The sequence below is a fragment of the Musa acuminata genome, chromosome BXJ3-4 (genome assembly GCF_036884655.1).
Source record: "Musa acuminata AAA Group cultivar baxijiao chromosome BXJ3-4, Cavendish_Baxijiao_AAA, whole genome shotgun sequence".
NCBI classification, from domain to species: Eukaryota; Viridiplantae; Streptophyta; class Magnoliopsida; order Zingiberales; family Musaceae; genus Musa; species Musa acuminata.
In genome coordinates this window covers 8273577-8413905 of record NC_088352.1, presented here as the reverse complement: position 1 = coordinate 8413905, position 140329 = coordinate 8273577, and the positions used below count along the sequence as shown (strand labels likewise).

Sequence of the window (140329 nt, the reverse complement as noted above, 5' to 3'; positions counted from 1 at the left end):
AAAGGTACTTGGGTAAACGAGCTATCGAGTATCTTATGGGCTTCCCAAATAACACCTAAGATCGATTTGGGCGAGTCGCCATTCAGCTTAGTTGTCATTTAGCTACCCTTTAATATTGATAGTCTTTCCAACATCTCGGGCTAAGAATTTTAACGAGAAAATCTCCAAAGGACTTTGGGTCTTACTCAACTTAATCAATAATGTCAAAGTAGAAGCACACCTAGAGGTGTTGAGATACAAGAAAGTGGTAGCCAAGTTTTTACAACTGAGGTATTCGACCTCGGAGAGTTAGATTGAGCGACTTGGAACTTTGAAAAGTTAAAGTTAATGGCCCAATTGAATCCCAGGATAAGCTAGTGCCAAAATGGAAAGAATCTTATCGAGTTACCGAGGTCATCTGAGATGGAATATATTGATGAGGGTAATAATAATGATGGGACGCAAACTGACGTCGCCTGCTCCCAGGTGACGTCTCCTAGGTCATGCGGATCGAGGAGACACATGGGTCATCTACCTCGGTCTGACCTGACAGCGTCGGGCCGAGACAGACCAAAACGCCGACCGAGGCACGTCGCCATCCTACAGGAGCTCGGTCCTCCACGCAACCCCAACGCCGGAGTCAGACGCCTTCCCAGGTACGGTCCTGCTCCCTGCGAGCGGGCACATCAACAACGGTGACCTTCCCTATAAAAACTCTCGCGTTTGGAACGAGGAGGGGAGGAGAGAACCTCCTAAGATTATCGACTAACTCCCTGCATCGGAGGGGTTGGGTCTAGCTCTCCCGACTCGACCCGTATGCAGGGACGAAGATGGAGCGTCTCCCACCACGTGCCCAGGCGAGGAGTTCCCTCCCGGAAGAAACGACGCTCTGTCGAGACTAGACTAACATAGTCGGCTGCCTCAGCACTCTCAAGGGTAATCCAGGAAGATCCTCGCTCATTCAGACCTGAACCCAACCATGTTGGCCCTGAGGCCACGGCTTAAAGTTGTTGACACGAACACATATCACCTTAAAATAACAAAGAGAGTGGTGATGTTGAGGACTTGACATATTGCAAGCTTAAAGAATTATACCCCTAAGGCATCCCTCGGAGTCGAGTCGAGATGACTATCTAACAAGCATCAAGCCTTGATCTTCCATGTCATTGGGGTCAGCTATAAAAAAAAATATTTAAGGAGTAGATGTTAAAGACGAGAAAAAAAAATTATTATTTTAAAAAGACTATTAACTCGATCAGACTTATACATCCAAGATGAGACCTTGACCTACCGAAGAAAATAACCGATCAGAAAACAAGTCCAATGATGCAATAACGTAAAGATAAAAAGATTAAGTCAGGTAGACAAACTCGATGACTCAATGAAGGCTAACATAATATATTAAGCATCTGGCAAGGTGACAAGTTGGGGTCGTCGTTAAAGGGGACCTGAGTAGCTATCAGAACATTTTAGTTTTTAGGATACTTAGTGCACGGATCTTCCTTAATCTCTATCTTAAGGTATCTCATCTTGAAACAAGCTAAGACAACATAATATCTTGACTAATACAAGGTGACCCAATACCTCTCTAAACCCTTCTGGATGTGATCGAATCAACACAAGAGACTAAGATCCAATTAACAACTAAATTGTGTTAGCATTCATCAAATATAAAATATCTAAAAAATATTTATCCATTCCATAAAATATTTTCTTTAGTTGAACCGATTATATAAAAAATCAATAATACCACAATAATCAAGGTCAAATATTGTTCAGCATTACTTCTTTCAGCTTCATCCAAGGTACTAACTTGAAAGAACCATGTCAGAAACCTAATCCATCTGAATAATCTTAAACTTTCAAATAGTTTCTACTCTTGAAAATATTTGAATTGTTTTCATTAAATTTGTGAGTACTTCGGTTGACACGCATGTTGTTCTTGAACATTTTCTCTGACGTTACTTCGATTAAGTCATCTTCTGTAATGTCTGTGTTAATCGAATTTGTTTCCATCAAGTTTGCCAATAAATTTATGTTATCATCCTCTCTAGATAAACATGTTCCAAATGTAGCTTTGTGACGTTGTTTGTGGTAGATTCCTGTTCTTGCCCTCTCTGTCGTGTCGAGCTCAAATCCCTTATGCATAGTTTTGGTGTTCTAATAAATAAAACTCAGGTGCATATCTTTTCTTTTTATTTTTTTTCTTGCAAGAATAATATAATGGGATATGGTTAGATTAATATGCTAATTTGCATAAGGAAGCTATCGTATAACTCTTGGGGCTATAATTACTCACCTATTATGACATCCATCGTATTCAAATTGAATGTTACTCCGAAAGTTTCATTTGCATGCTTAAGATGGGACGCACCTTAAAAAGCTCGAATCATTATTTCAAACATTAAATATTTACTGAATTGTTTTGATTTGTATGAAATTTACATAGGGAAAACAATATGATTAATCGGATGGTCGATTTAACGTCTGCACTCCTTCTTCTTAATCTATAATATTGTTATTTTATGGTAAAATTCTTTTAGTTCTTTATAATATCTTTAGAAAAAATCCCTTATTATTTGATTTGATCTAATAAAATATAGAAATATAATATATTTTGGACAAATTAAAAAAAGGAATGCTCATTCTGATTCGACTGATTCATTCCGATTTAATCTGGTTTTAGTTATTATAATGTAAAATAAAAATTAATTATCTGTTCTCAACAAAAAAAATGTCATAATTTTCGGAAATACAAAATGGATAATTAAAAAAAACGAAAATGGCCAAATTAATTTTAACGAAACCGCTCGGCTTCCGTTTTGATACCAAGAAAATCCTGGACCCTTGAAGTCTCATCCAACGGTTCTCGTGGGTTCAATTCAAATGACAACCATCTCCGTTCTGGCGCCCTTAACTTCCCTTTCGCGGCCCTCACCTCACCCCAACCCCATTCCCGTCTCCAGCTCCGATCGCTCGCTTCCACCGCTGCTGCTTCTTCCTCCTCTGCTTCCATCATGACTCGCTGGATGAGGCCCGAGCTTTGGAGTTCTTCCGTGCTCGGTCTTTGTGGTTTCCTCGGTCTTGTGATCGTTCCTTGTGCTTCTTCCTCCTCACGCTCTATTGTTATGATCAGGCGTACCCGTTGTTTGCGGCGGTCGGATTTGCCGTGTGGATGTGCGGCTTCCAGCTGGTCCGCAACGTGTACACCAACCCCGGTGTCAGGTCGGATTGCTTCTTCTTCCTGCTTCTCTTTTCGATCGAATGCCGCATATATATTCTGACAAATGTTTTTGGTATCGTATATATCATTTTAGATATTTGAATCCTTTTGTTATGTCACTTTAGAAGCAAGGTTTTATTGTCATGTGATAATATGCAAATTATATGATATTATAGGTTTTCTTAATTTTAAACTCATGAGATTTTAAATTTGAGTTTAAAGAAAATATATGGATGGATCGTATCATTAGTGTTTTTTTAATTTATATAGAGATAAATGAAAAAAAAAGACTGAAAGAATATAATTCATAAACTCTTTTGAAATATATATAGAAATCAAAATGGGAGATTGGAAATCGAAACTATGTAGGAGTAACTATTTTCAAATAGCATAACATTCGAAGTCGTTTTCGATCATGATTTTCTCAGTCGAAAGATCATAGCTTAGCTCCTGTTTCACGCTTCATAATATCTTTGATTATTTCTTTTCATTTGAGTTAGAATTATGTAGTTTTATTTCAATTCTCATGTTCTAATTTCCTCTGGTTTGCAGAGGCAATGCGCTTGTTTGCTGACTAATTGTCTCTGCAGTAATCCAGATGGGCACTTGTTCATGTTGTAGTCCGGATTTTGAGCAGTAATTTATTGATTGATATTTTACCACATGTATGACTAACACAATGGTTTCATCTTCCCCAGTATGCTTTCCTTGGCATATCTTCCATGTTAATGTGCGCAGCGACGATCTCATTCTGATACTGCTACAAAACTCTCAATCTCCTCTGCATTTACAACAAACCCAATGGATTCATCCCTCACATTTCTATATTTTTCCATGTTAATGTGCATCAATTGGATCACAGGGTTAACAAGGCAGGCAGGACTTCAGGGGTGATCAACAACCATGAAGAAGGACACAGATATGCAGAGCATGGCCTCCGGAAGTTCTTGCGGTACAGAAACCTGCAATCATCCCAACAATGAACTATTTCTTCACCAGTCCTCATCCAAAGTGAAGGATTCCAACCCAGAGCAGCTCAAAATGGTTTTATTTGTTTATACTGAACCGATGCTTGTGTTAACCGTAGATATTTATCTGATGGTGAAGTTTCTGTAAGATGTATCATGACTGTTGCCTTGTTTGCAAAACAAGAACAAAACCAACCCCGGTTTGCAACCTTGCATCACATTCTAACACATTTATCCTTGGCAGCAATTCTGCTACCATTTTACGTCTGTTTCTTGTTGTGGTAAATATTATTTGATTAACATGTGAAATTTCAGGGTAGTATCATATTACTTATATTTTCGACTCATGAATGATCCCAATAAATAAAGGTATTGGGTTAATGCAATTTGGATCCGCGTCCGTATCCTGCAATACTCCAAAGAAGGCAGTTATGGCCCAATAACGGTCATAAATTATAGGTCGGGGGATCCGAACCCTGGAATTGAGTCCAAAATCCGAACCCACGTCGATTGGCTCCGCTTACCCAAGGCGAGAGCGATCTTTTCCTGCACGGGATAATTGCAGGAAACATGGGAACTCATACGATTGTTGTGGAGCTGGAGCCCATGTAATGCGTGAACCATGGTAAAACCACGTGGGACCTGAGGTGTTGCCTGCCTTGAGTGAGACAGGTAATCTGCGTCCATCACGTGATGATCCCAAACTCGCGCTCCGCCCATATGTGTAGAGCCCTGATGGTCAACGAAAGTTGTTATGCCGAATTTTCTAAAATTACTTGTCGCAATACCCGTAGCGTCTACGCCGAGATATCGTAGAACAATCAAGTGGGCTCCACCTGTATCTCTATTTACGCACAGTGTGTTTAATGCGGGTAGAAAAAATTGTTCTAGCTAGACATGCAAAACGTCATGCTGAGCTCAGATGTCCTTTCTCTTCCCACATACTCCACTCCCCATCAAATCATATCGGCTTCGCGTAATCATCATCACCATCATCATCGCTTCCTCCTCTTTCTAATCCTTCCTTTTCATGATCATTTTTAGTTCAAATTCTCCCTCACATCACATGCCTTCTATAATCGCCTTTCTCGATCCTAAGCGGCATGGGAGGAGCTCCGCAGTAAGTGATTCTCATCTCCAATCTCAGATCTCCTGTTGCTTCTTCTTCTCGCGAATCGAGTGATCTCTGGGCGCAGCGGTTTATCGATCTCTTCCTGGCCTTGTTGGTCTGTTTCGTGGTGGTGGGTTTGATCAGTTTCTTTCTTGCTTTTTGAGGGTACAAAGCTGGAATCGGTCGATAAACCTCTGCATCCAGACTTCCGCATCCATCCATCTCCAGATCCATCTTTCCTCCTCCTCTCTGTTTATCTCTCTTCTTGTGAACATAAATTATCGCGTACTGAGAAAAGGTACAAGTCTGTTGCTAGGGTTGATTGATATGACCCAGTTGAATCAAATCTCGATTGATTGTCGCAGATTTGATGTTCGTCATATCGCAGCAGAGGTAACTGTTTGCTCAATATTACTGTCGTTAGCATTAAATTTCGTACGGACTGATGAAAGGCTTGAGTGTGATGATGGATTTGGTCCATCTCAGTTCTTTCTTATGCCTTTTGTTTTCGCATCTGATTTATCTCTGCTTATTTTATTGTTATTCTGTCAGTCTACGTTCTTTGTCTGTTGCCATGCGTGAACTGTGCCCATTCTGTATGCATGCTTTTAATTTGTTGAACAGAGAGTTTAAATCTGATCAGAATCTTCTTTTTTTTTAAGTTCAATTTTAGTTCTCGGTCTTGCTAAAATGGGATATTGTCGCTAATGTTCTACGCAAACGAAGGATAAAATATTCATTTTTAGGAATCTGGTCCATTAGTTTGTCAAGAATAATTCCACAAAAAAGATCTCTTGTTGATCTTTGTGAATTTGTGAGATTTTATACTACATTGTTAGAAGTTGTGGTGACAAGAGATTCCCATAATCAGACAATTGTGGCTGAAGGAATGGATAAATTGACAGCCTATGCTGGAAACTTTTGTATGCATTTTGTTTTTAGTTTCGTGAAGTGTGTACCTGTGTAGATCAGCAATTTGCATAAAAAAGATATAATACATACATATTTAATGAATGCATGAGCATAATATATTAGTTATATATGTATATTTCTTTGTATGTATTAGACCTGCTATAATACATACATATTTAATGAATGCATGAGCATAATATATTAGTGATATATGTATATTTCTTTGTATGTATTAGACCTGCTATAATACATGCATATTTAATGAATGCATGAGCATAATATATTAGTGATATATGTATATTTCTTTGTATGTATTAGACTTGCTGGAATATCAAGGTGCTCATGATTATATGAACAAGCCCGGCCATGCATATAATTTTTACAACTCAATCAAACGTGTCTAACATAGATACTGCATACAATGCATACTGTTGCATAAAGTTTCATTTGGCAGTCAATAGTTTCTATTTCTTGTCTGCAAAGGTGAGAATTGCTTACTTCGTGAAATGGGATTCCATGCAACTGGAACAGTAGGCAATTGTGTCAGTGTGCCGACTCTGTTCCAGTCTCTTGATTGTTTGGGCAAAACAGGCAATATCCTTGATACACCTAAGTCTAAGTTTCCATGAAGTGCAACTTACCATAGTCATCATGGACTATTCAGCTATTTTATCTTAGATTCAGGTTTATCCCATACATGTATTAGGTTAAGTTAGACAGCCAGGAGGAAAACCTGGTCGGTGGAGTTCAAACATGGTGATACTCAATTTTGTATTTCATTTTCTTCTTTATATTCTTCCCTAAGTGGCTATCTTTCTAATGTTGTGATAAATACTAGTATATGTTTAGATGTCAGACAAAGCTAACTATATTCTTAATGCTACTGATGCACCTTCACTAATTGCCATTCTTGTCTTGAGAAAATTGTAGAGGAAGTTCATCCAACAAATTCCATTCTTATCTAGAAATTCAAATGCCATCCATCCAACAACAAAAGAGCTCAAAGAAGGATATCCACAAGGGGAATAAGTTGATTATTGTCCAAAGATATTTTTTACTTTTCTCATCAAAGTAGATGTTTATCAGCAATGTGTTTCTGAGCTTTGAACAAATTTAACTGTCTTGAGCTCAGAGCTTTTGATCTAACCTATTCCTTCTCCATCAATAAACTCAACTATTTTTAAAGCCTCATGCACCTCTTCTAAGAAGCATGTGGAATCAGGCCATCGGAAGTAGTTGTTTCTAGTGTAGACAGGCAACTTGAGGGTAAGGATTTACATCAAAAGAATGGATGGTAGAAAAGCAGGGACATTAAACTAACCCAAATCCTATAAGGTCAATAGTCCAACAACTATGTAATATTGATGTTGCATTCTAGATCAAAGGCAATATGTAGTTTTTTCAGGAAATCAGATCGGTGATGCAGATCTAGGCCAAATCTCTGTAGATAAAACTTAGATTCATGTAGATCTAAGTTAAATCATTGCTGAGCTAGGTTGCATCAGCACTGATCCAGGCTAGATCCGCATATCCACGTGGATCTTGAGTGGATCTACACCTAGATCTAGAGCATGTTTGGAATGAATGATCAATCTATACCATGTTTAACATGCTTCAAAATAATAATAATAATAATAATAGTGATATGGAGTAGCATATAATCTAAGCAATAAACAAGTCTTCAGCAAAAAAAGGAAAAAGTATAAAACAAGATGATAAGATTTATATTTCCTTACTTTGAAGGAAAAATGTGCTATTTATGTTTTTTTTCTGCATCCAATCAAGCAAAAAATGGATAGGTATTATGCTTTTCTGTTGTCCTTTAAAATCAAGTAGAAGGAAGCTATGCTACATGTATGTTAATCTCTACCTACTGTTGTAATATTTCTCATTTGTTTTTTCATTGCACGGGTCTTCTGCCTTTACTTTTTAGATAAGGTCGAGTTAAATTATTATCTTTAACCAAGTGATTTTACATCATGTTTTTCCTTAATTTACTCTATCCATTCAAATATCACATAACATGTATATGAAATGCTTAGAACAGGATTTGCAATCACGACATCAAGATTGCATGCATTGCATCTCAATCACTAGACTATCCCCTTGAAGACGATTTCAGATCATGATAATCATTTGAGTTTGTGCGGCAACTTCCAAAAGAATCTGCATCCAAATTATTTTAAAATGACGTAATGTACTCCACAATAGTGATGTTTAGATTCTCTGACCTGATAGATTGTCTTTCAGCATAACTTTCGGCCGCTAATGTGCAGAAAGAAACAAGCTTCTTGTCTTTTTCTGATTCTGTGAGATGTCCTTTTTTGCAATAAATTCTAAGTTTCAGCCCATAGAAGACAAAAATGTGCACAGACTTGATGGGTTATCTTACGATGTGTGTAATTTTTAGCTGTTAATGAGCAAACAAAAACTAGCATCCTTTTTTATTGTAACTGTGATGTCCTTTCTTGCAATAATATAGTTTTTGGACTATAGAAAACAAAAAATGTGCACAGGGATGATTGTGATGCATGTCTTTGGCTATTTTGTGCAATCCAAGTTAATTTCATGGATAATTATTGTTGAAATGTTTGCTTTGCATAAAACTATTGACAATAAGTTATTTTTAATTGGAAAATTATTGCTCCCTATATCTCTGAGATATTATCCATTTTATAATATGAACAGCATGATTTTGTTCTTTGTGATCCATCCAAAAGGGCCATAAGAAGAGTAGTAACTTGGTAGCTCTTATATGGTCCTAACTGTTTAACTCCTAACCAATGTGGAACTAATTAGAAGGCATTCTTGGTTTCTGGTATCTCATTGGTTTTCTTTACTAAAGGTTGACATGTAAGAAAAGGCCTTTGAAATCTTAAGATGTTAAGCAAATTTTGTTTGTTATTTTATCATTACCTTGAACAAAAATAGCCAAAATGCTCTTCCTTTGGTTGCTTATTCAATGGTAATGTTAGTGTATCTCAATTTATACTTTGTTCTTGTCATTCACTTTGGATAAGATCATCTTAATTCTGTGTCATGGACTTGGTGTTGTTTGGCTGATCCATACTTGGACAGCCCAAAAAATTCTTAACAATTACATTCCCAAAAATAATCAGAAGAAGTAGATGAAGAGTGATAAAAAGAAACTTTGAAGAAAATGAAAAAAATGCTCATTTCATTACATGAGTTTTATATTTCTCCTCATATGCTCATTTGCTTGTTTTGATATGGATGAAAACAAACAATTTATTTTCTGAAAAGGACACTTTTAGTGGCATCTTCAAGTAGTCTTTGTCAGAAAAGTGAATTTTACGAAACATGAATTTTCAAGAAGTGCTCTCCTCTTCAGGGACCCGCAAATTAGATCAGAGCAGAGTCTGAAGCAATTGTATCATCTTCTCATTTAATGTGTTTTGTACCATGGAATTAATTCCTTGTTACATCAGCTAGCCTCCAAGTTGCCAATTGAATACAGTGGACCAGACTTGATCTATACTTTTTACTCATCAATGGACACACCACTAAACAAATTACCTCTTTTCTTTACTGACTTCCATGCAGTGTGGTTTATTCAGTGAGTCGAGCCGTTCAAATTCTTTTATTTTCTTTTTTGAAAGGTATATATTACTTCAACAATTTTAGTCATTGCAGCCATTCACCTCCAAAAATTAGATGACCTAGTTGTCAGCCTCCTTATAAATATGAGAGAACCTTTGGTTTGATCTTATCCAGTCCTTCCTGTTTGGCAAGATGGAGACTTTCTTTCATCACAATCATTTCATTGTAGCATCTTTCTTGCCCTTGATAAATTTGTATCTTGCAAGAATATAGCTGCCAAGAAAACTTGTCCTCACCTCCTGTATTCTTATTGTTTCATGACCCTACCTTTTTTCCTCACATCCCTAACTTAGAGGGCCTTTGCACCTCTCGGCGTTCCCTCTTCTGAAATAACTTCACATTTATGTCTGCCCATGTCATGTGCATGTTACTTCCAGCTGAATCCATCACTTGCTAATCTGAAATCTCTCTCTCCACTCTGATGTCTTTCATTTATGTGTTGATAAACCCCATGCTCAACAAATTGGTAAGAGGCCTCTCACTTACCATTAATTTCCAGCAAAAGCCTACTTCCATGTGATCTGCAAGAGAAAGTGACTAATCTAAGCTTTTATTGCTTGACATTTCAGTCACCTAGTTTCTGGTGCCTGTCCTTTATCTCTCTGCATAGTAGCCCTAGCCCCACACCATTCTTTGAACTTGGCCATTTTCTGCTTCTTGATACAATTAAACTGTGTACAAAGTAGCTCGATGATGCATGAGTCAATTGTGTACGACTCAAGTGGTCTGTTGAGAGGATTAATTGTTAATGCCATAAAAGACTCTCCCCGTCAAGTTCAAATATGAAAGTTACATGCAATTCTTCTGATCAACATGGTAATATAGGTGCAATCTGGTCCTGAACTTATTAATTTTATTGAGTCTGAATCATTGATCCAAAATTTAAATCCAAGTTAGCGATAGTATTTCTTCTTTCCATGGTAACCCGAGTAGTATACTAGTTGCTTAGTAACTACTACATGTTGGAAAATAAAATAACAGTAAATCCAATTTGCTATCATATTTGTGGAATTGCTATGGACCATTGACAGAAGGCTTTTGTTTTCCTTTCTATGCATGATATGCTGTTGAAATATTACTACCTCTCCAATGCATTTAGCTCACAGATTCTGACTTAGTTTATTGAAATCATGTGTTCATACAATGTATATCTGTCACCAGACAAAACTTGGAATTCCAGAAGATTTGGCTCACAGACCATCAAGTAAGACTTTTGACTCAAATTGTTTAAGACTGCACATATTTATCACTACATATGACAAGTAGGTAAGGTGTCAGGTTTGAATGTTTGGAGCTACCTGCATTAGCAATACATGTCAAACGACATGTAAGGACATGAAATAATACCAAAATTAAATGAAAACAGATCAAAGAGAGGTTTAGTTCATGACTTGATCCACAGCCTTCTCTTTTGCCTGGAGAAAGTGAATAGGAAGTGGAGAGTAGATGTGAAGAAAAATATTTAATGCATTTAATGTGAAGAAAAATATTTAGTTTTCTCTAACACAGTCTTTATCTCATTGTTTTCTCGTTGATACTGACATGTAATAAATTCCTTCTCCTTGTCCAACTCATTCCGATTCATTTGCACTTCAACTAGTGTCATGTATCCCTATTTTGAATGCGACACATGACGATTACCTTAGACAATGACATGTATATAGTAGAAACTCAATGCTTCTCTCTCTCTCTTTTGTACGAAGGTATCAAAAATATTATAATCTTATTTTAAAACGTATAATTGATAAAATAATTAACCCATTTATCTTTGGATCAATCTTGATAGGGCATATTTTGGTATTGCCCATGTGGATCCAGGTAAGCAGACACGATAATGCAAACGTGAAACCTCAACTACGATGTGGCGTGCAACACATATGTGACGGGCAGTCGCTTACCGCTGCCTCTGTACGAACGACATCATCACGGTACAACCGTCCCAGAAAGCTCGTGGCGGCGTCGCGCAACGCCGATCTATGTAGGTTGGTCACGCTCGTACAGAAGCTAAAGTCGATCGCCTGAGAAGCCGACCGTAGTTAATTGACCTCGTACGACCAACTCATCCTCGCAAGTATAAAAGCTAACCCCCATTAATCAAGGAGGGGACATCGAACACTCAACTCTATCTCGTTTCACCAAAAGTTAACATAAGCTTTGGAGGGGTCGAGTCAGGAAATCCCCCTCCCGACCTCGACCTGTGTGTAGGAGTCCAGCGGTGGAGAAGCAGGCCACTCGCCAAGAGAGAAGACCGTGCTCGGGGGACGAAGCTCGAACTCAACCCGACCCGACGCTCGCCCTCACCACCCGAGAAGTAGGACACTCGCCAAGAGAGAAGACCGCGCTCGGGGGACGAAGCTCGAACATGACTCGACCCGACGCTTGGCCTCACCACCCGAGCATCCACATGGGCAACCTTGTACATCTGGGACTAGACCAAGCCGTGCTGATACCTCGGCCACAGTGTAAAGGTTCACCAACATTTTGGCGCTAGAAGGAGGGCCCGATGTCATAAGGACGCCCCCAATCGAGCAACCCGAGAGAGCATCCCAGAGAAGAGCCACCCTCGACTCACCCGACCTTCGGGTTTGGAGGGCAACTCTCACTTCCTCCAAGCATAGAAGAGAATATCTCGACCGCGACCCCGAGCCGCTATTGGCGGCTATTCATTGATCTCGGGTTGTCACCTCCCGAGAACATCACGGGGCAACTTGCTGTCTCAACCGTGGCGTTCCTCAGCCTCACCCGCCAAGTGCAAGCATTAGTTGGGATGATGCGAACCATCGCACCTCTCATACCCCAACTAGCTTAGCAGACAATTTGCCCCCCACGGCTATCGCCCGTGATCCAACCTACGCTCATCCCTACACCTCATAATGCCACCCCGGTCAACCAGCCGCCTCTGGCTCCAAATGCTCACTCCCCAATCGGGGAGCAATCGAGACACCCGAGGCTAGCGACAGAGCACAATGTCCCTATGCCCATATGTGGTGCCTTGACCTTCCCCGAAGCCAACAGCCTATCGCTCGACTAGGCGGACGACTCGCTCTGGGGCCAATTACAGTTGGCAAATCGGCGCATGGATGAGGTTCAAAGGGAACTCCATAAATCCAAGGAGGAGCTCAGGGAAAATACCTTGATCGGGTCTCCCTTTGCCCAAGAAATTTAGGACAGGCCTATCCCCCTCAACTTTCGCCTCCCGACGGTGGAGGCCTATGATGCTGGCTCCGATCTAGCAGAGCATGTCGTCACCTTCCAGGCCTAGATGACCCTATATGGCACTTCTGACGCCCTGATGTGTTGGGAATTTCCTACCACCCTTCGAGGCCCGTCTTGGATGTGGTAAAACCGATTGAGGCCGTCATCGGTCTCGTCTTTTGATCAGCTTACAAGGGAACTCAAGCTTCACTTCTTAGCCTGTGCATGACCTAAACCATCTGCAACCATGCTCCTCGGGCTAAGGCAAAAGGAGGATGAATCTCTCTCCCTCTTCGTTGCCCGCTTTGCCACTGAGATCCGAGGGGTTCCAGATGCCCACCCCTCTTTGGTTATGCAGGCGTTCTTGACGAGTCTAAGACCTTCAAGGTTCTTATGGTCGCTGGTCGAGAGATCACCAGCGACCGTTCCCAAGATGATCCAACGGGCCAACCAGTATGTTGCTACAAAGGCACTAGTGGAAAGAAAGCACAATGAGTCACACAAGAGACCCCACCAAGAGCTACCCATATGAGCAGATCGGGGAAAGAAGAAGACCCGCCACGACAAGACCAGAAGAAGAGCCCAAGATGTGCAGATAAAAAAAGAAGAAGAGAGGAGGTGCTTCCCAAGATGTTTAGCCAATGCCCAAGCTACGTTGCTCAGCTAATCCAGTCCCCAATGTCCGAGCAGTGTTGCTCGGCCAGTCATGTGCAATCAGTCACTGCTCAGTTCGTTCAATGCTCGAGCTACGCTACTCGGCCAGTCCAGTCTCCAGTGCCCGAGGAGTGTTGCTCGGCCAAGCCAATGCTCGAGATACGTTGCTCGGCTAGTCCAGTCCCCAGTGCCCGAGTAATGTTGCTCGGCCAGTCATGTGCAATAAGTCTTTGCTCAGTTTATTCAATGTCCGAGCAGTTGCTCGGCGAAACATGGGCTCGAGTAGTGTTGCTCAGCCAAGCCAATGCTCGAGCTACGTTGCTCGGCCAGTCTAGTCCCTAGTGCCCGAGTAATGTTGCTCGGCCAGTCATGTTCAATCAGTCTATGCTCGGTTCAGTCGAGGTCCGAGTCGTTGCTCGACCAAACATGGACCCGAGTAATGTTGCTCGGCCAAGCCAATGCTCGAGAGAGAGAGAGAGAGAGAGAGAGAGAGAGAGAGAGAATGATATAGCATATTTTGGCATTGCCCACGTGGACCCAGGTAAGCAGACACGACGATGCAAACGTGGAACCTCAAGTACGATGTGGCACGCAACACACACGTGGCGCGCAGCCGCTTGTCGCCCCCTCTGTACGAACGACATCATCACGGTACAACCGTCCCGGAAAGCTCGGGGCAGCGTCGCGCGGCGCCGATCTGTGCAGGTCGGTAGGCAGTCATATAGAAGCTAAAGTCGATCGCCCGAGGAGTCGACTGTAGTTAATTGACCCCATACGACCGACTCATCCTCGTAGGTATAAAAGCTAACCCTTCTTAATAAGGAAGGAGGGGACTTCGAACACTCAACTCTATCTCATTTCACCAAAAGTTAACTTAAGCTTCGGATGAGTCGAGTCGGGAAATCCCCCTCTCGACCTTGACTTATGTGCAGGAGTCCAGCGGTGGAGAAGCAGGCCACTCGCCAAGAGAGAAGACCGCGCTCGGGGGACGAAGCTCGAACCCGATGCTCGGCCTCACCACCCGAGTATCCACGTGGGCAACATTATATATTCGGGACTGGACCAAGCCATACTGATACCTCGGTCACGACGTAAAGATTCACTAAGATACAAAGGGTGAAATTTTTTTTTATTTATCTTTTTAGAATTCTTTGAGGATATAAAAAAGATGTAACACTATACAAAAACCCAAAATGAGATTAGTGCTTTACAGGTTGAAGCAGAAGTAAAAAAGCTGCGATGATGAACAGTGAAAGTTGCAGAAGGGTGAAGGCAGATGGAGAGCAGGCCCTGCACATTGTTTACTTTCTGCGAGACGTATCTCCACAGGAATGGCTGTCGACATCGTATTGGTGCCCACGGCATCAGGTGTCCAACCATGGCGACTGTAGCTTGCTGCAGTGGGGTTCTCAATGCACGGAACTAAAGAGAGACTGCTTCCCACCGCACTGCGTCCATGGCGAAGCTTTCCGTGCATGCAGTGTGCATGAGGGAATGACGAGGAGAGATGATACAGTTGATTGGATTCTTTGTCCTGCAAAGGGATCTGATCTGACGGCGTCTTCTGTGAGAACAGCTCTGCACTCGAAGAGAGAAAGTAGGATGAATGTGGAAGATCAAAATTGTGCTTCATCATCAAATCCAGGCATGGCTATTGGTGTTTGATCTCTTTTAGTGGCCACATTAATGCAATGATGAACTCCTAGATGATTAATTTTGTCCAATAATCACTGTAGAATAGAAGATTTGTCATCATTTATGTGCTTGTAATCTTGATTATAAAAATTCCATTAAGGATTCCAGAACGAGTCATTAATCCCCATGATTTGGAAAAAACAAGAACAGTAGACCTTGAGCAATGGAAGCTTAAGATCACAATACTTAGATTTCAAATATTGTTTTTAATTATTATGGCTTAAAATTAGTCAAATGTCATGCTTTATATATCCTTGGATTTCAAATAATGCAACTACCCATTCACTATCATGACATTAAATAGTTTGCATCTATTCCAAGTCTCAATGACTTTATGATAATTACTTTTCAATAAGAATATCCTTTGGGCCCCATTTGATTCCATGATCAATTAAGCCTAATATAAGAAAAGTTTAATTTAACTCAACCACTCACCTATTTTGATGGATTGCTAATCTACCGAATCACTCAAGTAATCTAAATCAACAAGAAAAACAGGTTGAAATTGTTCTTCACCTACCCAATGCACATTGGGCTCATGGGATTTGCCTTTCTATTATTTAGTATTGCACATACATATCCTTTGAAATGTTTAAATCCTTCACTCTCATTAACATCTGTCCAATAAACTTAGTCAACCATCTTTAGTCAAAATACCTATTATTTTGTGTAATAATTTTAAGCCATATATATATATATATATATATATATATATATGTGTATAGTATTTATCCTTTTAAATTTAAGTCTGGAATGAAATTTTATATATATATATATATATATATATATATATATATATATATATATATATATATATATTGTTAGTGAACAAAAGTACTATGGCTGATGAGTCAGCACGATTAGGTCTGCGGGTCAATGTCGGGAGTTTCTTGCGGAGTGAGTAGGATGATGAGGTGGTCGCGCCCTGGGGAAGGAATGTTGGTCGGGATCCGAGCCGGCTCACTGCTCTCCCTTGTGCGATGGAAGGTATCTCTTAGGTCGAGGCGCTTGCCGCTCGGGGTAATCGTTTTAGAGCAACTTGGGTAAGAGTCGGGCTAGCAGAGTCAACTGAGTCCTCGTGAATGACAACATTTCTCGGTTTGCCGACCCGAGCGTCGTTTGTGATGGGACACGTCTCTCCGACTCCGGGATGAATGACAACGCGTCCTCATGTATTGGATGACAATTCCCGGGTTGAAGCGCTCATCGTTCGGGGGTGCCCGCCTTCTTGCAAAATGGCATTCGTCGGGTGCTTCCCGACTTTGGCCCCTCCGACGAGCAAGTCAATTGAGTATTTTTATATCGAGTTTTTTCCTCCCCCTGGCCGGGCATTGGCCAGGGGTTTATATACTATTGTGTGAGGATTGGTTATGCCTCGGTTTGATGTGGCCGCTAACCCTTGTGGGATGGGATGACTTTTCTAATGAGCTGGTGTTTTGGGGGATGCATGAGTGGCATCAGACGGCACCGCCCCGAACCCTCGGGATAGTCGTGTCGTATAGTGTCTCAGTACGAAACTTGACTTTGACTTGGCGTGCGATTGGTTGGGACATGACATGTGACGTCAGTGGTGACTCATTTGAGACCAAAATATGTCTTATCTCATATATATATATATATATATATATATATATATATATATATATATATATATATATATATATATATATATATATATATATATATATATGTGAAGCTCAACCGAAATTGACCAAATCAAATCGGGTATGTCGTTCTTTAGCCACATATAATTTAATTCATTTGAGTCTCAAAAAAGAACTTTGACATCGATGGAATACTTTTTTAATTCAAATTTCTAACTCGAGTTCATGTCAGTGGGTAGTTGATAAATAAAATATATATTTCGGGCCATATTAAATGCATTGCGACTAATGTTATATTAATAGAGATTATATCTGATTAATAAATACAATATAATTTCTAGCTTAGATATAAATTAACTTCGCATGTTTCTTTTTTTTTTTTCATTGGTGAAGATGAAATTTAGCTTAAAATTATAATTCCTGTCAATTTTCATCCTTTAATTTGGTATAAGGAGTTCGCTATCCTCATTAAAATCCCTTCAACTCTTTTCATGTTTTTTTTTTTGGGTTCGGACAATCCATTTTCTTGATAATGATAACAATAATAATAATAATAATAATAATAATTAATTAATTAATTAAAAAGATAATTTAATCCCTACCGATCATTGAAGAGCGGCTTCAGTTTCCGAGCTACAAAACGGTAAGAGAGGAACCGAGAACGCTCTTTCAGTCTTCTGGATCGAGGAGGAGATGGAGATCGCGAGGAGAAACACAGCGCCGCTTCTCCTTGCTTTCTTCCTCTTCCCTCTCCTGCTTCCAAGATCCGTTTTTGCTGCTAAGCAGGCATTGCCTTCAATCTGTTCCTCCTCTGTTTCCTCCAAAGATCAGAATTTTCTGACACGCCACAATCTGATTTCCTGTTTATGGACGAATCCTTGTTGCAGGCCTATGTAGTGTACCTCGGGGAGCACTCGCACAGCTCCGAATTGTCCCCTCTGGAGGCTTCCAAGAGAGCCACGGAGTCTCACTACGAGCTGTTAGGATCGGTGCTGGAGGAGTAAGAAAGAAATCGTACAAGTAATTTTGGGTTTTGATCGATCTATCTTGTCAGAGTCTGATGTTGTTGATCAAAAACAGCAAGGAGAAGGTCCAAGATGCAATCTTCTACTCGTACACCCACCACATCAATGGCTTTGCGGCCTACCTCGAGGTGGAAGAGGCCATGAAGGTATCAGGTAGGGCTTGTCTTCGGTTCTTGTTCAGATGTTGTGCTCTTCGAGAGAAGGTCCTGTTCAATCATTGCTTTCTGTTCTTGTGGTTAGAGTACCCTGGAGTTCTTTCGGTGATTCCTAACAGAGGCTACACACTTCATACTACTCATTCCTGGGAATTCCTCGGCCTCGAGAGGGATGGCAGGGTTCCAAAGCAATCACTGTGGAGAAAGGCTCGATTCGGAGAAGACACCATCATTGCAAATCTTGATACTGGTATCACAGTTCGATTCTGGTTTTTACTTTTTACTACAATTTTTTTTCCTCAGGAGAAAATTTGGTTCACTATCATCCTTTCACATCGACAGTTCAGTATCCGTAACATTTTCATGAAACAACAAATTGTCTTTATCTTATTGATAGTTATTACTTCCATCAGTTTAGAAATGCATCTTGACCTTTTCCTCCATTGCATTGGTAGGAGAAGAAAAGTTCTAAAAAGATCAGAAGTCTGCACTTGTTAAAATAGATGACTTGGCTCTGTGCCCTCTGTCGACAGGCACCTTCTTGCCATCTGCATGTAGTTCTTCACCTCCATTATTCTAATTCAGAATTTGAATCTAGACATGTTGGCAATACCAATCTAAAACATGAAGCTCACTTGCTTCAATTAGTCAATTGGGGACACAAGTGGTGTTCTTTGTCAAAGAAGTATGTCTGGGACCATTGACTAATCAACCAATCCAAGCTATAATTGACCATTCTCCAACAGTCTATATTGATGGCAAGCTGATTCTTCTAGGCTTGTTTTCTTATGGTTGTGGATGTTTAGGGGTGTGGCCAGAGGCACAAAGCTTTAAAGATGATGACTTGGGACCAATTCCATCAAAGTGGAAAGGAATCTGTCAGAATGACTTTGATGAAAGTTTTTCATGCAACAGGTCTATTTCTGCAGTCTTTACTTCCTTGTCTTTAGAACTTATTCTGGACCAATAATTGGAAAGGGCACTGCCCTTTCTGATAGATGCATGCCACTTGGACCTAAATTTTCTTGTCTAAAAAACATGTACATATGGTGAGAGAGATATAAAGTAGAATCATCTGTCTACTGTATGCTGTAGTCCTTATCATCATGTGATTTTAAGCAATGAGATTCATGAAGTTACCTCCATGTTTATATGTTGCATGATATTGCATTTTTAATTTTCATTTAGCAAAGTCATGGATGTTTCACTTGCTACTACTCTTTTTCAACATTCCATAGATCTTATTAATTTATTTTTTGACTAAGCAGAGGTGTAGGAGCCACCAATTACCTTATATGTGACTTGAACAAAGTAGTTTTCATTGAGCTTGACATTTTAAATATGAATAGTTTCACTTGGAGATAATTGAGATAGAACAGAAGCTTCTGCAAAAGAATTGTTCTTCTGAACAAGGTGGAGCAACAAAGCTCCTGTATGTGTTTTCAGTACTATAAATATCCACAGTTATTATTATTTGGATTGTCATACTTTTTTAATATTAGTGAAAGTGAGTGATGTCGATGTCATCTAAATTAGCTGTATCAGCCTACAATGTTCATCACTATTATCATAAGGGAAAATATTATTCTATAGTAAGAAGAAAGAAAGTTTTGAGCCATCAAAGTGAGTTCAAATCTTTGTCAGCTATAGCATGGAAGAAACCCTTACACAATCTACTTGTTGGTTTTTACACCATAAAAAAATCTCAAACTCATCAATCATGAACACGATAGCACCCATTCCTTCCATTTAAAAGTCTATAACTTTCAGCAGGTACATGCTTTATCCTAATTGATTCAAAGTCCTTATCTCTGACACTTTTCCATTAATTATCTGGCATAACAAGATCTAACTCAACAAAAAAGTATGATGGTTTTGGAAAATATGCAAGTTGATCATACTTTTTCTTTCAAAAATTTGTCTGCTTCTTCAAAGTAAGCACATACTGGATAAAGGTGAACATGACTCCAGATCTTACATTTCTCGTATAATATATATCATGTAGCATTGCCTGAGTGAGTATGTGGGAAGAAAAACACAATTCATCTTCCAGTTTCTTTTATCTGCAGAAGCCAGCTTGATGTCCTAGATAATATAACCTTTCAAAGACTGTACAATCCACCACTATAATGTTTTCTTCCTGGAAAGCTAGAAGACCCTGTTCCAGATCCAACTGATCAAATAGGACACCATGGTCTCCTAAGCCATCATTAAACATTCTTTTACCCTGGCTTGAGATCACCAATCCTATGCATCCAATCACACACTAACTCTAGTTTTCTGCTTGCTTGCCCATGGATTTTAGTTACAGAGAATACAATGAATTAAACGATACTAGTTTGGAGGTATCTGGTGAGGGATCTCCTGGAGGAGGCATATCTGAAGAACAAATTCATGTTGGCACCCTGCACAAGGCTCCATTTTTATTGATCAAACAACCACTCTGGTCCTGACTTTTTACGGAGATGAAGAGCAGACTTGCTGTTAAATATCGTGTGCAGGGTTCAAATAAATAAAGCTTATCAATTTGTATCAAAAACAAGTCTCATAACTTGTATTTCTTTTGTTATTTCAATATTAATGGGATTTAGAACTCGCTAATATGAAGTTTGAGGAGGATCAATATATGCAATCTTTTTTTGGTATATTGAGAAGTTTTTCTATAGGAATTTGGAAGCAGTCCTATTGTAATACCAAGTTTTACTAACAATTATGGTTGATGTATGCAAGAAAGAATGTGCATGCATGCTTGCTTGCAGTAGATTCTACTGTAGTAGCGAGACAGATTCTGTTGTGTGTTGCAGTCTCAAGAACAATTCTTGGATGCAGGAAGCTGATCGGCGCGAGGTACTTCAACAAGGCTTACGAAGTCATGGTTGGCCCGCTCAACGCCACCTTCCGCTCCCCGCGCGACTACGATGGGCACGGCACACACACCCTCTCCACCGCCGCCGGCGGGGCCGTGCCCGGCGCCAACATCTTCGGCTACGGCAACGGCACGGCCAAGGGCGGCTCCCCCCGCGCCCGCGTCGCAGCTTACAAGGTCTGCTGGCCGCCCGTCAACGGCAACGAGTGCTTCGACGCCGACATCGTCGCCGCCTTCGACGCAGCCATCGAGGACGGCGTCGACGTCATCTCTGTCTCGCTTGGTGGAGACCCGGTTGACTACTTCCGTGATGGGTTGGCCATCGGGTCCTTCCATGCCGTCAGGAAGGGGATCACGGTGGCCTGCTCCGCTGGCAACTCCGGCCCGCAGCTTGCTACCGTCTCCAACTTGTCACCTTGGATGCTTACTGTGGGAGCAAGCACCATGAACAGGCAATTCCCCTCTTCTCTCATCCTCGACAACAACAAGAGAATTCAGGTTGCTTTCCATCACCCACGTTTACTACCTCTGTTCTCAGTTAATCTTTACCTGATACATATCTGTTTCATTCTTATCAGTCTTTCCTTTTCGATCTTCTTCTAGATGACTTTTGGTGCATTTGTTGTTTCTCATCATATCTCTTCCAACCATCTCACACAGGGGGAGAGTCTTTCTCCAAAAGGATTGCCAGGCAACAATGCCTACCCAGTGATCAGCTCCAGAGAAGCCAAATATGCCAATGCATCGGAGGACAAGGCGTGAGTGAATGTTCTTCTTATATGTCATCCATGGATGCACTTCTGACTTCAACCAACAAGATTAAATGATGACTTGAGTAAAGATTCTTACACCAGTCTTTTGATTCTGCAGTAGGTTGTGCTACTTGGGATCGCTAGACCCGGTGAAGGCGACAGGGAAGATCGTTGTGTGCCTCCGCGGCATCACTGCAAGAGTGGAGAAGGGGGAAGCAGTTCTGCAGGCTGGTGGCGTCGGTATGGTTCTCGCAAATGATGCCAACAATGGAAATGAAATCTTAGCGGACGCGCATGTCCTCCCTGCAACCCATATCACCTACTCCGATGGCCTCACCCTCTTCTCCTACCTCGAATCCAACGAGTAAGGTTTCACCGTCGTTCATGTTAAGGCGTATTATAGCAAGCAATAACATGCACTGCAATCTTTTCTAGGTCGCCACTGGGGTACATTACCAGCCCGAAGACAGAGCTTGGGACGAAGCCAGCGCCGTTCATGGCAGCCTTCTCCTCTCTGGGGCCTAATACTATCACCCCGGAGATCCTCAAGGTTCGCCAGAGACGCCACATTACTCCTCCCCATGACCGATGCGGCTTGCTTCCATTGTTTAGCTGAAAGCTCTCCACACTGCTTGCAGCCTGACATCACTGCACCAGGGGTGAGTGTTATTGCCGCCTTCTCCGGCGCCGTTGGGCCTACAAATCTAGACTTCGACACCCGCCGCGTCGCCTTCAACTCGATCTCCGGCACCTCCATGTCATGCCCTCACGTCTCCGGCGTTGCGGGCCTTCTCAAAACTCTCCACCCTGACTGGAGTCCTGCTGCAATCAAATCAGCGATCATGACGACCGGTAACAATCTTGCATGCTCGGACGAAGACATATTGCAATCATGCTTGATGTCACTTCTCTCGTTGCAGCGAGGACGCGGGACAACATGGAGGAGCCGGTGCTGAACTCGTCCTTCGTCAAGGCCACGTCCTTCGCCTACGGCTCCGGCCATGTCCGGCCGAACCGCGCCATGGATCCCGGCCTCGTCTACGACCTGACGACCAACGACTACCTCGACTTCCTGTGCGCGCTGGGCTACAACTCCACCCAGCTCGCCATGTTCAGCAAAGAAGAAGCCTACTCCTGCCCACCGACACCACTCCGCATCGAAGACCTGAACTATCCATCGATCACAGTCCCAGAGCTGTCGGTCTCCGCCACGGTGACGCGCGTGGTGAAGAACGTCGGGTCGCCGGGCACGTACGTGGCTCGGGTGATAGAGCCGAGTGGCGTTGCCGTCGCTGTGAACCCCGCGAGGCTGGCGTTTGAGAAGGTAGGCGAGGAAAAGAAGTTTGAGGTGACAATGAAGGCGAAGGACCGCATATCATGGAACAGTGACTACGTGTTTGGGGCACTGATATGGTCCGATGGCAAACACCATGTTAGAACTCCTCTGGTGGTGAAATTTAGCTCATGGAAGCCATGAATTGGGAGATTGTGAGCTTCTAATATCTTTTCCTTTTTGTTTCTTTTCTGATTGGTGGGCACGATTGATTGAAAGATTAATTAGTTTGTGTGAAAGATTACTGTCGTGTTCAATTATGGCTAACAATAAAGGCAAAGTTCCTTTTTCTTTTTTTTGTTCTCGTTGATAATTTGAGGACTTGCATATGATATAAGATTACAAAATATGATAGACTAAGAAGGCCACTATTTTCTTGCCAGTAAAACTTTTCTTTTTGTATTAGTCCTTACTGGATTGTTTGAGATTATGAGAATTTTTTTTCTTTGGTAAATATTCATAAAATTGATAGGTTTTATTAGTCTTGATGAAAGAAATAAGGTAAGATGCTAGATATGTTTTTTTTCAAAAATCTATCATAAACCATTCATTTATCAATCCTAGCCATCCAAATCGGATCGAAAATTGATCCTTATAATTTATATTTTTTTAAAGAAGAATATATAATTACATATTATGTTTTGAGTACAAAATATAATTGAGTCTTATTCACTTTCATCCTTATAATAAAAGAAATACTTCAATACCATTAATTTTTTTTATAATAAATAAATAAATAAAGGTGAGAAACTTGCATATATGGCCTTTTAGTTAATCTAAGTTAGTTGATTAGTATCCCCTTGAAATATATTGAAAAACAAACATGGAATCAACTATTTTTATATTCATTGTTTAAATTTTTTTAAATTTAATGATAATTATGACTAGTAGTATTGAATCTAAATTTAATGGATTGATATCAATAGGAGTGACATTTGTATGCATGTAGGTGAGGGGTAAATATGATATTTCCAAACTTGAAAGAGGATAGATATGTAAGAACAGCTAAAAGATAATTAATTCCTCTCTAATCCACATTATTAAAGCCGTCATTAGCCGACGAAATCTCGATTACTCCACCCCATTCGCTGTCCGCGAACGGGAAAGTTCATTCGTCCTTACAAAGCAGTATATACGACTCAGGGTGCGACCGAATCACATACCGTCCATGACATTTCCGACGGCTGCAACGGCACGTGTATTCGTGCACTACTCGATCCAGTCAAAGCCAGGAGCACGGACAACGTCCCACGTACCCTATTCGACGCTTGTTGGTACAAGAGCCATTAGACCATCGCTCTTCCAAGAATCATCCTCTTGCTACCGCTCCATTACAGAGGCGGGGAGAGAGAGAGAGAGCTTTCGGGCCCTACGATTGGTTGCGTGCCCGACCAAGCTACAAATCGGTGAAGGACAGAGGAGGCAAAGAAGAAATCTTGCGAGAATTTGTCGAGAACTTGTCGATTTCACGCGTAAAGATTCGCTTTTTGGAGGTGTTGAGATGCGCAGACTTCTTCTCGTTTGACTATCTCTGCTCCTCTTCTCTCTTAATGCAGATTCCCGAAGTAGCCGAGAGCGTTGAGTTTCGTGCCTTTTTCACACGAGCAGGACTCGGGATTCCGATGATTTCCGCGGCTGGAGGAGCTGGTGATTCTTCTTTTTCCTCCGTCTTTTCGTGCTCTCGTTCGAATCGTGGTCTAAGCTCGGTGATTTGGGTGGTATTGTCAGTGCTTTGTTTCTCCGATTTGATGTTTCTGGGTCGAATTAGTCGAGGAGGCTGAGATTTGTGCTCAATTTCTAGGGTTTCTACTCTTGGTTGGCTAGGGTCGATTTATTTTCCTCCATTTTGAGGTTTCTTTGTGGCAGCAGAGCTGTGATGTATCTGGATCTGGATGTTTTTGTTCCGTTGGTAGTAGTAATTTTTTGTAAGATTTGGTGCTAATAAGAGCTCCAAAGACCTATTTTTGGTTCTTGAATCATCAAGGAAATAGGGCTTCGGCCGTGCATCGTTTTCCTGTCACTTTAGGGGCCCAGTAAAAGTCATTTTAAGGCTGCTTTTTTGGTGGGTTCTACTAGATCCTTAGTTTCATTCTCAAAATCTGTTTGTCCGACCACCTTAGTTTTCATTTCACGAGTGAAATAATGGAAATGCTTCCGGTTAATGTCGATTCTTGTTCTCTATTCTGGTTGGTGTGTTTGTCAGTAGTTCTCTGCTAATGAAGAGTAATTGATGTGGAAACTGGTGGCCACTGATTTTTTAGCTGTTCTTTTGAGAGAGGCTCTTTGCTATATAGAAGTTACCTCTCTGATAACACACCAACCCTTGGGTTTTCGGGTTTGACTCTCTTGAGCTTGTTAGTCGATGTATGATGGGATGCTGTTCCCAGACCTTTATACAATGTATTATGACATTGTCTTAATTTAGAAATTACAACTTCGGGCTGAACCACATGGAATTGTTGAAAGCTTGACACTATTAGAAGGCAGAACTGCTTGGAGATGTTGGCTGATGATTTGTCATGGTTTGATGCCACTAAATTATGAAGTCATTGGAATATTTAGCTGGTACATTGATGTATTGGCCTTTGGTTGACCATGCTTCAGCTTGTAATACAACAATTATGATGAGCTGATTGCCTCTGAAGATTGTGAAAATTTTAGATGTCATTTCAGTAGGGTAATGGTTATTCCTATTCTTGTTCCATACTATTTTCCCTTTCCAATGTGGAGTTTCCTTACAGAGGAATCTTGATTTGTACCCTAAAACCATCACAAAACATATACCGTAGTGTCACGAACGATCATCGCGCACTCATAACATCTTCGCTCAACGAATCGTTTGTCGCTTTTGCATGCTTGTACATATGTTTGGCAATATGTTTTGCCTGGTTTTGTATGTTTTTGCTTGAAAAATGTAAGGAAGAACAGTTCGCAACGCTGTAACGTGATTGCCCACAACGTCGCGCAAAATTACCCAAAAATGGCTCTGTTTTTGCGTGCCACAGCCTGTTTTCTATAGACCACAGTCGCACGCAAAACATCAGCCATCTTAGACCCCTGGAACCCCCCGAGTGGCACAGGGGTGGATGGGGTTTCGAGGTAGTGTTGGGCGTTAATCGGTATACACAAGTTCGCACGTTAACTTGACGAGAACTTGCCATCGCGTCCGACACTCAGTGAGCAATCATTTGTGGACTTGCTATTGTTCGTTTAGTCTTTCTAAAGTCCTTGTTTTCTCCTTCCTCTCTTTTCTCTTTTACACTCAAAGTCTTTGTCGAATTGCTTGTAAAACTTTCCTCTTCGCGAGACGTCGGGACTTGTCTGTCGCTCGCTTTCAAACTAATTAACTTCATCTTTTTACTAAGCGAGGCTGCAAATTGATTGACCCTTTGCGGACACATATCGCAAGGATGTTGCATGACTTAGGTAATCTCAACTAAGTATGAGAAGTTGGCGCAAGGGTGCTTCACTACTTAGGCAACTCCAGCTAAGTTCGTGACTTTGCTGCAAGGGTGCCTCACGACTTAGGTAATTCCAGCTAAATCTGTGACATTGTGGTATTAGAGCGGGCAAGCAATTCGAGCAAATAACGAAGAAACTTCGTAATCTCGCAATGGTAAAGCATCGTGGCGAATTGAGCAAGATGGGGGCAAGTCGGACCATTGCCCTAAGTAGCCGCAGGTGGGCTGCAAGTGCAAACTCGATTGCATGATGTTGGAGCCGCTTAGGAGGAGCACGATAGCGAACATGACGAGCTAGAAGTTGGCTATTCTCTGCGACTGGAGGAGACGCAATCTGGAGCGCCAACCGAGAAAAAGAGCCACAAGGAGAGACACAGCGGCGGAAACCCGCCTTGATGTTCTTGAAGCGAGTTTGGAGGAACTCTACCAAGGCTAATAAAGGTTTCTTAGGGTAGAGAGCTCGCAAGAAGAAACTGAATCTCGGATCGGCAAGGTTGAGTCCCTAGTCGATCGATTGATGGAAGACACCAAAGACTCCGTGCAAAATCTGCATGAAGTCATGGCGGAACTCACTTCCAGAATGACATTGCTCACAAGGGCGCTAAACGCGGGAGTGAGCAACACCCGTGTTGCGCCGTCAAAAAACTCGAGGGCACCCGAGCCGCATTGCTACGGGGGTGCCAAGGATGCAAAGGAGCTCGAGAATTTCTTATTCGACATGGAACAATACTTTCGAGCTACAAGGCCCGATTCTGAAGATGCTAAAGTTTTGATAGTAATTATGTATCTGAATGGGGATGCAAAACTTTAGTGGCGAACCTGTGGGGAAAAGATCCAACATGGTTGGTGTCGAATGGACACATGGGAGGATTTGAAACGGGAGTTGAGAACTTAGATCCTACCCAAGAACACAGAGTTCGTTGCAAGGAGGAAGCTAAGACAACTCCACCAAAGTACTTCCATTCGGGACTACGTGAAATAATTCTCCGCATTGATGCTAGACATACAAGACATATTCGAAAAGGATAAGCTATTTAGCTTCCTCGATGGCTTGAAACCATGGGCATAATAGGAACTACATTGAAGGAATGTCACCGATGTCATCGAGGCAATTGCTGCTGCGAAAAGGCTCATTGACTTTGTTTCCTTGGAGGACTCGGGGAAAAAGAAACAATCTTCAGGAAATCGCCCTTTAAAATATTCTCGAGGGAAGGAGCTCGGGGGCGAAAGAAGGAAGAAGAGTTCCCACAAAAGGCTAAGCTCAAAAGGCAAGGCTCCAAAACCTAGCGAATGCTTCTTGTGCGGAGGACCGCACATGGTGAGGGAGTGCCCACAGAAACAAGCACTCAATGCCTTAATAGCTTCAATCCACCCCCCTAAATCAGACAAGCACAAGGCCATCGCCCTTAGTTCGAGTAGTTCGGAATCTAGCAGCGACGATGAGGAGTCGCAAGGACCCCGGATGGGAGCAATGTATTTGTTGAATGCGTTACGTGGTCAAGTGGGGGAAAGTTTGAAGACGAAGCCATAGAAAGCAGGGAGCAGCGAGCTAATGTACGTAGACATCAAGCTCAATGGTCGAACAACCTGTGCGATGGTGGACACAGGCGCCACCCACAATTTCATTACCAATAAAGAAGCAAGGCGACTTGGGCTAAACTTGGAGAATAACCCAAGTCGGATGAAGGCAGTGAACTCGGAGGCTAAGCGGATTTCCGGATTAGCAAAGGCAGTACCCATCAAGATCGAAACATGGAGCAGAAGCACAAACATGATGGCAGTGCCACTGGATGACTTTTAAGTAATTCTCGGAATGGAGTTCATACATGCAGCAAAGTTGGTGTCAATGCCATTCTTAAACTCCCTATGTCTAATGGGAGGCGACAAACCTTGCGTGGTTCTTGTTTCTCGAGGAGGAATCAAGGACCCACAACAAATATCAGCATTACAACTAAAGAAGGAGGTGCGAAAAGGATATTTAACTTTCGTGGCCGCTGTAAAATTGGAGCCACTTGACGGGGAGGTCATTCATGAACCTGCTGTAGTGGCAAACATTTTGAAGGAGTTCACAGACGTTATACCGCTCGAGTTGTCGAAAACTCTGTCACCACACAAAGGCATGGATCATCGTATCGAGTTGGAGCTAGGAGTGAAGCCTCCAGCGAGACCACCATACCACATGGCCCCTCCAGAGTTGGCAAAGCTCAGGAAGCAGTTAGACGAACTACTAAACGGTGGTTTCATCCGCAATTCAAAAGCATCATTCAGAGCTTTAGTCCTCGTCCAAAATAAATAAGATGAAAGCCTTTGATTATGCGTCGACTATCAAACCCTAAACAAGGTGACGGTGAAAGAACAAGTATCATATACCGCTCATCGCAGACTTGTTCGACCAATTGGGCAAAGCAAAGTATTTCTCAAAACTTAACCTTCGTTCGAGGTACTGGCAAGTGCATATTGGTGAAGGCGACGAAGTGAAGACTACCTGTGTAACCATGTATGGAGCGTTCAAGTTCTTGGTGATGTCTTTCGGCTTAACCAATGCTCCAGTCACATTCTGTACTCTCATGAACCAACTATTCAAGGAGTATTTGGACAAGTTTGTAGTGATATACTTGGACGACATTATCGTTTACAACCAAACGCTCGATGAACATATCGAGCACCTTCGAGCAATTTTCAAGGTTCTCAGGGAGAACACTTTGTTCGTGAAAAGGGATAAGTGCTACTTTGCTCAGACGGAGATTTTGTTCCTAGGGCATCGAATCGGTGACGGTTCCAGATAGATAAATTAAAGGTGCAAGCTGTGGCGGAATGACGAACACCAAATAAGGTGCTAGAGCTGAGATCCTTCCTTGGTTTCGTCAACTACTACTAGCACTTCATAGTTGGGTATTCGAAGCGCGCAGCTCCACTGACGAAGTTGCTGAAGGAGCAGCCTTGGCGATGGTCTGATAAATGTAAAGCAACATTCCAAGATCTAAAGACTATTGTGTTGGAAGAACCATTACTCAAATTGCCGAACTATGATAGCCTTTCGAAGTCCATACAGATGCTTTAGACTACTATTGGGGGAGTACTCATGCAGGAGGGTCATTTGGTGTCCTATGAGAGTCGCAAGCTCAATAAGACCGAGCGGCGACATCTAGTGCACGAGAAGGAGATGACAACAGTAGTCCACTGTTTATGAGTTTTGCAGCACTACCTTCTCGGATTGCTATTTGTGTTGAGGATGAACAACACCGTTTTGAGTTATTTCTAAACTCAAAAGAAATTCTTCCCAAAACAAGCATTATGACAAGACTTGCTGGCCGAGTTTGACATGGCAATGGAGTACAAGCTCGGAAGAACAAACGTCGTGGCCAATGCATTTTGTCGGAAAGTGGAGCTGGTGAAGGCCATGTAGTTGGATGGCGGAGGCCAAGCAAGTCAATTGTGCTCCAACTTTCTTTCTAGAATCAGGGATGGACTGCACAGTGATCCCCAGGCAGTAACCTTGATGCAACTAATTAAAGAAGGCAAGACACAATGATTTTGGGTCCAGGAGGGACTTGTCTACACAAAAGGGAATAAGATTTATGTTCCTCGAGCGGATAATTTGAGGCGTGAACTCTTGAGAGAGTGGTACGATTCCCTTTGGGCTGGACATCCGAGCATTCACCGAACATTGGCTCTCGTGGAGAGGGTCTTGTATTGGCCAAAGATGGGGACTAATGTGGAGGAATACATTCGAACATACCTTACTTGCCAACAAGATAAGGTAGAGCAACGGAAGCCGGTAGGACTTCTGGAGACGTTGGTTGTACCAGAAAAGGTCGTGGGAGAGCATTTCCTTGGACTTCATATTAAGCTTGCTGGTAGTAGGGGAACTTGGATCGATACTCGTGTTGGTCGATCGATTTTCGAAATATGCAACATTCATTACTGCACCCCTACACTGTTCAGCAGAGGAGGCGACCAAGTTGATGATGAAGAATGTGATGAAGTATTAGGGTTCCGCACAATATCATCAATGATCGAGATGTTCGGTTCTTGACGATTCTGGATCAAGTCATTCAAATTGCTAGGGTCCAAGTTATACTTTTCCACAAGCCTCCACCCCAAACAGATGGCTAAACTGAAAGAATAAATTCACTCCTTGAGCAATATCTTCGACACTACGTGAGTGCCAACCAACAGGATTGGGTGAAGCTGTTGGACATTGCCCAATTCTCTTACAACTTGCAATGGAGCTTTATGTCCAACAAGAGCCCATTTCGAGATCATTACGGGACAGTAGTCGTCGACTCCTCACACTTTGGCAATTGGTTATACCGAGAGTCGTCCGTCAGCATATCACTTTGCGAAGGAATGACACCGAAATTCAGATATTGTGCGGGATTAGTTGGAGAAGACAGTTAAAAAGATGAAGAAGTTGGTAGACTTGGGAAGGTGACCATAAGAGTTTAAAGTTGACGACTTGGTGTTGGTGAAGCCCCAACCAGCATTACTCCAGTTCTTTAGGCAAAAAGTGCACAAGGGATTGGTACGTAAGTACAAAGGACCCTTCCCAATTATCAGTAGGGTAGGTAATGTCTCATACAAGTTGCAATTGTCGGCGTGAGCCAGAGCCTCCTACCAGAAACGAGTTGAAACCATTTTAGCAGATCACAAGACAAAGCTACCTAACGGAGCGGGGCAAACCGAATACCTGTTGAAGTGGCGAAAACTTTCCCGAACAGAAGCCAATTGGGAGCCTGAAGATGCCCTACGACACGAAGAAGCAATCATTAAAGCCTACCAACAAGCGTTGACGAGGGCGTCGATAGTTTAAGTGGGGGAGAATGTCACGAACGGTCGTTGCGCACCCGCCACGTCTTCGCTCAACGAACCGTTCGTCGCTTTGACATGTTTGTACAGATGCTTGACAACATGTTTTGCCTTGGTTTTATGTGTTTTTACTTGAAAAATGTAAGCAAGAACAGTTCGTAGCACTACAGTGCGACTGCTCACCACACCGGGCAAAACTGTAGCAAAATGGCTCAGTTTTCGTGTGTCACGGCTTGTTTTTCGTAGACCGCAGCCGCGCACAAAACTTCAGCCATCTCAGACCCCTGGAACCCCCCGGGTGGCACAGGAGTGGATGGGGCTTCGGGGTAGTGTTGAGTGTTGATCGGTATACACAAGTTTGCATGCTAACTTGATGGGAACTTGCCATCGCGCCCAACACTCGGTGAGCAGTCGTTTATGGACTTACGACTGTTCGTTTGACCTTCTAAAGTTCTTATTTACTCCTTCCTTTCTTTTCTCTGTTGCGTTCAGTTTGTTGAATTGCTTATAAAGCTTCCCTCCTCGCGAGATGTCGGGATTTGTCCACCGCTCACTTTCGAACTAATCAACTTGCTCTTTGTACAGGTCCTGATGCGAGGTTGCAAATTAACTGACCCTTTGCGGATGCATATCATAAGGGCGCGTCATGACTTAGGTAATCCTAGCTAAGTCCGAGAAGTTGGCACAAGGGTGCTTCAGGACTTAGGCTACTCCAGCTAAGTCTGTGACTTTGCCGCAAAGGTGCCTCACGACTTAGGCAATTCCAGCTAAGTTCGTGACAATAGGCACCCACCTTGATTTTTTTTAATATAACCATGTACTAAATGTTATCCATGTAAAGTTCATTAAATCACAATGATTAGCTCAATAACATGCAAAGAACTCTATTCTGTATTGTCATATTAATAGCAGTATAAATGTTGTGAAATGACATAAATGCTGTGTGACAATCTAGAACGTTGAGCTCTTTGGAAAATTCTAAATAGCTACTTATTGGAAATTTTTAAATAATCCTAACAATTACTTATTTAGCTGTCTGAACAAGGTATCATACTATATGGGCTGGTATGATTCATATTTTCTTAATAGTTTTTTTGGGTGATATTTGGCAGATGGGATGGTATTCCATCCGGTATACCGACACCACACCAATATGGTAGACTACTGAAATCGGTATTAGACCAGGAATTAAATGTTAGAAAAAACACTTGAAAAGGTTAGTATTGCTGAGATGAATATGTGGATTGGGAATAGGATGAATATGAAATGCACCTTTGTGGACAGATTTGATGTAGCTCTAGAATAAGATTAACAAGGAAAAACCTTTTAAATTTGTCTAGACTTGCCTACAGAAGTCCTATAAATATTCTGATTAGATGCGGTGGATTGGTGGTGTGAAAAGAGGTAGAGTCATATTAGATAATTTTATTTGAAACAATAATAGACATCTAATTGTGCTTAATTTGACTAGTGATATTGTCCTAAATAGAGCTTAGCGGTAGAAAAGACCCATATAGCTGTCCCCAAATAGTTGGAATGTTATGGTTTGTTTTTGTTATTGTGAAGTTGCTATGGCCTTGGATAAAAATTGTAATGCAAACTATGTCTTGCCCTGATATCTATCCTTAAATTTTTCAAAATGTGCTGTATGAGTATTATTTTCCCTTTCTTATTGATGAGACATTCAATGACAATTGCGTCATTCAAAACCAATCTGAAGTATTCGCTTGGCTACAGCAATTCAGTTGTTCAAAGCCAGCAATTAGAATTAAGCCGCAAAAGTATGGGCCCTATCAATGGAGTGAACAATTCCAGCAACCCCAGTTTAGCCTCAAGACAGCGTTTGAGGTGGACAAATGAACTTCATGAACGTTTTGAAGATGCTGTCACACAGCTTGGTGGACCAGATAGTAAGTGCTAATTGCTTTTACAACAATTCAATATTTCGTTGTGGTGAAGCTGAATTTAGAAATTTGAAGTTTGACCAAAAACTTCCTATGCATATACTAATGTAAATTCGAAGATGCAATGATCTCAACATCCAGTGCTTTCTGGAAAAAGATTATGCAAGTTTATGTGGTGTACACAATGTAGAACGTCACATGAGACCAGTGGAACTACTACAAGCAAACCATACAAAAAGTAATCTTCTGATATTAGTATATCAACTTGAGAAAAAAGCTTTAATTACTTCAATATTTAGTAGTAATCTTTTAGTAAGGACAAGTGTAATTGGATGATGTAGGGTACAATGATGTCATCAAAGTCTCAAGTGTTCTCTATGATTGGCCTAACTCATTATGTTTCTTCTTTAGAATGTAAAAAATCATGTTAAACAAATAAACTTTAATTGGTAGGGACATTCTTATGCAACCTTTTTATTTTATCTGGGTGGTATAATACATGAGGTTCTTGTCAATGTGGGATCTAAGGGGAGTTAATGCACACAATACTATTAATTTTATTACTGAGGGAGGCCTAATTAGTTATCATTTGTGAGCCATAGCAGAAATTCAGTACCATGTTCTCATTTTGTTTAAAAATCTTCTTACTAACTTGGAGCTATCTGTCCTTTGAAAAAACAAAAACAGGTTTCTTTTCTTCCTGACTTGCATTAATCTGATAAAAAGTTTTGTTTAAAGCCTAAGTGGCCTTCTACAAGTCTCTATCAGATTAGCTGTACTAGTCATATTGTAGGATATCAGTTTCTAAATTTTTGTAGTTGGTCACCTTCTTAGGATTCATACATACATTAAAATTCATTAATATTTTAGTCGAATAATAAGCTCAATAGTTTGTAGTAGATGCCCAACCAAATATGGTAAATTGCTTTTCTATAAAATTAGTTTCTAGTTGGCAACCTTTTCAGATATGTTATTTGTGTCCACTAAATGGATGATTCATGACAGGAGCAACTCCTAAGGGTGTTCTTAGAATCATGGGTGTACCAGGGCTAACAATATACCATGTGAAGAGTCATTTACAGGTTTCAACTATGAGATGTCATTTCTTAGAATTTTTCTTTTTATGCTGTGCTTTTCTTATTTTGGTTTCTTTTGATCCACTCAGAAATATCGGCTTGCAAAGTATGTACCAGAGTCTTCAGCTGATGGTAGGTATAAACATGTTTAGCTAGATTTGGCTGAGCTTTTTGGTATTTCGTAATGGAATCACGTTCTTTATATGCAAAGATTTTAAGCACCATGAGATAAAATTTTCATCGTCTGGATTTGATTTTACTAGGTCTTCATGTTGCAGGTACTAGGTCTGAAAAGAAAGATGATGACAACCAGATTTCAGGGCCTGAAAGCTCTTCGTAAGTATAAGATCAAATCTCCTTTGTACAAATATGCATGGATATTTCATTCCTAAATTGTTTCCAGATTTGTTTTCATGTAAATAATGTATGCTCTAGATAGTCATTGTTTGATGCGATCCATCTTGTACCATGATCGTTTTTAGATACCTGAGACTATTGCTCATACATGTAGCTAAGTCAAATAATGGAATGTTTTCAGCTAGTTACATGCTTCCTACACTTTGCTGCTTGGATCCACATTGTAAGGAAGAGTCTGCTTTTTAGATTTCTCATGTTCTTTTCTATGTTAATCATGTTACCTGAATTTCTTGGTTGGCATGGCTGTCAGAATTGCTTTCCTTTTTAAGCAGTGAAAATCCCGCATTCATGGAAAAGCAAGTACCAAAGGATAATCATCAATGATAACTCGCCAAGAAGGTTCTTTGCTGCTCCTTTTTTGACACTTGAAATTTTGACAGGAAGAATGTAACAACATTGGTGTTGCTACCAGTTTCACAAAAAATACACTCAACTCAAGCATAAAACCTTCATTACGAAAATACTATCTTAACATTTACCCTGAATTTTTTTACTTTTACTATTTTTCTTTATTTTGCTCTCTCATGTATTGCTTTTCAACTTTACAAATCAGTATCTCTTTATACAACTTCTGATTCATTGGAGACTTAGACACTTCCAAACCATTTGAAAACTTACTTTTGCAAGCTTGGGTGGGTCGCGGCAGCAGTTGAAGGTCCAAGACTAGGGAAGATGTTTCCATAGCACTTGCAGCAAAGATTGGGGAGCTTTTATCACTTTTCTTAGTGGAAATTTTGGCTGCTAATCTTGTAAAATTCTGCATCGATCTATTTCTGCTATTCAAGTTGTATTCTAGAGGAAGCACCAGCTTGACTTCTCCTTTTATAGATGGTATTTAAATAAATATAAATATGTATCAGTCAAGGATATTTTATGAAGTTATGGCAAGCTTGTACCTTTCTCCTTTTTCTCTTTTCCGGAAACGTAACTATATGCCTATCTTTGCTATTTTGCTTTCATTTGCCAGATACACATGGTTCTGCTGTGAATTAATCAGTTAATGGTTCTTTATAGTTATTTTCTTTTTCCTCGCATCCATAAGCTCCTGCTTTGGAGCATTTATAATTTATTAGTGTGATATGCAGTCAAGCTAAAAGACTAATTTCTTTCCTCAGTGGAACACAAATAACTGAAGCACTCAAGTTGCAGATGGAAGTCCAAAAGAGGCTTCAAGAACAACTCGAGGCAAGTTAAACACATATGACAGTAAGGATGATTCAGCTTCAGCATTCTATCTTCATTTGGGTTACTACTGAATTACATGATTATCTGGCTTTACAATAAATTGTGGGTTTGCACTTGAGTTTGGTAGAGAAGCTGATCTTCTGCTCAGAGGATTACTCTAATGATAGCATTTTATTCTGATTTCTCAGTACTGATTCTAAGAAATATGTATGGGAAAAGCTCTGAACCGTGTAAAGAATGTACCAGTGAGATCTTCATGAATTATAAGCACATCCATTAATGAAAGCATGCATGCATTTTTTATCTCATGCACTATTTTTTTTTTTTTTTGCAAAATCATGAATGCTAGAAGCAATTTGCTTCCTTTAATTGATCATACAACATAAATTATACCCGATTGCTAAGAGGCGAAGAGCATATTGTTTGCAAAATTCTTGTTGTTTATAGAATTCACTGAACCCCTGCCTTTCTCTCTATTCCATTGAGGGATTGTTGGAAATCTAATCTCATGTTGCTTATTTGTACTTTGCTGATATAATCGTTATAATTCATTAGTCATTTCACTCTTAAACATGTTACAGAAGAAGTAAATAGAATCACTTCTCATAAATTTCAGTATCAACTCAACCAAATTTATTTATGCATGATAAAACTGATGCATATGTTAGATTGTCAATGCTATATATAGTAAAATCACCTTGACAATATACAGCATATGGTTCAGCAACCTGTTTTCTGTTTTTTATATAAACTTGCAGAAATGTGCAGATATTACATGAGTGTCAGAGGGACCTCATAGATATGATTTATCCTCTGTCCTTGATATCTTTTCATGCTAATGGACATAATTTAGAACATATTTTTCTGGCTACTTTCATAATAATAGATCGACATTAATAAGGCAACAACTAAACTGGATCAAGCACATATCTGGTAATTGGATTAAGAGATCTGTTGACTCTGGGGACTTTTCATTGATTGAGAGCATCCTTCCAATATCTGATTATATAGAAAATTTTTCTTTGTTTCTTCGAAGGGAAAAAAAAAATTAAATACTACAAGTAGCACCTCCAATCTCAAGACTTTCTGAAAATAATCTCATATCTGTTAATTTACCTTCATTTGTAACCATATAATGAATTAGTGGATTACTTACCAAAAGATGTCTATGGCCTTAGATGGGAAAATTTTTAAATATTATCTGGCTTCCATCTCATTGACAGTCCATTGCAGTTTCTGTCTTTAGAAACCTTATCTCTGCTTTTAACTTGTTTATTTGTAACTAGACATGTAACGATGCATGTGCAAAAGGAAAATGCAATCTGAATTCTCTAGTTTGTGGTGATATGGGCCTAAAAGTTGAGTTATTCAATAAGCAAAGAATGTTGTTGCCCCAAAATGTGGAGCTTATATTTATGGACTAAGAGATGATTGTTGATTGCAATATACTCAATTATAGATCCCATCTTCTCTAGTAATTGTTGATTATGGGCCTCAGAGAAGGTTTCTACATCAGTTTATATGTTAACATCTTCTACATTTAATTTGTTTCCATTTACAAATTAGGCTGGCTGTGCTGCTATCGCTTAGTTCTTATTTGTTTTGCCTATTACGTACAAACATTATACATTTCCCTTTGCAAAATATTGCATGTAAACAGCTTATGAGATCATTTAGAAGAACTTTGATTTAATGTGCCACCTGCTGGTACTACTGCCTTTTCTGAAGTTAAAGTGATATGTGAACTAAGCTTCTGAAATTATTGGCAGGTACAAAGGCAGCTGCAGCTAAGGATAGAAGCTCAAGGCAAGTATCTAAAGAAGATCATCGATGAGCAGCAGCGACTTAGCGGTGTGCTAGCTGAATTACCTGGAGCAGGCACTACTGCACCCACCCCAGTTGGTCACTGCTTAGACTCTGAGAAGACGGACCCATCAACTCCAGCTCCAGCTTCAGAATCCCCCATCCAAGATAAAGCCATTGGTAGGGACAATGGAGATACTGATGCCATCTTCAAGAGCATTTCATGTGATGATTCATTATCCTCCCACCGGGAGCCACTGACCCCTGACTCCAGCTGCCATGTTCGCTCCTCTTCATCAAGCCCAAGGCATGAGAGCTCTACCAAGAGGCTGCAGGTTGGTGCCATCCCTGGGCATGGGAAGACAGAGTTGGTGCTTGCTCATATACTAGAGTCAAGCTCGGGCTCAGACTTCCAACACTGATGCCTACTGCTCGTACATGGAGAAGATGCACTTCGATTCGTCCTGAACTTCAGTCTGCAATGATCAGCTTGGAAGGTGATGCTGGAAGTTTTACATGATTGAATCATGTAATGCAGTTTCTTGTAGTATGTCATTATTAATCGTATCTAGTGATATCATGTTCGGATAATGTGATAGCTGTTTCACTGAGTGTATGACATATTAAATTTATGTGGATATATGTTGTTAGGAATAGGAGATGGTTATGCTTATTATACGACATTAACGCTTGTATCGTTTATAACATCCTCGTTTCAGTTGGTTTTATGTTATGGTATGCAATCAAATAGAGCAGCTCCAGAGCATTATGACCGCAAAACCTAATCAAGCAGAAGAGACTGGTTGTGATCACAGTCCAAAGGTATCAAGTTTCTTGTAGGAAAACTTTGTTTTCATGTATCTACATGTAGTTTGTTGCTCCATCAGAACAAGTTGGAGAAACATGATATTGGTGGTCTGCTGGTGTCATCAAACGAGACTTGAATATAATGTTTCTGTCTTGCCAATCGTGTGGGTATAATGTACTTTTGCCTTAAACATGAAAAATAAGATAAATTCATTTGGGACCACAATAACATGCCAATTTGACTTCATGTTTGAGGTGAATGATTTCATTGTTAAAGTATTTAATTTTCTCTAGTTATACTTTAATTTCAAACTCTTTAGACTAACATTATATGCTCCAACTCTTTACGAAAGTATTTTGGATCGAGTAGAAGTTTATTTAATATTTATTTATTATTAAGAGTGATATAATCGTTTCTTTTCGATTGATAAAAAAATATTATTATTTTTTGACAAATCCTAGGAGGTTGATTCTCGGTGTTCTCGTTGCAGTAATCATAAAAAAAAAAAAAGAAGAAGAAGAAGAAGAAGAAGAAGAAGAAGAAGAAGGAAAAATATGTAGCCATATCCTTCTCAAGCGAGAAGGAAGCCCGACCAGCAAAACAGATTGCCACCGCCGCTATTACTCCTAGCCTCGGCGACCTCCACTTCCTCTCCTCCACCGGCATCGACAACAGAGCATCCTCTACTACCGTAGCCGTCGGACCCTTCGTTGCCTCTCGACCTTTGTCAACGTCGTCGCAGCCACCGTAGCCACCCAGCCTTCAACTCGCACGCAGCATCCCAACCCTCAACCAGCAACCTCCTCAACAGCTTGCACCCCTGCTTCAGCCCGCACCCTTGCTTCCCTTCTCCACCACCGTCGCCACCGCTGCTCCCCAACCACGGCGGTGCTTCTGGCGACTCACCTCCCCACCGCCGCCCCTGCTCCTCGACAGCTCACACCCTGCTTTAGCCCGCACCCCTGCTTCCCTTCTCCACCATCGCTGTTGCAAGGCAACTCGTTCTCCACCGTCGCCATTGCTCCCCGGCCAGCGACCAACCCCCCTCGTTCTGCCACAGCCGCCCTCTAGCACCACACGCAGCAAGTTCTTGCGTGGCCCTGCCTCAACCCTGGCAACGCATGCACCGACTCCTATTCTCAACCCCAGCCGCTTCAACGCCGCCTCTCCTTTGCTCTACCGCAATCGTCGGTTGCCATCCCCGACTACTCGATGATCGCTCCCTTGGGTCACAACAGTTGCAGCCACATGAACGATCCCCTCGAAATGATCAAGGAAACCGATCCCCTCAAAATGATTATTCTCTTTTCTCCCTTTCTTTCATGATAAAACCTTAAAATCTTACTAGTATGTTATGAAATGAACTTTTTTTTACGTTATGAAACAATTGCACATGCATATATTTACAGGAACAAATAAGCGTAGGATTTTGCCTATTCTTTTTAAGCTTCTGTCCGACTGATCATCAAGAAACTCCAAAAATTCTAGATTTTTAGATCTATAGACTTCAACCAAAGCCAAAACCAGTATTGAGATCCTTGATATAATGTACAAAATTTAAGAAAGATCATGATGAAAAGAAGAAACAGTGTGTCAAAATGAATCCAATAGCTTCCACAAAATGAGAATCAAATATTTTGTACTTCATAGTGTTCAAAGGAGTTCTCCCAAAGCCACCCCATAAATAAATTTCTTAAAAATCTAATCCCACTACTTGTTGCAAATAGAGAGACTCCACGGTCTAACAAGAGAAAAATAGGACAACCAACTAGTCTTTATCTAGCATCAGCAAAACAATTATTGTAAAAGAATATGACACGGTCATCTTACCATAGAAACTAGATAAAATAACAAGGATTTATATGAACATCTTTGCTCCACAGACACTGCAAAAAGGATATACCAGGGAATGTCTCTTATTGTGACCGAAGTCAGAACACCCACCAAGTTTATGTGCAATTTACCAAAATCTATGGATATACAAAGTTCCATTCTCCCAGTAAGCGGAACAAAACTACATAACAACTAAGTGCTATGTTGATAATGAAACAAAGCAAGTCACTGCCACACACCCGACAACAATGGATGTTTCAGTTTTCCAGAGATCTAACAGCATCAGATTCATGTTTGATAACTAAAAACCGTGCAATTATTCATCTAGCCAACCACCAGATGTTCCCGGATGAGGGTACGAGGGATGTGGTCCAGGTGCAAAGCCGATCGAGTTGGGAGGCCTATCCCTCCTCATTCCATGAATGTCGTAGTCAAAAATACTGCCTGTTCCGGGAAGAGGCCCAACTGGGCCCTGATTTCTCGGCCTTGCATAGTTTGCCTCATCGAGACGTGGAGCATACCGGTCCATTGCTGATGTTGCCATGCTAGCTGTGGATGGCCCATAGGAAGGAGGAGGAAATAAGCGAGGCTGTCCAAGCACTGAATCTGAACTACCTAACAACATTCCATTCCTTTGTGACCACTCATCTTGACCTTGTGTTCCATACAACCTTATTTGTGCCCGCAGATCTGTCTCTGATATCCTCCTGTACCCATCAATGTCATTGGAATATGTGTTCCTGCTAAGAGAGTCTATGTTGCTTCTCGGGTAATCAGAGAACCGTGAATCTGAGCTTGGGACACCATAATCATGAGTTCCAATTCCACCAGTTGGCCAACCATGTGAATTGCGGTTGAACATGCCTTCTCCAGCTGCAGGAGCAGTGTACCTCCTAGCAATTTCGTCGATGTCATCATTGACAATGTCTTTGAAGATGTCATTACCACCAGTCGTCACACCAAATTCCATTTCAGAACTGAAATACACATCTTGATTATTTGCCCTTTCTGATGGAGTTTCAATTGGTTCTGATGGAAGATGACTCTGACTCCTCGTTCTACTCTCCAAATGATCAGGTGAAATGCTCATGTCTGATAACTTGTCCTCCTCCTTTGCTTCAGAAACCTTTGCCTTTTTCTTTGACCTTCTTCTCTTACGAGAACCACCACTACGATTTTCTGCTGAGAACCTTTTGTTGCTACGTCCAGAGCTCTTAGTGTCTTCCTTTCTAGCCTCTGTCCCTTCTGAAGTGGCAACTCCTTTCAAAGGTTCTTGTTCCATATGGTCCTCTGCTGCAAGAACTTCTGATGGTTTCTTCACCAGACTTTCTTCTACGGGAATCTCCTGCTCTGTGAATGTGTGTCCATAGTGTGAAGCAATGGTCTTGTGCTTCGTTGTCCAATCAGCACGGCTCCATAGATATAGTGGTGGTGGATTCAAATTCCACTGCTCCATTTGCTTGTCATTCACATCAACAGACCCAGGCAAGTAGAAGGACTGAAGAAAGGTAGCAATTAACCATCAGTCATTTAGTTGAGACTCCTTCAAAGCTTGCATTTTTAGAGTTGGACTCTTCAAATATCTACATACCTTTCCTGAGAGACTTTGACCATCTTCCCAGATTAAATCATATGGAGGACTTTTCTTATCTAGTCTGATAATGACAATGAAAGATATAGAATGAGAAGTTGCCTTGAGAGTATATACAGAATAAATACGTAGCTCAAGATATATTTATATATAGTTATATATAATATAATATATATATGAAGAGAGAGAGAGAGAGAGAGAGAGAGAGAGAATGATACAATAAAATCATTTAATTCGAGTAACAGGGAGAAGCAGAAGTTGTACCTTTCAGTCTCCTTGGGAACAATAAGAATAAGGAGCTTTGGCTTAAAGGTTAAGGCTTTATCAATAAACTTGTTTGCAAGAGCTGCTTTGACACCAAAAGGAGGATTAAGGCCCATGATCTGTTTAAAAATCAAACAAATTAACAGACCTTATATCATGCTGTATTTACTGAAAATTAATAAATATACATGCTTTCAAAACTATACCAATTTGGATCCGGTAGGTAATTCCTTAGGGTTAACCTTCATCCAGTCTCTCCTCTCAAAATTGAAATCATTCTGCAAAAAGAAAACATCAGTGAAACATACAAGAATATCACTATAGCAACAAACAACAAACACTTCATTGAAGCAGGTTTCTTAATAGTAATGGACAGTACAGAATTCCACAAACCTATAACTTCTTTCCAGTTCCTATTTGCAATCTATAACATAAACAAGAAGTAGATAAGGTTTCAAACTAAAATTTATTTGAGATAAAGTGGTGTTATATTTCCTCAATTAAGAGGAAAGGTTCAGGGTAGTTGGAATTGCATTAGAAATCACAATTCCTATATGTTTAAGCATCCAAACAATGGAATTACATCAATTGTCTCAACAACTATCATCCAAAATTTTTAAAATTGGAATGACTCGATAACTAACAACTTGTATTTAAACATGCCATGAATAATCCCGATAACAATGAAAAGACATAAGGATGAGCAAGAGTCATGGACAAGAGAGAGAAAAAGAACTTTATGAGAAAATTGACTCTGTGAAACAGGTAGATAAGCAAGAACATGAGTTCTATGGCACGACCACATGACAAGATTTTAATACATAATTCTTAGACTGGTGATAGACTGTTGCTAATTTTTAGAAAATTACCTTTGGTTGTATAATATCATAATTCTTGAAGTAGCACCTCTTCCCAGCTGCATCAAGTTTTTCTTTCATCAAAAGACTATAATCATTGGCACCACAGCAGAAGTCGACAACCTGTAAATACACAAGGGAATATAATAGTCAAGTTAAACAATGAGTTCCTAGAATTAAGAGAATTCTAGTTCTCAACAATAACTTGCATTAACAGACATACAGAAATGGGGTGGATCCATGGTTCGCCTAATTGGTCCATACCGATATACCGACCTACTATCGATACAATTTGTACCGATACACCGACACATGATACGGTCGAGTGTACCGATAGATCGTTATATACTGCCTATACCAGGGTATACCGCCCAGTGGGGTGAACCTTGGGTGGATCAGCAAATTTTGGTCAATCTTAACAGTTTTATTATTACAAGAAAGAAAGATAAGGATTATATGAATGTTTAGTCGGGAAGTGGTAGTGAGACCATTTTAATGTATTTATCATTTGAACAAATTTTATTAGCTCAGATGTTCTGCAAATGTAATAAGTTATCACATGGACACATATCCAACATTTCTAATTTAGTTTCCTAGACTGCCAAAATAAGAAAAAAAAGCCACAAAAAGGGAAGTAGATACATCATGGTTTTATGAAAGATTTCATGGGTTAATTCAAGCTTTTATCCTGGAAGAAAATTAGTCAATATTAAAGATTCCATATCAATATTAAAGATTCCATAGATGTCCATCGATCAAATATTTTGTTAAGTAATATTAATTGTCAAAATATGAATATATATCTTCCCTTGATTTATAGGATGTTATTGTATTTCTCCTCATTTTTATTTTCTTTCTTGTACTTGGGGTCTATAAAAAAAGAAATATATCATAGTTGAAGATCAGAGATGTGTAAATAGAAGTATGCTTTCCCACAATGAGTGACCACTATTTAGTATGTGATTTTATCATCTACATGTGCAACGTGGATGCATAAGACATGCATTACTCCTTGAGCCAAGACAAATCAGGTAATAATATTTTTTTCTTTCTATTGATGTCATCCTTTTTGACCATTATCCTTCACTTCCTCCTTTTTTCTTTACCTCTATTCTTGCCCTTGTTTCTAACCAATTCACAAATCCTTCCAACAAAGAGGAAAGAAGAGGAGAGGAGGGGGGGGGGGGAGGGGAGATGGCAAAAAACAAACAGAGAAGTGTTTCAGAAATAAGGATGTTGGATGAATATGTTGAGTTACTAGAAAAAAGGAACAAAAACTTTTTACATTTAGTAACAAATTGGTGTAGCTCTTGTCAAGAACAAAATGGAGGACTGTTTAAGATACAAACATGTTCAAAATATACCAATAGATTCACTGGTTAGACAAGGTGATTCAATTATGAATCATGATGCAAGGAGAGATAAAAGACCCAACAAACTTCCTTAGGACTAATAAAGAATTTGATTGCTCTTAGTTTCGCTAATGATATTGCCCCCTCAGGAGACCTAAATGGCACAAGAAGATTGATGTGGCTGATCCCAAATAGTTGAAACAATACTGCCTGTTGTTGTAGAGAACATAAAAGATTTAAAAAGAACTTTTAGAAGAATTCCTACAATGTCAAACCCCTATGATCAATGTTTAATATGTAAACAATTCCTAAAAATTGGAAGGTCATTTAAAATATGTAAATTAATGTTCATGATAATGTTGAACATATGACAGCTAAACACTATTATGCAGGACATGAAGAGCAATAGAAGTCAATTATATCACTTTAGTGAATCTCCTCGACCCTTGTAAGGACCATCTAACACAAGGATAAAAGAGTACATCTGCAGGTCCTGTTTTTAAAATGAGTGTCCTGTACTCTTGTATTTTGTTAACTAGCAAAAAAGTTGTCAGAAAACAAACTTTTGTAGGGCAAGCTAATAAAAAAAAGTAGTATTTTTAAATTTATAGAAAACATGCTTTTCCTTACCAGAATCTGTCGATCTAAAAGTGGAGCAACATCAGTTAAAAAAATCACAACTGCAGCTGGAATCAGGATACACTCTATCCTCATAAATCATAACTAACAATCTAGTAATTGACTACATAAACACCATATGATTATTTCCCAGATTTCCACCTTTCCACCTTTCAGATTGGTGCCTCCAAGCAAAAACGTTCTCTCCTTTAGGGTTTAGGTTGCCCCAAAACTGACCTTAACCTCTTCCTGACATGGCTAGAAGTCATCCATCACAGTTTTTCTCCTGTGCCTTTTAAATTATTTATTTATAGTTTTGTCTCTTTGAGAAAATATAAACAACTTCTCTTGCTCAACTTCGGGCAATTTGTCTAAAAGACCTCTAAATACAACAATAATAATGACAACAAAGTCGCGAGTCATAACTATTTAGGACCGACTACATTTCTATTAGCATCTTTTAAAATCTTCCTCTACCTCTTCTCGTATTATTAACATTAATCATTTCACCTCTTTTGACTATTGCATCTGGATATCCCGTAAGCATATGTTCATATCATTTTAAACGATTCTCTCTCGTCTTATCTTCTATCAAAGCTATACCTAGGTGTTTATGAGTAACAATATTTCTTTTCCTATCTTTCCTATTAACTCCACACATTCATCTTAACATTCTCATCTCGACAACACAAGCTTTTTGTATATGTTGCTTCTTAACTATCCAACACTCAGATCCATAAAATATTGTTGGTCTTACAACGGTCTTATAAAAGACCTCTAAAGACAATCTACTAAAAGCATAACAATGGCTTCTAAAAAGTTGAACCTATGAAAAAATATAAAAAAATTCCACCTTATACAAAACATCCGGCCAATGAATAATTACTTCTCCAATAGCTAAAATCTAAAGCTATAAGGCTTCATGCATGGGGTTAAGTACCATGCTAACAAGTTAACATGAATTTGAGTTTACATTAATCATATGGCTAATCATTGATTCTACGAATTGTTTATACAGAACAACTATTGCTTTTACAAAAGGACATGCTCATGAAAAGTATGGGCAGAGGCACATAATAATAACAACAACAAAACCGTAAGTCCCAATTATTTGGGGTTGGCCACATGGATTTTTTGCCATAGATATCTATAAAAAGTTATATGTTTGGTTAAGCTAAAATTATTTATTCTTTTATTTATAGTTCCTATCGAAGATCATCCTATACCTCTCCTCATACCATCAACAATAAAGATCAAAGGCATGATCCCCTCATTTAATCCATGCCAAAGAAGCAGAAACAGACTTTAAATTTGAGAGGATTAGAAGCTTTGGACAAGAGTGTACTTTATGTCCAAAATCCATAACTAAAGAAAACTTTGGTAAGCCCACCCTTTTGTCAATTTTTTAAAGAAAAATTCAAAATGCTCTCATTTAATGTTCTGCAATTTGCAAAATATAATTGCATGATAGATCCTAAGCATATAGCTGATGTTATCAATAAAATTAGACACTGTTTCCTCATATTAGTTTGTATAAGAAGCTAACTAAAACTGGTTTCTGGTGCATAATTTCACTACAAAGTTAAGATTGCTTCCTTGCTGCGTTTGCATCAACGAAAGATTAAAAAGGGAATGTAACATGCATGCATGCATGCATACATACATATATCAAAAAGGAGATGTAGCATATTGTATATATAATATGCAGTTGCATTACTATAGGAGAGCTACTTGTCCCACTCTACACCAATATTTGCTAAGTGTCAACATGTGACAAAATGGCTTGGTCAAGCACATGAATAATATGAAAAATGCTTTAAACCAGAAACAAACTTCCAAGTTCACTGTGTCTTGCTAAAAGGAAACCCAAATTAAAATGACAAACTAACTACTGGCTGCATCTGGTAGAAATCGATTAAACTGAAGAAATAAAAGAACTTACCGTATCACCATCCTGAACATACCACTGAAGCTTATCTACAATCTACATGGAAAGAACAATTCATTGGGTCATAAGAAGGAAGACATTTTTAAACATGACTTGGCAGATGAAACACAGTATAGAAAGAACCATGCATCTATTGTCCCAAAGCCAAAAAATGTAACTAAAGAAATTGACACTCTTGTTATCATAGAACTTATGAAGAAGTGTTGTTCAGACATGAAACAAGCAGAGTAATATATGTTTCATTTAAGGTATGAACTAAATTAGCATAACCAGAATCATTGAAAACAGCAGCTTATATAGAACTCTGTGGAATCATCACCAAAATAATGCTGTTAGCGAGACCATGATAATCTGAATATTATGAACCACTTCCCAGAAATCATAACATATTGCATTTAGCAAGGGCTTCTTTCTTGCAGCATAGCGAAATGACAAAAGTCATTTACAGGTTTTGTCATTTACAGGCATCCCACATGCTGCATTTTATGACATATAGCATATGCAAGCATGACTCTTGGCATTTATAGTTTATACCAGCATTTATGTGACACCTGGCATAGGATTTACAATAGTATGTGCTATGTGCAATCGATGGTAGGTCATAATGAATGATATATATTCCAATGAAGCTGTTAGCATGTTAAATAGCATAAGTCAATCTTTGTTACCTGGCAGCCATATTTAACATTGTATTTATGTATTGCATTTAGAAAGGTCAAGAGAGATTCTCACGAAAAGTTTACTTATTTGAATGGCATAAGAAATTCAACTATAGTAACAGCATAAACAATTATGTTTCCTAATAGGATTTAGTAAAGGTAATAGCATCCCAATTCTGACAATAAGCATTTAAATACATGAGGTTTACTGAGTTGCAACAACTGGAATCATCACCAAACTTCACAGTTCTTGCTAATTTTTAGATAAGTACCTGCTTAAGCTTGTCTACTTTAGTGAAATGACGACCAAAAGATGTGTAGCGCATTCCATGGAGAAAAGGTGCAAGATAAACTCTGAGCTTCTCCTGGAAAAGAAATTTTTTCATGAAGTACCACCACATAAATATCATTTCTATATATTTTTTCAAGCCATGTAGAGAGTATGTTGCTTTTGAAATTAATTTTCTTCCTCTAATTAAATGATGCTAGGGTGATGCTGCCCTCTTTTATCTAGAACAGACACAACGGAGATAAATCTTATACCATGCAAGAAGGGATGGCTGTGCCAGGTTAACAGCACAGATAGAAAACAATATAGAGTCGAGAATAGAAAAATATTACAAGAAAACAAAGGAGGAAAGAACTAGCAAGCATGACTTCAAATACCAGTTAGACAACGTATTGGCCAATATTTACCGGTGCAATTAAGGATCGGTATTAAACCATATGGCTTGGCACCGACCAGTAGGCATTTCTTTTTTCAGTGATACCAAGAGATATAGGTTGGTATACCACTTGATAAACCGGTACCATAACTGGTACCAACAAGTTGCCAAAATCAATATCGTACCGGCATTAAAGTTAAAGCCTTAGTAGCACCATGTGATCACAATCTTCAAAGGAAAGTAAAAGGCCTTATGATTATCAAGGTCCAACTTGTTAATGCTTCAGTTCAAGCAGTAAAATTTACTACATTAACTTGCAACAAAGTATACAATGGCAAGAGTAGGAGAAAAGGAACAATACACCTTTTATGTTTACAAAAAATGCAGTATCAAATGAAAACTCAAGAATCAGATGACAGAAACTGTGCATGTGATGAATGTTACTATAAGCAACAATGGCCAATAGGTGCTAACTCGATAATTTTTAATTATATACCCAGTTATCCACAACACCAAATGCAATTACTTCACTGGTAGGCACAACTACATACCCTCCACTTAAGCAATTGCTTCACCATCTCAGGTTCACAGACAGCTTTAGCATCCTCCACAGAACCCCCATTCTCTAACTTCTGTAAAGCTGTTCGTATTGCCTATGGACACAATTTTAATCACAAAAATTAGGACTTCACACAAAGAATAGTAAATAATGAAGTCATCAATTCAAATCAGATGTCACTCAATGATCAATTATGTACCTCAACAGAACCTTCAACCTTGCCTTGTGTAATGGTCTTGTCAATGTGCCTTGTGCCGTATGCATGAGTAGATGGCATTGACCGTTTTCTGGTTATATTTTCCAAGCTTAAAGAAGATGATGCCTTTTCGAACAAAGCCAAAACTCTCCAATAAAAACATTCCAATTAGGTAAGATCACAATCAATAGGCTAATAATAATAACTCAATCCACATTAGCAACAACTAATAGCACAAAGGTGAAGCACATCAGAGAAGATTAGCTGCTTTGTGACTTCCCTACTGCAAAATAAATCAACCCAAGTTGACATGAATACCAAATGCAAATTCTTTTACTATTAGAATTAAGTTATCAAAAAAACCCCACTCAACTTCAAATGATATCAAGGAACGAAGCATACAAAATTAATTTGGGTGTTAATCTGAAAATAGTTGGAACTGCTCAAATGAAAAACTAAAGCAAGTGCTAAAGCCATTCCTTGGACAAAAGAGAAAAAAGAGACTTACTTTGCTTCTGTTTCACTATCTATATGAGGAAATGAACTTAATGTCTTTGCAGCAGGTTTCGTAGAAGCTGTAGGTTTTGCCTCTTTGTCGGGAGTCTTGTTGTCCTCAAAAACAGTTCTCTCAGCTTTGTCCATATCAGATCGTGACTTGTCCTTCAAGGACATCTCTTTTTTCTGGATACCAAGACCATGCTGAGTAACACTCCTGACAACTTTTTCCTTCGAGTGATTTCCTTCAGAACTAGTTGCCTTGACTGACTTCATAGTGGTTCGATCTCGGGCCAACTCTCTAACTTTGTTCTTAGCCAATTCTTTAATTTTGCTTTTCTGCATATCTGAAACTATTTTTTTTTCAGGAGTCTCAGGAAATATAATATGATTTCTTCTTGGAGTTCCAAGGTCTTCATCAACCGTATGCTTTCTGCCAAATGGAAAACAACAATGAAGTCAATTCCCTGTAAGAGAATGTTATTTGTGCAACACATGAAGCCAGACAGAAAAACTCAGTGAACGGGAACTTACAGGCAATATATCAAGATTCGATTAGGAAGAAGATCATCCCAAGCTCTTTGTATGATAGCCTCATCTTCTATATCCTCAAACGCAATCCTCCTACAATTTCATCGAAAAGATAGAAGAAAAATCTATATATTCTTAGCTCATTAGTGTTCTACCTATCTAATCTGCAATTGAAAAATTACCTTGGCAAGCACTTTCTATGATAAGATTTTGGGCACCGTCTGCACATTGCAAACTGCAAATCTCTAACCTCTTTGTCTTCTCCTTGTTTACAAACAACACATTTATGAACAGGGCATGTAAATGATTCCCCAGCCACAATTTTTTTCTGAAACTCAGATGCTTCAGCTTCGCTACCAGGGAAAAGTAATTCTGAAACACACTTTGGATGGTAGAAGTGACCACATGTCGCAGAAACACAAGGATATACCTAAAGACAAAAGATTAAAAAAGGGAACAACACTGCATCAATCATTTGCAGACAAGAGAGTGAAAGATGAGATAAAATCTGGACAATTATATGTAGTTGTTGCAACTGTTTGCTAGATTAGAAAAATCCACATAGACAGATGTAAAGAACATGACTCTAGCAACCTCTTTCTGTGAGCACAGCAAAACTTTCTAGTTTAACAGGAAAGGAGGGACAATATGAGGAGGAAGGAACTTAAACGAAGTCACAAAAAAATAATGAGAAGAAAACGCAGACATGGGTAGCAGGCAGTAACTAGTAGGTATGCTAGGAGCAAAATCAATAGCCTGATCTGCATCATAAACCTCTGGTATAAGGGTATTGGACATAGATGAGATCAAGTTTAATTGAGTAAGATCCAGAGACCTAGAAAATTTGATCCAGTCCAATCCAATATCCTGATAGATCTGTTCAAAGTTAATCAATAACTAGTACAAGTTGTCTAACTAAGAATCCAAACACTACTCCAAAAGCCAAACCAGATGCACCTGGAATCCAAAAAGTGAGTGGTGCACGGCGTGACAAGGGCAACAAGGAAAAAGCTAAAGAGAAGAGTACGAGGAAGAAAAAGAAAATAAATCATATCAAGAGAATCAACTAACTCTAATTTAAGTCTGCACATGAAACTTTTGTTCAACAAATATTTCTAAACCATTGCAGCTTGTCCTTCAATTAAAGGATGTCCAATCTCCAAAGGAGTAGAAGACCTGAATGAATCTGAGCCACTGAGGTATTAAAAGAATCCAAGTGAACACAAATCACAAATAACTTTATTGTGGTTACAAGGGGTGGGTATCAAAAAAAGATACAGAAGGTATTGCATCAGATAGTGGGCCTAACATTACCCTTAGGCCATCGGCTGCCAGACACAACCCTCCTCATTTCGCCTGGCTCACGTAATTCAGTGAAAAGAATATTAATGTTATTCATAAATAGGCATTTTCAAGCACAATGCAAATAGTCTTCAGTTAAATGCTATGAGATTAAAAACAAGTGAATATACAGGTCACAACAAATTGGCTCATATAATTGATAAATCCTAAGCTTTAAAAAGGGCTATGCATGAAAAAAATAAGCCCGCATTAAGAACACAATTATTCAGAAAGAAAAACGTATCAAAAGAGAAAAATCAAAAAATAAATTTGAGTAATTTTGGGTTAATCTATGAATATAGTTAGAAAATTATATCTTATAAAGATAAAAGTAAAAGAAAAAGATCACTTATTTCATAACAAAGTCTTCAATTTCGAATAATCGTACTTGTCCGTCAGCAGACTGATACACGGACCGCCCGCTACCGAGCAGTATTATATATATATATATATATATATATATATATATGGTACGCAATTTCGAATGGTACCGTCCGGTACGGGCAGTACGTACCGATCCGACGACATACCAATAAGCGGACCACCCGTTACCGAACGGACCATGCTACAGGGTTACACTGTAGCAATGCTACAGTAAGAGGAAATCGCTCGGTAGGCCCTGGTGGACCGCTCGGTACGTCGATACCGTACCGTACCGAGCCAACCTCGAAACACCAGTACGGTACAGCACGATATTACATACCATATATATATATATATATATATATATATATATATATATATATCAAGGCGACGTCACCCCGCGTGGGGAGAAGAGAGGCAGGGGCCTAGGGAGAAGAGAGGCGATGTCGCCGGAAAAATTTTCTTTTTATACTTTATATATATGTATATATATATCGAACGATATATCGAGTGGTATACTGCTCGGTATACAATACCGTACCGTACCAAGCGAAGCTCGAAACGCCAGTACAATATTTCAATTCTTGTTTCAGAATTGATATGGCTCAAAGTCAACATTTATCTTAATTTATAACTAAATTCCAAAACATTAAAATAACGTATTGAACACAAACTAGCAAGGTAGATTCACTACCAACCCTTTGATTCATTTAATAGTATCTCTCCATTGTCTAACAAAAGGATATTCTCGTTTTTTCATTCATAATTGAACGTGATCATTGGACATGAATTTATGTGCATCTCATCACAAATGCTGAAGGGATATTTTTTTCTCAAGCAATACAATTTGAAGGTCAACAAATATCCTCCCTCTTCTCAATGATCAGCAGTCCTACTCTATATGAACCCTTTCAAATAGAGTCACCTCAAGAATCAGTCTAAATAGGCATGGCAAAGCATGCAAAACCAAATTCTCATAGTTTAAATTAAAAGGTCCAGCTCTTAAATGAGCCAATATATACCCAAATGAAGGATTGCTAACAAGCTGTAGAATTAAGAGACATCAAAGAAATGGCTAGTAGAATCAGCATATTCTAGATGTGTGGACATCTACTTAATGTATTATGGTCCAAGATCATCTTTGACATAGGTTTTAACTGTACCAAAGCAGAATGAAGTTATGAATGACTTTCCAATTGTTAAGACATTTAAAAAATTAAAAATGTAAAAGAAACTCATTTATTAAGTTAAAAAAGCAAGTCATGTATCAGCTATAATAGTTGCCAATCGAATCTTGCGAATCATAAGACTCTTCAAAGCTTATTTCAATAATGAGTGATTCATAGCTTGTGCAGTATTAAAACCAAACTTCAATGTCACTTCACTATATAAGGATACCTTGGATCACCAGCAATGTCCAACTTGCATAGTATGCTGAACCTTACTAATACTCATGTTTTAAAATTCACGAGGACTTGAACCTCTCCAGATTCAATAGCATTATACTAACAGCTTCAGTTCAAAAGAAAAAAAAAGTTTGACCTTATTGATTCAATTGTCTGAATTGAGGGGTTTGATAAAGCAATGTATAAAAATGATAAACCAAAGTATAAGAAGCCTGCTAGTTTTATCTCATCCAACCTCTTCTTATCTTGTATACTTATGCTATAAGACTTCATCCACCTTCCTGTGAACTCAAAAAGTTTGGATTGACTATGACCACATCACATGATAAAGAAAAAAATATAAATAGGAGACTAGCAATATCTTGCATTGTATTCTCTCAAACCTATAGTTTAGTTAACCAACACATTGTCACAACCAAAAACCCGTGCATACAACAAAATTTCTCACCAGAAAGAGAAGTAGGTTGAATAAGCCATATAGAGGATAAGCTACTCTGACAAACTTAATGATCTGCTGTCTACTGCCAATAAAGAATGATGAAATATTTAAAGAGACAGCAAAAAGTGTAAAGGAAATTTAGAGAGAGAAATCTGATGGAAAATTGGAAAGTGATGGAAAAGAAAAATAGGTTTCCAAATAAGCTCCCAGCTCATTTACAAAATCACACAATTGAATCAAAATCTCAAGCTAGTCACAAAAGTGTCAAGTTCATATCATGCAATTCTCTGATAGATACATAACCTGCATACTTCAAAGCAAGGTCTTCAATTTTGAATAACCGGGCGGTACATACCGGTCCGTCAGCAGACCGATACACGAACCGCCCGTTACCGGTATATATATATATATATATATATATATATATATATATATATATATAAGATGACATCACCTTTTATAAAAATATTTATATATAAAAAATCTTTTATATATAAATATATATAAGAGAGAGCGACAACATCGCCAAATTTTTATTTTATTATTATATATATATATATATATATATATATATATATATATATACCGAATAGTATATCGCTCTATATATAGTATCGTACCATACCGAGCGAATGTCGAAACTTCGGTATGGTACAATATTTCAATCCTTGCTTCAAAGTACAAACACTTACTATGAACTTCGACCAATTTAGACAAATGACCTTAGTCCATCCTAAAAATATGTTGAGTGAATGAGGACACTATATTTGGTCCCGAAAAACAAATCAAGAACCAAAAAGTGAGGGGGTGCATCACAAGCACCTTAGAGGAAAAGATGGAGATTCTGGGTGATAAAGACCTCTCGTAAATGCTGGATAGCAATATTGTTAAGAAGAAACAGAACTGCTACTACTGAATATGCCAATGTTCAAAACTTTAACTTTTAGAATACCCTTGTAGCCTTAGCACAGTAAAGTTAGCTCATGAACCACTTTATTGTGCTCGAACCGAAACTACAAAGACAGATTGGACCAATGTATAAATATGTATGTTGATTCACAGAAATTGAATACAAAGTTCATAGAAGGTTGTGAGGTGAGGATTTTGCCAATTATAGGAACAAATATTAAAAACCTTTAGGATATCCCAATTTTAGATCATGCTAATACATTGGTCCAAAAAAGTCATTCAGAATATTTTGACAAAAGCATTTTCTTTAAATCAATGCAAAATGTACCAGTAGCCTTCTTAATCAAAAACTAGTACATAGTTCAAAAGTAGTAAGATAAGAAAATAAGAACTAGTTCCACCACATATATCTTACCTCAGCACCTTTTGATTTATCAGAGGCGCCTAATTTGCCACAGCCAAAGCATTGATGCTGCTTGTATAAGCAATTGTTGCATAGAAAGTTCTGTAGTGACTGCACAAATTCACAAACATTTGATGAGAAGAACAAAAGAACGAGAGAACATACACAGCAGAGGTTCATAAAAAGCAGAAACCATGACGAGCTCTCTACATGATACCTCAACTTCAGCCTTTGTGTATCCGAGGGACTTGCATTCTGATTCTTCTCCAGCTTTTCTGGTGGCATGGAAGGATCGCAGACACGGTCCTTCACAACTGCATTATAGATTTTCAAACCACAATATCCTAAAACAAAAAATAAGAAACTATAGAATTACAAAGAACCACATAACTAGGAATGCACATAGTGCATGGCCAGACTTCACACAAACCCATTTCATGTAACAACTTTAGCTCCTGCACTCTAAATTAAGTTTAATAACAGCAGGTATCATTTCATCAAAACATACGAGTCCAAGCAAGACGTTAGCACACATCAGCACTAATTTGGTACACTATTTAGTGCATGAATATTAGATAATAAATAAAACCAACAGATATAGCAATTCTCTACCAGCTCCCATGGTTATAGTCTTAAAGAAACTCTAACAGGGGCACTGCTGCCCTTCACTATATGGTTGTTACTTATCAAGAAAATTACCACATTCTCTAAAGAACTATCTAAGGGCTAGAACGTCTGAATTATCTTCTTAAATTCGAACTCAATATTTAATTAGCGTTTCAGTCAAAAGTTGACATCTTATTGAACCAAATACAATCGTATCTTCAGTTCTTTTCATGAAAGCAATAAGCATTCTGCTAGAACACCCCATCCATCTCCCACTACTGAGCTTGCACATTTTGCAAGTACAGTATGGAGTTATGCATAGACAAACAAAAATACAAAGCAGTGATTTAAAAAGCGCTAAGCGCCAAAAGACGCCAATGGCCAAAAACGCCCGAGGCGCTAGGCGCTCGCCCGAGCAAAGTGAGATGCTAAAATATAAAAATATATAATATAATTAATTAATATAATTTTTAATTTTTTAAATAAAAATATTCTATTAAATTAATCTAATAAATACAAATACTATTACTAGTATACGGTTAACAGTATACTGTTAATAGTATACTGTATACTGTTAACAGTATACTATTGAAGACCGAGGGTGTTGACTGAGAAGAGCGAGAGCGGCAACTGCGAGCAACGACAATGGCAGCGACAGCTGCAAGCGACGAGCAGCAGTAGCGACAGCGGGAGCGACAAGCGGTAACAGTGGCACCGGTAGCAGCGAGCAGTGGGAGTGGAAGCGGCGAGCGGAGACAGTGGCAATGGTAACAGCGAGCAGCGGGAGCGGGAGCAAAGCGGCGAGTGGAGACAGTGGCAACGGTAGCAGCGAGCAGCAGGAGCGAAAGCGGCGAGCGGAGACAGTGGCAATAATAGCAGCGAGCAGCGGGAGCGGGAGCGACGACAGTGGGAGCGGCAACGGTAGCAGCGAGCATCGACAGCAGCAACGAGAGCGGCGAGCGACGACAACAGCAGCGGTAGCGAGAAGCAACGGCAGTAGCGTGAACGACGAGCAGGGTTAGAGTTGGGGAAGTCACGCTGATATCAGTGCTTTAGTTGGTTCGATTGAACCAACTAAAGCACCGAAGACTAAACCAGACCTCAAACGCTGGTTCGGTCGCCTAGTTTAACCCAGGCGCTCGTCTGAAGTGCCCAGGCGACGCCTCTTTGAAGCGCGCCGCCTGGAAATGAAGCGAGGAGCTCGGGCCTCGCATTGCCTCGCCCGAGCGCCTAGGCGAGCGCCCGAGCGCCTTTTTAAATCACTGATACAAAGATTATCAGCTAGATGAAACTAACAGTCAAAGGACCATCATACCCTTGCTTGTTTCAAAAAGTGTTTTTCTTGGTACTGTCAAGTGTCAAGCACTAGGTGCTATAAAGCATCAAAATCCCATATTAGGTGTTCGCCTACTAAAGCAATAGGTCTATCTTTAAAAAATTATAAAATGTAACTAAAGATAAAAATATTCAAATATATAAGAAATTCAATTAAAGCATAAGTTTTATTTCATTTTATCAAAACAAAAACTTGACGTTGTTTTACTTTAAATATCTACCTTTAGTAATTTTGTCCAAACCAGGCAAGTGGTAGCATCAAGGTGTAGATCTTTTAAATAATTAATTTCATCCAAGATTCTTTTTAATGTTTCCCAATTATGATTCTTCTGGCATGCCTATAATAGTATAATTGTTATTGTTTGAATTGACATGTTAAATTGATTAATTAAGTCGTGGAAAGAGGGGAAGAGAGAGGAGATAGGAAGGGTGGAAGAGGATGGGGAGAGAAATTAGAAGAGGAAGGAAGGTAGTGGAGGGCAACAAGAGAGAGTAGAGAGAATACGAGGGAGGCAAGGAAGAGAAGTAGGAAAAGGTAGAGAGGACAACAATGACATATGTTGTTGGTCACAGAGAAGAGGCAAGGAAGAGAAGAGGCCAGAGAGGGCGATGACATGCGATGATAGTTACAGAGTTGAGAAGAGATGAGGGAGGACAGAGGAAGAGAGGGAAGCCACAGTAGGGGATGTTGGACGCACATGAAGGGACAGAAAAGAGGAAGAGGATAGAGAAGAGAGGACAACCATGGTAGGGGGTGTTGGTCGCACATAAAGGGGCAGAGAAGAAAAGGAAGAGGAAAGAGAAAAGAGAAGGCAACAGTGGTGGAGCCCCAATAGACAGAAGGGAGGAGAAAAGGGAGAAAAGAGGAAGAAGGGAGAAAGATAAGAGGGGGAGACGAGGAGAGATGTGATAACGAAGAGAGGGAAGACAATTAAAAGCCATAAGCCAATGGTGGAAGGTCGACAATAGAAATGATAGGGCAAAAAAATGCAGGCATCAACTGCAGTGAATTGGGTTGATCAAGTTTAGATTGCATTATAATTTGGTTCCGGAAAAGATAGGGGGGAATTGGATTTGCATAGAGTCAGGAGAACCTGAATTAGGTTGAGAGTGGGTTGAGGAGTTTGGGTTGCCCAAGCCAGCACAGGTGAACACTTGGGATGGGATGCCAAGCATCACAACTAAGGCTCTCGTAATCTCCAAGTTGACTCATATTTTTACGAGTGCAAGTCAAATGTGTAATTAGATGCTTAAGCACCATAGATAATTTAATCATTTAACCCTCAATACAACCACCTCTAACTCACCAAAATTCAAGCATTTCATCGTATCTCCATCTTGACATATCTAAAACACAATAAACTTCTTGATCTAGGATTCAAAAGGGATAACTAAAAATGACAATAACAATAGAATATAATAACCAGAAATAGAGAGATTAGAAACATTATAATTATGACATAATGAGTACCATGCTGGATGGACAACAAATACAAATGATTTTGGTGTGTAAATTAAACTTCAGGTGATGGACACAAATAACTAGGTGGAAGCTTGCATTTAAGGAGCTAACAAAAATTCATTGATTTAATAATATTAACTATTTGTATTAGAACCTGAATATTGTAAAGCAAATACAAGAAAATGTTTCCAAAAAATAAAAAAACATACCATAAAAGTTCACCACCATTATCACAAATGGCACATACTGAATCAAATAAATCAGACTCATCCTCTGAATCATCATCAGCATCATCTTTTATGTCTTCATCAACCTCATCATCATCAGCAATAAATGGCTGATTTAGATTTGAACTATCTAAAGCAACCTGAAAAATTAATTTAATAATAAACCTTATCCAATTTGATCTATCACGTGACAAGTTCTACAAATGATCTATGGAAATTAAAGCAAATATGACCAGGATCAGCACCAACCTCACCAAATTTCTTCCTTGGCTTCCCCTCTAGGAACTCTAGCAACAGCTGTTCAAGTAGAACTATCATAAGAAGCATGCTTAACAAGATACAAACTCAAATATTTAGGGTAAAATGAAGCTATTTCAATGGTAAAGAAACTGTGAAATTAATAATGGAGCACAGATGGTAAGTCCAAATTAAAACGAATAATATAACATTGGACTAAAAATAACTAGAACTTGAACATAGAAGCATCAATTTGATAAATACATCCTTCACTGGCCATCACATAACAATGATTTAAAAAGGCACCCGGGTGCTCGCCTAGGTGATTGAGCAAGGCAAGACAAGGCCCAAGCACCTCACATAGAAGTTGGGCGATGTGCTTCAGTGAAGCGCTACTTGTGCGCTCGCTTGAACCCAGGCGTCGGGCGCCTCAGGTCGACGTCGTCCCGAGTTTTGCGAAATGGCTCTGGGTGCCCGGCATCGCTCGGGTCGGCGCTGTCCCGAGTTTTACGGAGCGGCTTCGGGGTGTCCGGCACCAAGCGTCGATCGACCCGTACTGGTTGGCACCGAGGGGCACCACTTGGGTCGGCGCCGTGCAACGCCATCCTGAGTTTTGCGGAATGGCTCTAGGGTGTCCGGCACTGACCTGTACGGTGTCGAACAATGCGGAGGTCGCATGGTCGCCTCGTCCAGGTCTGAGGTGTCACTCTACGTCAGCCCAGTGGTCCTTTGTCTACTGCCACGTGGGTGGTGCCAAAATGTGGCATATCACTAAACATTTCAGTAAAACCACCCCACCGCCACATGCGAGATCCCCAAACCCTACTCCGCCACCCCGACTCACCTCTGGTCCCGTCGAATGCAACCGTCACCGATGCCTGCAAACCCTCCTTTGGACAAAACCTTATAAAGTTCCATACAATAAATGACCACTGTTAACCCTATTAAGTTCTATGGATCAAGTCAACACCCCCCCCCCCCCCCACAAAAGCCACAGAACACATTAAAAAAAAATGCAAGAGAAAACCTGAACAATCTAAAGTTCAAGCACCTCTATGGCAACACTACAAACTTGAATGGCATTGTATGAATGTATGTATGTATGTATGTATGTATATATATATATACATATATGTATATATATATATATACATATATGTATATATATATATATATATATATAAAGGACTTTGCTCAGTCTGTTATGCAATTCATACCTGTGAATTTACTAAGACCTGATCCCTCTCCCTAAAAAGCTTCATAAGTGAAATATGTTCCCTGAAGTCATCCTCAGAAGGTCTGACCTCAAATGTGCTGCATCATACAAACATCTTCAAGAACATCAGACAAAAGAAAGACAAATCAAAAAGTTCACAAGAGAAATTAAAAAAGGAGCACCTGAAGACACCACGCAGGTGTTCCCAAAGGCTCTTTTCTGATGCCTGTGGTTTTCTCCTCAGAAAATGAAGCAACTGTATGGTGATCAACATTGTCCTTATTGTATCCTCGTAACTCTTTCTTGGTTTCAGAAGATTGATCCATTTCTTGTCCTTCGAGAGGACCATGATCTTGGGTTGATCATCTTCTAATACCAACTTCCATGCGACAACCTGTTTGTAGACTTTCTGAAGCCCGCCATCAGTGGTTCCGTGCAAGAAAACGGCCCTGTTGACAGCATCCTGCTTCTCGCCGTCACTAAACTGGACAGGCAAAACTGAAAACGAGATGGGCGATTCATCATCGTCCACCAAATGATAATTTGTGACAATCTGCGGCACAATCTCATCGTCATCGGACGATGCCATGATCTACACACCTTCAAAGAATAACGAAGCCGTATCTCCTTAAACGACAAAAGAAGAATGTTAAAGAAAATGGCATCAATCTCTTCAACTGGTCGAATCTACAATATGAAAAGAGCAACCAAACTCAATAGAAAAAACCTTCTTATTTTCGTTCATCAACCTAATTCGAAGTTTCAAACATAAAGGAGAGATGGAACCCTTATAACAATTCCAAATTCCATTATTTTCCTGACTAATATTGCATTAAAGGTACAAAACTAACGAGAAATGCCAGCAATTGCAATAGTCCTGGGCGAAAACCAGTCAGGCTTCCCTCTAACAATCGAAGATAGCAAGAACAAATACTAAAGGAGAGAGGAAACGAATAAAGAACAATACCGTAATCAGAATCGAAAGAACACATGGGAAGGATGCCAAGGAAACAAAATAAAATTCGTAACAACAGCGGAAAACTCACAAGGCGTCAGATTAGAAGGCGCCGAGTTAGCAAAACCCTCTAGAAGGTGAGATTTCCACGAAAGATTCGGCGGGGAAAGTGTTTCCTACGTGCACAACCGGAAAACCCCGACACCACATTTCCATGAGACGCGAAATTAGGGATTTGGTGAAGGGTGGAGAAGCGCCTTATATTGGAAATCTTTTGCCGAATATTAAAGGCGGTTGTGGACGGGTCCGACTAGGAATTGCACGGTTGCGATTATGGGCACCGCATCGAAGGGGACCTATGTGACATTCAATCAAAATGTGAAGGACTTGTAAGTAATATCATATATAAATTAATTAAAAGAATATAGTCTCCACAGAGTTATTATAATAGCACATACTTAAATATTAAAATAAAAAAATATTAACCACTACAAATCATTTAAATTTTCTACAGTATTATATATAATACTTAAAATAAGTTGAGGTTAGTGCGACTAGTCATGCCATAAGATTCGTGCCGTGAGTTTTGGGAGATCAGTGCGATTAGCTTTGGCCGTTTGGCGGCCAACCTTTTCCCATCCGCTTCTTTGAACACACCCTCTCTCTCTCTCTCTCGCGATCTACCAAATTATCCCTGGTTTCCTACGGCGCGACTTGAATCGTTGATTGAATGTGCTCTGTCGAGCCAATTTGGATATCTTCCTTCGATGATTCGAAGTCCGAATAACTTTGGTGTCAAAGGGGCGAATCTCTCAATTCTCGTCGGATATTTGTTATAGCAGGCGAATTGACTGTATCTGTGTATCTTTGAGGTGGTTCCGGTGCATCCGAGAGTTGTCTTGGGAGAACATTGGCTTTTCCGGGAAAAGTGATCCATGGAGTATGACCCATCCGATAGTAGCGGTGAGTGGCATTGACGTTTCTTATGTTGAAATGGTCGTTTCCTATGCGAAGAAGGTTCCAGATTTATTTAAAATGTTGTTTTTTTCACTTGGGATGGTTGGTGTAGAGACTTGCTGTGTTAGCTCGGTTACGTAGTGTAAGTGATGCAAGATTGGGTCATTAGGGTTTTGAGCTTGATTCGTTGCCATTATGGCTTAGGTTCTCAGAATTATTTTCTAATTTCACGTGAATTTCTGCTTTTTTGTTTGTCTTTGCTAGTTTAGTACTTAATTTGAAGCTAGAATAGAGTAGGCTTCATCTTCCTGTGGGATTAGGTTTTGCATATGGCTCCCGTATGTTTCTGTGCCTTTAAAGCTGAATGATAAAACATTGTGAAGCTTACTCTCTTTCCTCCATATGATGTTTAGACTGTCAAGCTCTTTTTTTGCAAAACAAATAAGCTTTACTGTAATTATCGCTTTTATGTTTCAAAAACTTGCATTTAAAATAAAGGGATAGTAGGAAGGTTCAGCGAATTTGCAAACTTCTGGTAAAAAAGAAAGACGAACCTGAGGACAGAGTAGGCAATGATGAAGAGAGATCTGGAAGAAAATGTTATAGTTGTCAAAGGAATTAGTTGTACAACTGTACATTTGCACCTTGTGTTGGCGGAGTATGTACTTAATTTCACAAATTTGCAGACCTTTAATAGAATTAAGCCCCGGTGTTAAACAGGATTTTGTGAATATATGGATCGAATAGTTTAAGAAGCACAATGTAGTGAATTTGAATGGCCATAAAAATTAGTCTAATTATAGATTTTATTGTATCTTGTAATCTTGTAGTATTATACATTCTTTAATAAAAATTGGAACTTGATTACCTTTCTGGAATATACTAATTTGTTATCCTAGGAAAGAAAATATCGACATAATCCTAATTTCAAATTAGTCTCCATTTTTGTCAACAAAATTATGGTTTGTGTCAATTCTTATTTACTTTAGATCATGATGTGAAGTATAGACACGAACCACATTCAGGAGGTAATGTTGGTTGTGCTCAGGACATTGAATGAATATTTTCAGAGGTTGAGGAACAGTATTAAACAATGATATCAGAGCAAACTAGCCCTTTAGATTGTTGTTAAGCAAAATGTCAACAACATGAAAAGCAATATTACTTAATTGGCATGAAGTACATCTAGAGTGGCAAAAGTGAAATAGGATGATAATTAACTGATATAAAGCATTTAAAGAATTATGGTTGTCATTAGTACCATAGACGACTTGTGGTTATAGGGTCAAACCAATTTACCAAAGGTCCAGAACTGAAGATAGTTGCAATGTTGTGCAACCTGACGAACTCGAAGAATCATATTTGGAGCCCGGTTGATGCCCATAGTTTCATTTCAAATATGAGTTCGGATAAACTACAACTTCTTCAAGTCTACACTTAGTTTAACTTTGTTGAGCTTGTTTTGCTTTTTCTTATTTTCGTTAGACTATGCCATTGAATTAAAATACTGATTCTCAGATCATCAATCAGTTTCTGTGAGCAAGTACCGAAAGTGCATGCTTATCTGTTTCTTGGAGTAGTTGTGGATCACTGGAATTTAACATGTTGTCATACTGTTCACAGTTCATCCCACCCTTTCTCTTGGACATTGTGCCTTTCTTGGTTATGCTGTGTTTTTTCTTTTTTTTCCTTTTTTTTTTGGTGTAGACTTCTTCTTGGGGATTACTAATCAACAAAAAACTGGGGGATCTGTAGCCAGTGAACAACAATTAAGGACAATCTTTTAGTATTTGTATAAGAATTAATATATATTATGCCAATGTGGAAACATTTGTAAGATATTGCATGGTTTGCAAGTATACATGTGGGCAAAGGATGTGCTATATTTTGACATTGATCATCTTTGAGTGGAAAGTACCTGCCTTCTTGCTTGGTATATCAAAATTTAACCATATGTTTATTTTGGTGCTAACATTAGTGGAACATATCAATCAGGGTTACATGAGAGATTGGAGTTAAATGGCTATCTAATGTGGTACATCTTGTCAAATTTCCTGGATGTACGCCATTTTCAAGGTTTCTTATAGAGGCTGTTGTTACTAATAGATGGTGTACTATTTGTTGCTTTGCATTTATATATGAAGAGTTCAATAGTCATACGCATGAGCTTATTTTGTGGATAACTTCTATGGTATCAGGTTTTCTTTCTGTAGAATCCATCTTTTATTTTTTTTTTTTAAATGGTATAATCATTATTGCCACTTGTGTAAGTTGTCGTCATTTCTGGAGAAGTACCAGTGTGATTTGTAATGTATACGTCACGCCTTTTTTATTGCCGCTACTTCCTTAAATCCTTTACAAGTTGTGGTGTATTGAATTATTATAAGCTTACCTGCACCTACTTTCTTTTGAACATTTCTTTTTCCGACTTGCAATATGATTTACTGATTTTAATATTGTTGTGTTGACTGCAGGAACTGATGATGATCTTCCACCATCTCATTACAATAGGGGTGCAAGAGGAGGACATGTATATGGGAATGGAAGAGCTACTTTTGGTGCTATTCCATATTCTAATGCACCAAATGATATGGAGGTCCAAATACACTGGCTTGAGCAAGATTCATATAGTTCAGTTCGTTGAGCATTTAAGGCTCAATCTGATGCCATTACTTGGGTAGTAATCCACATAGTTTTCCAAATTGATATAATGCTGTTGCTATCCATTTTTCAACGCTTATGTGCCATTTTATTGCTGCGTCATGAGAAAGTTTGTCTTCAAGAGAAGGAAAGTCTTATAACTGAGCTCAGAAAGGAGCTGAGGGTGTCAGATGAGGAACATGGAGAACTGTTAAGCAAAGTTAATGCTGATGGCATCATTTGGTGAATAAGGTATGTAACTAAGTGTCCTAGAATCTACATTCAGGACTATGTTAAACATGTTTTAACTTTCTTTTATGAACTGATCGCTTGTGCTAACTCTTAGGAATGGAGTCAAGCAGGTGGACTCCAAACTGGAATGCTTAGTAATTCTCAACCAGAAATAACAATACCAAGTCCTACTGTATCAGCATCTTGAAAGAGGCAGAAGTCATCTCAGTTATACCTTCTCTCACATTAGGTGCACCATCTCCTGCTCTGCACTCACAGCTTGCTGCTTCCATGCAGCCATCATTATCAGCTGCAAAAAGAGGAGCTGCTGCAGGAACCAAAGGCAAGAAGCCTAAATCAGTAAGTTGTTAAGTTGTAATAATCAGTTATCTTTTGAAATCTCTTTCTGACCTAGATGTTGTTTCCTGATAATCTTAACCATAACTTATAGGGATGCACATAGCCCGGTGCATCTTCTGCAATGTCTATGCACTACCCTTCTGCAGGTCTCAGTGGGAGGGGCCAAATTGCCAATGAGAACTATTCTGGTGCTGTTGTGGCAGGTGAAGCTGCTGAACCAGCATCATTTGATCCACTAATTGGTTAGAAAATCATGACTAGATGACCTGAAGATAATAACTTTTATGAAGCTGTTATAACTGACTATAATCCAGTTTGGGTGTTCATTAATCAGTATATATTCTATACATGATATGGTAAATAATCATCCTCAAATTTTTTGGCATTGTTGGCAAGGTCTGCATGCTTTAGTTGATGATACTGTCATGTATAAAGAGAGATGGGAATGGATCAATCTCAAAGAGGTGAGTTAGAAGTTTTCTATAGCTTGGTTTCATCATTTTAATATTTATTTATCTTCAAACAAACTTGCATGGTTGACAATCTGATGAACCTTTAAAAAAGAAACATCATGAACTGAAGCCTGAAGTACTTCCTTTTGGACATTAAAAAGGAATCTCTTGCTCTTTGTAGAAAATAAATGTCCTGTGCTTCTGAAGCTATGGCAACCTTGGCTAGTTTGTTGATTGAATTCAAAATTTGTGCTTAGTTGTTCTCTACCTGTGCTGTTCATAATATGCATACAAGTAAAAGACCAAATATGCTGTATAGCATGGAGGTTATCATATCCATGGGAGAGCTGAAGCCTGTGAAAGTTTTCATTAGAGCAATTCGTTGAATATATTAAGGTCATATCAGTGGAGTTAGCCTTTGGTACCAACCTAAGGAGATGCATTATAAAGTTTCTTAAAATATTTGATAGGCAATTGTGTCAATAGTTCAAGCCGAAGTTTTAAATGCTCAATGATTAAAAATATACATGCTGATAATTGGCATAATGATGCCATGCTGGCATTTGCATGCCAATGTCACCAATTTTAGATTGAGAGGGAAGAGAGACCATATATAGTATTAGAACCATATTTGATATGTTTGCTTTGAGTTTCTTGACACTAAACTAACCCAGTTTTGGCTAAATCATTCCAGAAACCCAATTTGTGTCGCATCTCAACATAGTAAATCCTTTAATGTTAAATCCATTTGTTATTTTGGGTTGATTGAAGCTGAACCAACCTGGTTAGTGGTGGAAATGCTGTGAAACAAAAGAATTTTTCATCACATTCCAAATTGTAAATCGTTTAGGGTGCTGTAGTGCCAGAAGCATGCTACACAAAGTTTCATTGTGCCAAATGGTAAGTCAGATCCATAATTCAAGCATTAGTATTAAACGCCACTAGAAAGATCATAAATGCTATTATGTTTTGTTGTAGCAATCAGTTCTGGTGTGATATGCTCGACCTGTAGCAGTATTGGATAAGACTGATTGGATTTTGGTGGATTTATGGTTGTAGCTCAAATATTGATTAGAATCGGCCATATTTAACCAAAGTAAATTGGAGCCAGCTGATTTTTGGCCAGAGTTGAGGGAGTTAGACAGCTGCCATAGGTGGCAACCATAGAAAGGAAAGGAGTGATGTAGAGGAGAAGAAGCAAAAAAACCCTAGTTCAAAATGGGAGAACAGAGGAGTATTTGCATTAATGATGCGACAATCCTTATTCTTCATAGATATTATGACTCCTCCATTTGACTGAAAAGAAGTGTCGTTGTTGCCATTATGTAGGAGCAGCTTTCATTCAATCTAATGAACCGCATGGTTGCAGATTTGTCCAGAAGATATAAGATGGGAGGTTGAGGAGGACCCAGGCATTGTTCTTCAGTCTGGTCAAGTTGCATCACGTCGTGGGGTTAAGAGGACCACAGCCCGTGGTGGTGGCATTCCAGGTGCAGGTAGGGGTAGAGGATCACTGAAGAATCAGAAGAAGAAAGATTTTCTTCTGTCCCAAAATAGCATTGGCAAGAAGAGCACTGGAAACATCGAAATACTCCAAACTGACACTCTAATAAAAGAAGTATGTGTTTGGGATACTAAGACCATTGATTCTGCCAGACATAACTCATCTGATATTTTATTTGTCACTCTTGTGCATCCCAGGTAGAGAAACTTCTTGGTGCAAGTCATCCTGATCCTCTCAAGATTGAGAAAGCCCAGCAAATGTTAGAAGTATGTAGTTATAGAACTTTATTGTGAATAGCATGTAGAAGCATGAACAGGCATTGATTGATGCAAATGCAAACCTAGATGATGCCTATGATGGCGAAAGAGGTAATTACTGCCCATAATTCTGTTCAATTTTGCATGTGATGCTGAACATTGAAAAACTTAAATTTTTTGTTTATGTTATGATATTTCCATTATTTTTATCTACGAAGCTTTCTGAAGGATAAAGCAAAGTGAGTTGAACTTAGGAAATCAGCGGCAGTTATGATTTATGCAAGTAAAGCATACTCATATTATGGCAGTCACAATTTTTTCTCTTTTTTTGAGCTTCTAATTTATCCAGCTAAGAAAAAAAAAGATGATGCAATGGTGAGACTCTTGCTAATGCAGGGTACGGAGAGGGTTGATGTATACAATCTTACCCCTGGTCGTGTAGATTGCAAAAGGACAGCCCTACCATGACAAAAGGCTAAATATTTGGCCTAAAACTTCATGTTTTGTACTGTAACCGAATATAAATTACTTATTTTTATTTGCCAGCCAGAATCTTGTCTGATTTCTGTTCAAATTTATTTGGTTCCGCTAAGGCAGAGAAGGTAATCATTATGTTGCAACTTCTTTTAAGAAAATTCCTACATCTTGCCAGATTCTACAACTCTGTTTTGCTTGCAAAAAGGGCTCTAAACCCCTTGCACCATTTCTTTTTGCAGTATAGCCCAAACTCCAGTTCAGTTCTCACATGGCAAACCCATGGACAAAGATCAAGGATGGAGAAATCCAATGTATGGTGGGAACCAGCATGGAGCTAATTACAACCATGACATGGCTGTCGATGTTGGAGAAGGCTCTGAGGATGATCGAATGGTTGCAGGCGGTATCGCATTGGGTTACCAGCATTATGCTACTGATGATGACATGTAAGCTTGTAACCAACCTGCACTGAATCTTCCACCACATAGTATGTCCACAGGGATCCCTAACCATGTAAAATGCTTTAGCTAAGATTCATTTCTTACACGTGAGAAATTAATGGTGCCTTAATCCTTGGTTGAAAACATCTCCTGTATGAGTTGTTTTCAGAATTGTATCTGAAGAGAGCATCTTGGGGAAATTTGGCCTTTGATCATTTCAGTGATAGATTATTATGCTCTTGTGAGTTGTTTTGCATTCTTTGTTTGTTGTTGGCTATCAGTAATGAATTTTGTTTCTGATATTGATGAAGAGAATTCAGAATAAATAAATATTTTATTTAAATTAAGAATATTTAAATTCTATTTATAGTTCTTAATAAAGTTATTTTAGGTTTATTTCTTTTTCTTCTCATATTACTAATATTCTCTTTTAATTACAGATCTATCGATCTCAATATCTTAGATGATTTTTTTTAATTAATTTATGAATAAAAATATTTTTTTCAATCTTTAGTGTTAACTATTCACATTTCATCTCAATAATTTCATATCAATATCGCAAACTTTATAAATATTTTTTTAATCATTTAATATTTAGATGAGTCTAACTCTTTTTCCAAATTATAGCTAATTTACTTTTCCTAGCAAAAATTGAATCTAGTTTTGTACTTTGAATCCGATTTGGGATGCCTATTGAACTCATCGTAAATTTAGGTAACGGAAGTGGATCCGATTTAAATGGGTCGGATATAAATGATTCCCTAAATTTGAGGCCATCCGGTCAAACCAAAACGCAATCTCCACCGATGGCGGCTCCGAAAGAAATGGTCAACGAATTGCACACGCCACGAACACCATTGACGTCAAGCCTGTACGTGAGGCTCGCTTTCTCGCCTTCCCTCTCCTTTGCTTCTTCTCCCATTGTCACAGAGAGATAGAGTGACAAGCAGCGCTTGAGTTCCTGCATCGATGGCCAAACCCACCGCACTCATTCTCACCTTCCTCCTCTTCCTCCTCCTGGTGTGGGCCGCCAGCTCCAACTTCGACGCCACCGCCTCATGCCGTTACGTCACCGCGCCCCAGCTCTGCACCTCCGTCGCCATCTCGTCTGCCGCCACGTCGGCCAAGGCCCTCACCGTTGCCGCCGTGACCGAGGCCGCGTCCACAGCCAAGCAAGTATCGTTCGCCGTCGACGCCATCCTGGCCCACTCGGTCACCGACGCGAACCAGAGGGCCACCCTCGAGGTGTGCAAGAGAAGCTACGAGAGCGCGGTCGGAAGCCTGGAGAAGGCGGTCGAGAAACTGCAGTCCGGGGCGGGCTCGCACGGTGACATCATCGCCGACATATCGGCCGCGCTCACCGACGCGGGCAGCTGCCGCGACACTTTCAGCCAGAACCCCGGCATGGTGTCGCCGGTCGCCGAGGAAGCCAGCGTCCTCAAGAAGTTGGTCAGCAACAGCCTCGCCTTGGCCTCAGATTTGGGCGTTGACACGCCTGCCGACTGAGAGAGAGAGAGAGAGAGAGAGAGGAGGCAATATGTAATCATTAGATAGCAAAAGGCTAGCGAACTTTCGTGCTTGGCTTAGTAATAATAATATTTTGTATTAGAATAAACAAAAAAGATAAATTTCGATGTCATTCATTTTGATCGACAAAGAAAATAAAATCTTAGGGAGTTGTAAATTTAATTTGGTATCATTATGTATGAATAAAACATTATAGTGCATAACATAAATCTAATAATATTTAAATCTAATGATCTTCATGAAATGAATTTTATTATATATTGATCCAGTCTTAGAAATCTAATTAACAAAGCAATGCTTTCCATCAAGGAATTAATTTAATTATCAATTATTGAGACAAATATATTTAATAATCATATTATATATTTCTCGTTGACAATATAATTTAAGCTCATAATTAAATTATTAAGTCGAGTATATTAAATATGTTGATTTTTTTTATTATGATCGATCGATCTAATTCGAATGGAAACGAATCATAAATCATGCATCGAACGTCAATATAATTTAAAAACTTAAACTCATTATTCTTGGATTAAGTCTGATAATACCCGATATAATTTTGATCCTCTAACAAACAGGTTCTTGAGAAATAATAGAAATTGTTGAGCAATTGCATGTCTTTGTCAGTTTGCTTGAGACAAATGAAAGGTTAAACCACATAAAATTCACATGTTTGGAGGCTTTTATTTGTTCATACTATGATAGGATGGACCAACTGAGAATCAAATAGAGGTCTGTACCACTAATGCCCTATGTTTTACTTTTACTGTCATACTATTATTATTATGCTATATTTTACTTTGTTGACTCTCTATATTGTTCTTTTGAGTACTATAAATCTTCTTCCTTGGTTCAGAATGAATCTAAAGAGATGACCAACAGGAGGCTAAACATACTCATTATCAGCAAGCTCAAATCAAGTGGAATTGATTTGAGCTTGCACCTTAAGAGTGTAGGAAGAGCAGATAGAAATGAGGAACCAAAACACAATAACTAGGGAAGTGTGAGAGCAACACAGTTGCCAGCCTCACAATCAAGTGCATTGACTCCTGCTGGAACAGCAAAATGAATGAGAGGAACCACAAGAGCATGGGCATATAAACACCAGCACAAAAGAGAATGAAAAGATGAGAGGAACAGCTAAAGATGCTGCTGGCTTTGGTACTCCTCTTGAATGCCTCCCCTCCTTTTTTCTCCACCTACCAATATAATCCATGATGTGAGAGAAAGAAAAAGGAAACCGAGGAAAAAGAAAGAGCAGACCCCCCCACTCTCCCTCTTCATTACTCCCTCTTCCTGGACACGCCCACATGGGGGAGGAATTCTATATTAACAGCTGCAGATCGACCAGAACTTCATTTTTTATTGCCTCAGGCTCGTGAGAAATGGACTTAAGAACCTGATTCTTCCATTCTCGAGCTGATCGTAAAGCGTGGGGAGAGGGAGACAACATTTATTGAAGAGAGAGAGAGAGATGCAAGCTGTGCATCAATGGGGATACAGGCAAGATGGGTGCTTAAGAGCACCTAATGATGGCGCAGGAAGAAGACAAGCACACCAACGTACGTAGATGCGGACAGCTGATGTAGAAGAAGGATCTCAGTGTCCCGAGATCCCAAAGACATGGCTCGTAGCGACCGCAGGCCTTTCTCCATCCATGTCGTCTTCTTCCTTGAGCTGCTGCTACTTCTTGCAGCTGCTGCTAGTGTCCTCTCGGCATCAGCAGCGAACAACACGATGCGCCCTCGCAACGAGCTTCGCAAGTACAAGAGGATAAGAGCCTGTCTTAAGAGCCTCAATCGGCCTTCTCTCAAGACAATTCAGGCACTCTCTTCTTCTTCTTCTTCTTCGAAGGGATTAATCTTAACCCTGGTTTTTGCTGGCTGCACAGAGTCCAGATGGTGATGTTATCGACTGCGTTCCGTTTCACCTCCAACCAGCATTCGATCATCCCAGGCTGAAAGGATTGAAACCCATGGTACCAGAAACTTCGTCGAACATATCTTTGAGTACTCCGCATCGACCTTATCCAGATCCACCAGAGAGGCCTCGAGGCCATGAAGCCAGCGTCTTGGCCGACGGCGAAGACAGCATCCAGTTATGGAGGACTTCCGGCGGGACATGCCCCGAAGGAACGGTTCCGATCCGGAGAACCAAGGAAGAAGACATCCTGCGAGCCAGCTCCGTGAGGAGGTTCGGCAGAAAGCCGGCAGCAAGAACACGGAGAGTCTCGGAGGGCTCCGGACATGAGGTAATTAGGCCAACAACTCCTTGGAAATGTGCGTCGAGTCCTTCCTACCCACCTGCTGCTGCATCATAAACCACATATTAATGGATCCACCAGCCTCTTTCATCAGCTCTCCCTCTTCTTCACAGCCTACAAATAGACTATCTAAGACTAAACCGAAAGATGAGACCTGACATCATCTTCACCATTTACTCTCCTTAACCATGGCCATGACAACATATGAAGATTTACCTTTTCTCTCCCACCGAAGTTACATTATCTACAGGACCAAAGATCTGGCAATCCAGTTGACTTGGGTAGTAAGATTCCACTGTCAATCACAGTTTGCAGGCCAATAAGTTTGACTAAGGCTATCGGGATACATTAAACTAGGACACAAACATGAGATCAGTGGAAGCAATTCATCCAAGTTCTTTATCGACTTTGTGAGGTGATGATGCCCTTGCTGAAACAGGCTGTTTGGTTGCAGCATGCAGTAGGGTATGCTGTGGGATATCAATATTATGGAGCAAAAGCAAGCTTAAGCGTGTGGGCACCTCGGGTAGCCAGTTCTTCTGAGTTCAGCCTATCACAAATATGGGTCATCTCAGGATCTTTCAGCAGTGATCTCAACACCATCGAAGCTGGATGGCAGGTACTAATAACATGTCAAATGTTCCACTTCTTTTAGGGGATCTTGCAGAAATATTACTCCCATAAACATACATTCGAAGAACTCATGTTGATTAGCCATAGCTACATGTAAATGGCTAAAATACTTGTCATGTTCTTATAATCATAATAAATGCTTATAACACTTTAATTGATATTTAATTGATGTAGATTAACCTTTATCTTTTTTCTTTGACTGAAGTGCTCCCTTTCATCCACATGACTCAGTGAGTATTGTAATAATTAATATCCAGCTCAAAAACCACTCCCTAACATTGTCTTCTGTTCTTCATTTTGGTTCTCAAACTAGAATACTTTTTGGTCCTTTTGAATATTTGTTGGCAGTGTTTAATGTAGAACATTGAGAACAACTATTTTATTCATAATGACTTCTTTAAGTCTTTCTTTTTTTTTGCTGTTTTTTCCAGGTGAGCCCACAGCTTTATGGAGATAGCTCTCCTAGATTCTTCACTTATTGGACAGTAAGCAGTCCTTCTTGCCTTAACTTCATATATAGCACACAGTTTTCCATCCAAATCTTATATATCTGATAGCTAATTTGCACTATGTCTTGAAATATATTCTACAGACGGATGCATATCAAGCAACAGGCTGCTACAACCTCCTGTGCTCGGGCTTCATCCAAACAAGTAACAAGATTGCTATCGGAGCTGCAATATCTCCAACCTCGACTTACAATGGCAGGCAGTTTGACATCAGTCTACTGATTTGGAAGGTCAGTTATGTCAACAACTAAGAACTATCTCAAAACTTACATTAAATGCATGGTTCTCTTAATTTTACTTTCAATTAGCAAAGATGTTAGTTTTGGGAATGCTTTTCTGTACCTATGTGATGAAGTGGATGACTGTTTAAGCTTCTAGTAATTCAAGTACAGAGAGAGAGAGAGAGAGAGAGCACCCTACATAGTCTTTACTTGCCAAGGGGACTGATATGCCTCAGTGCACTCTTTGGATTCCGCTGGCCACTTAGTTGCTACCTTTACCTTTTGAGGATTGGTCATATGACTAAAAGATGAGCTCTGTGGAAAGTCTTGGATGTCAGATGTCACTTGTTTGTGCATCGAGTTCATATTTTCACATAACAATTACACCCAAAAGACATGGTCAAGAAACAATCTTCACTCGAGGAACTGGAAGCACATCATTGGATCCCCATCATCTGACAGAATTAGGTTTTAGTCAGAAAAGTGTTAGGAAACATTGCAGACTTCCCTTTTGAAGTCTGAAAGAGTTCAGCAAAAGTAGAACAACTATTGATCTACTTGTATCATCCTGATCAGTACTGATCCAATATAGTTGCATGAATATTATATGTGCCATGCGCAAAGGTTCAGAATACAACTGTGGCTTGTAGGAGTAAGTACGGTGTCTGCATGCTGTGGACTGCAGGATCCAAGCCATGGACACTGGTGGCTGGAGTTCGGATCCGGCGTGCTCGTGGGCTACTGGCCGTCCTCCTTGTTCAGCCACCTCGGAGGGCACGCGACCATGGTGCAGTACGGTGGAGAGATCTTCAACACCCGTCCATCCGGGTTCCACACCGCCACCCAGATGGGCAGCGGCCACCACGCCGGAGAAGGCTTCGGCCGAGCTGCTTACTTCCGGAACTTGCAGGTCGTCGACTGGGACAACAGCCTGATCCCGGTGACCAACCTCCGTGTCCTCGCCGACCACCCAAATTGCTATGACGTACAAGCAAGGATCAACAGAGCCTGGGGGAGCTACTTCTACTTCGGAGGACCAGGAAGGAGCGTCAGGTGTCCTTGAGCCATAAGAACAACAGCAAGCCCTCTTCATCTCCTCATCCTCTCAACGTCAGACTCTGTGTTCTTTCAAGAAATCTGATCTTTCTACCTCCTCAATTGTACAAACAGTGAGAGTATACATCCAATTTTGTGTTCATGTCAAAAATGCATCATCTAAAAGATTGTTGAGATAGATCACGGGTGGCACATGTATTTTGTTATTGTTCTTCTTCTCCAAACAGCTACTTCCTGTTCAGGTCCCCTTGTGATTTAGATTTGCATGTATATTTCAGTACAACACCATTATAATTTCTTTAAGTAGTAATTTAAATGTAAAGATTGATACAAACCATATTATATAATTATAATTGTTTTGTGTTTGGTTTTCTATATAAATAGAAACCATATTATATAATTTTTCTCACTTGTAAATCAGTGTGTTGTTATACAAAGCCCAAAATGAGCATTAAATATAATATATTTTTTTAATGATTGAAGATTACTATTTGTAATCTTATTTTTGTTAATTATAACACAACTTCAAATTATTCTATATGTCATCAATTTATAACTTAATTTTAATAAAATCATTTTATCTTATATCTACAACTACTCCCTTTTCTCCTTTCTCTTCTTCTTCTTTTTCTCTATGAAATGAGATGAACTAAAAATTAAAGAAAATAAAATAAAAAATAATTTTTGATATTTATTATAATGATTTAATATATACATTCTGTAATTATATTAACACAGAAGAGATCATATTTATTATAAGAAGGGGGCTCTAATATTTTATTTATTTATGTATTGTAGCTTATAAATGTCGAACCGGACCGAGTTCCGGGTTCGAGATAAGAAAAGAACCAAAGGCAATTGGGGTTTCTTCTTCCCGACCCCGGTCGATCTCGATTCCCGTTCTCCCTTGATCAGTTAAGCCCCTTCTCTCTCTCTCTCTCTCTCTCTCTCTCTCGCTCGCTCACCGGAGAGCACAGCTGAATCGAATCGGTAATACGTCTCATCACTACTCGATTTTTTCTTTCTGTCAACGGATTCTTACCCAGAAGCAATCGTTAATCTCTTTGTTTCCCTTTTCTTGGTAGTTTATCTTGATCAAAAAACCTTTCTTCTCCTTCTGTTCCCCACCCACAGAAAACTGAGGAGGAGGAGGAGATGTCTGCGATCACAGAGCTCAGCCAAGAGACCGTGCGCAGCATGGCCGTTGGCGCCGTCTTCACGGACTACGTGCGTGATTGTCTCCTCTATATAAATTCTTCTGTTATCTGTGTTGTTTGCTAATACCTCGTCGATTGAACTCAGTCGTATTTGTTTGGCGTCTTCGTTTGTATGGTTCGATTATGTCCTTCTCTGGTGCTAGAATACTCAAGGATCAGAAGTTTCTTTGATGCCTTCTATTTGGAATTAGTTGATTGCACGAGTCGGTCCTTTTCTAGGTGATAGCGTCTTGTTTGCTCCTCTTAATTGATGGTGGCGGCAATAGGTCTGAAAAGTCAGGATCTTTATATATTCTGATAATAAATCATTCATAAACTTCTAGTTGTTCTTTTCATGAGAAGTTAGGGATTGAGGCGTTAGTGATGGTTGGTTATAAGCGTAATCTGTTGGAAAATAACCCTGTTGAGAGATCTGATGCAACCTGCATTGTCTTATAGAACAGGCATAAGATGAATGGTTGATGGAGACTGAGACTAATTATTGAATTTTTGGAGTATAAGTTGGTTCCAAGAGATGGATGTTGTTGTCTCTATTTGGTACTGGAATTTTTTCTTCTTTAGATGATTCTTAGGATTCCATTGGTTCTTAATAGAAAAAGTCAGCAACTGTAGCGGAGGCTGATGATTGAGTTGTAGACATGTAAAACTAGGAAACTGTGGTGAAAAAATTAAGTTGACATTTGGTACGAAACATGTAAAGAGAAAATTGTAACTACAGCAAAACAAAAAAGCAAACAAGATTGATCACTGTAATCTACAGATATTTGTTTGGTATTCTGTTGAGCAGCAAGAAAAGACTGAAGGATGAACAGAAGCAAAGGGAAAGAATGAAGATGAGGGGCTTCACATCCAAAATAAAGTAATCCAAGCAATACAGTCTAGCCCTTTCCATGGTAACCTTACCACTTTAAATGGACCTGAATGGTTTCTTTTCCCTTGGACCGCATAGATAGGAACAACATCATCCTATACGTATCCTGCCTAAACCATACTAAATTAGGTATACTAACATATCCAAAAGAGAGCCTTTTAGGCACACAACATTGTTAGCTTTGAGCAGCCATATGATTTCTTTTGTCATAGGCTCCTTTTACACTAGTGAAATTTGTCAAAGCAAAGAAAGACAAAGATCCAACCAATATCTCTTATAGCAACTTTTGGTATCTTAATGAAAATTAAAAAAAAAATATTATATGAATTTTTGATAACTCATCCAGCAGGTTTTAAATTCATGGAACAATATTGTGCCCACATGACACACCAATCAACATGAGGATTGCAAGGTTGGCATGGGCTCTATAACTATCTATTGAATTTTTAGTGTGCCCACAGTGTGGCACTACAAAAATCTTCATTCCCTGATTGTCAAGGATGTATATATAAATCCTTTAGTCAGTTTACAACAAGTACAAGCCAAAAGCAAAGCATCTAAGAAGCTTAAACTCTTGAAACTGGGATTACTATTTCATGATATGTGGCATGTTTGTATTATGTAGCATACACAATTTTATGTCATGTCAGGCAGCACAGACCAAACATTAGCCTAGCCATATGTGACTACCTCCAAAACAGGTCAACATGGGTGCTGTACCTTTTTGGCATTGTACTATTTTTGGTGTTAATTGGCACAACAATTCTTGGTGTGAGAATGTTAAAGAAGGAAACTTATTCCGAAGTAGTTTTTTTGGGTATTATCCTTGCTGAAGACCATTAAACTTTGGTATTGTACAAAGTAGTTTTTTTTGGGTATTATCCTTGCTGAAGACCATGAAACTTTGGCATTGTCCAAAGTAGTTCTTATAAGTGTCCCACTCAGCTTGATGGATAAGTTAGAGAAAAGATTAAGCTGAAATAGATCCGTATTTTATTATTTACATACTAGACATAATGCAATGTTCTGTGCAATTATTGCTTCATTTTTAAATTCTTTTACAGTCTTTTGGGTAATTATTCTCCACCACAGTGGGAGACATGAATAGTAAGTAGCATGAGGTGAGGTTTCCAAGCACCATTATAGCAGTTGTTATGGAAACAGTTTAGAGCTGTCATAACTCATTAAAACTGATTAACATACTGTTATCAGCCCTCCAAGATTGTCATGATGGACCATTATGATTTACTATAGGAAATAGCTTCTGATATCGAAGAAATTACTTTTTCAATAATCAGAAAAGAAGTAATTGTAGAAGTAGCCATGTGTCACTATGATTCAAATTCACAGCACAAATTCGTTTATCTGATGAACAATGATGAATATGAGCAACAAATCGAAGGTTGTGACTATCACTAACAGCTATTTATCTATAACAGCCATTCGACCAGAAAATTATGGGTAGTAGCTGTTTTCTCTTTTACATGTTATCGTACATATGACTGCACCAGGACCATTCTGATATAATGATAGAATCCTTCAATCAATGGCATGAAAGATGTTGCTTATGATTGTGAATATTCATGCATGTGTACTTTGACTTGACAGTTGTATGTAATGGGCAATTGGGTCTATTTTGGTAAATATTACTTCATGTTGTTACGTTGTAGCCACTATATCATGTTCTGTCATTGTTTTTTAGCTCCTGTTCTATTAAATTGGTTAAGATTCCTTGCCAAATATAATATTTACTTGTTGTAGGCAGGGAAAATAAGTTCTATTGATTTTCATCGAACGGAAGATCTTCTTATTACTGCAAGTGAGGATGACTCTATACGCCTTTATGATATTGCAAATGCTAAGTGAGTAAGTTTTACCAGTTGCCTTTGTGCATATTTTCAATCTCTGGTTATTATGTGGTATATTCAACATTAAATTATGGTGCTTACCATATAAAATTGATTGCAATTTCTTTTAGTTATTTTCTTGTCATCAACCCTAGGTAGACTTTGACCAGACAGTTTTGTTTTTTCTGCAATTACTACTGTAAACAGTTTATCTTATATCTCATTAGGCTGGGTTCATGGTATATTGATATCATGAATTGGGGACTTCACATGTCTGTGGGGACCTTTAAGGATATTGGAGGAGATAAAGAACAAACAACTGGAAAGATATTATTATTTTTATAGTGACATTAGGAGGTTATGATTGTCTGACTGTGATGTTGACATATTTAATTTGCACAAAAGATGAATCAAGGATAACACCGGAAGATTGTTCTTAACTTTAATTTCATGCATTAGGAGCACCTTTTTAGGAATTATTACCATGCTTGAAGCTCAAATGGCTGCATGCTGAAGCTGGTTTAACAGCCATCTGAATTTCAAATATCTGTCACTGAGCACTCGTCAATTAGCAGTACATTGCATAGAAATGTCAATGCAGTTGATCTGATGTCCTATCTCGATAATTCATTTTTATTTCTACATTGTGCATTTTTAATATTACTCTGCTATTATCCATATTTGGGTTATGGAGGGAAAAAGCAGGGATTTTCTGAAAGTCATTTTGGGTATTGGAGCCATCTCGGGGGCTTGTCGGGTTGGTAGATACCGGTTTGTACTAGTATACTGACACACGATATATTGGGGGGTGTTGACGGAGACTCGGGCGATCCACGTCTTGGTCGCCAGTCAGACTGGTTTGTACCACCCGTACCATATCAACTTGGGTGATACAACAAATGTTGGGGAAAAGTAAATTTTTTTCATTTTTTTCATTTTCTATGACCATATTATTGAGTCAAGCTTGCTCTTGCATGCAGGCTGCTGAAGACCACATATCACAAGAAGCATGGTGCTGATCGAATTTGCTTTACACACCATCCAAGTTCCATTTTGTGCTCATCAAGATACAATATAGAGTCGACAAATGGTGTTATTTTGATGAGCCCAGCTTTTTACCAAAACAAATTATTCCAAAGGAATTGTAGTTTATGCATCTGATTATATACTTCTTATTTAACAGAATCATTGCGATATTTATCTCTGTATGATAATCGTTGCCTACGGTACTTCAAGGGGCACAAGCAGAGGTAACGATTAAATTTCTCTTCGATGATGCCACTACTAATACTTGGATGTTGAGCATCTATGTTGTATCTTCTTAACAAGCTCTTGCACAATTCTTGCAGAGTTGTTTCACTGTGCATGTCTCCTATAAATGACAGCTTCATGTCAGGTTCTCTTGACCATAGCGTAAGAATATGGGATCTCCGTGTAAATGCATGCCAGGTCAGAGTTTATTTATGCTTGAAATACTGTTTTGGATGCTAAAAGTAACGGCAGTTAGATTAATTATTTCAAAGCAATTTGTAGTTCAGATATACATAGTATTATCTGAACTTGATTCATGCTCACTGCTTTAGTCTTCAGGGAATTCTGCGGTTACGTGGAAGGCCCACTGTTGCTTATGATCAACAAGGCCTTGTTTTTGCTGTGGCAATGGAAGGGGGTGCTATCAAATTGTTTGATTCTCGTTCGTATGACAAGGTCCTCAGCACTTCAGAAACTCTGTACTTTGTTATAGTTTATATGTTCTGACCCTTCTGGGTATCTTTTAGGGTCCATTTGATACTTTTCTTGTTGGTGGAGATACTGCTGAGGTCTGTGATATCAAATTCAGCAATGACGGCAGGTCTATGGTTTTGACAACCACAAATAACAATATCTACATTCTAGATGCCTATGGAGGAGATAAGGTTGAAATCTCACTTGGATATTTGATATTTCAGCCATAAATTTTTTGTCATTTTGAGTGATTAGACAAACTATTATGCTACATGATATATTCTCATATTTTTTCTACCAATATATGTGACAAGTGAATGGACTTCATAAGTCTGCAGAGTAGTTTGTTCAAAATTCTCAACTCTTTAATGTTTCAGACTGCATCTTAGAGTCCCAATTAAAATTACATATTTCCTCTTCTTTTAATCATTCACAAGTTCTCAATGTTACAATACCTCTTTGTTGTAATACCATCACCTTTTAAAAATCTGAGGGCTGTCATCACATCAGATACACCCACAGTGACAATTCTTCCCTTTCAGTAATACCTGTACCTATATCTTTGTTGGATTTCGTTGTATGTGCACAAGCATAACCTTGAGAACTGATGCCTACAACTCTGTGTTTGCTTTAGGACCAGTTTGTTATTGTTGTATAGCTCATCAAGTTTTTTTATTTCTGATATAGTATTCAGGTGGCTGAGACTTCATATTAATGCTTATGTTGCAAATTATCTTTTACATATAGCAAGTAATTCATGACTTTATTCTCGATATTTTTGTAGTAGTTTCTTTCAACTGCAACATAAGATGCTAACAAGTAGCCAACATTTGTATAAATCCTCACATTACTTTTTTCTCTTGGTGTTTTGAGGCAATATTTTGATGGATAATGGATTTTGTCCTTGGGTCTTCTTCAGCGTTGTGGATTCAGTTTGGAGCCATCACCAAATTTAACAACCGAGGCTACATTTACTCCAGATGGGCAATATGTGGTGGCAGGTCATATTACATGTTGCCCTTTTCAACAATAAATTATGATATAATCCATATTCAGTTTTGTTTTACTTATATGTTTTATGCTCTGAATGTCAAGAATCTGTAAGAAGTTATTTTATGATAACGAGTTGTCTAATCAATCTGCATATACATTTTCTAGATACCTATTTATTCTGATCACTTGCTTAAGCAAAGTTTAGGATTTCATAATATGTATATTTCTATGTATTCCATGTACATATGTTGATAATAAGTACCTTTAGAATATTTCTTTGTACTGAAGTTTATTACTTTTGTTTGCGAGTTTTCAAGTAATCTTGGTTTGATAACTATATGTGACTGTCTCTGTTGCATCACTTAAATGCTTAGTTTAGCCTAAAGTTGCTCTTCCTTTTAGTATGAGCAGTTATTTTGTATCCGTGATAAAACTATACATTCTTGAATCATTAGAATTCAGATATAATCTTTCATCAAAATATTGTTTTCTGCTCTCTTTCCTGCTTTTCCAAATCTGGAACTTCTGTTTTACCATCTTTGTGGGTTTGTTGTAAAGGCTTTCTCCTTTTTATTTACAACATTTCCCGTAATCTATATTGGTGGTAAAGTTGGATGTTTAACAGCTTTACATCTGGGGCATTATGTTTGGATCCTTCACCCTATCATATAGGACTTTGTTGTTTATAGAGTATCTGTTACCCATAAGCATACCTTCTATCTGGTGGCATCCAGTGCTTTTGTGGGTCACATTGTGGGTCACATAGAAAAACGCAGTATCAACGGCTCAATGCTTCTGTAGTTTTCTGATGTTCTTTTTACCTAAATGGACTATGATTCTAATAGCAGGTGAATATGATTGTTCGAGCCATGGACAACTAAGAAATTATTTATGTAAATCAAGTTCAATTTTGCTATTCTCTCTTTGATGGCTTGCTATTTGGAAATTAATTTTGTGGAGAAGTTTAGTTTCTGAAGGTATATAACTCAAAACTATTTTACCTGTTGCAGGTTCAGGAGATGGAACATTGCATGCTTGGTACATCAACAAGCCCAATGAGGTATTATACTTTTTACCATTTCTTAGATGCTTTTTGAAGACCTACGATAATTTCCTTTGAAGACCTGAATTATCTTCACAGGCTAATAAACTTTTCGTTCATATGTTATTCTAATGTGAGTTTATAAACATACCAAGGCATTTGTGTTCTTTTCACAAGGACTTCACTCTGTCAAAAAAAACAAGGGTCATCTTTTCCATTGTGACAATAATTTGATCTGCATTGTCAAGCGTTCTCACCTATGAATCTTGGCATATATTTAGCTCTGATTAAGATTTTTAGCAACAATTTGACATCATTGAAGTGCTGTTTATTTGCTAATAACAGATTTTTTTTTTTTTTCCATTCGTCAAATTTGGGAGGCACATCAATCATTCATAATATAATTCTCACCTAATGAACGCTGTTGCTGTGCAACAAAAGCCATCAGTTCAGTCCCCCATCAAGAGTTTTACATCATCATGGCAGCACAAATCACTTGTTTATAGACACGTAGTGGATCTTTTTTCCTTTCATCATTTGTCGAACATGGTGGTATATCTAATGGCACTCACAATCTGCATTGTGTCACAGGTGGCTTCCTGGAACAGTTACATAGGTGCAGTGACTTGCTTAAAGTGGGCACCGAGGAGAGTCATGTTTGCAGCTGCATCAACCGCCCTAACATTTTGGATACCCAAATCAAACGAGGAACCCAGCAATGGTGAAGCTACTGCCGGAGAATGACCAAATCCCATCATCCCTTCAAGTTGCTTACAAATGAAATATGTATCGTCCATATTTGGCTTATGCATCTGAATTAATGAACCAAGCAATCGGTTCTGTTTAATTACCATGACGATATTGACAGCTTAAAACGGACGATTCATATGATTTGTCTTTTGGATCCCGATTTCTGCTAAGCCTTCCTTTCATGAAAGATTTGTGAGTTCTCTTTGGATGATCAATTAAAATTAAAAAAAAAAACAGCTTTGTAAATTAGAAAATGGTGATTTTGGCTGTCCAATACATTCATTGTTAGAATCTAATACGTTGAATTTAAGCTTTCCCCAATATTTTTTCATCGTTCTGAAAATTGATGCATGGTTTGAATTCTTAGGTTCTTGTCTCGAGGAATCAGCTCTCTCGACCCTTTTTATGCCACAGGAAAGCATCCGCCCATTTATTCTCTTGCAGAGTGCAGAGTGTTAAACACAAACACAACAAAATACACAACCATACATACGTAGAGTACGCTAATCTACTCCTTGTGGTGGCCGGGCATCTTCTCCTTTACCTTCTCCACGAATCCCTTCTTCTCGTGCTGCTTCTCGACGCTGCTCTCATGCTCCTTGTGCCCACCCGGCAGCTTCTCCTTTATCTTCTGCTTCAACCCCTTCTTCTTCCTCCGCCCACCTTGCCCATCGTCCTCCGACTGCCGACATCATGTCAATCTATGCCTACTGCAATATGATTCTTGTAAGTCAAGATGAGACGAGCTTACCGAGCTGGAGCTGGAGCTGCCCGAGCGGTGGAGCATGCCGGTTATGCCCCCGCCCCCATGGTGCTGCTCCTTGCCGGCGACGCCCGCGCCGACCCCGTATCCTTGGGTCGCCGGCATCGGGTTGCCGTACTCGTCCGTCTGGATCGGGTTGCCGTACGTGTCCGTCATCGGGATCGGTTTACCATGCTCGTCCCTCGAGTACTCCATTCTCGTCGTCCCCCTCTCTGTCTCTCCTCTCTCTCTCTCTCTGTGAAAGCTTGCCGGGGTGTGGAGGGAGGGTACAAATAGTGCAGGAAGAGGAGGGTGGTGGCTTGGGCGCTACGTGGGTCCTTCAAACCCCGCAAGCGTGTGGGAGGGACGCGGGGCCGACGTGATGAGGCTGCATGGAGTTCTGCCGACACGTGTGCAAGGTGGCTACGTGTGGACGACAACGTCGTCGCGGTCTGGGCACGCGTGCAGGCACGTGCCCTCAGCCCGAACGATGAAGAAAATTCTAGACGCGCTGACGCGGCGGCCACGTTATCTTACCAACCAATTTGAATACTTCACACAAAAAAAAAAATTCATCTTATTTAATTTCCAAAGTAATTTCAAACTCGATTAGTGTTTTTTTATTTATTTGTACACTCTGTATCCGCTTTTACATTCGTGTCTGTCGACGTATCCTTATTATTAGTATATTACTATGTAAAAAAGTATGTACGTGTAATTTTCTTAGAAAATTTTCATTTTTTCCAATCCATAATTTTTTTTTCAAATAATGCTGTGTAATTAAGAAATAATTTAATCACAAAGAGGATGAGAGGAGGAGAAGAAGAAAAGACGATGACGATGAGAAGGAGCGGAGAAAGAGAATGTTACGGAAACGATAGACGTTTGAAGAGAAGGAGAGAAAAGAAATGAAAAAAAAAGGGTGATGATAGGAAGGACAAACGAAGGGAGTGGAGGAAGGACGAGATGATGATTGGTGAACTAAGATTATAATATAGATAAATATGAAATGATATAGGAGAAAAATAAGTATATGAGTTGGAAAAACTTCATTTATGTCAAGAAAAATTCATCCTTTTGATATCATGAAAAGACAGGTTGATAATATGTTTATCGAATGAATTAATCGTCACTTCGAGCTTCCTTAATTAGAAATATTTAAATAAAAAAATAAATAATAAAAAATATATTAACGATCAATTATCATCTGATACGTAAGCGTCACATGAAAGCTAATATAAAAGGAAAAAAAATCCCATCCACGTGCGTAAATAAAAGTCCAAGGTAGATCATTCGAGACCATCTCCCCCTTGTTGTCAACATGAACAAAACGTTAAGAAGGGAGCGTTGGAGAAATTACATATTGTTTCCCATAAGACATGATATAAAATATAATCCAGGCACTAATGTCTAAAGCTAGTTTTTTTAAAAAAAATTCATACCTACTAAGTTTTTGATGACTAACTGAAGTGTCATGGGGATCGAGTTGGAAAACTTTTTCCAATATCAATCTCAGTATAGGCAGCACCTCAAGACCTCGATGTTGATATTCTTATGTCTTTGGGTTTGGACTATATTGTATTGATGGACTATATTATATTGATTCATATGTTGATGATGATTTTCATCGATATTAATCAATTTAAATAATTCATATAAAAAATTATTTTATTTAATTTTTAAACTAATTTTAAATTAGATTAATATATTCTACTTATTTATACATTTTGAATCCGTTATAAAAATTGACGTACCCTTATGATTTATACATTTTGAATCCGTTATAAAATTTGCGTCAGTCCACCAACCCTTATACTGACCTACCCTTATGATGTACAAAGTCTGCATGGGTGATTTTCTTAGATTTTATTTTTCAATCCATATTTTTTTATTTTATTTTTTTTAATGATGCTTCAGCTTTTAATATGCTTAAAAAAAAAAAAAAAGGCACTAGAGACGACGAGAGGAGGAGAAGAAAAAAAAGAGGAAGATGACAATGAGAAGGAGGGAGGAGTAAATAAAGGGAGAAGAAAGAGAATGTGATGGGAAAGAATGGACGATGAAAGAGGAGCGAGGAGGAGGAGGAGTGGGAAAAAGAATAAGTGAAGTAAGAGAATATATATATATATATATATATATATATATATATAATATTTAAAATATAACTTTTTATCTATATAATTTTGATATATTTTTCTTTGTTGATTCTCTCTCTCCTCCTTTGAATGATCGCAATAGCCGATACTATACGTACAATTCACATCTAAACCATGTCGTATTCGATTACATTGTACGAACGCTGCATCGCTACGTATACACCGACGACAACCACGTACGAAACCAGCACACGAGTCCATCTCTAATGGTGGCCCAGCAACCTGTCCTTCAGCCTCTCCATGAACCCCTTCTTCTCGTGCTTCCCCACCGTGCTCCCTCGTTCCTCCCTCTTGTGCACGCCGTGTAGGCGTAGCTTCTCCTTCCGCGCCGCCTCCTCCCTTCCGCGGCCTGCCTCGACATACCCAGGCTGCATGCACGACGGTCAAACATATGAAGACGGACATGAAGACGATGAAGCGAACGCTTTTGAGGTGAAGCGGCCGACCGAGTTAGAGCCGGAACCTCCGGAGCGGCGGAGCATCTCGGACAGGGAAGCACCGTGGTGCTCCATGCTGCCGGCGATCACCTCCCTCGCCGCGTCGCCGCACTCATCCGTCCGCCGGATCTGGTCGCCGTGTTCCTCCCTCTCTGCCGACATGGCTTCCTCGCTGCCCGCGGTGGTGACGACCAAATGGAGTGTCACTTAGTGGAGAATCACGTGTCACGCACGTGTTTAGGTGGGCGTCGTCACGCACGACAGCTGCATGGCGACGAGGTGACACGTTTGGTGGACTGACTTCAACACGTGTAAGATTCAAAAGTGGAAGACACCATTGATGAGTCTCCATACGCATCGATACTTAGGAAAAGACAAACACCAGCAACGTCGACACAGCTGAGACACTATATCGAGCTCAGTGATTGAGATGCGCACACCCTTTTGTCCTCACTGTTTCGAGCTCAAGCAAACAATGAATGCTTGATGATGCCGTCTTTGTAGCCATTAGTACTTCGTTCTGGATTCTCAGCTGTCGATACTGAAACAAGTTGTCGGCTGAAGCCATGACGGACTGGTTAACGAAGCCGAAGCTCCATGGATCTGATGGCGATCGCTGAAAGCAGAAAAGGATCTCATCGAGAGACTGCAGCCGGTCGGTGAGCTCCACCATCCGAGTCCTCAGAACAGAGTTCTCTGCTTCGACGGCGACGTGCTGCTGCGTGGTGAAGATCACGGAAGTAAGGAGTCGGCCGTTCTCCTTCCTCAGCTGGTTCGCCTCCGCCGTCAGATCGTCCAAGTGCTTCTCCTTGCGCATCCTCGACCGCCTCGCCGATTCGCGGTTCGACATCATTCGCTTCCGCTTCTTCTGCTCCATCGCCGCCGCCTGCAGATCCTCATCGGAGACGGAGGTTTGGAGCAGACTGGATCCGGAAGAAGTCCCACCCGGAGAAGCCATGGAAAGCTTTTTGGCTCTTCTCAAGTAAAAATGCCTCGAGTAAATTATGAAGCTGTAGTAAGATTAACACTAACAAAAAGAGATTATTTCTTTGTAGCAGATTGGGCAGGGCGGCGCAGGTGCTCAGATCTTAGAACAAGCTCGGAGAACACGTAGAACCAGTATAGGAAGACGACGGAGAAGGATTGAACAAGATGGGTACTGCGTCCGAGAGTGGAATTTAACATATACCGAGAGAGATGGATCTCAAGTAGGATAGGCGACATCAATCAGAAACATCAAGAGAAACAGATGCTGCATGTGAAAAAAAAAGAGAGGAGAGGTTGGGAGATAAAAATATTAGATTTTGTAGAAGGAAGAAGAAGTCCTCCAGATTCCTGCAGCAAGATGATCTTTTTAGATCGAAGCTTAAGCAAAGGCCAGATTTTGATAAGGTTTTGGGACCTCAGGAAGAGAATCTTCAGAGAAAAATTTGGCAGAGCTTTCCCAATAAATAACAGGCAGTCGAAGTAAATGTAGATGATTGATCTTCTGCACCAGAGATACAGCAGCAAGAACACAGTATTCAGCCGTTGGGTTTTCGATCTTGGATGGAGAACCCAAGAGAAATCCAAAGGCTACTGGAAGGAGGAGGAAAACAGGGGGGGGGCCAAGGCTGCAGAAGAATAAAGCAACACTAATCCCAGAAAGCTAACAAGAGATAAGAGGGGGAAAGGGAATTGGAACACAGGGGAGGGGTGGAATTTATAGAACAAAGTGGACCAAGTGGAAGCAAAAACCAATAATAAAAAATTGAGAAAAAGGATGGGGGAGAGAGAGAGAGAGAGAGAGAGCTTTGAAATCTCAAGTAGAGTGGTTAGATTCTCCCAACACAAGGCATCTGGGATTTCAAACAATGTCCAATTGCACTTCTTAAAGAGACAACCAACCTCTCTGACAAAAAAAATAAAAAATTACTCAGAAAAATTGCATTTGTTTGCAATGCTTTAAATAGTGATAGGTAATTGTTCCTTTTAAATAAAACAAGGAAAAAAGGAAAATGAGTAAACAAATGTTGAGATTCCCAAAGTATTACCAAGAACTACTTTTGTAACATAGAAAAGCAAATGACATCCCAGAAAGGCACCCAAAAGCAACATCTAGTATAATCTTCCACTAAACAATTCTTTCACGCTGTGTTCCATTTCATGCCATAGAATTATATATTCACTGATACTGTTGACATTATTTATTTGGTGGCCATGGATGGAGTTTGGAGTATTATATATGCCTTGAGGATTTTTTCCAAAATATAAAATTACCAGGTAAATCTTTTGAACTATGCTACAGATTTGATGCTCTGAGGCCTTCTCACAGTGGCACTCTAAACAAGGCATCAATCTTGGACTTGCTTACACCACTAAAGGTCAGATGATCCAATGAAGGAGGTACTGAGGAGATGTTTGGTTTGCATAGTCCAACAGATGTGCCAAGGACAAGAACTGGAAGCAGCAAAGCAGACTAAATTATATATCCTAGTGGCTTCATCACACATTGGCTTCAACTTGATGCAAGAATGATGTGTAAAAGAAAGCTTAGAGAAGTGGGATCATGGAGTTGTTCTCCACCTAAATGGACTGGTGAGGCTCTCAGATACATTTAACCTAGCCAAACAATATATATAAACTTAGTTCTGGTGGTATTAAAGCACATGGAAACTTTCAGAGCCTGTTAATTGTCTCCACTCCACAGTCCACACAGTAAATTTTAATTACATTCACATTGCATAATGATAAGGATGATCACATTTTGTGATCTATCACTGATAACCTTTCCAAAGATGATGCACCCACCAAATTCACCAATTCAGATGCTTTAACATAATGCTCTCAGACAGATTTTGCTTGAAGAGGAAGAAGAAGAAGATAGAAAATAAACTGACTTTGCAGATCATCATTGGTGTAGAGCTCATATGGAGGAGATGACAGAAACAGTACTCTCTGCAGAGAAGGATTGATGATCACTAGTGTTCATGAGAATATGTTCCATGTTCTTAGGAGTCTTCTAATAGAATCCAAATGTACCGATTGGTGAATACTTTTTGCCTCCAGTACTGATAACTTCTTTTTCTTGGACCCCTCTAATCAACAAAATGAAAAGAAGATTTTGCAGGTTATCATACTTAGACTGAAATATGTTTGAGCTTAATTGTTTGTTTGTTTGGTGGGTGTTCATTAATGGTGATGAAAGAAATGGCACTGTTTGCCTCAAGAGATTGACCACATGAAAAAGACTGCACAGAGATGATGCAGACCAGCTCAATCATCTCACAAGTGGGTCATCCATTTGATAGACTGGTATAACATTTAGCAACCTTTGTATAGTTACATCAGATTCAACTAGTTTCAAACACTTCATCAAAAATCTTGTATTGCAAAGAAACTAAGAGGCCTAAGATATGATTCATGCGACAACTATATTTTTACTATTTTGTCATGATGACAAGCAGGAAAAGAAAATTGAGGATTAGTTCCAATAGTTTTAACTCTCTCACCTATATCCTAATCTCTAGGCCTCCTTTGTCAAGCTCATTATAATGTAAGTGTTTGAGTGACAGCTCCCACTGGGGAAATGAGACTGAGACAAAAGAAATGGTTCATGAAATGACAATCTTCCTATCCATTTGTCACAATCAAGGGAAGGAAGAGACACTGAAGAGAAATCCTAATAGCATAACATGTTCTGTCCTCTCCAACTTCTCCACCCCCTCTTCCATATCCAATCTTGCACCTCTCCATCTCATCCTCCCACCTTTTCTTTCTGTCCAATAACAATCTGGTATCTAATTGGAACTCTTTATCTTGCAGCATGGACAATTCATGTCTGTGCTAATGAGAAGAATAAAGCTCCATGGATTTGTGATGATCCAAACCTTGAAACCCTTGGCCTTTTCTCTTGTTCACCAAAGGCCAAATCATTTTAAAGAAAGCTACAACTTATAACATCAAGTCTCACTTGCATCCTTTCACATAAAAGGTTTGATGCCACACCTCAAAAGAAGAAGGGCCTCCCAATGTCCCACATTAAGAAATATCTTTCCTTAAGACCTCTCTTTTTTTTTCACCTTATATCAGCCACTACTATCTCCACCTCATCTTCCACTGCAAACAGCGACCATCATATGCCCCACAGTGCAAGACATGGGGCAGTGACAACCACAGCTTTATCCTTTGTCCAACCCTACATGGATCTGCTCTCAAAAAGCCACTGTACTCCATGCACCTTTTCCAAAGAGAAAAGAAGAGGACAAAGGCTTAGTGATGAAGGTTTTGTGAGGATATGTAAAATAATGTAGCGTACAGACACTCGAAGAATATTTTTCTTTCAGTTCTGGACCAAGAAAAAGAAATATCAGATACAAACATTCACCTTCTCATGACTGATAAAAAGGAGTCACTGGACTAACATGAACATTCTTTATCTATTCAGTGGCATTCAGGTTAAACTACTCTCTCACTATTTAACAGATCCTCTTTGGTTTGCCTCCAAATGGATCCTAAACCTTCGCTATACACAGTCTTATCCTTAAAAAAATACAAGTCATGAAAGTGTAACCCAGGCATTGAAGTAGCATAATAGGAACAAACAATAACACTCACGTTGATGCATGCATAAAAAGAAGCAGATGAACTAAACATCACTAGATTTCAGATTTAATGACCCCATAATCTAAGATTTCAAAAATTGGAATCAGAAACAATTTATCTAGCTTCAACGAGATGCTTGGTTAGCGTACCTTCGCTGAAGACAGTCAAATGAACGATTGGTGACACCTCCTAAATCTATTTAAACCAGAAAAAAAGAAGATTCATTTGGATACTTTCAACAAAAGATATGGCTACACAAAATGTTGAATCTACCTGTAGCTGACAGCAACCTTATGTTTATAATACAAACATGATTCGGCATCCAACAAAATTTGACTTCAGGCAACCTCCATTAGTGTTGAGAAGATATCATAATCAGTCGACATCAAAGACATAAAATCAAAGCCAGTCATAAAAAAGAAGCATGGCAAGATTGATGAAGCCATCACAAAAGGTTCTCTATGGTCAGATAGGATAATAATCAAGCAATTATCTTCCTGACTAAAAAACCAAAATCTCTTTCAGTGCTTATTTTCCTCACAATTGGACTGCAATTATTATCTGATTCTAATATTATTTCTCAGGCAAATCTAATTCTATTCTAACTTGAAAAGCCTGGGACTAATAAATATTGTAGGAGACCTGACTCCATCTAGTGAGAAAATAGAAGCTCATTGAACTCGTATCAAATTCACACTGAAGATGGATATTATGAAGGTCAAGAGGTGAACAGCAGACTGAGAACCAAAACATTTCTTAAATGATGAAAAAGTAGTCTATCATACATTGTCATTGCATAACTATTTAACAAAAACGCCTACTTTAAATGGAACTCTTAAGAAAGTAGTAACCTCAATTGGTGCCCGTAGAGCATCCATAACCTCTTGTGGCCTCTAGTCAAAATCCTGCACGTACTCCAAAGAGGAAAATATAAACAGATTAAAAGAACCAGCAGACTAAACATTCTCATTATGATACAGCCAAAAACATGGTCAACACTAAATTGCACCAAGTTTAATCTGACTAAACTATCATCCATGCAACATTAGCCATCCAAAATAAGTTCTGAACCAAATGCTGAAGCATATCTAGAAACAGAAGGATGAACACACTACAGAAACTTAAAAATCTGCAAGAAATCAATGGCCACCAAACAATTATATGTACCACATCTAATGTGGGCGCTTTAGGATCATCAAGAATGATGAACTTCGCAGTGCATCGCAAAGTCAAGTCATACAAGTGTTAATATAGTATGAGGAACACCACCCACCACATGCACTTAGCACACGATACATTAATATTTACAGGAAAGACTGTTGGAACATATCTCATAACAAGAGAACAGCCACAACAAAATAATAGTGGACTTTTATAAATTATAAGCCTGGAGTTTGCTCTGATAATAAGCACAGATTCTTATGTGTTTGCAGAAGCTTCTGGATGATAGTAAAGCATCTCCTTCCAGATCATCTCCCTGATCAAATCTTCTCCAAGATTTTCATCAATGTCAAGATCGATAGGAACCTCAGCTGGGGGATTGGCACTGGGGTCATAAAGAGGTGACATGTAAGGGTGCTCCAGTGCCTCAGTGACACTAATCCTCTTGGATGGATCAAAAACAAGCATCTTCTGCAGTAAATCAATGGCTAAAGGATTGGCCATTGGGTATAGATTACCAAGAGGAACACCAGGAGTGTATGGCAAGGATTTGATATATTTACGAGCCTTTGGGTTGTCAATGAAGCCAATATCAGCATCACTCATGGTGCCAAGTATATTGACAATGAGTTTAAGTTGGTTAAGGCATTCTGTGCCTGGGAAGATGGGCTTTCGTCCAAGCAGCTCAGCAAAGATGCATCCAACTGACCAAACATCTATGGAGGTATCATAGTTATCACAGCAGAGAAGTAGCTCAGGTGCCCGATACCAGCGGGTAACGACATACTCGGTCATGAACTGGCCTTTCCCACTACTTGTACGAGCCAGACCAAAATCACAAATTTTGAGCTCACAATTAGCATTAACAAGAAGATTCCCAGGTTTCAGATCTCTGTGGAGTATGTTCGCAGAGTGGATATACTTCAATCCACGCAGCAACTATAATCAAATGAGAGAGTTTAACCAAAAGCTTGTCAGAAGTCTTTTTTAAGAAAAAGACTCGGCCAATCTTCACATTCCATAACCATATCAATCATTAAATATAAATGGTGCAGACTGTATATCCAAATGCATATCTATATCTTCTAAGAAAGAGTTAAAAAAAAAACAAAACTGCTGATAACTCAATTGGGAAAAAAAAGATTATCCACATGTCATCAAACACGTAAGACTATTGTTCATATCTACCTAAATTTAAAGCAAGGAGGATATGGAAAAAAAGGAGTCTGCAACTATACCAAATTAATACTGAAAGGGTAGCTTCTGTAGGGGTCGAAGCTAAAGGATCTGAAACTTGGTACTGTCTAAAATTTAGATTAGCAGACGATAAACATTTGAAGCCTTCCATCAAATAAGTTGGTATATCTGAGAACCAAAATAATAATAAAAAGCAGCTTTCCTCTTTCATCAAGTAGGCACAATATCCACTTAGAACTCACAAGAATCTACTACGGAGCTATTACTTGGGAAAATGTTCGTTCATTTTAGATTAATTAAAGAATCCTATTAAGGCTACATACTTACCAAGAATTACCAGCTTTCTTTAATTATATTTGTTGAAGCCTCAATTAAAAATTCCCGTTAAAGCTACATATTTACCAAGTACTACCAGGGTGTAATTAATTATATTTGTCTTTTATCTATAGACAATCAAAAAATAAGCAAAGTTCAATATGCATATCGTCCATCTGGATAGATATATTTGGTACTTGACCTATTTTTTAGCCGCCATGTCTGCCCTTCATTTTCATTAGCATAAAAGATAACCTACTTAATCTGGAGGTAAATTAATCAAATGAGTTTAGTCAACTTCAAGATTTAGTAGCAAATCCAATCATAAATAGCAATATCATGCAAGCAATATGCCAATATGAGAAATTGTTACTGTAAGAAGATAAGCCTTAAACCTAAACTGAACATAATCTGCTATTTAATTAGACATGATCCTCAGCATCCAATTAAGCTTTCAACAAATAAAAAAAAACCCATATTTTCTGATCCTCCCAAATTACTTTAAGTCCATGATAACTTGATTGGAATGAATTAATTTTTAGTCAGCTATGTCATTTATCCCAATACAGCATGCAAAAAATCATGCAAGATATTACTGAAATGCATGCCCAAATCATAAGTTATCAGCTTGAAGAGTTGAGTGTCAATATTTTTCCAGAAAAATATGCTTATTATTCAGTTTCCTCTGCAGACCACTTGTAGACCAGAATTTGAGCCTTTACTAAGACTCTTGTACCTAGAAAAAAAAGGCTAAAACAGAGAGGTAAAATAGGACTATCACAGATCTATTTTTCATATGAAAGCAAGATAGCTCCCCTTTGAGAAGCATATCCACTCTGCCAACCGAGGCATACCGACGATACGCCAGGGCATACCGACGGTACACCCAAAATTATCAAAAAACCTCCAAAAATACCTGAAAAATAGAAAAAAAGTTAGATTAAGGTTTTTAAATTAGAAATAAATATAAATTTAGTATAATTTTAACAAAAATAATGTAAATTGATCCAAACGATCAATTTTGATTAAATCATCATTAGAATCACTAATCATAACATTAAAAAAACTTAATTAAAACCTAATTAAATCTATTATACCATCACAAACATATGATCCAATCTTTAATATGCATGAAATATAAAGATTTGACCTATTAAGTGTCTAATTTTGAAAAAAATTAATATTAAACACACTAATCACAACATTAAGGACCTTAATGTTAAGTCATACACCACATAGAATAGGCTTAATCATGTCATAAATAAATAAAAATCTAGAAAGAGAATACATACCTCTTGATTAGAGTATTCTTCCTCTTAATCCTCCCAAATTAATCTCCTAAATTTGATCCAAATTCATAAATCGTAGCTTTGTTAAGTTTAGGAGAGTGAAAATGGGAGAATAAGAGAGAGATATAAGTGAAAATGAGTTTGAGAGAGTAAAATACGTTGAAAGAGGGGGAGGAAAGGGTTTAAAAACACTTTTCTAAGCCTCAAAAGGTCAAATTGACCATTTGAAATAGGGCAATCTCAACCCTTGATCGGCAACGGTCGAAATCCGACCGTTATTGACTGGTATAGGTTAGTAATGGTCGGCTTTCAACCATTATCGCCTAGTACAAGTCTGCAATGGTCGAAATCCGAGTATACCAACTAGTACAGGTCGATAACGATCAGATTTCGACCCTTACCACCCGGTACAGACTCTGTTGGTCTGTGTACTGATATCGAACCAGTACGTACTGCCCGTACCTGACAGTATGCATCAGTACAACAAACCGTGCTTAAGAGTATCATCATCAGCATGAATGAATTATATAAATAGGTATAATATGCAATAAATAGGTACAAGCATCTCTTTCCTTCTGCGGTAAGAGCCTATAGACTTGAGAATGTGCCTTGCCTGTGAATGTCCACTTAGAAACTCTCTAATAAATCGCCATTTGCTCTAGCATACAAGTTCCTAAAGCAAGGCCATTATAGTTTCATGGTCATGGTAAATCTAACTTTGATCGAGGCATGGAACTTGAAATAAAGTCAGTTGAACTTACCAACAATTCTATTGAATTGCAAGATCACAAGTCTAATTAATTAGTCAAGAAATTCCAAAGAACATATTATGCTGATAAAGTTCAATGGACAAAGTCAGCATAATTCATGGCAAATATCCAATATCAGGCTACTCTCAATCAAGAGTTGTAATAATATTAAAAAATTTCAAGCAACATCCAATAGGAATTTTTTTCTTACTATCTTTGAACCTCCCAATAAGAACCAATACAGATCATATCCCCATCATCTCAGATGAGATGACATCCATGTTATCAACACATCTTAGGTACCATATTAAGAATTTCGATGTAAGGCATAGTATTTAAATTCATGTTCGCTTCTTAAGTAGAAAATCCATTTAAAACTTCAATCATCACCATATCCCTATAAATCGAGTCCGTAAAATCTAGATGTTTTTCTTGTTCATCACAAGTAGACTGGCTTATGTTTCTTAACTTCCAACAAGTCATAATGAAACATAATGTACATAAATATTATAGGTATTCCTCAAAAGGTAGGTGATTATGGATTTATCCTTGGAACTGTTGAACTGAATGATATAATGCCTCAAAAATGCCAAAACAATTGAACTAACTACATGAAAAATGTAAACAAAATTGCACTTCATGGTAAATGGAAGCAATTTGTATTTTCCTAAGGAACATGACTAATAACAAAGCACCTGACTACTAGGTAGAATTTTTGTGGGTGTGATATATTTTTTGGAGTGACAAGTTAAATGGACCCTGTGTTGCTGCAGAATTTTTTTTCAAGAAAGAAAATAAAGAAAATAAATAGGCTAAAACTGTCCCGAAAACAGCCGAACCTCACCGAGATGGAAATCAGGAAGTGTCATTCTAAAACAAAGGATAACTGGCCCACTCCAACTAGTGCCAAGCTATAAGGGATTAACTTATGCCTAGTGTTTCCCTGATTCCAATTCACTAAATAAAGCAATAAACAATCTCAAGCATGTCCAAGAAAAAAGAAGCTGAGCAATAAAAAAATAGTTTATGAATAATACAATCCATGGATTCAAATTTCATACCAACTGAATTTTACTCATCTGACTGCAGACCAGTGTGAGGATCAGGCAATTTCACTCAATCAGGTCAGAAACCAGACTTACCGCTCGGTAAACTTACCGTGTCAGATTTACCTAGCAGTAAGTTTACCAATACCCAGCTGTGCTACTACCCCATACATGTACCTACCAGTCCCATATCAGTCCAGCTGCAGACCAATATCGATAACAGCTGAGATTTTAACCCATGGTGCCACCTAGCTTCTACTATAGTAAAAAAATTCAAGTCATAAAGATCTAAATCATTAGAGGTCATCTTATGCATAAGAAATTAAAACCATTTAGTAAAGAAAAGATCAATCCATAAAATGTCAACATGTAGGAAAGTTACGATGCCAAGTCATTAGAGATCAGACTATACATAAGAAATAAGCCATGGAATCAATCCATATGATGTTGAGTCAAGAGGAAAATGAGACATATGAGCTTGCTCAGGAGGAATCTAAGCATTAGAGATTGCCTTAGAAATAAGAAACCAATTTGCGAAGCTAAGATTTGAAACCAAGAAAGCTAACAAAAAGTTATATTATGCATGAGAAACCAAGACAATTTTAGCTTCTGTCCATCAATAAGTCAAGCCATAAGAAACTGGCTTTTGAAATGTAGTCATGACTGTAGAAAAAGAAGAAAAAAATTCATGCCATAGTAAGTGGTATCATGAATAAAAAACCAAACCATGAGAAGTTGTCTTATGCATAAAAATCTAGGCCACCAAACCAACCATGAGAGATGGATTATTAATGGTGCCCACAAATTATCTTTTAGTACCGTGCACAATTTCAAATTTCAAGAATCGATACCTGAAAGAGAAAGTACTGACAGTGGTCATTGGAAAGTGCTTGTGATGATTTGATAATCTGATGCAGATCGGTATCCATAAGTTCATAAACAAGATACACATCCCTAAATGTTCTCCTGTGGGCTGGCATCATTATATCTTTCAAAGCAATAACATTTTCATGCCGAATGTGTCGAAGGAGTTTCAGTTCGCGCAATGTTCTAAGTGCATCCACACGGTTATCAAATACATTGTGAATTTTTTTGATAGCAACTTTTTCGTTTGTCTCACGGTTGATTGATGAGCACACAATCCCATATGCTCCTCTGCCAATGGGCTTGATGGGAACATACTTTGTATCGATCTCAAACAAGGTTTGCCACATTGAGTAGTAATGTTTTCCTTGGTTTCCCACTCCATTTGGAGGATCAACTAGCATAGCCATTTCCTATAAAGAACAAAAGCAAAAGTACAATGAAACAGAGATCACTGTATTCAAAAAGCAACTAGATCTAATAGAAGCCGGAGATTAAGCAAGCAACATCATGCTACAAACCAGAAAAAAAAATAGAAAGACCACTTCTTTCTGACGTCAGGACATTGAAAATTCCTAAAATGGTTAGTTCAACTGGAAGGGAATCACCATAGAGAGTAAATGATGAGAAAGAGCAAAATTTTTGTCTGACATCAAAACATTAGACATTTCCAAAACGACTAGTCCGACTAAACGGGAATTTTCTAAAAGAGTAAACTTCAAGATTTAAACAGGACATCAAAGGGAAAAACCATTAAATCATCATCCAAAACCAAATAAAACTCTATAATTATGAAATTTACCTTAATGAAAATGAGAACTATGGAGAAACGAACTCACGGAACTCAGTTCGAGATGGCAGAAGCCAAAACCCAAAAATTTGCAGCGAAAGAGTAAACAGCTAAAGCTGAGAAAGGTCTCCACTAGACGATCCAATGATCAGGATTACAAACTGAGAGATATCAGAAAAAGTAATTACCTTGGTCCGAGCAAATATCTAGCGGACTTCAGAGAGTTGCCCAACTACCACTCGGGGCTTCTTCTTCTATGCTTTCAGCAGCAAAGATCTCAACCCTCCCACTCTCCCTCGTTCTCTACCCAAGAACGGACTAAAGCCCTAGGTTTCCCGGAGACCCAAGCGGGGGCACCATCAGATCGGCAGGCCCCTACGTTGGATCACCTTCTGCCCCTTGCGATTCCTCCAACGGACTTCACCAGGAGCCCTAAATCACAGCCTACACTACTCCCATCTCCGCCCAGCGCTGCCTCAAAATCGTCGCGACCCGGCTTGGATCGACTGTCACTCTGTGCCTACATTTAATCCACACCAATTCCGTGCGTGGATCTCACAGATCTCTGCGTCCGCTACGAATCACCAGATCAAGAGAACGATGGGCGACCGAGTGGAGGCGCCAAATTAAATATAACCGACACGTCGGGTTCGTATCGGGCGTTGCGCTTCCTGCACTGCTTATGTTGAACCGGCGGCACAATGTACCCTGATAGAACCGTCGGACCAGATTTGAGGGTGCTTCGCGGCGCCTCATTTCCACCGTCCAATCTGTTGACCGAAGGGAATGTACCGCGGAATCGCGGACTTCCGAGTACGGCGGAGAGCACCGGCTTTGACACGCGGTCAATTAAGCAGCCCCTCTCTTGCCACGTGGAACTGTACGCATTGAATTATTTTGGACCAATTTTTTTGAAAAAGCCCCTCTTTTCCTTTTTTTCTCAGACAACGTCCCTGTTTTCTGTAATTTCGAAAATACCTCCACCCCTTTGACGCCGCCCTTCCCCATAGTGCTCCTCGCTTCCGCGTGTGCCTTTTTCCGCAGATGGGTCCCCGCCCTTCCCCATCACGCTCCTCACCTCCGCCTGAGCGAGAGACGGCTGCTACCCCTTGTGCCGCGACCGATGACACGCAGCCTGCTGCGCCTCCCCCGCCCCACAAAGCAGAGGAAGGGAGGGTGGGGCAGCCTATGGCCAGGTCGGCGACAATAGAGGAAGGATCGGTCTTGTTATCGTTGGCCCTGTATGCGCCGCCCTCCCTTCCTCTGCTATGTGGGGCGGCAGAGCATAGTTAACGGGGTGCCTTGTTGTTGGCGGCGACAGAAGGGGCAACGGTTGCCTTTCGCTCGGGCGGAGGTGAGGAGCACGATGGGGAAGGGCAAACGCGGAGGTGAGGGGTGCGACGGGGAAGGGCGAATCTCGCAGCGACGAGCGGGGGAGCAATGGCGGAGGCGATGCGTGGGTGGCGCCAGCGGCGCGAAGGTGGCGGGCGGGGAAGCACGGGTGACGTCGGTGGGGCGGAGGCGACGGCGGGGAAGAAAATGAAGGGGTATTTTCGAGATAACAAAAAATAAGGGCGCTATTTGAGAAAAAAAAACAGAGACACTATTTGGAAAAAAACAAAAATGATGACTTCTTAAGGAAATCGGCCAATGATTTTAATATTTATCTCTGTAAATTCAAGTTTAATATATTAACATTTTTAAAAAGATTAATGCCATAGAAATAATACAATAATAAATATTGTATTTCAATTGTTTGCAATAATAAATCCATTGGCAGCGTTCAATTGAGCCGAATCGAGATGGAGGTCATGCTGGTGTCTGCCAAGCTGTCATCCCATGTGGCTCTTAATTACAGTGTCAGGTCGAATAAGTCAGAAGTAGAAACTTCTAACGCAAAATAATATCAAAGATCCGCCAATATTCGTGCGTCAGGTGGGCCACCTTGATCATGATCATCATTCCGGTGAGATGTCCTCACGCGGATATTTTTGTTGGATAAGCCCAAAGAGACACCCGTTTACTAAAGGAAAGAAAAGAAAAAGAAATAACACCCTTATCCGGACCACTTCGGGTGGACACGTGTCAATTCTTCTGCATCCCATGGTGTGGATTTTTTCCACCCCTCATCCGTTAACCGACGGCTCCCGGTTGCGTGTGGTTCCGCGAAATTAAATGACTAAATTACCACCAACTCTTTCTTTAATTCCGAATTAGATGGCTACTCTATAACGATATGCAACCCAGACGCGGAGGGGTTTTTTTTGTCTTTTAGGGGACGAGTAGCCCGGGAATACGGTGGGAGCCGACTCCCCGAGCAGCGTAGCAGATGAAACAAAGGAAGGGTATTCGTGGTATAACAGAATCTTAAATTACTTATCTACCCTTGACCGACTTTGCCCACTGGAGCATGTAAATGTGTCAAAACAGAAAAGGTTGGAATAAATACGTAATTTAGGATTCGAATAAAGCATTCTCCTTGTAGACAGTGGGCAAAGGAAGCGTCGGGTTCGGAATCTTGGGGTGTTTGGTCTACGGATTGCTAATCACCTTTTCCTCATCTTCGTCGGGCGGTCGACTTCGTTGTAAAGATTTGGTTCCGGGGGGTTCGCATGGTTGGTGTTCTTTCGTGATCGCAACTGGTCTGTAGCCATTTTGGTCCGTCGATTCAAGTCCGGTTTTGTAACGGGGGCTGTGGTAATCGAATTCATTTCTCTCTTCTTCTTTTTTCCCCTTGTTTTTCCTTTTCGGTTTTTTGTTCACTTGTTTTTCCTTTCCGAGAGTTGTTCGTCTGAGACTTGCGAGGTTGTGTGCTGGGTTTCTGAGATGGTGCTGGTTTGGCATATTCGGCTTGGATTATTTGTGAAAGTATTACTTGATTTCGCTAAAGGTTGCAGCTTTTGCTTTGATCTGGTTTTTGTGCTTCTTTTTGTTTATCTTTTGCTTAGTTAATCATGTGATGATCGATCTCTTTGGGTCTAGTGAGTTGAGTGAATGTTGGAAGTTTTAGGGACGAAGGAAATGAATAATTTTGGTAATAACAAGTTGTGAATCTTGTGATGCATGCATATGAGCGTGGCAGGATGAGTGGGATTGTTCTGGAAGAAGATAAACAAAATAAATATGTTAAGAAACTGTAACAGATGCATGAGAGAAATGATCGTATGAAATTTATGCTATCAAGATGCACTTTGCAACTGATTGTACGCTTGTGGGGTACCTCAGTCGCAATTTAAGAAACTCTGTATTCAGTGATAGGTGTATATATATATAGTTGAAGTGAGAATTGGCTGATAACAGAAATATATATATGAAAAATATTCCGCGCATGTCACTTAAGCTTGTCTTTTGCCCATCCTGTATTTGAATATGCTAATAAATCATTTTTAACTCATTAATACAAACCACCACAAGAAATTATCTTACTTTATAGCGTAAAGGTGAAAATCTTTGCTCTTAAGTCTTTATACATAAGCGTAACTCCTTAACAATCAAGTGGAAATTGTATTTTGAATTGGAACTTTTGAAGCATTGCCAAGATCATAAAACATAAGCAAGCTTTCTATCAAACGGATACTAAAACAGAAGTATTTTGCTGCATGATATAGTACATTCTGAAAAATGCATGTAAGGTGACTTCTCGTTTCTTTAATTTGCAGAGAGATTTATTTTCTCGCTTAACACTTTAAGCCTTTATCACAGCTTTGCACTTTTGTTAATCAACTATATGACCAATATATTTGGAGCTGATATGATGTTAAATGGCAAAGTGAATTCAGTATGTAATTCCATGGTCTGACATTCCATTAAGGTTGTATTTGTTTAAATTTGGTAGAACTTAGACTTCTCTTCATTCTCTATATGTTTCTTTTTTCTCTCGAAGGCCACAAAGCTTCTGTATTTTTCCCCGAGAATAGAAAATTGAACTTGTTATGCATCAAATGGTGTCTTCTTTTTTCAACCTTCCTAAGTGCCAATAATTCCATGTCGTCGTGGCAGATAATGTTGTATATGAAGTTCTGTTCTTGGTTTTGCTAATTCTGAAGCTTCGTTAGTCAGAATTCCTATGCGTTTTATGCATTCCAGAACCTGGTTTGAAGTCTGACTTCAATAGAACCATGGTTGTCAAAACTTCTTCCTTTGTGTTGAATATATCATCTCCAGAGTTGGATAGGTTTTGGAGGTGCCTTCTGTATCTATCTTTCCAGATTGTTATGTCCTCTTTGTTTAAATTGCTAGCATGGGTTAGATTTATGGGAGATGGAGCTGTGTACAATCCACTTTCAGTTTATCTCATAAGGAGCCATGTGCCATGACATTCTAGGCGTCCATGTTGCTCCAACATTTTTATTCATTATTTATATCATAACAACTTAATAACTCTTTAATTGTGCCTTGATCTCTTAGAGTTATACCAGTTCTTCATGAACTCATATGATTTCAAGGTAACAAAACAAACTAGTTAAATTGCACCATATGAAAAATATTTTAATTTTAAAAACAAGACAAACAAGTTTAAATGTGTATTACGAAAAAGAAATTATGTGAGCAAAATAAACTTATGGTAGATGATGCTTTTACTCTGTTAATTTCTGTTTGTAGACTACAATGATTCAGGCTCATTGTTCAAATCAAGAAACACATGTTGTTGTGTTGCATATTTTTCAGATGGTGCATCATAGAATGATTTTAAGTGATTAGTACTCTACTATGAGCAAAAAACACTACTAAATTCATTTGGTTTTAGTAACCTGTCATGCACAAAATTCATTACTAACATATTGGTGAGGTCCTGGTACTTTCTCTCAGTTGTGGTGCTCGTGTTTTCTTCCTTTCGATCGTTTCTTCTGTTTACCAAGTTTTATCTCTTTGACCTTTTTCATTGTAGAATCATGCTTATATGTCATAATATCTTGCACAGAGGGGAATTGAGATGGCAGTTCTGAAGGGGGCAACAATCTGCTGCCCTGATATTCGTGCAAATTACTCTGGAATTCCTACTCCTCTTATTTCTAATAATATTACAAAGGCAATATGTCTTCAAAGTGGAATCTGGGGATACAAACCTAGATGCAAAAGCATAGTTCAGGTTGGTGGCTTGTATGTGCAACCTTGTAGCAAGAGACAATGGCGTGTTCACTGTAGTTTCAGCTCTTCTTCTGATGATAATGGAAGCATGGCTGGCAATTTCAGTGCAAACGATGAGGAGTATGTAAATTCCAGTGTGATGGAAGCGGGTAACTTTTTGAACCATAGTCTTATTTGACATTGCATATGTGTCATACTTTTTCTTCCTCTGAATGTCGGATTAGGACCTGACTTTTGAATTGTAGAACTCATGTGACCAGAACCCTGATATCTTTAGGCGTTCAACATTTTTGTTGTCACAACTAGTGGATACTGAATAACTTCTCCTTGCTTTTGATGTGTCAGCTTAGGCTGAGACTTGAGGCCAAATTATTAGAGTTGTTAATATTGTTGTTTGCTATCTGAGTCAAGGGCCAAAGAGAGTTTGTTAGATGTTACTTATCTAGTACTAAATAGTTGGTGCCCTTTATCAGCAAATATGTGGTATTGGATGACAACAAGTAAGCCACTTGTTTGAGTGGTGGGATGATCTTGCTCATTATTTTTTTACCAACTGATGCATGCTGACAAAGTTGATTATTCTTTTTAAGTGAAATTTAACCTGTTAATCTTATGATTCATTGTAAGGAATATAGATACATGATAGTTCTCTTGTACAAGCAGTTGAGGTCAGAAGTGGATCGGATGGTTTCATAATAAAGATGCGTGATGGTAAACATTTAAGATGTGTGCATAATAATCCTCAAGGTGGAAATTTACCAGACTATGCTCCTCACCCTGCTATTGTCTTGAAGATGCAAGATGGAAGTGATCTTCTGCTTCCTATTATTGTTTGTATGTATTTTTTTTTCCTATCTTAATTTGTCATCAATAGTCTTCTCTTCCAAGAAGTAATCTTGTAACTTTCTTAATTTCCAGTGGAGATGCCAAGTGTATTGCTAATGGCTGCAATTCGCAATGTCCAAATTGTAAGACATCATATTTTGTGGATTATCTGGATAAATTTGTTGATCTTTTTCCTTCTAAAATGAAGAGTGAAAAACATATGTTTCTCAGGCTAGGCCAACCGTTTATCAAGTAATCAAAGAGATGATTGAAAAGATGGGATATGTGGTAAGTGTATGTAAACTTACTCAGTTCTCAGTTATAACCCTTTTTCATCTGTGTGTATCTGAGTTTATCAGGGATCATCTTGTAGTATTTATTGTTATGACCATATGACTTACTGTGTAGAACCCTTGATTGTAATTGAAGGAGCATTTTCTTGAGTGTTGATTCAGTGACTAGTATTAACAATACCTCGTCTTTATTTACGTTTCATAGTTGCAGCTGGCTCTTATTTCTGTTTTTTTGATAAATTCATTGTGCCAGGTTCAACTTGTTAGGGTCACCAAGAGGGTAAATGAGGCTTACTTTGCTCAGCTGTACCTTGCAAAGGTAAATACTGATTTATGAGATATGCTTTCTCTAATTTCTTTTGTAGCATGGACAACATGAGATCTGAGTAAACTTCCCTTTAAAAGGAAAAAAGAGGTTGAGTTAAGCATCTTGCTCAAATGCAGGTAGGGAATGAAAAAGAGACTATTAGCTTTGATCTCCGACCTTCGGATGCCATAAATATGGCTGTTCGGTGCAAGGTACATACTTCTTCTCAAAAAGCTCAAAGTTGTTGGTGTGTGGTCTCACAAACTGTAATAATACAAGTTTATAGATTTAAGAAATGTCTCACTGTAGCAAATACTAGCTTAGATGAAGCTTGGTCCAGCTTAAGGACAAATCGAGTATCTAAGATCTAGGTTGACTCAAAGCATGCTTGGACTAGTTTGAGTTCATAGCATAACTTGGATTAGTACTTCTTAAAGAAATTACAGTAGTTTTGAATTTTTTTTTTCTTTCTATTTAGTGTGGCAGAGAGGGTTGGATATGTTGAATTTTAGTTCAATTGAGTTGGGATGTGTCCAATTGATAGAGAATTGGTTTGTTGTTATCTAATCAATTTTAAGAGTTCTGTAGGTGATGGAATTCTTAATTTAAGGCAGAAAAGGGGCTGGTTGAGCTTGTTTAAAGAGAACTGTTGGGTAAATTGTAGGCTGTACAAGGACAATATTGTGATGAACTTGAGCTTTTCTGTGGCTCTAGAGATTTTATCTTTTTTTTTCTTTCTCTTATGTTTGGTGGTATATTCCTTTTTGTAAACTTTTTTTCTTTGGCAGCACTTTTTAACATCTCATGCTTCATGCCTTCGTTCCCATTGTTGTGTAGTTGCTTTCCATTTGTTAAATTATTACTTCAAACTGCCTACCCCCACCCCTCGATACCAATGAAAACACTCTCAATACAAAAACAAAAACAAAAAAACCTTGTTTCTGAGTAGATCAGCATCCTTTTGGGAACAAGTCTCTTGGATCACCAACTGGGTGCTGAAGAGTGCCAAACCAATGATATGTATATGTATGTATATATATATGTATATGTATGTATATGTATATGTATGTACATGTATATGTATATATATATATACATATATATATACATATATATATATATATACACATATATATATATATACACATATATATATATATACACATATATATATATATATATATATACATATACATATATATATACATATATATATATATACATATATATATACATATATATATATATACATATATATATACATATATATATATATACATACATATATACATATATATATACATATATACATATATATATACATATATATATATATATATATGAGGTAAGAAAAGATTTGAATCAACTTGTAAGGACTTGATGGGTATATAAGTACTAACTTGACTTATAGTCACTGAATCAACACTCAAGAAAATATGATGCAGCTGCAACCATCCTGGATTGCAACTATGAAATCATATATATTTTCATAGTTGCGGCTGACTAGCTATATTATATAAAGATTTGAATCGACTTGTAAAGATTCATGGGTATATAACTATTAACTTGATTTCAATCTATTGTAACTGTTCTTGACCAATTACAACTATCCTGGATTCTATGCAAGTGAATCTGAGTATCTGATTTAGTCTGATCCAATCCCTGTCCCAAGTTATAGAGCTGGTCCCAATTTAGATCCTAATTCCTCAAAACAAGTTCAGAAGGAGAATTACATGTAAATTTTATCCTTACGTGCATTCATTTTTCCTCTTATTTGTGGATTTCCTTTTCTTTATCTTGTTTTGTTGAGCGGGGTGACCAGTTTTTCACTATTCTATTTTTGCATCTTATTCCAACTATGCCAATGAGGATGTATTGGGATGCTGTTACAAAGAGTTGACTTTAGTCATGCCATGAAGAGCAAGACCTGCAGTATACTTGCTGCCCTACATGGGTGAAAGAGGACTATCAAAACTCTCTTGTAGGGGTCAGCGCCAACTTCTTTTTCTTAACCGAGCTATGTTAATCTGCAAGTAAAGAGAGTTGCTGTTGTTTAATGATCTGACAGAGACAAACTTATTGAAACCTGGAGAACTTTCTTAAAGAAATTACTGGATCCTTATTTAGTCATTCAATTCAGTGGATAATGATTTGTTGCTTTAGTGAGGCTGGAGGATCAATGATAGCATGATTCCTAAAGTTGGTAAAAAGTGGTCACATTGTAGCGGACAACATCTAGTTGCTACTATTAGGGGTGTGGTAGCAACTGACTCACTCGTGGCATGAATGATGAGCCAAGTTGGTTCTTTCTTGTAGTGTTTAGATTTCTCTTCAAAGTTTGGCTTTTTATCCACATCTTGTGGGTTGGGAACTGGTAGGTTGTGACATACTTGATTAGCCTGAAAGGCTAAAACCATGGGATGCCCATCCTGTACACGAGAACTGGTGTAAATATAGGATTGACATGCCATAGTCATCATAATGGTTAGTTCTTAAGTAATAACCTTTAGTCATGGACCAAGTAATTGATGCGTGGTTGTGTCTGCTTCATACTAATATTGGTCGAACTGAAATTGTTACTTTGATGCCTGTGGTTGACATGTGGATGTAACTAATTATAATATATTGGTACTTAACCATTTCTTTTGTTCATTTAGGTGATTAGACTGGAATTAGATGTTTTTATGGCTTCAATGTTATTAGCACATATTCATTTTGGGACCAGTTTCCCTTCATTTGCTAATACTTATAATGTCATATTCATACTTTATGATTATCATATGAAAGTTCAGGTTATATTTCAACTCGGGAACATCTATTTGTTTATGCTTCCTCATGGCTTTGACTGATGCAGGTTCCCATACAAGTCAACAGAAATCTTGCATATAGTGATGGGATGAGAGTGGTTGAGCCAAGCAAGTTGACAGTGCAGGTTCCTCAATCAGATGGAGTGCTGTTCACAGAACTTGATAGGTAGAAATAAAACCATGCTTATTTAAAATACGAATAAAAGGGTCAGTCAGATTTAGCATCCCAATTCAGAGACTGTCCTGGTATTGCTTGGATGAGTTTTGTTCTTTCCATTGCCTAACCTGTTCTCCAATTTCCTGATTCGTGAGCCACTAAATGTTCATATAACCATGAATATTTTTTTCACCATTCAAGTGCCTCCCTACTATGTTGGTGGGTTTTTGACGAGGACAAATTCTGCTTGCAGTCTCATGTCTTCAGTACATACTATGCAACAGATTTTGTCTCTTGGTACCGCTACTTTGGTGTTTTAACATAATCCATGAAATCATTCTTCTTATATATTTGTTTGTTTTCGTGTTACCTTTTCGAAGTTGTATGGATATTGTGTTTGTTCAATGCATTGTTTGATCCCATAATTCAAACCATGACGTTGACAGGCCTGATGGTCAGCCATGCTTGGAGACCAAAGAGTTCAGTTTGATCCTAAACATGCTGACTGCTGTTGTTGAGGAACGGTACACAGATGCTGGTAATACATTGTATTCTCATTTCCTGCCCTTACTTTGGCTCCATGAATTGTGGATAAAATATCACTATCAGAAGAACATAAAATTTATGTACTTTGTGCTTGTTATAGACTCTCAATAAGTAGAAAATTTCTTCTCATCTTTCAGCTCAGTGGAGGGACCAGCTTCATCAGCTCCGATCCAAGAAACAGAACTGGGCATGACAGGTTTTGGTGCTACACTATGTTCCCTGTTCTGTATCGTGCTTAAGCTTGAGTCAGTGGCACTACTTACCCATGGATTTTTCCTTCCGTTTCTTTTGCTGCAGCAGTTGATTGGGATGATGTACATAATAAACCTGCTTGAACATGCCTGACACGTGACTTTACAGATTAAGTATACATGTACGTATGTCGTAAATAACTGCGAATCTTGTGAATACCTATAAAATATGTTCTTCTTAATTTCACAGTGGCAGCATTTGCTCATACATTTGTTTATATATATATATATATATATATATATATATATGGCAATGAACTTTATTTAGTGTACTGAAATCTTGCATGAGCTACACATTGGTGAGGATGACATGAAACCATTTGATGTTTCTTCATGTATGACAAGATGTTTCTGCATGTATGACAAGATGTTTCTCCATGTATGACAATATGTTTTTGGCACGCCAAATAGATCAAATTCAATCTTGGAATCAAGTCTTCTGCCTGATGTTTCTCCATGTATGACAAGAATGTACACCAGCCATGTAGCTGAAACAAGAGTAGCGGAGCAGAAGTTAAAGACGACGAAGAGGGAAGCAAGAGGCTTGACGTCTAGTCGGCCATAATTGCGCTGTTCAGGGTTGGAATCAACGTGAAAGATGAGGATGATGAGTCGATCAGCAATAGACATGTTGATGCGAATGTTTCTGGTCGTTCTTCCGAGGTGAATGATGCGAGTCGACTAGGTTTACATGCCATCCTCGACTGGGAGACTAATGCTGTGAAGCTCTCGTGAAGTGATGAGATAGGGATGGGAGTGGCGGGCGCCCCTTCCGCCCGGTGGTGAGGGACAAGGGGTGCCTGCCGCACGAAGACGAGAACGTCGTGCTCTTCAGCGCATCGATGGCGGTGAACGGTGCGGGCAGTGCGCAGTGTACAGGGCGCAGCAGCAGAAGCAACTTCCCACCTCTTTTGATCTGTGTATTTGGGATTCGCGTCAGTTCTCCGTCCCTCCCTCTCTCTCCTCTCGGCAACATAGAGAGAGAAAGAGAATAAAGCAGATAGACTCGAAAGGTGCAGAAACAGCTGAGACTCCTTTGTCCCCCACCTCTTCTCTCTCTTATGTCCTCGGTGTTCCTGAACGCAAGAATAGGACGCAAGGCAACCGAGAGAGGCGAGCTTTTCACTGCTTCCAGTCTCCTTACGGGATGTGGCCTCCGACGCCAGTCCCTGTATGTCCTCCCACCACTGCAGCGAGGAGGAGGAGGAGGAGGAGGCGGCGGCGCGTGAAGAAAGAAAGGTCAGTCCACTGATTCTTATCCTCCTCATTCTTTGTCTCTTATTAAGATTCTTGGCGTTGGGTGTTCTTGCTTTTGTCGTATTGTCAAGCAAGGTAAAGAAAAGTAAAGAAAGAAAGGACTCCCTCTTCTTCGATTTGGTTGGTATCTGCATGTGTTCTTGTTCCTGTGTCGTATTTGACTATTAGGAGGGGAGAAACATGTAGGAAAGAAAGAACACATCCTTAGGTGGAGAGAATGCTTGACTTCTGAGTTGGCTGGGACCTGTTTGCTGCTGTTCAACATGTTTTAGGGAGAACTACCAGCTGAAATGTTTAGTGTGAAGGTGTCTTGTGCTACTGATAGATGCTCAGACCAGAAACTATAAGCTAAATGCCGTAGAAAAGAATGGCTATGTGATTTGGGTGTGAAGTCATTGATGATTTGGTCACATTATAAGTGCAACTTAGAAAGCATGATGCATGAAACTTGAGGACCTGCACAAGGTCAGTATATTTGCAGAGACAGGGTCAGGGGTGTAGTGTTGTAACTTAACCTAGAAGTAGATCAAAGCTTGGGTGTGATGCCCGGCAGCCATCTGTCAAAAATGAATGTTGGATTGCCAATAACGTTTGTAGATCCTTTTGATTTGATCGGGTAATCACAAATTCCAAAAGCCTAAGCGGCAAATATAAATTGGCTTGAAGTGCGAACGAAATCGTTCTTCATATTGATCAACCCCAAATGAAGAATGCTGCATGAATATTTCAATGAAACACACAAAAAAGGTGCAAGTAGATGATTCAAACTCACAACTTGCACTTGTACCAATTTGAAATTTTTATTAGGAGACCACAAATCCCAAAAGTTTAAGCCGTTAGGATAGGTGTTCGGAAAGGGCTTAGTATATACGGTATCAGGGGGAATTTTGACTTAAGAGTTCAGTGCAGAAAGGCCATTTCTTTCACTTACTAAAGGGGCCTCCCTTTTCATTTATTTGGTAAAAATGCTTTCGGATGGACATAATGTCATTGAGGTAAAAGAATATGTTGTTTAAGCAGTGGATGATTGTCTAGAGAAGGATGCCACTTAAAGAAGTGAATTCTCTTCAAATGATTCTAATGGAAGTAAGCTGCTAGCAGAACTCTTTGGTTCCCTGAAAATTATATAGCAAAATGTACAATTTTGTGGATGCTCCCGTAATCTTGGAACGAACACTTACGGTTTATTACGTTACGTCAAAGAATATTTGTGTAAAGAATAAGCTTCGTGTGCATGTGTTGCATTATTCACGGACATCGGAGGTCCTGTTTTAAATGAAGGATTGATGACCACTCTTCCTGCAGACAAGTAATGACTCCATTCCGTTTGTGTTAAGAGAATTATGACCTGTAATAGAATCATGGTAGAAGGTAATCCCTTTCCACCTCTTGCATGAACAATCATGTTTTGCTGCTTCATTAAGCCTAATAGGCTGATCTACTAGAAACATCAGTTTACGATCGTCCTTGGATATAGATGAAAACAATGTGTAGTTTGATAGGATCTTAAAGGCGAAGCTACATCTCTCAAAATCAAGTAGTCAGGGGAATGGATGCTAGGATGAGTTTAATGATATGAACTGAACCTAGCGGATGAATTTAAAGTGCGAAATTCTGGATGAAAGAAGAAAGAACTTGGGCTATAAAAAAAGACTTTGAAGTTCCTCCTGAAACAAAATAATTTGAAGTATCAATGCTAAAAGATTGTTGGAACTGTCTTTTCAGCCTCATTATTTATGGCAGTCAGGAGAGAAAAAAGATCAACAGAAATATGGAAAACCCATCCAGTTTGAAGTGAAATTTGTTTGAAATCACCAGTCTTGCTGACAATGTTGAGAAGTAGACATGTTCTGTTTCTTGATCGATTGAAGTTTACAGAATATTATGATTTCTCTGTTCGTCTATGAAATATTCCAACAAGCTGTATCTTTATTTTTGTTATATCATATATGTGTTCTCAGGAGCCTAAACAATCACTATTAGTTGGCAATTCTAAGAAGTGAAGCTTTTAAAGTTGTTTCAAAGAAGCATTCATATGTTCAAAAATATTTCGTTGGCACAGAAAGAACACTGGTTGATATGTTCTTTTATTCAAATACTTCTTCTTGTATGATCTTGTTCTATGTAGTATATGATGATGAATCTATTGGATCCATCTAATATATATGTCACCAATTATAGGTACCAAGATGATGGTGATTCAGATCACAACAATTATGTGCTCATATGAGATGCCTTCTCCTCTGGTTCTTTTGATACAATTAGTTGATGTGCATTAGATGAGGACATGCTTGGAGGATTAGGGAATGAAGCCATTGGTCCGCAAGACATCATATAATTTTTGAGTCATTGTGATTGACATCCCCTCATATATGCGTATTTCTAGTTCATTTAAATGGCATATTAACTTCGTATAGGTTTAGGTGCAGTGGCTTCTTCTGAGATGATGATGCTAACAGGCACCATCAATTATTTTCATGGAGACAAAAAGGTGTGGCTTGATTAGGTCATAAATTATGTTCTTATCAAACATTTTGAAGTAGTCTGTGGATATAAGTTTAGTTCAACTGATGATGGAATTAGGAAGAACAAATGTAAAGAAATATACTAAAGAAAACAAAAACATAAGCAAAAGCAAGCAGCACTAGTATAAGCTACGAGTTATTTAATTTTCATCTCTGATTTATATTTTTTTAAATTCATTTTGTGTTTGTTGAGGGGATTTGTAGTCAGCTCGGCTTGATCTGGACTCGAAGGCATGGGGAAGTCTGAGGAACCCTCATGGCAGCTTTGACACGAGTGAGGTGACTTCGAGGTGATCTTTATATAATCCTGGCCTATCCGAGGTGGTTTTGAGATTTGGTCGAGGTGGAGTCCAATCTCCTCGATCGGTTCCTGCACAAAGGCGAATGGAGTTTTTCGATCCAACTCCTCACACTCAAGTTAGTTTTTAAAGATTGTCTAGAATATGAGAGATTTTAGGAAAGAGGTTTAACTCTTATGTGTCAATGTTGGGGGTTGGCTTTTATATCTAATCGGTTGACAGAATTATTGGCTTTTATATCTAATCGGTTGACAGAATTATCTATAACATTTTTAACGTCCTCCCCTTTGTCATTTTGTCCATCGGGTTAATAGGAGGCATCATAGACTAGGGAGGGGGGGCCATGACCACCCTCACATCTCACATCACTGTCATATGGAATCATTTTCTTTGACGTCAGTGTCATTGGGGTGATTTATTGGTGGATGAGGGTTTGATTCTCGCAACACTCCCTATCAATATTTGTTTTTTACTTTGTCTTTAATGTGATGACCCAATTGCATCATTGTGATCCTCATTACTATCTCCCAAACCATCTAAAGAGCATATCAGCAAGTGTCTTTGGGTGGATTATTATCATATATAATTACATATTAAAGACTCAAATTGAAGAGTAAACTTGCTTGCAACATGAAACATGCTCTTGGACTCAATTCTCATATCAAAGTTTTATTCTTTATTGGAATTTTATCTATTATGTTTACAAGCGGAGGGAGAGGGTTTCTTGGAAATATTTATACCCACTTGTATCCTCGTAACTCCATTTATATGTGATAACCTTACAAATATATTAGTATTTTACCTAAAATAGCCCTTGGTATTGATCTTTTACCAAATGGTGCCTTTTCCTGTTATCGTTTTGTCATACATCATCATCATTACTCTGAAGGCATTGTAGAGGAGAGGTAACATTGCCATAGATTTTATTATCTTCGTCGTTGGTTTTGCTTGACCCGTATTGCCTAGGCGATAAAGGGGGAGAAAGCTATTGCTTAGAGACTATGTGAAAGGGTGAGAGGAGAAAAAGGAGGAGAAAGAGGAGGGAAGAGAGGAACAACGATGATGTTTATAGTAATGAACGATGTTGCTCATGATGGAAATAGAGGGCCTCGACGGTGATTTGAGGTTACTAGTGGAGGAAGGAGGGATAATTATATCAAATTAACAAAAAAAATGCTCATATTAAGATATATATATATATATATACGCACTAGGTAGAAGAGTAGTCTCTAAGCGACCAGCTCTTGTGGAGCCCATATTTTTTCGTCCAATCGGAAGCAGGGTAGAACGGTGGGTATCAAACATGTTGGCTATTATGATCATCTACCAGCACGATCACGGAGACGATCATCCACCGTTCATTTCCCCTATAAGTCTCACCACCCTCACGCTTCCTTCTCTCCCATTCCGCCACCTCTCTTTCTCTCTCTGCTCCAGCCAAGAAAACCCATGACTGCCATGGGCGACGACGAGTCCGCCTCCTCCATCGCCTCCACCCCCCGTGCCAAAATCGAGGATGATACTGCCGATGGTAAGGTCGCCGCCTTCGTCCCCGTGGTCCCGTCGTGGACTGCGAGGAAGAGGTCTTTCGTCTCCTTGGAGAGATGCATCAAGGAAATGGGCACCCACTTGGAGATCAGGATCAGAGACCTTGAGACCGCGGTCAAGGCCATCGAGGAGAAGCTGGGCGTCACCGAGCACAAGGCGAGGGATGCAGCGGAGATCCACGTGAGGAAGCCGACAGCCAAGATGGAGCGCCTGGTGTCTCTGCTGCACTCCCTCGCCCGTGGCTCGGCCACGGCGTACGGAGTCGTGGCCATGGCAGCCACCGCAGCTGTGCTGTGTCTTCGCCTCGCAGAGCGGAGGCAAGTCTGAGCCAGTGCTCTGTTCTTGCACCGCTTAATCCTTCATGATGTCGGCAGCTCTGCAAAATTCTCACAGCAGCTTTCAAGTAAATCTACGGTAGTTTGATCGACCACTGGTTTCAGTGGAGGAGCAGTTCTTGCCGAGCTCTTTTCTTCTGGTGCTGCTCTTGTCTGTCTTGGATAGCTGCATTCTTGATTTCTGATGTCTCCATCTGTTCCTCATCTTTTCTTGTACCACTGCAATCAAGACTCATCTTTGGATGATTACAGATGACATCTCGATACATCGAACATACCACTGAATCTTGAGTCTTTTCTGTACTGTGTAGTATGACTTGGCATGTTCTTGTTTCTTGGCATCCCTTTGGTGATTGGCTTCTTGATGTGCACTTCAGTTCATGATGTAATTCCTTGACTTGGTCTTTGGATTAATCTTTCAGGTGATTTTTTTTGTTTTATCGTGATTCTTAATCTTAATGTGTAAAAACTCCACCAATATATATATACATATATATATATATAATATTAATTATCATTCATGATAAGATACATCAAAATCTTAGAAAGCCATGTAGGAGTTGCCAGTGCAGGCTTCTGCCCTGGCAAACAACCCTTTTGACCCCCACTGGTGTCCCCCTTTCCTCCACATTTCTCTTTGTTATCTTCTACTTTGTGAGAGGTTCAAAAATTTCCAACACAGTAGTATTTAATTGACCCTCTTTTGACAACACCAAGAATCAAACTTTTTGCTCACCATTGGCTACAAGATTTGTTTTCCATCTAAAGCACTCATAAATATAGGGTAGTGTTATATGTTTAAGTGCCTACTTGATGAACTATCATTTATTCTCAGGTGTCTCCACTACAGTAATCTATACAATAAGTTGGGTTTCATCCAATCTACTCTCCATTTGACAGAGAAGGGAAAGTATAGACCATGATCACCTTCAAGTTGCTCTTATGTTTGGGTTCCTTGGATGACAAAGTATAGATGCTCTTTGCCAAAATGAGCATCTACTTTGATAAAAATGTGTTTGTCTTAAGAAAAAGACAGATTTTGAACATTTACAAAGTCCAATTTAAGTTCACATCAAATCTCTAAATCATCAGTTACCAAACCACCATTTATACATACCAACTGTATCACTACTTATCAATCAGTATTTACTAAGATATCATGTGGTACAGATCAGTACATTTTCCACCTGAGAATGGCAATCAAGAAAATCTAGGAGGAATCAACTGGACAAATGCAAATTAAATGACATTTTTGTTTGCTTTTCTGAGTGTTAACACAGTCAAAATAATAAAAGGAATGCTGATCTTTCAGCAACAATAAGAGCACAGAACACGGTGGGACGTGAAAAATGTGATCGTATAAGAGGTATTGTAACTCGAACAGAGGATATTACAGTGTTCATCGAGACGTCTGACAACCTGATCTGAGCTTGAGCCTCGGCGGTCGTTTCTATGTGCCTGACATTGTTCTCCCAATTCACCAAATGAACAAGTCTCAAGAATATAACTGAGCCAACTTGTGGGACAATCCATCAACCACCTGATCTGTGGCCTCAGATCCTGATTCCTCCTGATAGGGTAGACAACAGAGATTATTTTTGCAAACAGTTTCATGGATGAGTAGTCGAGAACATGCTCAATACACAACGGATCTTGAATTGGCTTTTGCATGTCAAAATGGATTCTTATGGAAACTTCATGATGTGAAACTAAATCTTTTAATAAGAGATCAGGATCAAGAACATAAGAAGCCATAATGAATGACATTGTTCATGATATGAAACTAGATCTACCTCCTTTGAAGAAATGACATCATTTAAAATAATATTTTTAATTTTGAATAATACTGTCTGGTACGGGCGGTACGTACCAGTCCGCCAACAGACCGGTACGCGGACTGCCCACTACCAGGCGGAACGTTGGATATCGCCCCATATCGAACGTTACGAGACCATATCGAGTGGTAATGGTTAAAATCGACTGTTACCGACATGTAACAGTGTTCCAATGATCAAATTGATTGTTGGAGCCCTTTGTCATGGGTTTTTAAACCCATACTCCCCCCCTATTTCACTCAATCTCACTCTCACACTCTCTTAAACTATTTCAAACTCATTTTTTCTCATATTTTCTTTTTTATTCTCACATTTGCACTCTCCTAAACTCTATAAAACAACAATTTATGAATTGAATCGAGATTAATTTGGGAGGATTAAGAGAAAAAACTTTTTAATAAAAAGCAGTACGACCAACGGTACGCTGATAGTTGGTCATACTTCTCTAAGCAATAATATGATACGGAGCAGCATATCAGTAGTGAAAGTAGAAGCTATGACATTCACCAATACATGCCTCAGGAGTCGCCTCATCAAATGTAATTTATGACGATCAACTTACGATCATCACCATATTTATGCACCAATGATATACGGTGTATCAATACACTATGTTGTGGGATCAATTTTAGGATTAGGTCCAACAAACATATCATATTGATATGCAAATGCATAGGATCAATGACTCCGATCCACCACCCGTTGAGGCCCATCGATCGTTTTGGTGGTAGAATCAACAATGAGGTATATTTACATATGTGATTATATAATCCATTTGAATTTTAAAGTTTATATTGTAACAAAATAATCTAATAATTTAAATAATTTTTCTGTAGATATTTTAATATTTACAGAAAGACAATCCGTAATGGATCGAAATACGAACATTACACAAAACTATTCCTCAAAGTCCGAAAAAAATATATGATACTATTCTTACCTAATTTACATTGATTTTGCTAAACTTATACTATTACTATATTTATTTCTAACGTAAAAATCCTATCATAACTTTTTTTTTCTATTTTTCAAGTGTTTTTGGAGGATTTTACGTCTAAATTAGGTATACCGCTCTGTACACCATATCGTACCATACCGAGCAAAGCTTAAAACTTCGATATGGTACAAAATTTTAATCATTGATTTAAAGAATTCTTCACATCTTGCCAGTACTATAAATGCAAATTCTTTGACAAGAGATCAGGATCAAGAACCAAATAATCTGTAATGAATGACATTGTTCACTTACTTGTTTATCCTTCCTTTGTTTGACAACTACACACTTGGAAGCACTGATGCTTTCACTCTTCAACAAGCTACGTGCACTGTGTTTTGACTTGCTTAGTCCATCAGCGACTGATGACTGATCTGACCTCACACCTTGCTGTGACTTAGTAGGGCTTTCGAGGGTGCTGCGAGCAACAGATTCAACACTTCGCCCTTCAAATTCATTATTTCGATCAGCAATGCTGTCTTTATTTGCACCAATCCTCTCCCTGGGAACACAGAAGATGTGATACATACAGGAAAGTTACAAGTTAAAATCACCATTCCATGAAATAGATTTACACAGTGAGAGAAACAATTCACAGAGAGCGCGAATAGACTCATCTTTCTTAATTACCTTGGCAAGGAAGCATGTTGCCGTTGGAGTGGAGTGCTTCTGTCCCCTTTACCATAATGCTCTTCAAGATGAGCAAATTGGCGCTTGAAGCGATCAACACCACTGATAGAAAGTAACTGGTTTAGGTAAGTGTCATCCAATTCTATACATATCTGTCATCATTAGTTACAGCAAGAGTATTCTGAAAACAGTCCAACACTTTGATAATTACCTTTATTGTTCATCCATAATAACAAACACGGAACTTGCAATAACCATAATCTATGTTACAGTGGGAGGCACCAACATGCTCAGGGTGAAATTTGGACATTATGGCATGGAACCTGATATTTCACTTGTAATATAAACAGAAAAAAACATAGCAAGGATTGCCATAACGAGGCATAAAAGTTGGTAAGGTTACTGACACTGGTTCATGCCAAGGCAAGGATATCTTGACACGAAGGCAATGCAAATAACTAGAACTAGTTGAGACACAAGGCTAGTGTCATATAGATCAGACCAGTACAATAAAAGTGCTCCATAAATTGAACACATAACAAAGGAAACTTTCAAACAGTCACTCAAACAGGAAATTATCAATTAATTGCAATGAAAAAGACAGGTTTTCAAGATAAGAAAATTAAAGAATATTCATGTAGCCTTTCTTGTTGCACAAATAATTTCACTGATAAATCATATGCATACTTTATTACTGTTCAGCAGTTTACCAAGACTACAGAACAACTAAATGTGTCTACCTCAGTAATGGACTCGACATGAAATACTAATTTCTTATGAGCATACAACTTATTAATATAGAACTTATCCAAAACCCCTGTTCCTAAAACTCTTTCATGAGTATGCCTATCAGTTAGCATCTATTCTACATCTATTTTCTCCACATAAGCTGCAAGGACTGGTATCCAGACACTATGATCTTTGTTAACAACAAGTGGTGCTGCACCAAGTCTATACATTTATGAGACTAACAACAAGGCAAATTAAACCAGTAAATAATAGCTTAGCATCCTGGATACATCTTACTCAGACTTACTAGTGAGGTTAGACTGAATTCACATTCACATCCTTAACATACCAAATAATGACATTTAACCAACAAAATAGTGCAGTACTTATTAGAATTTTCAGGCAATAGATATGATTGTATTTAAGCTGCACTGCTAGTGCAAAAAGCCATAGTATGATCTGTTAAGTCCAAAATGTGAATGAATTTCTGCAGAAGGTAGGGCTAATTCTCTTCCCCAGTATATTGATTATCTAACCCAACCACTCATTTGTAAGTCCTTGGTTAAGGAACTGAAAATAGTGACAAAGTGCAAACATAAAATTCATGAGAATACAAGCCTAAAAACAACAAACTTTGAATTAGGTGCATGTGTAAAATTTACTGCCTTTCTGTCTAGTAAGAAGATTCTCAAGACTCGATCTCAGGCAAAAGTGATTGAACAAGCAGCCTTGAGTGCATGTCCAAGTGTCTGATCTTTGCTCCTGAATAATCGTTTACTGATGCACAAAAGGCATATCCACAATGAAATCATTTGATTTGACACATGTTAGGTAAATAAGCATTATTATTAAATAATGCATTTTTTATATGGAACAACAAAAATTAGTTTGAGCATCATAATACTACTCATTGATAGATTCAGCTTAACTACTTAATTGATTAAAATTATGACCTATGAATGTGTTTGATGACTAACCTAGGGTACATAAAGTTAGTTTGATCTGCACCACGGAGATACTCCTGCAGCATCTGAGGATGATACTCCAAGATCTGTATGACACCAATTTATCCACCGTTTGTGGACCAGTACTTTATAAAGTCAAAGTACATATTTGTGGTTGTACCTCTCGATAGATTAGTTCTCGCACATCGTCCTTTGTCAATTTCCTCCTTTCAAACTCAAACTCAAGTTTTGAGATAGGTTGTGTTGAAGGTTCACGATCAACATTTGACAGACCTCGGAAATAAGGATCGGAAAGTGACTGAAGAGAGAAGAAAATACAAATCAGCATACAAGGTTCGATTCACAACATAAGGACAATAGACATGTCGACTTTATTTGGAAAAAAGGCATCAAGGTTACTGAATCCTATCTCTTCAGCAGTAGGCCGATCTTTAGGATCAAATGCAAGTAGGCGCTCCAGTAAATGGAGAGCCAAAGGATCCACACCAGGAAACTTCTGAGAGAAAGGAATTGTTGGCTTCTTCCGCATATTACTTAAATATCTCCTAGCCTTCTCATTTCGGATCTGCATCGTTAATTATCAATGGCAATGAGAGAGGAAAATGGCATATCTATTTCATTTTCCCTACAGAAAGAGAATATATATACAGAACTGTGAAGTAGAGCAACTCTTAAATAAGAAAAGTATAAAAATATTTTTTAAGTTCATTTAGGATAATTCTAAATCTTAATTTTTTTCACTAGTAGTAGAATAAATTAGTTTGGTCCTTGTCTTCTGTCATTAAAATTCTATTACAATTACAACTTCTAAAGAAGACTGCTAAACATTATAGAAATAATAATACAATTTGATTTGGTTAATAGCCTTATATAAATATGTTCCCTTACATATACCCATCATATTTATTTACCTTTAACATATCAGCCTGATAAATGACAAATCATCAGCTCACTCTTAGCTAATAAGTAAACAAGTTTGGTAGCTGTAAAAGGTCCCATGTCCATGCTGTCAATCACTCTTTCTAACATCCCTGATTCCTCATTCATTACATATCTAATTAATCTGTCATATAAGAACCATATATTAGGGATGTAAACATTCAGATTCTACATAGGACTACGATGTATATTATAAAGTATTAACATTTTATAATATTTTTGGTCTATATATTAAATTTGGTTTAAATGGATCTTCATCCAAGATATACTTAGCCAAAATTTGTTACAACTGACAAGGAAAAATTTATGTCAGTTCTTCCTGAAAATTTATGACATCTATGTCATTTTCACATAATTATTTTAACATAAAAGTAAATGGAGCAACTCCTATCTGTCAAACTGATATTTGTTCTTTTAAAACATAGAAAAATCAGTTTGCTTTTCCTGAAATCAGATGAAAGATAAATTCTCAGGTTGTGCTATGTATGCTTGGAATGTTCAAGGACCAAGTATAACCTCATAATTGAGTATCATCCACAAACAGTCACATCTAAGGACATGTTCTGAGATAATCACATTGACCCATAAAGTTAGTGATGCCAATGCCAATGCTAATGACAACCAATACGGTATAGGAAGCTACCAATACCATTTAAAAATCATATAACAAACTCCTTTGTCAGAAAAGGTAACTGAAATAACTTTGTTATGAATAGTATTAATCCTTGCATACCATAAGAACTTCAGAGTATTATTTTTCTACAAAACATTGTGCACCTTCCATTAGAGTTCTTAATAAAATAATAATAACTCTAGATCAATTCGCAGAAATTGATGCACCTGTTCGGGGCCCCAAGATCAATCAATGGTTAAAATGAATGGAAAATGTGTTTCCGAGAGTTCAGATTGACAGGGACTCTAGCAATTGACTTATTTGTATAGTATTCAACTAAACAGATCACAACAATATGTGTAGATGCCTCAGGCATTGAATTAGAGAATCATCCAGCTGGTACACAGTACAAATTCAAGGAAGATTTGTTGAGCTTAAACCATTATCATCAAGCAGGCTAAACATTTAGTTTATTAGGATTTCATGCCTGTGCTACTCTAACTTAGCTTCAGCAGTATATTTATTAAGCAGCTTGTTACTTCAATTAAAAGGACATATACATGCTTTCATAATGGACTATAAGAACTCTTTATCAACCTGCTCAAGAAAATTAGAGAATACGATGTAAAACAAGATGGGCATACAGTATGTTCATGCACCATATCTTTAAGTTTATCACTGTTATCAGTAAAGAAATACAAATGCTAACAATAATTCATTTTCCAACTTAGTCCAGTAGATGAATAAAGAGTTCTTTGCAAGCCAATTTGTCGATGAAGCATTTTCATTTTCATTTTAATTCTTTTGCCAAGAATGTAGGATCTTTAACACAAAAGTAAGATAAAGTCAAATATGGGAAACAACACAAGCAAAGATCGTTGAGAAATCTGATCCATGCCTGATAACACAAAGATAAAGAAAGGACAAACCCTGGCAATAGATTCAGCTGAAGGTGTGCCAAGCAGATCAGTCATGAGATCCAACTGATGCACCACATTCTTGCCTGGGAACACAGGTTTCCCTGTTAGCATTTCTGCAAATATGCATCCTATGCTCCAGATATCAATCGCGGGTGTATACTGCAAATATAAAATGTCATAGGCCATAATCATTAACTAGAAAGTACAATTCATTTGAATATTCGTAGAAGGCTAGAAGCAATATTTATTAGTCGTAAACTAATTTTATGAACCAAGGAGGTACTGTTACGAGGTATTAAAAAGTAAAATACTAACACTCAGTCCAATTCTTCTAAGAAACAAGGTGCTGCAATCTCAAATAAAATTATACCAAACTAAAGCTGAAATATTATTGAACACTAGATTAACAATATCCAGCTTCATTACTAAGTATATTCATCAAACCATTCACCTAGTCACAAATAGCAAGACATTGATGACCCAACTTCTGAAAGGACGATATTTCAAAAAAAATATTGATGTATACTTAAGTTTCATTAAAGGTTTACAAATGACTAATACATAGCTTTTGTTGAAAACAATACGAAAGGCACGATAAAAGAAAATGAGGAAGAAACCTACAAATTTTTAGAATAGTATGCCCAAAATGCCTTCAGCATGAGTGGAAATAACCATGGAAAGTTTCCTCAAATAAAAATTAAAGACTAATAAGTCATTATTCTGAATATCAGCTTTATTATTAACCATTGATCTGAAAATTTTCATATCAAGACTTAAACCTAAATCTTACTTTAGAGAAAAATGAGCCACATAATTCAGGAGCACGATACCACCTTGTTGCTACATAATCCTGAGGGTTAAAAAAATACAGGATTACCAACATAACAAGTAAACATTTGTTGGATCACATTACTACCCTGAAAGTCTTGAACTACAAAGTACATACAGTCCAAAATATAGCTGATGGTGCATCATTAAAAGCTACACGGGCAAGACCAAAATCACAGATTTTCAGCTTGCAGTCAGCATTGGCAAGTATGTTTTTGGGTTTTAGATCTCGGTGAAACACATTTGCTGCATATTAACAAAGAAAAAGAAGAAGACATCAGAATATTCATTGACCTACAAAACAAAAGTAGGGTGACAGTATATGAAATCATCAATAGTCTTTGACCTGCATGGATATACTTAAGAGCTCGAAGTAGTTGGTATAAAAAGAACTGGTGGTGTTCAGGTGTCAGATCATCATTTGCCTTTATAACCTGATGAAGGTCTGACTCCATCAACTCAAAAACAACATAAATATCCTTAAACTCCCTTCGAGATGGAGGAAGCATTATATGCTTGATTTCTACAATGTCAGGATGGCGGAGCAGCCTAAGCAGCTTGATCTCTCTTAGAATGCGAGTGGCATCAGAAATATGCTCGAATACATCATTGATCTTCTTGATTGCCACCTTCTCTCCAGTATGGGTGTCGATTGCAGCCCCAACTACCCCATAACTTCCTTTGCCAATGACCTCTTGTACATGGTATCTGCTTGCTTCACCATACTCCGTAAAGAATTCATTCTCAAGCACGGCCTGAATGGATCAGATAGATTGAAAGGCTAACTTTGATAAGAGAAATCGAACAGAGTATGTTGGAAGGATGAAAGTGTCAGACAGAAAACCGAGATTAAGCGTGAGAGAAATTCCAGGAGATGAGAGCAGTTTAATTGTGAAATTCAACCAACAAACTCACGAAATAGAGAGAAAGACAATAAGAACTAATGATCCTTGCAAGGGATCAATAAATGTTTAACAATTTAAAATTTAATCAAATCATAATAGAAAAACGAACTACGTGTTCTTGAAAGATGTATTTTCAAAGACAAAGAGAGCTCAAAAAATTCAATCAGCCCGGCTTTAGTACCTTCATAAACAGGTACAAGAGTACAATTTTGAGATTAAAAACATGTTAAGCTGTAAAAGAAAAACCCATTCTTGTCTGGAAAAATTCTGAAAAAAATCAAAAGAAAGCTAAAAAAATTCAATCCAAAGCCTTGCATCTCCGTATAACGGACGAAGGAAATGCATTTAAAATGGCATTCGAGAACAAAGAATTGGATAGCGCTAAAACGAATGACAGCATATAATTAAGCAAAGAAGACCGATTAGTTATCAAACAAATGGATAAATATTGATCTTTACAGCTAAAAGGAGAGAAAGGGAAAAATTAAAAGACCTTCCTTTGAGGATCCATGGCGACCTCCTCTCCCCTCTAAGCAGACCCTGATGAACCTAGGCCCAAAGATCACAAGCACCTCGATACCAACGAACAACTCCTCTTCCTCCTCCTCCGGATCGCCTTGTTAGGTCTGACGACTCGGCAGGAAGGGCGCAGGAAGAAGAGGCGGAGGCCATCCACGAAAGCCCCCTCTCCCCATATAAATGCGACGCCAGTGGCGAGGGTGGCGGAGCGGCGAGGAAGATGGGACGTGGGAGAGCAACGCAGCATGGTCGGGCCTACCCTCTCGCCCTGATCGCCAGCTCGCTCTCTCCGGCCACTGAAGAGTGGCAATCGCTACGCTTCGCTTCGTTTCATATATATATATATATATATATATATATATATACACACATATATATATATATACCTGAACGGGTTCGAGTCACTTTGTCATTGAATCCGATCCGAAGACTTCACTTTTCCACACGAATGGGTGAATCAGTTTGAAGCCCAGTAAGTAATTCTTAACGCATAAAATAATCCGACCCGTTTCCATCCTTCGAAAAACCACTCGTGGATTCGCCCTTCCCACCATTGTTTCTGTCGCAAGCACGAACAGTGCCGACATCTCGCAGCTTCCTCTCACCGCGCCCGACGATGGCTCCCAAGGAAACCCTCTCCATCGTAGGAGGAATCTCCCTCTTTCTCGCTCTTGCTTCCCGTTATCCTCTTCAATAATTCTAGGGTTTTGATTGCAGGAAGTGGCCGAGGATGCGGAGGAGGAGCTGGAGCCCCTTTTCAACTATGGCCGCGTACAGCCCGTGGATTTCCTCTCCTTCGAAGGTGAGTGGTCGCTTCCCTCGCTTTCTCTCTCTCTCGGATCCACATGTCTTTAGGGTTTCTTCTGTTCTTCTTCATCCACATGTCTCTGGACTTTGCCGCAGATGACGCCTTTGATTCCTCCCCGATCGTCTCCAATGGCAAGCGTAAGCGGGCCTCTGATCCCACCGTGAGTTGCTTCCTCATCTTTGAACTCTGAGGCTGTTTAATATCCTTTTATTTTGGAGGATTCTTCTTGGGGGAACTTTTGCATAGATTTGAACTATTTTGGGTGGACTGTAGGAGCTTAAGGCAAGGTCCGGTTGCGAAGCCATGGTTGTCTTAGACGATGATGAAGAAGATTTGAAGGCGCAGGAAGACGCGGATTGGTTGCCTCTGCCGCCCCCTAGGGTTCCAAGTTCAGGCTTGGGACTACAAGAAGATAGCACTCTACTAGAACTGCGGTCTGAATCGATCCTTACTTATTTTACACTTCGGATATGTAGTTTTTCCTAAAAGGTTGAGTTCGGCAATTCTTTAGCAACCATTTGCAAACTCCGAATGAAGTAGGTGATATTTGAACTGTGGGTTTTTTGTTGATTTTGCACAAGGATTAGTGATGTTAGCATTCAACAAAGCATGGAATTTTTAGGAGAGATCAGTCCGAGGAGAGCACATAGCAGATGGATGTTTTATGATGTGAATGAATTGTCCCCTATTTTTCACATTTTTCTCTCCTGTTTCCTTCATGCTACATATAGACTGTTCTGAGTTTCAGTATTAAAAAGGAGAACACATATTGGATGGAAGGTTTTGTATGTAAATTGTGCTTAGATCACTTCATAATGAAGTAAAGGGTTCTAGGGTATTTTCAGTTTTCTTACAACAATTTCAGGAAATGTCTTGGAATTGTTGGGAGTTGCTAAGAAGAAAGTTTCTAGTATTGAAGAACCTTCTTGTCATCTTCAGTTTATAAATTTTGCCTCCTCCAATTTATTAGTTTTAACCTAGATCATATTTTTTTTTTTCAAAAATACATATTTCGTATATTCAGTCATCTCAGTTTCATATGACTCAAAAGCTTTTTCTCTGTGCAATGAATAGCTCTCAGATCATTATTTTATTTCTAATCTTATAATGATAAGCATAAAGTTGAAATTTTAATGGACATGAACAAGAATACTCATCTATATCCTATGAGTTCATGAGAGACAATAAGACATTCAGCACATGTTATTAATGTAGCTTGTTGGTGTCATCATTTTTCTTAGCAACTCAAGTTCCTGAAATATGAATTTTGAGTGGTCTGCTGCAACTCATTTTGTCTTAACTACATTATTATTTTAGATTCTTACAGTTGTAAAAAACCTTACTATTTGATTCTCTCTATTTCTTCCAACTTTTTTGTCTACGATGCAGAGACCTTAGGGATTAGTGATTATTGCATAGTAAACCTATTTGTCAGTTAAGATCTACTATTAACTCCTGTCATTTGCAATCATGTTGTTGCATGCAAATGATCCTTGTTTGACTTGCCAATTCATGGAGGTTTTAACATTTTTTGTTCTCTTTCACTCTCTCGTTTGGTTTTTCCTTGAAACTCTGTGGTTAATATGTAGGTTTCCATACTTGGATAATGAATTTGTAATGTGCATATGCTGTTGTAGTGCCATGTTATCTTGCTGATGTTTTGATGCTGCTAGAACTTGTATGCTACAGTTGTATGCCTATGTGTGACTTGCACTCCACTATTTCAGATTTTCCATGATAATGTACTTGAACTGTTTTATACTTTTATTTGTAGATTACATAAGCAGGAATTAGCATCACTTGCTCAATCTGCCCAAGAAGTGCTGCAGCAAGTGGAGGAAGCTGCAAAAATGGAACATAATAATTCAGGAAAATCTGTTGAACAACTGCCAAAACAACAAGTTCAAAGACAAAAGATAGTTATATCCATTCAGGACAAAGAAGGACAAAAGCAATTCCGCATTTACACGGTATAAATTTATGATTTTTTGGCTAATTATGCTATGAAATTAGGGGTTGTCGCCTTTTGACAGTTTATACTTGGTAGATTTATTACCATGCTGTTCTGCAGTGAAGAAATGGAAGTGTTATATGTAATTAAGAAAGCTGTAGGTTGCACATGCTAAATTTTCTTAAAAAGTGATATTTGGATATTGTATATGAACAGAATCAGCTATTAGAGCTCGGATTTTCACTTCCATTATAGTTCTGATAAATCAACTGTGAACATTAGACTGACAGACATAAATGCTGAGTTCGACAGTGAGTTAAAATACTCTTCGATATATAAGATTGCTGATTTTGAGTATTTAGTTTGCTGTTTATATTGTTCTGAGAGCTATTTGCTGGGTCAGATCTTGGAATGAGTAGTCCAGGCCTGGCATCCAAAGGTTTTAGCAGGGAAGCTTTAACACTGGGGTAGGCTTTTAGTGGACTTTGTAGAGTATCTTGCCTATTATGTCTTCAGAAGCTCTCAGATAAGTTTCAGTGAGAAGAAAGCAAAACAAATATAGGAAATAGTAAAACAAAAAGGAGGAAAAAGAAGAGGAAGAAGATGGAGGGAATATCTCCAGATCTATTTTTAGAATACTTCACATATTGTCAACACATTTGCAAAATTTAAAAGGAGCTCCTATTCTTTTGTTTTTCCAACGCCTACCGACCACTGAACCTAGATTACAAATTTAACTAATCAAGCTAGAGACCTAGATTACAAATTTACCCACCACTGAAAACTTTGGAACTTTTTTTACTCAGAGACCTAGATTACAAATTTAACTAATCAAGCTATTTTGCATTCTCAAATCAAATTGATGAAAGCATTTAGCTTATGCCTTCTTCTGTCAAAATTTAGGAGCTTGTGCTTCCTTCCATAATATGTTGAGAACTCATTGTGCTTTCCATCATTTGGAAGATTCTTTCTAAAAGTGAATGACAACTAAAACTAATTATGGTTTAATAGGACCAATATTTCTCCTAGCCTATGTTGTCATTATTTGTCGGAATCATTTTTGTTGTCATTTTGTATAAAATTTTGTCTTTATGTAGTTAAGAAACAAATCTAACCATAGAATATAGTGCAATTTTCAGTCATATGGTTTGTTTCTCATATATCTTCCAGTCACATTTGTTGATTTGGCATGTATCTGTGCTCATATATGGTTAATGAATGACCTTTGTGCTAAGGTTCTTTTGTGTAAACAAACTAAACGAATCACCTTCTATTATTTTAAAGAAAAGTCAAAGGTAAAATATGTACAACAGTTCCTATGGGAAATTATTATTCTATGTACAATGCAATCTAGTATTCAGAGTTGGTCACTCAGTCTACACCTAAGTTGGCCTATCTAAAACAGTGACCCTGTGCAATTTTTCAAAAAATAGAAATTAAAAACAAGCCTGCATAATGTTCTTGAAAATTTTTCAGGAATCTTAGTTTCACCTTCCAAAATATGGTTTAGTGTGATGGAGACAGACTCAATTGAAATGCCCATGCTCAAAGGGTGGTCCATCGTGACTTTGGATAAGGCCTGCTCCTCCAATATTATTTGATGAGTTGAAGTACCATGCAGATGAATTTCTACTAAGTTTAATGTAGTTCAGAGGAGGAGGTTCCGGAAAAAAAAATTTTAATAGCCAAATGTCTGATGCTCATTCCTTGCTGTTAGATCATGCCCATTTTTTCCGGTCTATGGACTGTGGGGTTTGCCAAAAGGAGTATGTGCTCTTTGTTTGTTTTCTTTAATGGTCGATTGAATGTAAAAGAACCCTCTTCTTTTGATCAGACAAATAGCATTGAAATACACTTGCCTTTGTGCGTGCATAACAAGTCATTCTGCATCCATTGCTTAAATCCAAATGGTGTCTAAGCTGAGCAAATTGGTGTTGATTAGCTAAGCCGTTTGTGCAATATTTGTCCTGCAGCTCCTCTCTTGAATAATCTGCCACTTGGATCACACCTTGCTTTTTGCTAACAGAGGTTTTAGTTTTCTTGTAATCTTTTTTCCCATTCTATTGTTATTTATCTCAAACCAATTATTCACTGAATTCAGCTTCATGTTTTTTATTCTTGGATTTTGTAAGTCAGTGATGTGTCATTTATTCTGTAGAACCTAAGCACTAGTGTGATCACACAGTATCCCTGTTTTGTCCAGGATGACAAGTTTGAGAGGCTCTTTAAACTGTATGCTGAGAAGGTACAGGTCAAGCTTGATAATCTGGTCTTTTCTTTTGATGGAGATAAAATTAGCACAAATGCAACACCCGATAGCCTTGGCTTGGAGGATGACGATATCATTGAAGTTCATGTGAAATCGCAATAGAAACCAGGTATTATATGATTTTAGGTGCAGAACTTAACAGAGACAAGGAGTGGTTGATGACCTAAGATGTTTTATGTTAAATGGGCAAAACTATTGTTTTCTATCCCCTGGTATATTGTGCAAGTTGGACGTATATATGTACAAGACTCTGAATTTTGTAGATTCTGAACTCTCAAAAGTAAAACGAATGAGCTTCCACCTGTCAATACTTTTACCTTTCCTACTCCACCCTCCCCATTGTGAATTAATGAATGATGCAGCTTTTGTATGGACCAATATATAATGAATTGCATGTTTATTAATGTTGGATCATTGTAATGAAGGTTGGTCAGCTGTTGTTTTTTGTTATTTATATTGTATGTAAAAAACTGAGCCTGTTGTTGTCAAGGTCGTTTCCAGGGAAGCTATCAGGCTTCAGGATCCACGCACGTTTGACTTCGTCATATCTTGGTCATCAAGCAAGTCAAACTCTGGGGAGGTTCGGCCTGGCAATGCTCAGAGCTGCAGAATTGAATCATATTTTTAAGCTTTCGGTAAGCTGTACTTCTATGTGTGTGTGGATGCAATCACTCTTCAGTTTGCCTGATGTGTTATCTTTTACAGTATCAGATCATTCATGTCGAACTATCGATATTCTATGTGATATCGAAGGTGTGTGTTTCTAAAGCATCAATGTTATCCTTCATCGTCCTCGCAAGATGTGTTAACTGAGATGGATGGGATTGTCGAACAGAGCACTTTACTTTTGCTCATTGTGATTTGATGGACAGGACTCACCACCATATATGCTTGCTGTGTTTTGCTCTTGCGAGAGCGAGGGGCCCGAGTTAGTTAAAGTTTTGACGGGGAAGCAAGCATGATGGACGATATCTGGTGGCTCAAAAGGTCGGACACTTCCACGCAAAGCAAACATAAGAATTGCCTATATAAATAAATACGCACGACTGTTATTGTTCTTTGTAACGGCTGCACGTTCGTGATGTCTTTAGGGAGACGGAGGAGGAGATCGTATTCCGTTAGCGGATCGTTTCGGGCAACCCCGGTCTCCCTCGCACCGACCTCAGCACGAGACACTCCACCCCTATATATTCTCCTGTCTTCCCCTTCACATTTCTTGAAACGCCTCGTTTCCTCTCTGTCTTCTCTCGCCCTTTGACGAAGGTGAGACATCGCTCTCTTCGAGCTCTGTTACCGCTTCCGAGTTCTTGGTGATGTGATCCGTCTCTTTACGCCGAGTATTTTATCTTTGTTTTGGAGGATTTCAGTACATTGGTCTTCGTTTGCGCGTAGCTTGATGAACGAACCGATGATCCTGCGTTCGCGTCTCTTGTTGGTCGTTTTGGTTTTGGATTTTGGCGCACATTTAGTTCACTTGAATTGGTTTGTGGTAGATCGGGGAGTTCTTGTTGTATTCGTTTTCTCTTCTTTCTTCGATCTGACGAGAAATGCGATCTTGATGTTGAGCAAAATTAATGGTTTATTTGATGTTTTATGGTAAATGTTTCTTGATTTTATGGGTTCCGGTCTCGTTCTTGATTTCCTGTTGCTTAGTTTCTTGGTGTTGTTGTGGTTGGTCTCCTTAGCAGAGAGATCGATGCAGCAAGAGGTTGTTTCTCCCAGCAATGGCGACCGCCTCGGTTCTTCGATCACATCGCCGTCATTCGTTTCACCAGATCGACGGCCCCAGTCCCCCGTATACTTCAACAGTGGTGGCGATCTCCCGTGCACGTACCCCGTCTTCTCACCCGAGGACAGCTTGGCGCTCTTGAGCCCTTTTCTCCCCGCCTCCGGCTCTGTCTCGTTATCCCCCTCGTCTGTTTACTTCGATGAGGTGGAAGCCGCCGCCACCGCCACTGAAAACCGCCTCTACCTGGCCCGACTCGCCCTCCAATACCAGGAGATGACCGAGAACTACGACCTCTGCCTCTCCCACCTCCGCGACGCCGCCGAGGAGGTTGAGTCCCTCCGCCGCGAGAACGCGAGCCTCCGAGCGGCCAATGTAGAGCTTACAAGGCGGCTCGGTCTCCTCGCCGGGAAGCACGGCGGTCGTGTGACGATATCCGCGGCTGCGGCACTGGCTGATGAGTTCCGTGGACTCAGCGTCGCCGAACCACCGCCCGCCGAGGAGAGCCCCACGAGCGTTCTCGCCTTCCAGGAAAGCGTCAGTGGCTGCCAGTTTACGAGGACGCCGGTTGTCGAGAAGCGGGTCTCGCTGCCTAAGAGCATCTCGATTCGGTCCAGTGGGTACCTGAAGCTGAACCCGGGCGGCGGAGCCACTTCGGCTGCGAACCGCAACGGCCGGTTTCGCCTTTCCAACCCCGTCATGATCGGCTCGGTATGCATACGATTCCCCCATGCCTCATAAATATCTTGTGAAGAACTTTGGTCTCTTTCTACATTTTTAGGCCGTTGGTAAGAGTTGGTGCATTTACTCTGCTATCATTTCTGCTACTACTTGAAGATATGCTATATAACTCTCGGAGTGAGATGTAATAAAGTAGAACACATATCTCAATGTTGTGCTCCCGATCATAATCATCGGACGGCTCACTCACATGATCGTATTGCATGTAACAGAGCTCAGTGATCTAGTGATCCTTCTAAAAATTTCGGAGTATATTTTGATGTACTATGTAGAAGATCTCAGTGCTCATCTCATATTTTACACTACAAAGCTTATCAATCTTGCAAATCATATGTAACCATAAAGAAAAAGAACAACTTAGTAATTCATGTACTTAAATAGTGCTATATGTTTGATCATTGTCATGGATGTCTCTTCACTCGTATTTATTGTATATAGTTAAGCAAACTTCTGATATCCATTTACGATGATAGAACCAGGCAATCGTTGTTTCTGGCTATATACATATTTACTTCGTTATCGTCTATGCGATAATATAATTCTCTTTGATTGATTGGGAGCATGTAACTTAATCTTTTGTTTGCTTAACAAGAAGCAGCAGCGGGTGTCCGTGGGAGGGGGAAGCACCAATAAGAAGGGCGAAAGAAGCAGAGGAGAGGACAAAGAAGAGGAGGGGGAGGAGGGGGGCGGCGGAGCAATGGAGGTGGAAGTCTACCACCAGGGGATGTTCAAGACGGAGCTGTGCAACAAGTGGGAGGAGAGCGGGGAGTGCCCCTACAGCGACCACTGCCAGTTCGCCCACGGCGTAGCCGAGCTCCGCCCTGTCCTCCGCCACCCCCGCTACAAGACCGAGCTCTGCCGCATGGTCGTCTCCGGTGGCACCTGTCCTTACGGCCACCGGTGCCACTTCCGCCACTCCCTCTCTCCCTCGGACCACCAACGCCTCCTCCTCCGCCCTCAGTAGAGATTGCTGCTGTTCCTATATCCTACTCAAAACATACGTAGCATGGCAAACATATCCTCTGACCGTAATTAATGACAATAAATAAAAAAGAAACAAAAGCTTACCACAAAAATGAAACATTGAGTACCGAAGTTATGTTCTCCCCCTAACCAAAATTATTACGAATGCTGAAGGAAGAGTAGCAGATTTAATCCGTTACGAGTTGGTGTGAATATGCATAAAGAAAGCAGGCGATCCCGTATGGTTCTGTTTGTAAATGGCTTTTGCTCTGGATATGTTTGCCTTAGTCAATAATCAATGTGTGTAGATGTAAGTATGGCATAGAAATATATGACTCATTGTCTAGTGAGGGTGGAAGAGAACTGATGGAGTGATTTCTTGGTCTTAGTTTTCTGGATTTTGGTCTGGTTTAAATTTCCTGTGGAGAAAGACTGGTGGGATCGTAGGAGCTGTTTCCCATTTCTCCTTTTCGATTTTCTCTTTCTTCTTATTTCTTTAATTGCCTCCACCAAACTCTTGTAGTCATTGAGATACATGTGGATGCCTTTTGAAGCAACGAGTATTTGTCAATCGTCTTCTTTTCTTTTCTTTTTTTTATTTTCTTTTTACCGTTTTCTCATCATTGTTGCCTTTCCCTTACTGCGAGAGTTGCTAAGCAAGAAATCATATGCCAATCCACCAGAAAGATTGGGCAATGTGCCGCTTGAATGGGTTGTGAGAAATTCTGTGCCGAAATGATCATAGGCTTCCAAACATTCAATACTTCCCCTACCATGACTGATAGTTGAGCCATCAGAGCAATCAGAGAGAACAAAGTACTAACAGATTCTCTCCCAGTGGCAGTGGCTTATTGGAAAATATTATTATAATAAAATAATTCTTTTTTTATATATTAAAATATTTTTTTTATTAAAATATCAAAGTTATGAAAATAAATATTAAGAACAATAAATCAGTTACAAAGTGAAACACTAAAATTTTTACATGAAAAATTCAATACGAAAAAAATCACGGAATCGTAGTCCACTTCAAACTTTCACTATCATCAATAATAATAATATATTTATAGTAAATCTTCTCTAGAATAACCAGAGGATCGTAATAACATCAAGAACATAGATCTTGGCTTAACATTAACATATCATCATCATCCATAGATAAAATATTAGATCTCACAAAGTGGGTATAGTTGAAAAGTACCTTAGAGAGAATAAACTGTAGATCGGTACCATTAAGATTATAGAGTTTATTACAAGGATTCTTCACATAAAATTTGAGCTAAAACCAACGAAGTTTAGCCACTCGATCATCTAACAAAAAAACTCAAAAACCTTTACTTTTTCTCTCCTTTTCTGTTTGTTTCTTTCTCACGTTGTCGTTGCATGCACGCACGCACCTATTTGCTGCTATTATTGTGCACATCTCTATAGTTTTTTTTTAATAAATCAGATTTAGGCTTAGTGCCCAAATCATCCGACCCACATGTGGGCTGGACCAACAATTCTCCCCCTCGAGCTCATATGGTGGGTTGTACTAAGCCCGCTCTTCATCTATATGCTTCAAGCTTCTCCTTAGATAAAGACTTTGTCAACATATCCGATACATTCTTATTGCTATAAACTTTTTCCTAGTTCAATTCTTTCATCTTAAGCACATCACGAATCCAGTGATATCTAATATCAATATGCTTGGATCTAGAATGGAATGTAAAATTCTTGAAGAGGTGAATGGTACTCTGACTGTTATAGTAAACAATATATCCTTCCTGTTTTAAGCTCAATTCCTATAGAAACTTTTTCATCTATAAAGTTTCTTTGCAGGCTTCAATAATTATTATATATTCTGCTTCTGTGGTTGATAGAGCAACACAATTCTGTAACTTAAACTGTCAAGAGACTACTCTCCTACAAATCATTAAGAATCCCGAAGTGGATTTCCTAGAATCAGTATCACCTGTCATATCTACATCTGTGTATCCCTCTAACACAGGTTTATCACTGTCAAAACATAAACACAACTTGAAAATACATCTTAGATATCTTAATATCGATTTCACTATTGCTCAATGTTCCTTACCAGAGAGAAATCAGTTGATAATTCCAACTGCATAAGTTATATCTAGTCTATTACAAATCATAGCATATATTAAACTACCTATTGCAGATGAGTAAGATACTTTGGACATTTCTTTTTTTTCTTTATCACTTATAAGATATTATTTTGAACTAAGCTTGAAATAACCTATAAGTGGAGAATAAATTGTTTTAGATTTACTTGACTCTTTCAAGAACCTTTTCAATATAGGTCTCTTGAGATAGTCAAATCTTTCTTTTCTTCCTATCACGAAGAATTTTCATACCAAGTATTTATTTTACCGATCCCAAGTCTTTCATAACAAAAGACTTACTTATCTCTCTTTTAAGCTTTTTAATTTTATCAGCATCATAGCCAATAATCAACATATCATCAACATATAGTAGAAGAATAATGAAATCATCTGAAAATTTCTTTATAAACACACAATGATCAGATGTGGTTCTGTTATACCCTTGGCTCATTATAAATGAATCAAACTTGTTGTACCACTATCTGCGTGCTTATGCTTGTTTGAGTCCATATAAGCTTTTCCTAAGCTTACAAACCATATTTTCTTTTTCTTTAACTTTGAAACCTTTTGGTTGCTCCATGTAAATTTTTTCTTCTAAGTCACTATGAAGAAATGTTGTTTTCACATCAAGTTGCTCAACTTCTAAATTCAAGCAAGTAGCCAAATTAAGAACAATTTGGATATAGGACATTTTCACTATAAGAGAATATTTCTTCAAAGTCAATACCTTATTTCTGATTGAATCCTTTCACAACTAGTCGTGCCTTATATCTTTGTTGTAAACTTATTTATTCTTAAGAACTTTCTTCTCTTAGGTAATTTTATGAGTCATAAGTGTGATTCTCAAGCAAGAATTTTATTTCTTCTTATATAGCTTTAATTCACTCATTCTTATACTCCTATAGAATATTTTCTTAGTATGTTTCTGACTCTCCCCCATCAGTAATATACTCATGTGGAGGATATCTAGTAGATGGTTATCACTATCGTGTATCTTCTCAATGAAATCTTAGTTGGTGGTAGAGGTGTCAGTTAGTTCAACATCATCAAGAGCACCATCATTGACATTCTCACCATAATCTTCTTGTTCATCTCCCCCATAACCATCATGAACTATAGGTGATGGAGCTGGACTCAAACTCCACGGAATATAAATAGAGGTTTTTGGCTTCTTAACATTATCATCATCATCAAACAATTGGTCTTCAAGAAATATAATATCTCTACTTCTAATAATCTTCTTATTCATTTGATCATATAATCTGTACACAAACTCTTTATGATCATACCCCAAGAAGATATATACTTTTATCTTATTATTAAGCTTGGACCTCTCATATTTGGGAATATGAATAAATGTTTTACACCAAAAGACTCTCAAGTGATTATAAGATATATCATTTCCTTTCCATACTCTCTCTAGAACATCACCTTTTAAAGTGACTAATGAAGAAAGATTTATCATGTCAATTGTAGTTCCTATAGCCTCCCCCCAAAATAACTTAAGTAACTTGGCGTGGGAAAGCATCTATTGAATCATTTCTTTAATAGTTCTATTAATCCTTTCTACTACACCGTTTTCCTAAGGAGTTTTAGGAACCGTTTGCATAAGTCTGATATCATAGAACCTGTATTAATTCTTAAAATGACCTTTGTACTCACCATCATTATCTGCTCGAACATACTTTAGCTTTTTGTCAATTTCTCTTTCAACACTGACATGAAACTTTTTGAAAATATCGAGTACCTTATCTTTAGATTTCAAAGCAAAAATTTAAATTTTTCTAGACTGGTCATCTATAAAAGTAACAAAATAAAGAACATCTCTAAAAGTTTTAAATATGCATGAACGACAGCTCTATGTGTTTTTCGCTAAGTAATGATCATAAGATTTAACAGATGTACCTTACAACTCTGGTAAAAACTATTTTCTAGCAAGAGTTTGAAGTTCATTCTCACTGATGTAATCAAGTCTCTTATGCAAAAGATTTATACTTTCACACTTCTAAATTGCATTAATCTATTTTTTTGTGTAACTTAGCTTCCATAACGTAAAAGAGTTTAACTTCTTTCCTCTTACCACAATTAGTGAACTTTTAATGAGTTTTCATTTGCTTTCACTAAAATAGTGTGTAAATCCCTCGTTATCAAGTCTGTCTGTAGGTATCAAGTTAAGATGAATATCTAGAATATGTCTGACATCTTTAAGTATCAATTTGCTCCTAATACTGGTCTTCAAGTAAATATCTTCAATACCCATAATTTTAGATGTACCATTGTTTCCCATTCTGACATTACTAAAATCATCAACAGTGTAAGATTTGAAGAAATTATCATGAGAAGTAATGTGAAATGAAGCACCAAAGTCAATTACCCAGTTACTATTCTAAGTTGCAAGACTTATACAATCGTCATCACAAATAATAATAATATCACCTTTAACAGTAACTATATTTGTCTCTTTCTCATTTTTCTTCCTTTCATTCTATTCTCGATTCCAAAACATCCACTCTTTCTTCATGTGACTTGGTCTATTACTTCTTCCATGTCTTTCTTATTTTTCAGTAACAAATGCACTAGAAGAAGATTCCCCATGTTATTTCCTTTTGGCATCTTATTTAACCATATCTATAGTTAGAGTCTCCTTTAGCATAAAGTTACAAATTATCTCTATATACATTTCCCAACTTTCTTGTATCTCATAATCTATATTCATTTTCATAGCAACCAGTTTATTTACAATAGGCTTATGTGCTCAATAATGTTACCATCATCTTTATATTTCAAATTTATAAATCTTCTAACGAGAGAAATTCTATTTCCCACTATCTTTTTGATAAAAAAAAGTTTTCTCCTTTGCCAAATAACATCAGCTCTGGTTTCATCAGAAATATGCTCATACAAATTTATGTTCATCCATCTTCTAATATAAGCAATAGCTTTTCTATATTGAATTTCTCATTCCTCATCTTTCATAGTAGAAGATTCATTTTTAATCTTGGTGGGCTTATATAAATCTTTGCAATAAAGTAAATCTTTCATCATATGCTCTCAAGTAGAATAATTTGATGAGTTCAATTTAATTATACCATCTGACTATTCAATTTCAATCACACAAGAAAAAAACTAGCACCAAATAACTTATTGCTCTGATACCATTTGTTATGAAAAACTATTATAGTGAAATAATTCTTTTCTCTCTTTGTATTAAAATGGGTTCCTCATCAAAATATCAACTTGTTATCAAAAATAAATATTAGCCAGAGTAGCATAAATAGTAGAAAAATAAATCAGTTGCAAAGTGAGATACTGAAATTTTTATATGAAAAACCTAATGCGGAAAAAATGACCATAATCCACTTCAAACTTTCACTATCACCGATAATGATAATATATTTATCGTAAACATTCTCTAGAATAATCAGAGGATCACAATAATATCAAAAATATATATCTTGGGTCAACTTTAACATATCATCATCCAAGATAAATTTCATGAAGAGAAAATATTAGATCTCAATGAGTATAACGAGAAAGCATCTGTTCGCTGCCCTCATTGCAAGTCTCTACAATTTTTTTTCCTTTTTAATAAATCAGATTCTTTATACGGGTTAGACCTAACCATTCTGCATTCTGCATCGTAAAGTAAGGTATAATTGTGTGTATCGCTTATACTTTTTCTATCTGATTGTAAAGGTATGTGAGTTTCTGCTTCCCACGTCGAGGTTCATATTATGATCGTATAACGAATCAGTAGTGAAACAAACAGTAGGGGAACAAAAATTATAAAATGGATAAAAACTTCATATTTTTACCATTTTATGGATCAAAGATGGGTTGGGATAGTGAATTGCACTCAAAAATCAGTTTTTGGCTCTTCTTGGTTTCCCAATTAAAAGCTTAATATCATACCATTTAGCAAAAATAGGATTATTGATTTATTATTAAAAATATTTAAGCTTAATTATGTCCTTTTGATATAAGATTAAACAAGAATGAGCTGAGTCAGAAAATAAAAAGATTATATAAGATGTTGACACCCACTCAAACTCTCATTTGACATTGAAAAATTCATTCTTATGTCTTCTTTTTTATATTTTTATACAAGGTACCGTATGGTATAGGCAATACGTACTGACCCGATGGTATATCAATACGTGGACTACCTGGTATAGTTACAATGCTATAGTAATATACTGTAGCACTACTATAGTGCTATAGTGATGTAGTAGTGCTATAGTGCTATAGTAATGAAAAATAAAATAAAATTATTCGGTACACTAAGGTGTATCGCTTGGTACGCCATGATGTATCGCTCGGTACACTGATACCGTACCATACCGAGTCTGGGTCGAAACGTCGGTATGATACGGTATGACGAACCTTACTTTTATATATACACATAATTTTTTTACACATAGAATATATTTCCTTAATATATCAGGTTAGAAAGACTAATCGCTTATGTCATCTTCTTCTTAGAACGATCATGTGGTAAACATTTCTCTACTCGACTTTAACACGGTCCATTTTCACTACTTATCTTTTATTATCTTAAGACCGTTGATTTAGCGTTTGCTAAACGTCATTCTTGACCTCTTCAATCATAGAAAAGAAGAGAAAAAAAAAAAGAAGAAGAGAGTAGCAATTTATATATATAATTTTTATTTTGAGAAGCAACAACTCCGACCAAGAAAATTGATGCCCAAGGAGCCAAGAAAGGGCGGGTTTGACTAATCTATGTCCATAAGAATTGCCTTTTATTCTTCTTTGATGGCTAAAGATCAAAGAAAACAATGACTTCTAATTTTGACTACTAGTGTGGGTTGAATTCGACTCATACCTCAATCCAACTCATGCCATGGATATGGAATATGTAGTCATATTTCTCATTCAAGGCCATTGTCTACTGCAACCATTGAAGGTGCCGCCATGGAGCATTCTACTGCGAAGAAGACCATGTCCTCCATGTTAATGGTGGCTCTCCTCTTCTCGGCGCTAGTAATCTCTCCATCGCAGTCGAGGGAAGTCCCAGTTCATGGCCACCAAAGCACAGGTATGGATGTTTTCTTGTTGGCTTTCGAGAGTCATGCATAGCTTTGGGGCTTATCCATGGCGTGATAACATGCAAAACGTAGGTGGGGATGATGCTGCGAGCACGCGACGACTTACCAGGGGCGTGCCCTTCAATCCACCTCCTCCGGCTGATAACTCCGGGAATCCATGCGGTTGTGGGCAATGACAGAACCATCTCGGAGGCGCTTAGAGTTGAAGAAGCAAGAAATTGATATATAGATGATTTATGTGTATGCGAAGATGA

General features: G+C 38.8%; 15 protein-coding genes and 1 long non-coding RNA gene across 28 annotated transcripts; 10 read left to right on the top strand and 6 right to left on the bottom strand.

Annotated features, from left to right (window-relative positions):
- Window positions 1–2945: 2945 nt before the first annotated feature.
- Window positions 2946–4265, top strand: LOC135635905 (uncharacterized). Its single transcript, XR_010495759.1, has 3 exons — window positions 2946–3060; window positions 3116–3204; window positions 4065–4265. It is a non-coding gene; the product is annotated as an uncharacterized LOC135635905 (long non-coding RNA).
- A 13325-nt stretch (window positions 4266–17590) lies between these two features.
- Window positions 17591–23384, top strand: LOC103981185 (subtilisin-like protease SBT5.3). The gene is made up of 11 exons (XM_009397819.3): window positions 17591–17748; window positions 17850–17962; window positions 18043–18140; window positions 18228–18392; window positions 18949–19057; window positions 20972–21506; window positions 21669–21766; window positions 21879–22124; window positions 22196–22310; window positions 22399–22612; window positions 22681–23384. Exons 1-11 carry the CDS (start codon window positions 17656–17658, stop codon window positions 23235–23237), a joined length of 2343 nt encoding a protein of 780 aa, XP_009396094.2. The 5' UTR covers window positions 17591–17655; the 3' UTR covers window positions 23238–23384.
- Window positions 23385–24406: 1022 nt separating this feature from the next.
- LOC135586723 (myb family transcription factor PHL7-like) lies at window positions 24407–38476 on the top strand. Of its 3 annotated transcripts, XM_065148666.1 has the most exons (9): window positions 24407–24565; window positions 24650–24740; window positions 31949–32018; window positions 33101–33273; window positions 34273–34349; window positions 34433–34475; window positions 34622–34679; window positions 35876–35945; window positions 37715–38476. In XM_065148666.1, the coding sequence occupies exons 4-9, from the start codon at window positions 33147–33149 to the stop codon at window positions 38168–38170; spliced, it is 831 nt and encodes a 276-aa protein (XP_065004738.1). In that variant the 5' UTR covers window positions 24407–24565; window positions 24650–24740; window positions 31949–32018; window positions 33101–33146; the 3' UTR covers window positions 38171–38476. The 3 variants fall into 3 exon arrangements, with proteins under 3 accessions (XP_065004738.1, XP_065004736.1, XP_065004739.1); XM_065148664.1 differs by lacking the exon at window positions 31949–32018; XM_065148667.1 differs by having other exon boundaries at window positions 24424–24740; window positions 31949–32078.
- A 1980-nt stretch (window positions 38477–40456) lies between these two features.
- Window positions 40457–61273, bottom strand: LOC135635469 (protein ENHANCED DOWNY MILDEW 2-like). 2 transcript variants are annotated; one of them, XM_065146555.1, is made up of 19 exons: window positions 61115–61273; window positions 60251–60695; window positions 60070–60166; window positions 58865–58912; window positions 58598–58755; window positions 55203–55299; window positions 54998–55096; window positions 50307–50554; window positions 50128–50217; window positions 49607–50026; window positions 49102–49246; window positions 48895–48996; window positions 47951–48043; window positions 47014–47055; window positions 43114–43224; window positions 42451–42522; window positions 42245–42363; window positions 41981–42044; window positions 40457–41887 (listed from the first exon to the last, which is right to left on the bottom strand). In XM_065146555.1, the coding sequence occupies exons 2-19, from the start codon at window positions 60655–60657 to the stop codon at window positions 40706–40708; spliced, it is 3594 nt and encodes a 1197-aa protein (XP_065002627.1). In that variant the 5' UTR covers window positions 60658–60695; window positions 61115–61273; the 3' UTR covers window positions 40457–40705. The 2 variants fall into 2 exon arrangements, with proteins under 2 accessions (XP_065002627.1, XP_065002628.1); XM_065146556.1 differs by having other exon boundaries at window positions 60251–60668; window positions 61115–61262.
- A 337-nt stretch (window positions 61274–61610) lies between these two features.
- On the top strand, window positions 61611–68558 carry LOC135635270 (protein EMSY-LIKE 3-like). Its single transcript, XM_065146240.1, has 9 exons — window positions 61611–61986; window positions 64455–64657; window positions 64752–64872; window positions 64983–65414; window positions 65608–65675; window positions 67033–67281; window positions 67365–67433; window positions 67475–67535; window positions 68141–68558. Exons 4-9 carry the CDS (start codon window positions 65333–65335, stop codon window positions 68143–68145), a joined length of 534 nt encoding a protein of 177 aa, XP_065002312.1. The 5' UTR covers window positions 61611–61986; window positions 64455–64657; window positions 64752–64872; window positions 64983–65332; the 3' UTR covers window positions 68146–68558.
- A 515-nt stretch (window positions 68559–69073) lies between these two features.
- On the top strand, window positions 69074–69932 carry LOC103981664 (putative invertase inhibitor). The gene has a single exon (XM_009398405.3). The coding sequence runs from the start codon at window positions 69311–69313 to the stop codon at window positions 69845–69847; it is 537 nt and encodes a 178-aa protein (XP_009396680.2). The 5' UTR covers window positions 69074–69310; the 3' UTR covers window positions 69848–69932.
- Window positions 69933–71113: 1181 nt separating this feature from the next.
- LOC103981182 (protein neprosin) lies at window positions 71114–74856 on the top strand. Of its 2 annotated transcripts, none has more exons than XM_065148236.1 (6): window positions 71114–71695; window positions 71763–72122; window positions 72574–72753; window positions 73199–73252; window positions 73360–73506; window positions 74183–74856. In XM_065148236.1, exons 1-6 carry the CDS (start codon window positions 71495–71497, stop codon window positions 74558–74560), a joined length of 1320 nt encoding a protein of 439 aa, XP_065004308.1. In that variant the 5' UTR covers window positions 71114–71494; the 3' UTR covers window positions 74561–74856. The 2 variants fall into 2 exon arrangements, with proteins under 2 accessions (XP_065004308.1, XP_009396088.2); XM_009397813.3 differs by having other exon boundaries at window positions 71121–71695; window positions 72589–72753.
- A 545-nt stretch (window positions 74857–75401) lies between these two features.
- On the top strand, window positions 75402–83155 carry LOC135636527 (protein ANTHESIS POMOTING FACTOR 1-like). Of its 4 annotated transcripts, none has more exons than XM_065148237.1 (11): window positions 75402–75543; window positions 75688–75780; window positions 78403–78503; window positions 79469–79578; window positions 79672–79738; window positions 79838–79937; window positions 80079–80195; window positions 80267–80404; window positions 81133–81214; window positions 82217–82266; window positions 82840–83155. In XM_065148237.1, the coding sequence occupies exons 2-11, from the start codon at window positions 75709–75711 to the stop codon at window positions 82990–82992; spliced, it is 990 nt and encodes a 329-aa protein (XP_065004309.1). In that variant the 5' UTR covers window positions 75402–75543; window positions 75688–75708; the 3' UTR covers window positions 82993–83155. The 4 variants fall into 4 exon arrangements, with proteins under 4 accessions (XP_065004309.1, XP_065004310.1, XP_065004313.1 ...); XM_065148238.1 differs by having other exon boundaries at window positions 75430–75467; XM_065148241.1 differs by having other exon boundaries at window positions 75498–75543; window positions 78407–78507.
- Window positions 83156–83398: 243 nt separating this feature from the next.
- LOC135636528 (dehydrin Xero 1-like) lies at window positions 83399–84026 on the bottom strand. Its single transcript, XM_065148242.1, has 2 exons — window positions 83750–84026; window positions 83399–83680 (listed from the first exon to the last, which is right to left on the bottom strand). The coding sequence occupies exons 1-2, from the start codon at window positions 83954–83956 to the stop codon at window positions 83507–83509; spliced, it is 381 nt and encodes a 126-aa protein (XP_065004314.1). The 5' UTR covers window positions 83957–84026; the 3' UTR covers window positions 83399–83506.
- Window positions 84027–85987: 1961 nt separating this feature from the next.
- Window positions 85988–86751, bottom strand: LOC135636529 (probable dehydrin LEA). Its single transcript, XM_065148243.1, has 2 exons — window positions 86343–86751; window positions 85988–86264 (listed from the first exon to the last, which is right to left on the bottom strand). Exons 1-2 carry the CDS (start codon window positions 86493–86495, stop codon window positions 86100–86102), a joined length of 318 nt encoding a protein of 105 aa, XP_065004315.1. The 5' UTR covers window positions 86496–86751; the 3' UTR covers window positions 85988–86099.
- On the bottom strand, window positions 86752–87291 carry LOC103981177 (bZIP transcription factor 11-like). Its single transcript, XM_065146304.1, has one exon. It carries the CDS (start codon window positions 87289–87291, stop codon window positions 86752–86754), a length of 540 nt encoding a protein of 179 aa, XP_065002376.1.
- A 4769-nt stretch (window positions 87292–92060) lies between these two features.
- LOC103981175 (mitogen-activated protein kinase 4) lies at window positions 92061–98939 on the bottom strand. The gene is made up of 3 exons (XM_009397807.3): window positions 98517–98939; window positions 97526–97951; window positions 92061–93017 (listed from the first exon to the last, which is right to left on the bottom strand). Exons 2-3 carry the CDS (start codon window positions 97946–97948, stop codon window positions 92337–92339), a joined length of 1104 nt encoding a protein of 367 aa, XP_009396082.1. The 5' UTR covers window positions 97949–97951; window positions 98517–98939; the 3' UTR covers window positions 92061–92336.
- A 1865-nt stretch (window positions 98940–100804) lies between these two features.
- LOC135636857 (bifunctional nuclease 2-like) lies at window positions 100805–108789 on the top strand. Of its 4 annotated transcripts, none has more exons than XM_065148966.1 (11): window positions 100805–101025; window positions 103250–103565; window positions 104080–104250; window positions 104335–104384; window positions 104473–104529; window positions 104788–104853; window positions 104979–105053; window positions 107696–107814; window positions 108252–108343; window positions 108489–108547; window positions 108652–108789. In XM_065148966.1, exons 2-10 carry the CDS (start codon window positions 103262–103264, stop codon window positions 108542–108544), a joined length of 990 nt encoding a protein of 329 aa, XP_065005038.1. In that variant the 5' UTR covers window positions 100805–101025; window positions 103250–103261; the 3' UTR covers window positions 108545–108547; window positions 108652–108789. The 4 variants fall into 4 exon arrangements, with proteins under 4 accessions (XP_065005038.1, XP_065005037.1, XP_065005036.1 ...); XM_065148965.1 differs by having other exon boundaries at window positions 108649–108789; XM_065148964.1 differs by having other exon boundaries at window positions 108489–108789.
- A 6913-nt stretch (window positions 108790–115702) lies between these two features.
- LOC103981173 (mitogen-activated protein kinase 9-like) lies at window positions 115703–124755 on the bottom strand. Its single transcript, XM_065147171.1, has 11 exons — window positions 124418–124755; window positions 123366–123774; window positions 123138–123265; window positions 122982–123041; window positions 122201–122350; window positions 120131–120284; window positions 119880–120019; window positions 119732–119805; window positions 118026–118127; window positions 117651–117897; window positions 115703–116136 (listed from the first exon to the last, which is right to left on the bottom strand). Exons 1-11 carry the CDS (start codon window positions 124433–124435, stop codon window positions 116062–116064), a joined length of 1557 nt encoding a protein of 518 aa, XP_065003243.1. The 5' UTR covers window positions 124436–124755; the 3' UTR covers window positions 115703–116061.
- A 187-nt stretch (window positions 124756–124942) lies between these two features.
- Window positions 124943–129779, top strand: LOC103981172 (uncharacterized). Its single transcript, XM_009397799.3, has 6 exons — window positions 124943–125086; window positions 125161–125245; window positions 125347–125411; window positions 125525–125685; window positions 127026–127221; window positions 129406–129779. Exons 1-6 carry the CDS (start codon window positions 125060–125062, stop codon window positions 129571–129573), a joined length of 702 nt encoding a protein of 233 aa, XP_009396074.2. The 5' UTR covers window positions 124943–125059; the 3' UTR covers window positions 129574–129779.
- A 130-nt stretch (window positions 129780–129909) lies between these two features.
- On the top strand, window positions 129910–133653 carry LOC103981171 (zinc finger CCCH domain-containing protein 9-like). Of its 3 annotated transcripts, XM_065146300.1 has the most exons (5): window positions 129910–130106; window positions 130177–130458; window positions 130563–130734; window positions 131157–131908; window positions 132537–133653. In XM_065146300.1, the coding sequence occupies exons 4-5, from the start codon at window positions 131168–131170 to the stop codon at window positions 132900–132902; spliced, it is 1107 nt and encodes a 368-aa protein (XP_065002372.1). In that variant the 5' UTR covers window positions 129910–130106; window positions 130177–130458; window positions 130563–130734; window positions 131157–131167; the 3' UTR covers window positions 132903–133653. The 3 variants fall into 3 exon arrangements, with proteins under 3 accessions (XP_065002372.1, XP_018680503.2, XP_065002371.1); XM_018824958.2 differs by having other exon boundaries at window positions 129910–130458; window positions 131160–131908; XM_065146299.1 differs by having other exon boundaries at window positions 129910–130458.
- Window positions 133654–140329: the final 6676 nt, after the last annotated feature.

Coding starts and splice junctions, on each gene's coding strand:
- LOC135586723 (XM_065148664.1), top strand. CDS start 33,147: ATGGGCCCTATCAATGGAGTGAACAATTCCAGCAACCCCAGTTTAGCC. Junction 34,350..34,432: donor ATGTGAAGAGTCATTTACAG/GTTTCAACTATG, acceptor TGATCCACTCAG/AAATATCGGCTTGCAAAGTA. Junction 35,946..37,714: donor GGCTTCAAGAACAACTCGAG/GCAAGTTAAACA, acceptor AATTATTGGCAG/GTACAAAGGCAGCTGCAGCT.
- LOC103981173 (XM_065147171.1), bottom strand. Junction 123,042..123,137: donor CATCAGCTATATTTTGGACT/GTATGTACTTTG, acceptor TTTAACCCTCAG/GATTATGTAGCAACAAGGTG. Junction 119,806..119,879: donor GAGAACTAATCTATCGAGAG/GTACAACCACAA, acceptor GGTGTCATACAG/ATCTTGGAGTATCATCCTCA.
- LOC135636527 (XM_065148237.1), top strand. CDS start 75,709: ATGTCTGCGATCACAGAGCTCAGCCAAGAGACCGTGCGCAGCATGGCC. Junction 79,938..80,078: donor TCCGTGTAAATGCATGCCAG/GTCAGAGTTTAT, acceptor TTTAGTCTTCAG/GGAATTCTGCGGTTACGTGG. Junction 80,196..80,266: donor ATTCTCGTTCGTATGACAAG/GTCCTCAGCACT, acceptor GGTATCTTTTAG/GGTCCATTTGATACTTTTCT.
- LOC103981185 (XM_009397819.3), top strand. CDS start 17,656: ATGGAGATCGCGAGGAGAAACACAGCGCCGCTTCTCCTTGCTTTCTTC. Junction 17,749..17,849: donor CCGTTTTTGCTGCTAAGCAG/GCATTGCCTTCA, acceptor TCCTTGTTGCAG/GCCTATGTAGTGTACCTCGG. Junction 17,963..18,042: donor TTAGGATCGGTGCTGGAGGA/GTAAGAAAGAAA, acceptor GATCAAAAACAG/CAAGGAGAAGGTCCAAGATG.
- LOC135636857 (XM_065148966.1), top strand. CDS start 103,262: ATGGCAGTTCTGAAGGGGGCAACAATCTGCTGCCCTGATATTCGTGCA. Junction 104,385..104,472: donor CAATTCGCAATGTCCAAATT/GTAAGACATCAT, acceptor TATGTTTCTCAG/GCTAGGCCAACCGTTTATCA. Junction 107,815..108,251: donor CTGTTCACAGAACTTGATAG/GTAGAAATAAAA, acceptor TGACGTTGACAG/GCCTGATGGTCAGCCATGCT.
- LOC103981171 (XM_065146300.1), top strand. CDS start 131,168: ATGCAGCAAGAGGTTGTTTCTCCCAGCAATGGCGACCGCCTCGGTTCT. Junction 131,909..132,536: donor ACCCCGTCATGATCGGCTCG/GTATGCATACGA, acceptor AACAAGAAGCAG/CAGCGGGTGTCCGTGGGAGG.
- LOC135635469 (XM_065146555.1), bottom strand. CDS start 60,657: ATGGCATCGTCCGATGACGATGAGATTGTGCCGCAGATTGTCACAAAT. Junction 47,056..47,950: donor AAGTAGACAAGCTTAAGCAG/GTACTTATCTAA, acceptor CTTTCCATGTAG/ATTGTAGATAAGCTTCAGTG. Junction 41,888..41,980: donor GTCAAAGTCTCTCAGGAAAG/GTATGTAGATAT, acceptor ACCTTTCTTCAG/TCCTTCTACTTGCCTGGGTC.
- LOC135635270 (XM_065146240.1), top strand. CDS start 65,333: ATGTCTATGCACTACCCTTCTGCAGGTCTCAGTGGGAGGGGCCAAATT. Junction 65,415..65,607: donor TTCTGGTGCTGTTGTGGCAG/GTGAAGCTGCTG, acceptor ATTGTTGGCAAG/GTCTGCATGCTTTAGTTGAT. Junction 67,434..67,474: donor AAGCCCAGCAAATGTTAGAA/GTATGTAGTTAT, acceptor AGCATGTAGAAG/CATGAACAGGCATTGATTGA.
- LOC103981175 (XM_009397807.3), bottom strand. CDS start 97,948: ATGGCTATGCTAGTTGATCCTCCAAATGGAGTGGGAAACCAAGGAAAA. Junction 93,018..97,525: donor GTCAGTACTTTCTCTTTCAG/GTATCGATTCTT, acceptor ATTTGATTATAG/TTGCTGCGTGGATTGAAGTA.
- LOC103981172 (XM_009397799.3), top strand. CDS start 125,060: ATGGCTCCCAAGGAAACCCTCTCCATC. Junction 125,412..125,524: donor AGCGGGCCTCTGATCCCACC/GTGAGTTGCTTC, acceptor GGTGGACTGTAG/GAGCTTAAGGCAAGGTCCGG. Junction 125,686..127,025: donor AGCACTCTACTAGAACTGCG/GTCTGAATCGAT, acceptor TTTTATTTGTAG/ATTACATAAGCAGGAATTAG.
- LOC135636529 (XM_065148243.1), bottom strand. CDS start 86,495: ATGTCGGCAGAGAGGGAGGAACACGGCGACCAGATCCGGCGGACGGAT. Junction 86,265..86,342: donor GAGGTTCCGGCTCTAACTCG/GTCGGCCGCTTC, acceptor TCGTGCATGCAG/CCTGGGTATGTCGAGGCAGG.
- LOC135636528 (XM_065148242.1), bottom strand. CDS start 83,956: ATGGAGTACTCGAGGGACGAGCATGGTAAACCGATCCCGATGACGGAC. Junction 83,681..83,749: donor GCAGCTCCAGCTCCAGCTCG/GTAAGCTCGTCT, acceptor TGATGTCGGCAG/TCGGAGGACGATGGGCAAGG.
- LOC103981177 (XM_065146304.1), bottom strand. CDS start 87,291: ATGGCTTCTCCGGGTGGGACTTCTTCCGGATCCAGTCTGCTCCAAACC.
- LOC103981664 (XM_009398405.3), top strand. CDS start 69,311: ATGGCCAAACCCACCGCACTCATTCTCACCTTCCTCCTCTTCCTCCTC.
- LOC103981182 (XM_065148236.1), top strand. CDS start 71,495: ATGGCTCGTAGCGACCGCAGGCCTTTCTCCATCCATGTCGTCTTCTTC. Junction 71,696..71,762: donor CTTCTCTCAAGACAATTCAG/GCACTCTCTTCT, acceptor CTGGCTGCACAG/AGTCCAGATGGTGATGTTAT. Junction 72,754..73,198: donor CCATCGAAGCTGGATGGCAG/GTACTAATAACA, acceptor TGTTTTTTCCAG/GTGAGCCCACAGCTTTATGG.